The sequence below is a fragment of the Salmo salar genome, chromosome 09 (genome assembly GCF_965601325.2).
Source record: "Salmo salar chromosome 09, fSalSal1, whole genome shotgun sequence".
Classification (NCBI taxonomy): Eukaryota; Metazoa; Chordata; class Actinopteri; order Salmoniformes; family Salmonidae; genus Salmo; species Salmo salar.
In genome coordinates, this window is record NC_138299.1 from 44,526,346 (window position 1) to 44,670,524 (window position 144,179).

Below are 144,179 nucleotides of genomic sequence, written 5' to 3' on the forward strand. Positions count from 1 at the left end.
TCCAATTTTGGTTGATTTGAGTCAGTATGTTGGCAGCAGCCACTCAATGTTAGTGATGGCTGTTTAGCAGTCTGATGGCCTTGAGATAGAAGCTGTTTTTCAGTCTCTCGGTCCCAGGTTTGATGCACCTGTACTGACCTCGCCTTCTGGATGATAGCGGGGTGAACAGGCAGTGGCTCGGGTGGTTGTTGTCCTTGATGATCTTTTTGGCCTTCCTGTGACATCTGGTGGTGTAGGTGTCCTGGAGGGCAGGTAATTTGCCCCCGGTGATGCATTGTGCAGACCTCACTACCCTCTGGAGAGCCTTACGGTTGTGGGCGGAGCAGTTGCCGTACCAGGCGGTGATACAGCCCGACAGGATGCTCTCGATTGTGCATCTGTAAAAGTTTGTGAGTGCTTTTGGTGACAACCCGAATTTCTTCAGCCTCCTGAGGTTGAAGAGGCACTGCTGTGCCTTCTTCACCACGCTGTCTGTGTGGGTGGATGTGATGTGTATGCCGAGGAACTTAAAACTTTCCACCTTCTCCACTACTGTCCCATCGATGTGGATAGGGGGGTGCTCCCTCTGCGTTTAACTTTTAAATTCAAAGATTCTCTGTTTGAGAGAATGAGAGGTTTTACATAGCACAGCCCACATGGACGTTTAATCATGTAGATAACATGGGTGGGGGAGCACGTAATAATGTCACTAATTTGGAACTGTTTTCCTGTATGTGGGTGGCAGAAATATTCACACTTCACCATATTGTTGCACTGTGCGCATCCTCTGCATTTAAAGCTACCATTCGGAAGAGGGCGTAAAAGAGCTTGGCTGATTTTCTTTTGTGGCTGGCAGTTGGCATGGACCAATTTATCGCGTAAATTGTGACCTCTCCTACATACAATAAGTGATTTGATTCTTACATTCAGCTGGCAAAGCTGGGTCTGATTAGAAAACATGCCAGTGTTTCTTGACAGCATCTCCCACTTTTCACGAGTTCAAAGTATAAGTGGTGGTGAACATTGTTCTTTAGCTCTAGCGGGTCTTCTCATGTTTTCCCCAATGCCAAATTAAGAGTTTCATCCACACATTGTAGAGAGTAGCCTCTTCTTAGAAACCTATTGTTCATCTCCGCTGCTTTTTCTAGCTAGTCCTCTGTGGAGTGGCATATATACGTCACAGTCTGAAAAACTGCCTTCTTGGAAGTCCTCTTTTTAATGGCTCAGTGTGGAAGCTGTCCCCTTGTAATACAGTACTTCTGTCCGTTTCTTTTCTATACAGAGTTGTTCATTGAGTAATGCCATAAAGTCTGACAGCTCTTCTCCCGTTCCTCCCCATATGCAAAACATGTCGTCAATATATCAATACCACTTCAGGACTTTATTCAAAAATGTATTTTCATTTTCATTATTAACAAATACAATCTTCTGTTAAACCCGTTATTGGTGAGATCTTGTTTATGAAGTATGTTGAGTCTTTCACATATGACCTCAATGCTTGCACATGAGATTCGACAATGGTTCAAGCATTGAGCCTATTCCTGCCACCACTAATTGCCTTGTTGTGTTTTATGTTTGTGTAATTTCGGCAAATGTACAGGCATGGACGTATGGCACATTTGCAGCAAATGTATTCATATTCAGGTTTTTGAGATAAGGTTTTTTTAATAGGGCTTGCGCCAGAGTAGAGCATATTTCCCTTTGGAACACCTGTGTGATCAACACTCAGGTTTCTATAGAAACGTTCATTATTGAGTTGTCTCTGAATCTCTTCTTTGTATTTTTCATAGTCTAAAACAACCACAGCACCCTCCTTATCTGCAGGTTTAATAACGAAAGATGAATCTTTAATTTATTCATTTAGTGCCTGTTCTTCTGTTCTAGTGAGGTTCTTCTGAATGTGGTTTGTTTGTCTCGTATACACTGACATGGCTTCTTGTTCGATTAACCTACAATAGGTATTAATCGAGGAGTTGTTAACTATAGGACAGAATTTGCTTTTGGGTTTAAAATGCGTACCAGTTCTTTGTTGAGTTTCTAGACCCGAAACAGTGTTTTGAGAAAACACGTGCTTAAGTTTAATCTTGCGAAAGAATTTAAACAGATCTACTTCCGTATCAAATGGTTTGTCTGGACATGTAGGAGAGGCCCTTAGATAAGACTGAGACTTGCATGTCAGTAAGGTATTTTTTGGATAGGTTAATAACTGTGTCCTGCTGAAGCTCCGTGTCCACGGCCTGTGTTCCTGGTCCCCTCTTTGACCGCTTACCTCTCCTACATCGTTTCTTTCGTGGAGCCTTGTTGTGCTGCTTTCGGGCCGATACGTACAGCTTATTAAAGAGCAGTGATACTATCAAGAGCGGTGTGCGGGTTCCTTCTTTCCTTTTTTTTCTAATTTAAACAACTACTAAAAGCTTCATAAAAGTAATTAAGTTATTTTAAAATAATCTGAAAACTAAGCATCTTAATAAATAACGCAAAGATATGTCAAATCAGGTAATGCCAAATTCCAGTCTGAAGGAAGTGTGCTTTAAATTCATTTCCCTCAGTTATTAGGTGTGGTTTTTTTGTCCCACTCCCTTCTAAAGAGTCATTCTGAGTATCAGAGAGGGAAACAGAGAGTTGTCGCTTGTCACAGTCCCTTCTAAAGAGTCCTTCTGAGTATCAGAGAGGGAAACAGAGAGTTGTAGCTTGTCCCACTCCCTTCTAAAGAGTCCTTCTGAGTATCAGAGAGGGAAACAGAGAGTTGTAGCTTGTCCCACTCCCTTCTAAAGAGTCCTTCTGAGTATCAGAGAGGGAAACAGAGAGTTGTAGCTTGTCACACTCCATTCTAAAGAGTCCTTCTGAGTATCAGAGAGGGAAACAGAGAGTTGTAGCTTGTCACACTCCATTCTAAAGAGTCCTTCTGAGTATCAGAGAGGGAAACAGAAGGCAGGTGGTCCTGAGACTCATAGCTTTCTGGAATGGGATCATAACATTTTGTAGCTTGAACCCTTCAAAAGCTAGAGACAAATTCTTATGAAGAAAAAAGAATAAACATGCCACAAAGCTAAAGAGCACTAGAAACCACACTATATACCAGGGATTTCAAAACTTTTTCACCCAGGCACCCTTACAGTAATGGCACCATGTATTTTTCTATGGGCACAAGCACTGTTCATGACACAAACTGTTCACACCCTTGAAAATTGTACAGGTTTAAAGATTATTTCCTTAAATTCTACACATTTTGTCATGGGGTGCAGAGAACATTTGGCAGTTTTAAAGCAAATGTTATTGCAATTCTATTGTTTCATCTCTTGACATTGTAAGGCTGTGTGATTTAAATGTTATTTTGTCGCTTGTTTTTAGGTGGTTGTAAAAATGTAATTGTCTCTTATTTCAATTGGAATAAGGAGGGAGTATTGGCTTAATTCTAATCTACACATGTTCTTTTTGTTTTTCTTTGCACTCTGCATGCAGTATTTCGATTGGTTGTTTGGCCCATTTGGTAAATTCATTATTGGAGAGTTGACCCCCTACTTCACTGCCATATACAGAATTCGTTTTTTGATTGATTAATTGATTGGAACATTTTGAGACAGATTCTAATTGGAATTTTGATTTTAAAATTCCTTTTAATGGCATAGAATGCTCTTCTTACTTTGTCTCTCAGCTCATTCACAGCCATGTGAAAGCTACCTGTGTTGCTGATATTTAGTCCTAGATATGTGTAGTTTTTGGTGTGTTCTAATAGAACTGTGTCCAAATATAATTTATATTTGTGATCGTGATAGCCGGCAGAAATACTTTGCACATTTTACAGTGTGTATTCGGTTCAGGTCAGGGAGGTACAACCATATTCTTTACAATACCATAGCTGCTAGCCATAGCCTACTGACAATGCAAATGCCACAGCAACTCCCGGCACACAAAACCTCAGCTCCGGGCCGCAGGCCCGTAGACAGGCTGGGAGACAGTAAAATGTGCATTCTAATATTCCCAACATTGGAATGATATTCTAATATTATACATTTCCAGAACCTAAATAATTCCATATGCTATGCCTAGCCAGCCATATCATTTTTTCAAACCTGGACGTTTTACATAGCCTGTCTTACCTTGCTTTTAATAGCCTGCAGACAAAATCCGACCATAGAAAAAAAGCTAATATTTCCTGATATGCCATTGAAACCAGCATTTCTTCTTCCATTATCCAAAGGCAGTAAGGCACAATCCTATTGTTGCATCTTCAGATATTCCCTCTTTCTACCATCAGGCTGAATATCCATCTCTGTCGCATTATGAAAAAACGCTTGCATCAGGTGCGTGTTTGAGAATGGTGTTCTCACATAATAGCATTTTGGAACAGATAATTTTTTTCTCCTGTTTTGATCAATTCGATTGAATGAGTTAGTTCAGATTTATAACATTAGCTTTCGAGTCTCTGCCCTGTGTGACTCCTCCTCTTTAGCACAAAAGCCGAGGACTTCAATCCTTGTAAATTCCAACATGCAACGTAAAAAGATTTCATTGGTGTTTTTTAATTTTTTTGTACTTTCAAAATTAGATCAACACTCCAACAGGAACTGTTAAAACATGTTTTTAACGTAAAAACTCTTATTATGCAAATGTATTTTATTTCTCATTTAAGATAACATTTTAATAATAATTTATACAATTTCTATAGCGCTTTTCCCAGAATCTCAAAGCACTTCAAGAATAAAAAAGCAAACAAGCAATATATCATAGCAGGTCCAGGGTACAGTGTGGGAGTACGCCTACCAGTAAAATGTGAGCTTATTAAAATTAACACAAAATGCCAAAACCAACTATAGTCAATCACACCATTATTTAACATTACTGCATGTCTTCCGCATGACAAATGTGCGAATTGATTTGAAACCGACAGAACACTTCCATTTTGCCAAGGAGATTAGTGGCCGAGACGCTAACAGACAGACAAGGTGGAGATGAGTGGCCGAGACGCGCACGGACAGACAAGGTGGAGATGAGTGGCAGAGACGCTAACAGACAGACAAGGTGGAGATGAGTGGCCGAGACATGCACAGACAGGACAGACAAGGCAGAGATTAGTGGCCGAGACGCTAACAGACAGACAAGGTGGAGATGAGTGGCCGAGACACGCACAGACAAGGCGGAGATGAGAGGCCGAGCCACGCACGGACAGAGAAGGTGGAGATGAGTGGCCGAGACGCTAACAGACAGACAAGGTGGAGATGAGTGGCCGAGACACGCACAGACAAGGCGGAGATGAGTGGCCGAGACACGCACGGACAGAGAAAGTGGAGATGAGTGGCCGAGACGCTAACAGACAGACAAGGTGGAGATGAGTGGCCAAGACGCTAACAGACAGATAAGGCGGAGATGAGTGGCCGAGACGCTAACAGACAGATAAGGCGGAGATGAGTGGCGGAGACGCGCATGGACAGACAAGGAGGAGATGAGTGGCTGAGACGCTAACAGACAGACAAGGTGGAGATGAGTGGCCGAGACGCTAACAGACAGATAAGGTGGAGATGAGTGGCCGAGACGCGCACGGACAGACAAGGCGGAGATGAGTGGCTGAGACGCTAACAGACAGACAAGGTGGAGATGAGTGGCCGAGACGCGCACGGACAGACAAGGTGGAGATGAGTGGCCGAGACACGCACGGAAAGACAAGGCGGAGATGAGTGGCTGAGACGCTAACAGACAGACAAGGCGGAGATGAGTGGCCGAGATGCTAACAGACAGACAAGGCGGAGATGAGTGGCCGAGATGCTAACAGACAGACAAGGCGGAGATGAGTGGCCAAGATGCTAACAGACAGACAAGGCGGAGATGAGTGGCCGAGATGCTAACAGACAGACAAGGCGGAGATGAGTGGCCGAGACACGCACAGACAGACAAGGCGGAGATGAGTGGCCGAGATGCTAACAGACAGACAAGGCGGAGATGAGGGGCCGAGATGCTAACAGACAGACAAGGCGGAGATGAGTGGCCGAGATGCTAACAGACAGACAAGGCGGAGATGAGTGGCCGAGACACGCACAAACAGACAAGGTGGAGATGAGTGGCCGAGACGCTAACAGACAGACAAGGTGGAGATGAGTGGCCGAGACGCGCACGGACAGGACAGACAAGGCTGAGATGAGTGGCCGAGACGCGCATGGACAAGGTGGAGATGAGTGGCCGAGACGCGCACGGACAGACAAGGCGAAGATGAGTGGCCGAGACGCTAACAGACAGACAAGGCAGAGATGAGTGTCCGAGACGCGCACGGACAGACAAGGTGGAGATGAGTGGCCGAGACGCTAACAGACAGACAAGGCGGAGATGAGTGTCCGAGACGCGCACGGACAGACAAGGTGGAGATGAGTGGCCGAGACGCTAACAGACAGACAAGGCGGAGATGAGTCGCCGAGACGAGCACGGACAAGGTGGAGATGAGTGGCCGAGACGCTAACAGACAGACAAGGCGGAGATGAGTGGCCGAGACGCTAACAGACAGACAAGGCGGAGATTAGTCGCCGAGACGCGCACGGACAAGGTGGAGATGAGTGGCCGAGACTCTAACAGACAGACAAGGCGGAGATGAGTGGCCGAGATGCTAACAGACAGACAAGGCGGAGATGAGTGGCCGAGACGCTAACAGACAGACAAGGCGGAGATGAGTGGCCGAGACGCTAACAGACAGACAAGGTGGAGATGAGTGGCCGAGACGCTAACAGACAGACAAGGCGGAGATGAGTGGCCGAGACGCGCACGGACAAGGTGGAGATGAGTGGCCGAGACGCGCACGGACAAGGTGGAGATGAGTGGCCGAGACGCTGACAGACAGACAAGGTGGAGATGAGTGGCCGAGACGCTAACAGACAGACAAGGCGGAGATGAGTGGCCGAGATGCTAACAGACAGACAAGGCGGAGATGAGTGGCCGAGACACGCACAGACAGACAAGGCGGAGATGAGTGGCCGAGATGCTAACAGACAGACAAGGCGGAGATGAGGGGCCGAGATGCTAACAGACAGACAAGGCGGAGATGAGTGGCCGAGATGCTAACAGACAGACAAGGCGGAGATGAGTGGCCGAGACACGCACAGACAGACAAGGTGGAGATGAGTGGCCGAGACGCTAACAGACAGACAAGGTGGAGATGAGTGGCCGAGACGCGCACGGACAGGACAGACAAGGCTGAGATGAGTGGCCGAGACGCGCATGGACAAGGTGGAGATGAGTGGCCGAGACGCGCACGGAGAGACAAGGCGAAGATGAGTGGACGAGACGCTAACAGACAGACAAGGCGGAGATGAGTGTCCGAGACGCGCACGGACAGACAAGGTGGAGATGAGTGGCCGAGACGCTAACAGACAGACAAGGCGGAGATGAGTGTCCGAGACGCGCACGGACAGACAAGGTGGAGATGAGTGGCCGAGACGCTAACAGACAGACAAGGCGGAGATGAGTCTCCGAGACGAGCATGGACAGACAAGGTGGAGATGAGTGGCCGAGACGCTAACAGACAGACAAGGCGGAGATGAGTGGCCGAGATGCTAACAGACAGACAAGGTGGAGATGAGTGGCCGAGACGCTAACAGACAGACAAGGTGGAGATGAGTGGCCGAGACGCGCACGGACAGGACAGACAAGGCTGAGATGAGTGGCCGAGACGCGCATGGACAAGGTGGAGATGAGTGGCCGAGACGCGCACGGACAGACAAGGCGAAGATGAGTGGCCGAGACGCTAACAGACAGACAAGGCGGAGATGAGTGTCCGAGACGCGCACGGACAGACAAGGTGGAGATGAGTGGCCGAGACGCTAACAGACAGACAAGGCGGAGATGAGTGTCCGAGACGCGCACGGACAGACAAGGTGGAGATGAGTGGCCGAGACGCTAACAGACAGACAAGGCGGAGATGAGTCGCCGAGACGAGCACGGACAAGGTGGAGATGAGTGGCCGAGACGCTAACAGACAGACAAGGCGGAGATGAGTGGCCGAGATGCTAACAGATAGACAAGGTGGAGATGAGTGGCCGAGACGCTAACAGACAGACAAGGCGGAGATTAGTCGCCGAGACGCGCACGGACAAGGTGGAGATGAGTGGCCGAGACTCTAACAGACAGACAAGGCGGAGATGAGTGGCCGAGATGCTAACAGACAGACAAGGCGGAGATGAGTGGCCGAGACGCTAACAGACAGACAAGGCGGAGATGAGTGGCCGAGACGCTAACAGACAGACAAGGTGGAGATGAGTGGCCGAGACGCTAACAGACAGACAAGGCGGAGATGAGTGGCCGAGACGCGCACGGACAAGGTGGAGATGAGTGGCCGAGACGCGCACGGACAAGGTGGAGATGAGTGGCCGAGACGCTGACAGACAGACAAGGTGGAGATGAGTGGCGGAGACGCTAACAGACAGACAAGGCGGAGATGAGTGGCCGAGATGCTAACAGACAGACAAGGTGGAGATGAGTGGCCGAGTTACGCACAGACAGACAAGGCGGAGATGAGTGGCCGAGATGCTAACAGACAGACAAGGCGGAGATGAGGGGCCGAGATGCTAACAGACAGACAAGGCGGAGATGAGTGGCCGAGATGCTAACAGACAGACAAGGCGGAGATGAGTGGCCGAGACACGCACAGACAGACAAGGTGGAGATGAGTGGCCGAGACGCTAACAGACAGACAAGGTGGAGATGAGTGGCCGAGACGCGCACGGACTGGACAGACAAGGCTGAGATGAGTGACCGAGACGCGCATGGACAAGGTGGAGATGAGTGGCCGAGACGCGCACGGACAGACAAGGCGAAGATGAGTGGACGAGACGCTAACAGACAGACAAGGCGGAGATGAGTGTCCGAGACGCGCACGGACAGACAAGGTGGAGATGAGTGGCCGAGACGCTAACAGACAGACAAGGCGGAGATGAGTGTCCGAGACGCGCACGGACAGACAAGGTGGAGATGAGTGGCCGAGACGCTAACAGACAGACAAGGCGGAGATGAGTCGCCGAGACGAGCACGGACAAGGTGGAGATGAGTGGCCGAGACGCTAACAGACAGACAAGGCGGAGATGAGTGGCCGAGATGCTAACAGACAGACAAGGTGGAGATGAGTGGCCGAGACGCTAACAGACAGACAAGGCGGAGATGAGTCGCCGAGACGCGCACGGACAAGGTGGAGATGAGTGGCCGAGACTCTAACAGACAGACAAGGCGGAGATGAGTGTCCGAGACGCGCACGGACAGACAAGGTGGAGATGAGTGGCCGAGACGCTAACAGACAGACAAGGCGGAGATGAGTCGCCGAGACGAGCATGGACAGACAAGGTGGAGATGAGTGGCCGAGACGCTAACAGACAGACAAGGCGGAGATGAGTGGCCGAGATGCTAACAGACAGACAAGGCGGAGATGAGTGGCCGAGACACGCACAGACAGACAAGGTGGAGATGAGTGGCCGAGACGCTAACAGACAGACAAGGTGGAGATGAGTGGCCGAGACGCGCACGGACAGGACAGACAAGGCTGAGATGAGTGGCCGAGACGCGCATGGACAAGGTGGAGATGAGTGGCCGAGACGCGCACGGACAGACAAGGCGAAGATGAGTGGCCGAGACGCTAACAGACAGACAAGGCGGAGATGAGTGTCCGAGACGCGCACGGACAGACAAGGTGGAGATGAGTGGCCGAGACGCTAACAGACAGACAAGGCGGAGATGAGTGTCCGAGACGCGCACGGACAGACAAGGTGGAGATGAGTGGCCGAGACGCTAACAGACAGACAAGGCGGAGATGAGTCGCCGAGACGAGCACGGACAAGGTGGAGATGAGTGGCCGAGACGCTAACAGACAGACAAGGCGGAGATGAGTGGCCGAGATGCTAACAGACAGACAAGGTGGAGATGAGTGGCCGAGACGCTAACAGACAGACAAGGCGGAGATTAGTCGCCGAGACGCGCACGGACAAGGTGGAGATGAGTGGCCGAGACGCTAACAGACAGACAAGGCGGAGATGAGTGGCCGAGACGCTAACAGACAGACAAGGCGGAGATTAGTCGCCGAGACGCGCACGGACAAGGTGGAGATGAGTGGCCGAGACTCTAACAGACAGACAAGGCGGAGATGAGTGGCCGAGATGCTAACAGACAGACAAGGCGGAGATGAGTGGCCGAGACGCTAACAGACAGACAAGGCGGAGATGAGTGGCCGAGACGCTAACAGACAGACAAGGTGGAGATGAGTGGCCGAGACGCTAACAGACAGACAAGGCGGAGATGAGTGGCCGAGACGCGCACGGACAAGGTGGAGATGAGTGGCCGAGACGCGCACGGACAAGGTGGAGATGAGTGGCCGAGACGCTGACAGACAGACAAGGTGGAGATGAGTGGCCGAGACGCTAACAGACAGACAAGGCGGAGATGAGTGGCCGAGATGCTAACAGACAGACAAGGCGGAGATGAGTGGCCGAGACACGCACAGACAGACAAGGCGGAGATGAGTGGCCGAGATGCTAACAGACAGACAAGGCGGAGATGAGGGGCCGAGATGCTAACAGACAGACAAGGCGGAGATGAGTGGCCGAGATGCTAACAGACAGACAAGGCGGAGATGAGTGGCCGAGACACGCACAGACAGACAAGGTGGAGATGAGTGGCCGAGACGCTAACAGACAGACAAGGTGGAGATGAGTGGCCGAGACGCGCACGGACAGGACAGACAAGGCTGAGATGAGTGGCCGAGACGCGCATGGACAAGGTGGAGATGAGTGGCCGAGACGCGCACGGAGAGACAAGGCGAAGATGAGTGGACGAGACGCTAACAGACAGACAAGGCGGAGATGAGTGTCCGAGACGCGCACGGACAGACAAGGTGGAGATGAGTGGCCGAGACGCTAACAGACAGACAAGGCGGAGATGAGTGTCCGAGACGCGCACGGACAGACAAGGTGGAGATGAGTGGCCGAGACGCTAACAGACAGACAAGGCGGAGATGAGTCGCCGAGACGAGCATGGACAGACAAGGTGGAGATGAGTGGCCGAGACGCTAACAGACAGACAAGGCGGAGATGAGTGGCCGAGATGCTAACAGACAGACAAGGTGGAGATGAGTGGCCGAGACGCTAACAGACAGACAAGGTGGAGATGAGTGGCCGAGACGCGCACGGACAGGACAGACAAGGCTGAGATGAGTGGCCGAGACGCGCATGGACAAGGTGGAGATGAGTGGCCGAGACGCGCACGGACAGACAAGGCGAAGATGAGTGGCCGAGACGCTAACAGACAGACAAGGCGGAGATGAGTGTCCCAGACGCGCACGGACAGACAAGGTGGAGATGAGTGGCCGAGACGCTAACAGACAGACAAGGCGGAGATGAGTGTCCGAGACGCGCACGGACAGACAAGGTGGAGATGAGTGGCCGAGACGCTAACAGACAGACAAGGCGGAGATGAGTCGCCGAGACGAGCACGGACAAGGTGGAGATGAGTGGCCGAGACGCTAACAGACAGACAAGGCGGAGATGAGTGGCCGAGATGCTAACAGATAGACAAGGTGGAGATGAGTGGCCGAGACGCTAACAGACAGACAAGGCGGAGATTAGTCGCCGAGACGCGCACGGACAAGGTGGAGATGAGTGGCCGAGACTCTAACAGACAGACAAGGCGGAGATGAGTGGCCGAGATGCTAACAGACAGACAAGGCGGAGATGAGTGGCCGAGACGCTAACAGACAGACAAGGCGGAGATGAGTGGCCGAGACGCTAACAGACAGACAAGGTGGAGATGAGTGGCCGAGACGCTAACAGACAGACAAGGCGGAGATGAGTGGCCGAGACGCGCACGGACAAGGTGGAGATGAGTGGCCGAGACGCGCACGGACAAGGTGGAGATGAGTGGCCGAGACGCTGACAGACAGACAAGGTGGAGATGAGTGGCGGAGACGCTAACAGACAGACAAGGCGGAGATGAGTGGCCGAGATGCTAACAGACAGACAAGGCGGAGATGAGTGGCCGAGACGCTAACAGACAGACAAGGCGGAGATGAGTCGCCGAGACGAGCACGGACAAGGTGGAGATGAGTGGCCGAGACGCTAACAGACAGACAAGGCGGAGATGAGTGGCCGAGATGCTAACAGACAGACAAGGTGGAGATGAGTGGCCGAGACGCTAACAGACAGACAAGGCGGAGATTAGTCGCCGAGACGCGCACGGACAAGGTGGAGATGAGTGGCCGAGACGCTAACAGACAGACAAGGCGGAGATGAGTGGCCGAGACGCTAACAGACAGACAAGGCGGAGATTAGTCGCCGAGACGCGCACGGACAAGGTGGAGATGAGTGGCCGAGACTCTAACAGACAGACAAGGCGGAGATGAGTGGCCGAGATGCTAACAGACAGACAAGGCGGAGATGAGTGGCCGAGACGCTAACAGACAGACAAGGCGGAGATGAGTGGCCGAGACGCTAACAGACAGACAAGGTGGAGATGAGTGGCCGAGACGCTAACAGACAGACAAGGCGGAGATGAGTGGCCGAGACGCGCACGGACAAGGTGGAGATGAGTGGCCGAGACGCGCACGGACAAGGTGGAGATGAGTGGCCGAGACGCTGACAGACAGACAAGGTGGAGATGAGTGGCCGAGACGCTAACAGACAGACAAGGCGGAGATGAGTGGCCGAGATGCTAACAGACAGACAAGGCGGAGATGAGTGGCCGAGACACGCACAGACAGACAAGGCGGAGATGAGTGGCCGAGATGCTAACAGACAGACAAGGCGGAGATGAGGGGCCGAGATGCTAACAGACAGACAAGGCGGAGATGAGTGGCCGAGATGCTAACAGACAGACAAGGCGGAGATGAGTGGCCGAGACACGCACAGACAGACAAGGTGGAGATGAGTGGCCGAGACGCTAACAGACAGACAAGGTGGAGATGAGTGGCCGAGACGCGCACGGACAGGACAGACAAGGCTGAGATGAGTGGCCGAGACGCGCATGGACAAGGTGGAGATGAGTGGCCGAGACGCGCACGGAGAGACAAGGCGAAGATGAGTGGACGAGACGCTAACAGACAGACAAGGCGGAGATGAGTGTCCGAGACGCGCACGGACAGACAAGGTGGAGATGAGTGGCCGAGACGCTAACAGACAGACAAGGCGGAGATGAGTGTCCGAGACGCGCACGGACAGACAAGGTGGAGATGAGTGGCCGAGACGCTAACAGACAGACAAGGCGGAGATGAGTCGCCGAGACGAGCATGGACAGACAAGGTGGAGATGAGTGGCCGAGACGCTAACAGACAGACAAGGCGGAGATGAGTGGCCGAGATGCTAACAGACAGACAAGGTGGAGATGAGTGGCCGAGACGCTAACAGACAGACAAGGTGGAGATGAGTGGCCGAGACGCGCACGGACAGGACAGACAAGGCTGAGATGAGTGGCCGAGACGCGCATGGACAAGGTGGAGATGAGTGGCCGAGACGCGCACGGACAGACAAGGCGAAGATGAGTGGCCGAGACGCTAACAGACAGACAAGGCGGAGATGAGTGTCCCAGACGCGCACGGACAGACAAGGTGGAGATGAGTGGCCGAGACGCTAACAGACAGACAAGGCGGAGATGAGTGTCCGAGACGCGCACGGACAGACAAGGTGGAGATGAGTGGCCGAGACGCTAACAGACAGACAAGGCGGAGATGAGTCGCCGAGACGAGCACGGACAAGGTGGAGATGAGTGGCCGAGACGCTAACAGACAGACAAGGCGGAGATGAGTGGCCGAGATGCTAACAGATAGACAAGGTGGAGATGAGTGGCCGAGACGCTAACAGACAGACAAGGCGGAGATTAGTCGCCGAGACGCGCACGGACAAGGTGGAGATGAGTGGCCGAGACTCTAACAGACAGACAAGGCGGAGATGAGTGGCCGAGATGCTAACAGACAGACAAGGCGGAGATGAGTGGCCGAGACGCTAACAGACAGACAAGGCGGAGATGAGTGGCCGAGACGCTAACAGACAGACAAGGTGGAGATGAGTGGCCGAGACGCTAACAGACAGACAAGGCGGAGATGAGTGGCCGAGACGCGCACGGACAAGGTGGAGATGAGTGGCCGAGACGCGCACGGACAAGGTGGAGATGAGTGGCCGAGACGCTGACAGACAGACAAGGTGGAGATGAGTGGCGGAGACGCTAACAGACAGACAAGGCGGAGATGAGTGGCCGAGATGCTAACAGACAGACAAGGTGGAGATGAGTGGCCGAGTTACGCACAGACAGACAAGGCGGAGATGAGTGGCCGAGATGCTAACAGACAGACAAGGCGGAGATGAGGGGCCGAGATGCTAACAGACAGACAAGGCGGAGATGAGTGGCCGAGATGCTAACAGACAGACAAGGCGGAGATGAGTGGCCGAGACACGCACAGACAGACAAGGTGGAGATGAGTGGCCGAGACGCTAACAGACAGACAAGGTGGAGATGAGTGGCCGAGACGCGCACGGACTGGACAGACAAGGCTGAGATGAGTGACCGAGACGCGCATGGACAAGGTGGAGATGAGTGGCCGAGACGCGCACGGACAGACAAGGCGAAGATGAGTGGACGAGACGCTAACAGACAGACAAGGCGGAGATGAGTGTCCGAGACGCGCACGGACAGACAAGGTGGAGATGAGTGGCCGAGACGCTAACAGACAGACAAGGCGGAGATGAGTGTCCGAGACGCGCACGGACAGACAAGGTGGAGATGAGTGGCCGAGACGCTAACAGACAGACAAGGCGGAGATGAGTCGCCGAGACGAGCACGGACAAGGTGGAGATGAGTGGCCGAGACGCTAACAGACAGACAAGGCGGAGATGAGTGGCCGAGATGCTAACAGACAGACAAGGTGGAGATGAGTGGCCGAGACGCTAACAGACAGACAAGGCGGAGATGAGTCGCCGAGACGCGCACGGACAAGGTGGAGATGAGTGGCCGAGACTCTAACAGACAGACAAGGCGGAGATGAGTGTCCGAGACGCGCACGGACAGACAAGGTGGAGATGAGTGGCCGAGACGCTAACAGACAGACAAGGCGGAGATGAGTCGCCGAGACGAGCATGGACAGACAAGGTGGAGATGAGTGGCCGAGACGCTAACAGACAGACAAGGCGGAGATGAGTGGCCGAGATGCTAACAGACAGACAAGGCGGAGATGAGTGGCCGAGACACGCACAGACAGACAAGGTGGAGATGAGTGGCCGAGACGCTAACAGACAGACAAGGTGGAGATGAGTGGCCGAGACGCGCACGGACAGGACAGACAAGGCTGAGATGAGTGGCCGAGACGCGCATGGACAAGGTGGAGATGAGTGGCCGAGACGCGCACGGACAGACAAGGCGAAGATGAGTGGCCGAGACGCTAACAGACAGACAAGGCGGAGATGAGTGTCCGAGACGCGCACGGACAGACAAGGTGGAGATGAGTGGCCGAGACGCTAACAGACAGACAAGGCGGAGATGAGTGTCCGAGACGCGCACGGACAGACAAGGTGGAGATGAGTGGCCGAGACGCTAACAGACAGACAAGGCGGAGATGAGTCGCCGAGACGAGCACGGACAAGGTGGAGATGAGTGGCCGAGACGCTAACAGACAGACAAGGCGGAGATGAGTGGCCGAGATGCTAACAGACAGACAAGGTGGAGATGAGTGGCCGAGACGCTAACAGACAGACAAGGCGGAGATTAGTCGCCGACACGTGCACGGACAAGGTGGAGATGAGTGGCCGAGACTCTAACAGACAGACAAGGCGGAGATGAGTGGCCGAGATGCTAACAGACAGACAAGGCGGAGATGAGTGGCCGAGACGCTAACAGACAGACAAGGCGGAGATGAGTGGCCGAGACGCTAACAGACAGACAAGGTGGAGATGAGTGGCCGAGACGCTAACAGACAGACAAGGCGGAGATGAGTGGCCGAGACGCGCACGGACAAGGTGGAGATGAGTGGCCGAGACGCGCACGGACAAGGTGGAGATGAGTGGCCGAGACGCTGACAGACAGACAAGGTGGAGATGAGTGGCGGAGACGCTAACAGACAGACAAGGCGGAGATGAGTGGCCGAGATGCTAACAGACAGACAAGGCGGAGATGAGTGGCCGAGACACGCACAGACAGACAAGGCGGAGATGAGTGGCCGAGACGCTAACAGACAGACAAGGCGGAGATGAGGGGCCGAGATGCTAACAGACAGACAAGGCGGAGATGAGTGGCCGAGATGCTAACAGACAGACAAGGCGGAGATGAGTGGCCGAGACACGCACAGACAGACAAGGTGGAGATGAGTGGCCGAGACGCTAACAGACAGACAAGGTGGAGATGAGTGGCCGAGACGCGCACGGACTGGACAGACAAGGCTGAGATGAGTGACCGAGACGCGCATGGACAAGGTGGAGATGAGTGGCCGAGACGCGCACGGACAGACAAGGCGAAGATGAGTGGACGAGACGCTAACAGACAGACAAGGCGGAGATGAGTGTCCGAGACGCGCACGGACAGACAAGGTGGAGATGAGTGGCCGAGACTCTAACAGACAGACAAGGCGGAGATGAGTGGCCGAGATGCTAACAGACAGACAAGGCGGAGATGAGTGGCCGAGACGCTAACAGACAGACAAGGCGGAGATGAGTGGCCGAGACGCTAACAGACAGACAAGGTGGAGATGAGTGGCCGAGACGCTAACAGACAGACAAGGCGGAGATGAGTGGCCGAGACGCGCACGGACAAGGTGGAGATGAGTGGCCGAGACGCGCACGGACAAGGTGGAGATGAGTGGCCGAGACGCTGACAGACAGACAAGGTGGAGATGAGTGGCGGAGACGCTAACAGACAGACAAGGCGGAGATGAGTGGCCGAGATGCTAACAGACAGACAAGGCGGAGATGAGTGGCCGAGACACGCACAGACAGACAAGGCGGAGATGAGTGGCCGAGATGCTAACAGACAGACAAGGCGGAGATGAGGGGCCGAGATGCTAACAGACAGACAAGGCGGAGATGAGTGGCCGAGACGCTAACAGACAGACAAGGCGGAGATGAGTGGCCGAGACGCTAACAGACAGACAAGGTGGAGATGAGTGGCCGAGACGCTAACAGACAGACAAGGCGGAGATGAGTGGCCGAGACGCGCACGGACAAGGTGGAGATGAGTGGCCGAGACGCGCACGGACAAGGTGGAGATGAGTGGCCGAGACGCTGACAGACAGACAAGGTGGAGATGAGTGGCGGAGACGCTAACAGACAGACAAGGCGGAGATGAGTGGCCGAGATGCTAACAGACAGACAAGGCGGAGATGAGTGGCCGAGACGCTAACAGACAGACAAGGCGGAGATGAGTCGCCGAGACGAGCACGGACAAGGTGGAGATGAGTGGCCGAGACGCTAACAGACAGACAAGGCGGAGATGAGTGGCCGAGATGCTAACAGACAGACAAGGTGGAGATGAGTGGCCGAGACGCTAACAGACAGACAAGGCGGAGATTAGTCGCCGAGACGCGCACGGACAAGGTGGAGATGAGTGGCCGAGACGCTAACAGACAGACAAGGCGGAGATGAGTGGCCGAGACGCTAACAGACAGACAAGGCGGAGATTAGTCGCCGAGACGCGCACGGACAAGGTGGAGATGAGTGGCCGAGACTCTAACAGACAGACAAGGCGGAGATGAGTGGCCGAGATGCTAACAGACAGACAAGGCGGAGATGAGTGGCCGAGACGCTAACAGACAGACAAGGCGGAGATGAGTGGCCGAGACGCTAACAGACAGACAAGGTGGAGATGAGTGGCCGAGACGCTAACAGACAGACAAGGCGGAGATGAGTGGCCGAGACGCGCACGGACAAGGTGGAGATGAGTGGCCGAGACGCGCACGGACAAGGTGGAGATGAGTGGCCGAGACGCTGACAGACAGACAAGGTGGAGATGAGTGGCCGAGACGCTAACAGACAGACAAGGCGGAGATGAGTGGCCGAGATGCTAACAGACAGACAAGGCGGAGATGAGTGGCCGAGACACGCACAGACAGACAAGGCGGAGATGAGTGGCCGAGATGCTAACAGACAGACAAGGCGGAGATGAGGGGCCGAGATGCTAACAGACAGACAAGGCGGAGATGAGTGGCCGAGATGCTAACAGACAGACAAGGCGGAGATGAGTGGCCGAGACACGCACAGACAGACAAGGTGGAGATGAGTGGCCGAGACGCTAACAGACAGACAAGGTGGAGATGAGTGGCCGAGACGCGCACGGACAGGACAGACAAGGCTGAGATGAGTGGCCGAGACGCGCATGGACAAGGTGGAGATGAGTGGCCGAGACGCGCACGGAGAGACAAGGCGAAGATGAGTGGACGAGACGCTAACAGACAGACAAGGCGGAGATGAGTGTCCGAGACGCGCACGGACAGACAAGGTGGAGATGAGTGGCCGAGACGCTAACAGACAGACAAGGCGGAGATGAGTGTCCGAGACGCGCACGGACAGACAAGGTGGAGATGAGTGGCCGAGACGCTAACAGACAGACAAGGCGGAGATGAGTCGCCGAGACGAGCATGGACAGACAAGGTGGAGATGAGTGGCCGAGACGCTAACAGACAGACAAGGCGGAGATGAGTGGCCGAGATGCTAACAGACAGACAAGGTGGAGATGAGTGGCCGAGACGCTAACAGACAGACAAGGTGGAGATGAGTGGCCGAGACGCGCACGGACAGGACAGACAAGGCTGAGATGAGTGGCCGAGACGCGCATGGACAAGGTGGAGATGAGTGGCCGAGACGCGCACGGACAGACAAGGCGAAGATGAGTGGCCGAGACGCTAACAGACAGACAAGGCGGAGATGAGTGTCCCAGACGCGCACGGACAGACAAGGTGGAGATGAGTGGCCGAGACGCTAACAGACAGACAAGGCGGAGATGAGTGTCCGAGACGCGCACGGACAGACAAGGTGGAGATGAGTGGCCGAGACGCTAACAGACAGACAAGGCGGAGATGAGTCGCCGAGACGAGCACGGACAAGGTGGAGATGAGTGGCCGAGACGCTAACAGACAGACAAGGCGGAGATGAGTGGCCGAGATGCTAACAGATAGACAAGGTGGAGATGAGTGGCCGAGACGCTAACAGACAGACAAGGCGGAGATTAGTCGCCGAGACGCGCACGGACAAGGTGGAGATGAGTGGCCGAGACTCTAACAGACAGACAAGGCGGAGATGAGTGGCCGAGATGCTAACAGACAGACAAGGCGGAGATGAGTGGCCGAGACGCTAACAGACAGACAAGGCGGAGATGAGTGGCCGAGACGCTAACAGACAGACAAGGTGGAGATGAGTGGCCGAGACGCTAACAGACAGACAAGGCGGAGATGAGTGGCCGAGACGCGCACGGACAAGGTGGAGATGAGTGGCCGAGACGCGCACGGACAAGGTGGAGATGAGTGGCCGAGACGCTGACAGACAGACAAGGTGGAGATGAGTGGCGGAGACGCTAACAGACAGACAAGGCGGAGATGAGTGGCCGAGATGCTAACAGACAGACAAGGTGGAGATGAGTGGCCGAGTTACGCACAGACAGACAAGGCGGAGATGAGTGGCCGAGATGCTAACAGACAGACAAGGCGGAGATGAGGGGCCGAGATGCTAACAGACAGACAAGGCGGAGATGAGTGGCCGAGATGCTAACAGACAGACAAGGCGGAGATGAGTGGCCGAGACACGCACAGACAGACAAGGTGGAGATGAGTGGCCGAGACGCTAACAGACAGACAAGGTGGAGATGAGTGGCCGAGACGCGCACGGACTGGACAGACAAGGCTGAGATGAGTGACCGAGACGCGCATGGACAAGGTGGAGATGAGTGGCCGAGACGCGCACGGACAGACAAGGCGAAGATGAGTGGACGAGACGCTAACAGACAGACAAGGCGGAGATGAGTGTCCGAGACGCGCACGGACAGACAAGGTGGAGATGAGTGGCCGAGACGCTAACAGACAGACAAGGCGGAGATGAGTGTCCGAGACGCGCACGGACAGACAAGGTGGAGATGAGTGGCCGAGACGCTAACAGACAGACAAGGCGGAGATGAGTCGCCGAGACGAGCACGGACAAGGTGGAGATGAGTGGCCGAGACGCTAACAGACAGACAAGGCGGAGATGAGTGGCCGAGATGCTAACAGACAGACAAGGTGGAGATGAGTGGCCGAGACGCTAACAGACAGACAAGGCGGAGATGAGTGTCCGAGACGCGCACGGACAGACAAGGTGGAGATGAGTGGCCGAGACGCTAACAGACAGACAAGGCGGAGATGAGTCGCCGAGACGAGCACGGACAAGGTGGAGATGAGTGGCCGAGACGCTAACAGACAGACAAGGCGGAGATGAGTGGCCGAGATGCTAACAGACAGACAAGGTGGAGATGAGTGGCCGAGACGCTAACAGACAGACAAGGCGGAGATTAGTCGCCGAGACGCGCACGGACAAGGTGGAGATGAGTGGCCGAGACTCTAACAGACAGACAAGGCGGAGATGAGTGGCCGAGATGCTAACAGACAGACAAGGCGGAGATGAGTGGCCGAGACGCTAACAGACAGACAAGGCGGAGATGAGTGGCCGAGACGCTAACAGACAGACAAGGTGGAGATGAGTGGCCGAGACGCTAACAGACAGACAAGGCGGAGATGAGTGGCCGAGACGCGCACGGACAAGGTGGAGATGAGTGGCCGAGACGCGCACGGACAAGGTGGAGATGAGTGGCCGAGACGCTGACAGACAGACAAGGTGGAGATGAGTGGCGGAGACGCTAACAGACAGACAAGGCGGAGATGAGTGGCCGAGATGCTAACAGACAGACAAGGCGGAGATGAGTGGCCGAGACACGCACAGACAGACAAGGCGGAGATGAGTGGCCGAGACGCTAACAGACAGACAAGGCGGAGATGAGGGGCCGAGATGCTAACAGACAGACAAGGCGGAGATGAGTGGCCGAGATGCTAACAGACAGACAAGGCGGAGATGAGTGGCCGAGACACGCACAGACAGACAAGGTGGAGATGAGTGGCCGAGACGCTAACAGACAGACAAGGTGGAGATGAGTGGCCGAGACGCGCACGGACTGGACAGACAAGGCTGAGATGAGTGACCGAGACGCGCATGGACAAGGTGGAGATGAGTGGCCGAGACGCGCACGGACAGACAAGGCGAAGATGAGTGGACGAGACGCTAACAGACAGACAAGGCGGAGATGAGTGTCCGAGACGCGCACGGACAGACAAGGTGGAGATGAGTGGCCGAGACTCTAACAGACAGACAAGGCGGAGATGAGTGGCCGAGATGCTAACAGACAGACAAGGCGGAGATGAGTGGCCGAGACGCTAACAGACAGACAAGGCGGAGATGAGTGGCCGAGACGCTAACAGACAGACAAGGTGGAGATGAGTGGCCGAGACGCTAACAGACAGACAAGGCGGAGATGAGTGGCCGAGACGCGCACGGACAAGGTGGAGATGAGTGGCCGAGACGCGCACGGACAAGGTGGAGATGAGTGGCCGAGACGCTGACAGACAGACAAGGTGGAGATGAGTGGCGGAGACGCTAACAGACAGACAAGGCGGAGATGAGTGGCCGAGATGCTAACAGACAGACAAGGCGGAGATGAGTGGCCGAGACACGCACAGACAGACAAGGCGGAGATGAGTGGCCGAGATGCTAACAGACAGACAAGGCGGAGATGAGGGGCCGAGATGCTAACAGACAGACAAGGCGGAGATGAGTGGCCGAGACGCTAACAGACAGACAAGGCGGAGATGAGTGGCCGAGACGCTAACAGACAGACAAGGTGGAGATGAGTGGCCGAGACGCTAACAGACAGACAAGGCGGAGATGAGTGGCCGAGACGCGCACGGACAAGGTGGAGATGAGTGGCCGAGACGCGCACGGACAAGGTGGAGATGAGTGGCCGAGACGCTGACAGACAGACAAGGTGGAGATGAGTGGCGGAGACGCTAACAGACAGACAAGGCGGAGATGAGTGGCCGAGATGCTAACAGACAGACAAGGCGGAGATGAGTGGCCGAGACGCTAACAGACAGACAAGGCGGAGATGAGTCGCCGAGACGAGCACGGACAAGGTGGAGATGAGTGGCCGAGACGCTAACAGACAGACAAGGCGGAGATGAGTGGCCGAGATGCTAACAGACAGACAAGGTGGAGATGAGTGGCCGAGACGCTAACAGACAGACAAGGCGGAGATTAGTCGCCGAGACGCGCACGGACAAGGTGGAGATGAGTGGCCGAGACGCTAACAGACAGACAAGGCGGAGATGAGTGGCCGAGACGCTAACAGACAGACAAGGCGGAGATTAGTCGCCGAGACGCGCACGGACAAGGTGGAGATGAGTGGCCGAGACTCTAACAGACAGACAAGGCGGAGATGAGTGGCCGAGATGCTAACAGACAGACAAGGCGGAGATGAGTGGCCGAGACGCTAACAGACAGACAAGGCGGAGATGAGTGGCCGAGACGCTAACAGACAGACAAGGTGGAGATGAGTGGCCGAGACGCTAACAGACAGACAAGGCGGAGATGAGTGGCCGAGACGCGCACGGACAAGGTGGAGATGAGTGGCCGAGACGCGCACGGACAAGGTGGAGATGAGTGGCCGAGACGCTGACAGACAGACAAGGTGGAGATGAGTGGCCGAGACGCTAACAGACAGACAAGGCGGAGATGAGTGGCCGAGATGCTAACAGACAGACAAGGCGGAGATGAGTGGCCGAGACACGCACAGACAGACAAGGCGGAGATGAGTGGCCGAGATGCTAACAGACAGACAAGGCGGAGATGAGGGGCCGAGATGCTAACAGACAGACAAGGCGGAGATGAGTGGCCGAGATGCTAACAGACAGACAAGGCGGAGATGAGTGGCCGAGACACGCACAGACAGACAAGGTGGAGATGAGTGGCCGAGACGCTAACAGACAGACAAGGTGGAGATGAGTGGCCGAGACGCGCACGGACAGGACAGACAAGGCTGAGATGAGTGGCCGAGACGCGCATGGACAAGGTGGAGATGAGTGGCCGAGACGCGCACGGAGAGACAAGGCGAAGATGAGTGGACGAGACGCTAACAGACAGACAAGGCGGAGATGAGTGTCCGAGACGCGCACGGACAGACAAGGTGGAGATGAGTGGCCGAGACGCTAACAGACAGACAAGGCGGAGATGAGTGTCCGAGACGCGCACGGACAGACAAGGTGGAGATGAGTGGCCGAGACGCTAACAGACAGACAAGGCGGAGATGAGTCGCCGAGACGAGCATGGACAGACAAGGTGGAGATGAGTGGCCGAGACGCTAACAGACAGACAAGGCGGAGATGAGTGGCCGAGATGCTAACAGACAGACAAGGTGGAGATGAGTGGCCGAGACGCTAACAGACAGACAAGGTGGAGATGAGTGGCCGAGACGCGCACGGACAGGACAGACAAGGCTGAGATGAGTGGCCGAGACGCGCATGGACAAGGTGGAGATGAGTGGCCGAGACGCGCACGGACAGACAAGGCGAAGATGAGTGGCCGAGACGCTAACAGACAGACAAGGCGGAGATGAGTGTCCCAGACGCGCACGGACAGACAAGGTGGAGATGAGTGGCCGAGACGCTAACAGACAGACAAGGCGGAGATGAGTGTCCGAGACGCGCACGGACAGACAAGGTGGAGATGAGTGGCCGAGACGCTAACAGACAGACAAGGCGGAGATGAGTCGCCGAGACGAGCACGGACAAGGTGGAGATGAGTGGCCGAGACGCTAACAGACAGACAAGGCGGAGATGAGTGGCCGAGATGCTAACAGATAGACAAGGTGGAGATGAGTGGCCGAGACGCTAACAGACAGACAAGGCGGAGATTAGTCGCCGAGACGCGCACGGACAAGGTGGAGATGAGTGGCCGAGACTCTAACAGACAGACAAGGCGGAGATGAGTGGCCGAGATGCTAACAGACAGACAAGGCGGAGATGAGTGGCCGAGACGCTAACAGACAGACAAGGCGGAGATGAGTGGCCGAGACGCTAACAGACAGACAAGGTGGAGATGAGTGGCCGAGACGCTAACAGACAGACAAGGCGGAGATGAGTGGCCGAGACGCGCACGGACAAGGTGGAGATGAGTGGCCGAGACGCGCACGGACAAGGTGGAGATGAGTGGCCGAGACGCTGACAGACAGACAAGGTGGAGATGAGTGGCGGAGACGCTAACAGACAGACAAGGCGGAGATGAGTGGCCGAGATGCTAACAGACAGACAAGGTGGAGATGAGTGGCCGAGTTACGCACAGACAGACAAGGCGGAGATGAGTGGCCGAGATGCTAACAGACAGACAAGGCGGAGATGAGGGGCCGAGATGCTAACAGACAGACAAGGCGGAGATGAGTGGCCGAGATGCTAACAGACAGACAAGGCGGAGATGAGTGGCCGAGACACGCACAGACAGACAAGGTGGAGATGAGTGGCCGAGACGCTAACAGACAGACAAGGTGGAGATGAGTGGCCGAGACGCGCACGGACTGGACAGACAAGGCTGAGATGAGTGACCGAGACGCGCATGGACAAGGTGGAGATGAGTGGCCGAGACGCGCACGGACAGACAAGGCGAAGATGAGTGGACGAGACGCTAACAGACAGACAAGGCGGAGATGAGTGTCCGAGACGCGCACGGACAGACAAGGTGGAGATGAGTGGCCGAGACGCTAACAGACAGACAAGGCGGAGATGAGTGTCCGAGACGCGCACGGACAGACAAGGTGGAGATGAGTGGCCGAGACGCTAACAGACAGACAAGGCGGAGATGAGTCGCCGAGACGAGCACGGACAAGGTGGAGATGAGTGGCCGAGACGCTAACAGACAGACAAGGCGGAGATGAGTGGCCGAGATGCTAACAGACAGACAAGGTGGAGATGAGTGGCCGAGACGCTAACAGACAGACAAGGCGGAGATGAGTCGCCGAGACGCGCACGGACAAGGTGGAGATGAGTGGCCGAGACTCTAACAGACAGACAAGGCGGAGATGAGTGTCCGAGACGCGCACGGACAGACAAGGTGGAGATGAGTGGCCGAGACGCTAACAGACAGACAAGGCGGAGATGAGTCGCCGAGACGAGCATGGACAGACAAGGTGGAGATGAGTGGCCGAGACGCTAACAGACAGACAAGGCGGAGATGAGTGGCCGAGATGCTAACAGACAGACAAGGCGGAGATGAGTGGCCGAGACACGCACAGACAGACAAGGTGGAGATGAGTGGCCGAGACGCTAACAGACAGACAAGGTGGAGATGAGTGGCCGAGACGCGCACGGACAGGACAGACAAGGCTGAGATGAGTGGCCGAGACGCGCATGGACAAGGTGGAGATGAGTGGCCGAGACGCGCACGGACAGACAAGGCGAAGATGAGTGGCCGAGACGCTAACAGACAGACAAGGCGGAGATGAGTGTCCGAGACGCGCACGGACAGACAAGGTGGAGATGAGTGGCCGAGACGCTAACAGACAGACAAGGCGGAGATGAGTGTCCGAGACGCGCACGGACAGACAAGGTGGAGATGAGTGGCCGAGACGCTAACAGACAGACAAGGCGGAGATGAGTCGCCGAGACGAGCACGGACAAGGTGGAGATGAGTGGCCGAGACGCTAACAGACAGACAAGGCGGAGATGAGTGGCCGAGATGCTAACAGACAGACAAGGTGGAGATGAGTGGCCGAGACGCTAACAGACAGACAAGGCGGAGATTAGTCGCCGAGACGCGCACGGACAAGGTGGAGATGAGTGGCCGAGACTCTAACAGACAGACAAGGCGGAGATGAGTGGCCGAGATGCTAACAGACAGACAAGGCGGAGATGAGTGGCCGAGACGCTAACAGACAGACAAGGCGGAGATGAGTGGCCGAGACGCTAACAGACAGACAAGGTGGAGATGAGTGGCCGAGACGCTAACAGACAGACAAGGCGGAGATGAGTGGCCGAGACGCGCACGGACAAGGTGGAGATGAGTGGCCGAGACGCGCACGGACAAGGTGGAGATGAGTGGCCGAGACGCTGACAGACAGACAAGGTGGAGATGAGTGGCGGAGACGCTAACAGACAGACAAGGCGGAGATGAGTGGCCGAGATGCTAACAGACAGACAAGGCGGAGATGAGTGGCCGAGACACGCACAGACAGACAAGGCGGAGATGAGTGGCCGAGACGCTAACAGACAGACAAGGCGGAGATGAGGGGCCGAGATGCTAACAGACAGACAAGGCGGAGATGAGTGGCCGAGATGCTAACAGACAGACAAGGCGGAGATGAGTGGCCGAGACACGCACAGACAGACAAGGTGGAGATGAGTGGCCGAGACGCTAACAGACAGACAAGGTGGAGATGAGTGGCCGAGACGCGCACGGACTGGACAGACAAGGCTGAGATGAGTGACCGAGACGCGCATGGACAAGGTGGAGATGAGTGGCCGAGACGCGCACGGACAGACAAGGCGAAGATGAGTGGACGAGACGCTAACAGACAGACAAGGCGGAGATGAGTGTCCGAGACGCGCACGGACAGACAAGGTGGAGATGAGTGGCCGAGACTCTAACAGACAGACAAGGCGGAGATGAGTGGCCGAGATGCTAACAGACAGACAAGGCGGAGATGAGTGGCCGAGACGCTAACAGACAGACAAGGCGGAGATGAGTGGCCGAGACGCTAACAGACAGACAAGGTGGAGATGAGTGGCCGAGACGCTAACAGACAGACAAGGCGGAGATGAGTGGCCGAGACGCGCACGGACAAGGTGGAGATGAGTGGCCGAGACGCGCACGGACAAGGTGGAGATGAGTGGCCGAGACGCTGACAGACAGACAAGGTGGAGATGAGTGGCGGAGACGCTAACAGACAGACAAGGCGGAGATGAGTGGCCGAGATGCTAACAGACAGACAAGGCGGAGATGAGTGGCCGAGACACGCACAGACAGACAAGGCGGAGATGAGTGGCCGAGATGCTAACAGACAGACAAGGCGGAGATGAGGGGCCGAGATGCTAACAGACAGACAAGGCGGAGATGAGTGGCCGAGATGCTAACAGACAGACAAGGCGGAGATGAGTGGCCGAGACACGCACAGACAGACAAGGTGGAGATGAGTGGCCGAGACGCTAACAGACAGACAAGGTGGAGATGAGTGGCCGAGACGCGCACGGACTGGACAGACAAGGCTGAGATGAGTGACCGAGACGCGCATGGACAAGGTGGAGATGAGTGGCCGAGACGCGCACGGACAGACAAGGCGAAGATGAGTGGACGAGACGCTAACAGACAGACAAGGCGGAGATGAGTGTCCGAGACGCGCACGGACAGACAAGGTGGAGATGAGTGGCCGAGACGCTAACAGACAGACAAGGCGGAGATGAGTGTCCGAGACGCGCACGGACAGACAAGGTGGAGATGATTGGCCGAGACGCTAACAGACAGACAAGGCGGAGAGGAGTCGCCGAGACGAGCACGGACAAGGTGGAGATGAGTGGCCGAGACGCTAACAGACAGACAAGGCGGAGATGAGTGGCCGAGATGCTAACAGACAGACAAGGTGGAGATGAGTGGCCGAGACGCTAACAGACAGACAAGGCGGAGATGAGTCGCCGAGACGCGCACGGACAAGGTGGAGATGAGTGGCCGAGACTCTAACAGACAGACAAGGCGGAGATGAGTGGCCGAGATGCTAACAGACAGACAAGGCGGAGATGAGTGGCCGAGATGCTAACAGACAGACAAGGCGGAGATGAGTCGCCGAGACGAGCACGGACAGACAAGGTGGAGATGAGTGGCCGAGACGCTAACAGACAGACAAGGCGGAGATGAGTGGCCGAGATGCTAACAGACAGACAAGGCGGAGATGAGTGGCCGAGACACGCACAGACAGACAAGGTGGAGATGAGTGGCCGAGACGCTAACAGACAGACAAGGTGGAGATGAGTGGCCGAGACGCGCACGGACAGGACAGACAAGGCTGAGATGAGTGGCCGAGACGCGCATGGACAAGGTGGAGATGAGTGGCCGAGACGCGCACGGACAGGACAGACAAGGCGGAGATGAGTGGCCGAGACGCGTACGGACAGGACAGAGAAGGTGGAGATGAGTGGCCGAGACGCTAACAGACAGACAAGGTGGAGATGAGTGGCCGAGACGCGCACGGACAGGACAGACAAGGCGGAGATGAGTGGCCGAGACGCGCACGGACAAGGTGGAGATGAGTGGCCGAGACGCGCACGGACAGGACAGACAAGGCTGAGATGAGTGGCCGAGACGCGCACGGACAGGACAGACAAGGCGGAGATGAGTGGCCGAGACGCGCACGGACAAGGTGGAGATGAGTGGCCGAGACGCGCACGGACAGGACAGACAAGGCTGAGATGAGTAGCCGAGACGCGCACGGACAAGGTGGAGATGAGTGGCCGAGACGCGCACAGACAGACAAGGTGGAGATGAGGGGCCGAGATGCGCACGGACAGACAAGGTGGAGATGAGGGGCCGAGATGCTAACAGACAGACAAGGCGGAGATGAGTGGCCGAGACGCTAACAGACAGACAAGGCGGAGATGAGTGTCCGAAACGCGCACGGACAGACAAGGTGGAGATGAGTGGCCGAGACGCTAACAGACAGACAAGGCGGAGATGAGTGTCCGAGACGCGCACGGACAGACAAGGTGGAGATGAGTGGCCGAGACGCTAACAGACAGACAAGGTGGAGATGAGTGGCCGAGACGCGCACGGACAGAGAAGGCGGAGATGAGTTGCCGAGACGCTAACAGACAGACAAGGCGGAGATGAGTGTCCGAGACGCGCACGGACAGACAAGGTGGACATGAGTGGCCGAGACGCTAACAGACAGACAAGGCGGAGATGAGTGGCCGAGACGCGCACGGACAGACAAGGTGGAGATGAGTGGCCGAGACACGCACAGACAAGGCGGAGATGAGTGGCCGAGACACGCACGGACAGAGAAGGTGGAGATGAGTGGCCGAGACGCTAACAGACAGACAAGGTGGAGATGAGTGGCCAAGACGCTAACAGACAGATAAGGCGGAGATGAGTGGCCGAGACGCTAACAGACAGACAAGGCGGAGATGAGTCGCTGAGACGAGCACGGACAAGGTGGAGATGAGAGGCCGAGACGCTAACAGACAGACAAGGCGGAGATGAGTGGCCGAGATGCTAACAGACAGACAAGGTGGAGATGAGTGGCCGAGACGCTAACAGACAGACAAGGCGGAGATTAGTCGCCGAGACGCGCACGGACAAGGTGGAGATGAGTGGCCGAGACTCTAACAGACAGACAAGGCGGAGATGAGTGGGCGAGATGCTAACAGACAGACAAGGCGGAGATGAGTGGCCGAGACGCTAACAGACAGACAAGGCGGAGATGAGTGGCCGAGACGCTAACAGACAGACAAGGCGGAGATGAGTGGCCGAGACGTGCACGGACAAGGTGGAGATGAGTGGCCGAGACGCGCACGGACAAGGTGGAGATGAGTGGCCGAGACGCTGACAGACAGACAAGGTGGAGATGAGTGGCCGAGACGCTAACAGACAGACAAGGCGGAGATGAGTGGCCGAGATGCTAACAAACAGACAAGGCGGAGATGAGTGGCCGAGACACGCACAGACAGACAAGGCGGAGATGAGTGGCCGAGATGCTAACAGACAGACAAGGCGGAGATGAGGGGCCGAGATGCTAACAGACAGACAAGGCGGAGATGAGTGGCCGAGATGCTAACAGACAGACAAGGCGGAGATGAGTGGCCGAGACACGCACAGACAGACAAGGTGGAGATGAGTGGCCGAGACGCTAACAGACAGACAAGGTGGAGATGAGTGGCCGAGACGCGCACGGACAGGACAGACAAGGCGGAGATGAGTGGCCGAGACGCGCATGGACAAGGTGGAGATGAGTGGCCGAGACGCGCACGGACAGACAAGGTGGAGATGAGTGGCCGAGACGCTAACAGACAGACAAGGCGGAGATGAGTGTCCGAGACGCGCACGGACAGACAAGGTGGAGATGAGTGGCCGAGACGCTAAGAGACAGACAAGGCGGAGATGAGTGTCCGAGACGCGCACGGACAGACAAGGTGGAGATGAGTGGCCGAGACGTTAACAGACAGACAACGCGGAGATGAGTCGCCGAGACGAGCACGGACAAGGTGGAGATGAGTGGCCTAGACGCTAACAGACAGACAAGGCGGAGATGAGTGGCCGAGATGCTAACAGACAGACAAGGTGGAGATGAGTGGCCGAGACGCTAACAGACAGACAAGGCGGAGATGAGTCGCCGAGACGCGCACGGACAAGGTGGAGATGAGTGGCCGAGACTCTAACAGACAGACAAGGCGGAGATGAGTGGCCGAGATGCTAACAGACAGACAAGGCGGAGATGAGTGGCCGAGACGCTAACAGACAGACAAGGCGGAGATGAGTCGCCGAGACGAGCACGGACAGACAAGGCGGAGATGAGTGGCCGAGATGCTAACAGACAGACAAGGCGGAGATGAGTGCCCGAGACTTGCACAGACAGACAAGGTGGAGCTGAGTGGCCGAGACGCTAACAGACAGACAAGGTGGAGATGAGTGGCCGAGACGCGCACGGACAGGACAGACAAGGCTGAGATGAGTGGCCGAGACGCGCATGGACAAGGTGGAGATGAGTGGCCGAGACGCGCACGGACAGGACAGACAAGGCGGAGATGAGTGGCCGAGACGCGCACGGACAGGACAGAGAAGGTGGAGATGAGTGGCCGAGACGCTAACAGACAGACAAGGTGGAGATGAGTGGCCGAGACGCGCATGGACAGGACAGACAAGGCGGAGATGAGTGGCCGAGACGCGCACGGACAAGGTGGAGATGAGTGGCCGAGACGCGCACGGACAGGACAGACAAGGCTGAGATGAGTGGCCGAGACGCGCACGGACAAGGTGGAGATGAGTGGCCGAGACGCGCACAGACAGACAAGGTGGAGATGAGGGGCCGAGATGCGCACGGACAGACAAGGTGGAGATGAGTGGCCGAGACGCTAACAGACAGACAAGGCGGAGATTAGTCGCCGAGACGCGCACGGACAAGGTGGAGATGAGTGGCCGAGACTCTAACAGACAGACAAGGCGGAGATGAGTGGCCGAGATGCTAACAGACAGACAAGGCGGAGATGAGTGGCCGAGACGCTAACAGACAGACAAGGCGGAGATGAGTGGCCGAGACGCTAACAGACAGACAAGGCGGAGATGAGTGGCCGAGACGTGCACGGACAAGGTGGAGATGAGTGGCCGAGACGCGCACGGACAAGGTGGAGATGAGTGGCCGAGACGCTGACAGACAGACAAGGTGGAGATGAGTGGCCGAGACGCTAACAGACAGACAAGGCGGAGATGAGTGGCCGAGATGCTAACAGACAGACAAGGCGGAGATGAGTGGCCGAGACACGCACAGACAGACAAGGCGGAGATGAGTGGCCGAGATGCTAACAGACAGACAAGGCGGAGATGAGGGGCCGAGATGCTAACAGACAGACAAGGCGGAGATGAGTGGCCGAGATGCTAACAGACAGACAAGGCGGAGATGAATGGCCGAGACACGCACAGACAGACAAGGTGGAGATGAGTGGCCGAGACGCTAACAGACAGACAAGGTGGAGATGAGTGGCCGAGACGCACACGGACAGGACAGACAAGGCTGAGATGAGTGGCCGAGACGCGCATGGACAAGGTGGAGATGAGTGGCCGATACGCGCACGGACAGACAAGGCGAAGATGAGTGGACGAGACGCTAACAGACAGACAAGGCGGAGATGAGTGTCCGAGACGCGCACGGACAGACAAGGTGGAGATGAGTGGCCGAGACGCTAACAGACAGACAAGGCGGAGATGAGTGTCCGAGACGCGCACGGACAGACAAGGTGGAGATGAGTGGCCGAGACGCTATCAGACAGACAAGGCGGAGATGAGTCGCCGAGACGAGCACGGACAAGGTGGAGATGAGTGGCCGAGACGCTAACAGACAGACAAGGCGGAGATGAGTGGCCGAGATGCTAACAGACAGACAAGGTGGAGATGAGTGGCCGAGACGCTAACAGACAGACAAGGCGGAGATGAGTCGCCGAGACGCGCACGGACAAGGTGGAGATGAGTGGCCGAGACTCTAACAGACAGACAAGGCGGAGATGAGTGGCCGAGATGCTAACAGACAGACAAGGCGGAGATGAGTGGCCGAGACGCTAACAGACAGACAAGGCGGAGATGAGTCGCCGAGACGAGCACGGACAGACAAGGCGGAGATGAGTGGCCGAGACGCGCATGGACAAGGTGGAGATGAGTGGCCGAGACGCGCACGGACAGACAAGGTGGAGATGAGTGGCCGAGACGCTAACAGACAGACAAGGCGGAGATGAGTGTCCGAGACGCGCACGGACAGACAAGGTGGAGATGAGTGGCCGAGACGCTAAGAGACAGACAAGGCGGAGATGAGTGTCCGAGACGCGCACGGACAGACAAGGTGGAGATGAGTGGCCGAGACGTTAACAGACAGACAACGCGGAGATGAGTCGCCGAGACGAGCACGGACAAGGTGGAGATGAGTGGCCTAGACGCTAACAGACAGACAAGGCGGAGATGAGTGGCCGAGATGCTAACAGACAGACAAGGTGGAGATGAGTGGCCGAGACGCTAACAGACAGACAAGGCGGAGATGAGTCGCCGAGACGCGCACGGACAAGGTGGAGATGAGTGGCCGAGACTCTAACAGACAGACAAGGCGGAGATGAGTGGCCGAGATGCTAACAGACAGACAAGGCGGAGATGAGTGGCCGAGACGCTAACAGACAGACAAGGCGGAGATGAGTCGCCGAGACGAGCACGGACAGACAAGGCGGAGATGAGTGGCCGAGATGCTAACAGACAGACAAGGCGGAGATGAGTGCCCGAGACTTGCACAGACAGACAAGGTGGAGCTGAGTGGCCGAGACGCTAACAGACAGACAAGGTGGAGATGAGTGGCCGAGACGCGCACGGACAGGACAGACAAGGCTGAGATGAGTGGCCGAGACGCGCATGGACAAGGTGGAGATGAGTGGCCGAGACGCGCACGGACAGGACAGACAAGGCGGAGATGAGTGGCCGAGACGCGCACGGACAGGACAGAGAAGGTGGAGATGAGTGGCCGAGACGCTAACAGACAGACAAGGTGGAGATGAGTGGCCGAGACGCGCATGGACAGGACAGACAAGGCGGAGATGAGTGGCCGAGACGCGCACGGACAAGGTGGAGATGAGTGGCCGAGACGCGCACGGACAGGACAGACAAGGCTGAGATGAGTGGCCGAGACGCGCACGGACAAGGTGGAGATGAGTGGCCGAGACGCGCACAGACAGACAAGGTGGAGATGAGGGGCCGAGATGCGCACGGACAGACAAGGTGGAGATGAGTGGCCGAGACGCTAACAGACAGACAAGGCGGAGATTAGTCGCCGAGACGCGCACGGACAAGGTGGAGATGAGTGGCCGAGACTCTAACAGACAGACAAGGCGGAGATGAGTGGCCGAGATGCTAACAGACAGACAAGGCGGAGATGAGTGGCCGAGACGCTAACAGACAGACAAGGCGGAGATGAGTGGCCGAGACGCTAACAGACAGACAAGGCGGAGATGAGTGGCCGAGACGTGCACGGACAAGGTGGAGATGAGTGGCCGAGACGCGCACGGACAAGGTGGAGATGAGTGGCCGAGACGCTGACAGACAGACAAGGTGGAGATGAGTGGCCGAGACGCTAACAGACAGACAAGGCGGAGATGAGTGGCCGAGATGCTAACAGACAGACAAGGCGGAGATGAGTGGCCGAGACACGCACAGACAGACAAGGCGGAGATGAGTGGCCGAGATGCTAACAGACAGACAAGGCGGAGATGAGGGGCCGAGATGCTAACAGACAGACAAGGCGGAGATGAGTGGCCGAGATGCTAACAGACAGACAAGGCGGAGATGAATGGCCGAGACACGCACAGACAGACAAGGTGGAGATGAGTGGCCGAGACGCTAACAGACAGACAAGGTGGAGATGAGTGGCCGAGACGCACACGGACAGGACAGACAAGGCTGAGATGAGTGGCCGAGACGCGCATGGACAAGGTGGAGATGAGTGGCCGATACGCGCACGGACAGACAAGGCGAAGATGAGTGGACGAGACGCTAACAGACAGACAAGGCGGAGATGAGTGTCCGAGACGCGCACGGACAGACAAGGTGGAGATGAGTGGCCGAGACGCTAACAGACAGACAAGGCGGAGATGAGTGTCCGAGACGCGCACGGACAGACAAGGTGGAGATGAGTGGCCGAGACGCTATCAGACAGACAAGGCGGAGATGAGTCGCCGAGACGAGCACGGACAAGGTGGAGATGAGTGGCCGAGACGCTAACAGACAGACAAGGCGGAGATGAGTGGCCGAGATGCTAACAGACAGACAAGGTGGAGATGAGTGGCCGAGACGCTAACAGACAGACAAGGCGGAGATGAGTCGCCGAGACGCGCACGGACAAGGTGGAGATGAGTGGCCGAGACTCTAACAGACAGACAAGGCGGAGATGAGTGGCCGAGATGCTAACAGACAGACAAGGCGGAGATGAGTGGCCGAGACGCTAACAGACAGACAAGGCGGAGATGAGTCGCCGAGACGAGCACGGACAGACAAGGCGGAGATGAGTGGCCGAGATGCTAACAGACAGACAAGGCGGAGATGAGTGGCCGAGACACGCACAGACAGACACGGTGGAGCTGAGTGGCCGAGACGCTAACAGACAGACAAGGTGGAGATGAGTGGCCGAGACGCGCACGGACAGGACAGACAAGGCTGAGATGAGTGGCCGAGACGCGCATGGACAAGGTGGAGATGAGTGGCCGAGACGCGCACGGACAGGACAGACAAGGCGGAGAGGAGTGGCCGAGACGCGCACTGAAAGGACAGAGAAGGTGGAGATGAGTGGCCGAGACGCTAACAGACAGACAAGGTGGAGATGAGTGGCCGAGACGCGCATGGACAGGACAGACAAGGCGGAGATGAGTGGCCGAGACGCGCACGGACAAGGTGGAGATGAGTGGCCGAGACGCGCACGGACAGGACAGACAAGGCTGAGATGAGTGGCCGAGACGCGCACGGACAGGACAGACAAGGCGGAGATGAGTGGCCGAGACGCGCACGGACAAGGTGGAGATGAGTGGCCGAGACGCGCACGGACAGGACAGACAAGGCTGAGATGAGTGGCCGAGACGCGCACGGACAAGGTGGAGATGAGTGGCCGAGACGCGCACAGACAGACAAGGTGGAGATGAGGGGCCGAGATGCGCACGGACAGACAAGGTGGAGATGAGGGGCCGAGATGCTAACAGACAGACAAGGCGGAGATGAGTGGCCGAGACGCGCACGGACAGGACAGACAAGGCTGAGATGAGTGGCCGAGACGCGCATGGACAAGGTGGAGATGAGTGGCCGAGACGCGCACGGACAGACAAGGCGAAGATGAGTGGACGAGACGCTAACAGACAGACAAGGCGGAGATGAGTGTCCGAGACGCGCACGGACAGACAAGGTGGAGATGAGTGGCCGAGACGCTAACAGACAGACAAGGCGGAGATGAGTGTCCGAGACGCGCACGGACAGACAAGGTGGAGATGAGTGGCCGAGACGCTATCAGACAGACAAGGCGGAGATGAGTCGCCGAGACGAGCACGGACAAGGTGGAGATGAGTGGCCGAGACGCTAACAGACAGACAAGGCGGAGATGAGTGGCCGAGATGCTAACAGACAGACAAGGTGGAGATGAGTGGCCGAGACGCTAACAGACAGACAAGGCGGAGATGAGTCGCCGAGACGCGCACGGACAAGGTGGAGATGAGTGGCCGAGACTCTAACAGACAGACAAGGCGGAGATGAGTGGCCGAGATGCTAACAGACAGACAAGGCGGAGATGAGTGGCCGAGACGCTAACAGACAGACAAGGCGGAGATGAGTCGCCGAGACGAGCACGGACAGACAAGGCGGAGATGAGTGGCCGAGACGCTAACAGACAGACAAGGTGGAGATGAGTGGCCGAGACGCACACGGACAGGACAGACAAGGCTGAGATGAGTGGCCGAGACGCGCATGGACAAGGTGGAGATGAGTGGCCGATACGCGCACGGACAGACAAGGCGAAGATGAGTGGACGAGACGCTAACAGACAGACAAGGCGGAGATGAGTGTCCGAGACGCGCACGGACAGACAAGGTGGAGATGAGTGGCCGAGACGCTAACAGACAGACAAGGCGGAGATGAGTGTCCGAGACGCGCACGGACAGACAAGGTGGAGATGAGTGGCCGAGACGCTATCAGACAGACAAGGCGGAGATGAGTCGCCGAGACGAGCACGGACAAGGTGGAGATGAGTGGCCGAGACGCTAACAGACAGACAAGGCGGAGATGAGTGGCCGAGATGCTAACAGACAGACAAGGTGGAGATGAGTGGCCGAGACGCTAACAGACAGACAAGGCGGAGATGAGTCGCCGAGACGCGCACGGACAAGGTGGAGATGAGTGGCCGAGACTCTAACAGACAGACAAGGCGGAGATGAGTGGCCGAGATGCTAACAGACAGACAAGGCGGAGATGAGTGGCCGAGACGCTAACAGACAGACAAGGCGGAGATGAGTCGCCGAGACGAGCACGGACAGACAAGGCGGAGATGAGTGGCCGAGACGCGCATGGACAAGGTGGAGATGAGTGGCCGAGACGCGCACGGACAGACAAGGTGGAGATGAGTGGCCGAGACGCTAACAGACAGACAAGGCGGAGATGAGTGTCCGAGACGCGCACGGACAGACAAGGTGGAGATGAGTGGCCGAGACGCTAAGAGACAGACAAGGCGGAGATGAGTGTCCGAGACGCGCACGGACAGACAAGGTGGAGATGAGTGGCCGAGACGTTAACAGACAGACAACGCGGAGATGAGTCGCCGAGACGAGCACGGACAAGGTGGAGATGAGTGGCCTAGACGCTAACAGACAGACAAGGCGGAGATGAGTGGCCGAGATGCTAACAGACAGACAAGGTGGAGATGAGTGGCCGAGACGCTAACAGACAGACAAGGCGGAGATGAGTCGCCGAGACGCGCACGGACAAGGTGGAGATGAGTGGCCGAGACTCTAACAGACAGACAAGGCGGAGATGAGTGGCCGAGATGCTAACAGACAGACAAGGCGGAGATGAGTGGCCGAGACGCTAACAGACAGACAAGGCGGAGATGAGTCGCCGAGACGAGCACGGACAGACAAGGCGGAGATGAGTGGCCGAGATGCTAACAGACAGACAAGGCGGAGATGAGTGCCCGAGACTTGCACAGACAGACAAGGTGGAGCTGAGTGGCCGAGACGCTAACAGACAGACAAGGTGGAGATGAGTGGCCGAGACGCGCACGGACAGGACAGACAAGGCTGAGATGAGTGGCCGAGACGCGCATGGACAAGGTGGAGATGAGTGGCCGAGACGCGCACGGACAGGACAGACAAGGCGGAGATGAGTGGCCGAGACGCGCACGGACAGGACAGAGAAGGTGGAGATGAGTGGCCGAGACGCTAACAGACAGACAAGGTGGAGATGAGTGGCCGAGACGCGCATGGACAGGACAGACAAGGCGGAGATGAGTGGCCGAGACGCGCACGGACAAGGTGGAGATGAGTGGCCGAGACGCGCACGGACAGGACAGACAAGGCTGAGATGAGTGGCCGAGACGCGCACGGACAAGGTGGAGATGAGTGGCCGAGACGCGCACAGACAGACAAGGTGGAGATGAGGGGCCGAGATGCGCACGGACAGACAAGGTGGAGATGAGTGGCCGAGACGCTAACAGACAGACAAGGCGGAGATTAGTCGCCGAGACGCGCACGGACAAGGTGGAGATGAGTGGCCGAGACTCTAACAGACAGACAAGGCGGAGATGAGTGGCCGAGATGCTAACAGACAGACAAGGCGGAGATGAGTGGCCGAGACGCTAACAGACAGACAAGGCGGAGATGAGTGGCCGAGACGCTAACAGACAGACAAGGCGGAGATGAGTGGCCGAGACGTGCACGGACAAGGTGGAGATGAGTGGCCGAGACGCGCACGGACAGGACAGACAAGGCTGAGATGAGTGGCCGAGACGCGCATGGACAAGGTGGAGATGAGTGGCCGAGACGCGCACGGACAGGACAGACAAGGCGGAGAGGAGTGGCCGAGACGCGCACTGAAAGGACAGAGAAGGTGGAGATGAGTGGCCGAGACGCTAACAGACAGACAAGGTGGAGATGAGTGGCCGAGACGCGCATGGACAGGACAGACAAGGCGGAGATGAGTGGCCGAGACGCGCACGGACAAGGTGGAGATGAGTGGCCGAGACGCGCACGGACAGGACAGACAAGGCTGAGATGAGTGGCCGAGACGCGCACGGACAGGACAGACAAGGCGGAGATGAGTGGCCGAGACGCGCACGGACAAGGTGGAGATGAGTGGCCGAGACGCGCACGGACAGGACAGACAAGGCTGAGATGAGTGGCCGAGACGCGCACGGACAAGGTGGAGATGAGTGGCCGAGACGCGCACAGACAGACAAGGTGGAGATGAGGGGCCGAGATGCGCACGGACAGACAAGGTGGAGATGAGGGGCCGAGATGCTAACAGACAGACAAGGCGGAGATGAGTGGCCGAGACGCGCACGGACAGGACAGACAAGGCTGAGATGAGTGGCCGAGACGCGCATGGACAAGGTGGAGATGAGTGGCCGAGACGCGCACGGACAGACAAGGCGAAGATGAGTGGACGAGACGCTAACAGACAGACAAGGCGGAGATGAGTGTCCGAGACGCGCACGGACAGACAAGGTGGAGATGAGTGGCCGAGACGCTAACAGACAGACAAGGCGGAGATGAGTGTCCGAGACGCGCACGGACAGACAAGGTGGAGATGAGTGGCCGAGACGCTATCAGACAGACAAGGCGGAGATGAGTCGCCGAGACGAGCACGGACAAGGTGGAGATGAGTGGCCGAGACGCTAACAGACAGACAAGGCGGAGATGAGTGGCCGAGATGCTAACAGACAGACAAGGTGGAGATGAGTGGCCGAGACGCTAACAGACAGACAAGGCGGAGATGAGTCGCCGAGACGCGCACGGACAAGGTGGAGATGAGTGGCCGAGACTCTAACAGACAGACAAGGCGGAGATGAGTGGCCGAGATGCTAACAGACAGACAAGGCGGAGATGAGTGGCCGAGACGCTAACAGACAGACAAGGCGGAGATGAGTCGCCGAGACGAGCACGGACAGACAAGGCGGAGATGAGTGGCCGAGATGCTAACAGACAGACAAGGCGGAGATGAGTGGCCGAGACACGCACAGACAGACACGGTGGAGCTGAGTGGCCGAGACGCTAACAGACAGACAAGGTGGAGATGAGTGGCCGAGACGCGCACGGACAGGACAGACAAGGCTGAGATGAGTGGCCGAGACGCGCATGGACAAGGTGGAGATGAGTGGCCGAGACGCGCACGGACAGGACAGACAAGGCGGAGATGAGTGGCCGAGACGCGCACGGAAAGGACAGAGAAGGTGGAGATGAGTGGCCGAGACGCTAACAGACAGACAAGGTGGAGATGAGTGGCCGAGACGCGCATGGACAGGACAGACAAGGCGGAGATGAGTGGCCGAGACGCGCACGGACAAGGTGGAGATGAGTGGCCGAGACGCGCACGGACAGGACAGACAAGGCTGAGATGAGTGGCCGAGACGCGCACGGACAGGACAGACAAGGCGGAGATGAGTGGCCGAGACGCGCACGGACAAGGTGGAGATGAGTGGCCGAGACGCGCACGGACAGGACAGACAAGGCTGAGATGAGTGGCCGAGACGCGCACGGACAAGGTGGAGATGAGTGGCCGAGACGCGCACAGACAGACAAGGTGGAGATGAGGGGCCGAGATGCGCACGGACAGACAAGGTGGAGATGAGGGGCCGAGATGCTAACAGACAGACAAGGCGGAGATGAGTGGCCGAGACGCTAACAGACAGACAAGGCGGAGATGAGTGTCCGAAACGCGCACGGACAGACAAGGCGGAGATGAGTGGCCGAGATGCTAACAGACAGACAAGGTGGAGATGAGTGGCCGAGACGCGCACGGACAGGACAGACAAGGCTGAGATGAGTGGCCGAGACGCGCATGGACAAGGTGGAGATGAGTGGCCGAGACGCGCACGGACAGACAAGGCGAAGATGAGTGGCCGAGACGCTAACAGACAGACAAGGTGGAGATGTGTTGCCGAGATGCGTACAGACAGACAAGGTGGAGATGAGTGGCCGATATGCGCACGGACAGACAAGGCGAAGATGAGTGGCCAAGACGCGCATGGACAGACAAGGAAAAGATGAGTGGCAGAGACGCGCACAGACAGACAAGGTGGAGATGAGTGGCCGAGATGCGCACGGACAGACAAGGCGAAGATGAGTGGCCAAGACGCGCACGGACAGAGAAGGTGGAGATGAGGGGCCGAGATGCGCACGGACAGACAAGGTGGAGATGAGGGGCCGAGATGCTAACAGATAGACAAGGCGGAGATGAGTGGCCGAGACGCTAACAGACAGACAAGGCGGAGATGAGTGTCCGAGACGCGCACGGACAGACAAGGCGGAGATGAGTGGCCGAGACGCTAACAGACGAACAAGGCGGAGATGAGTGTCCGAGACGCGCACGGACAGACAAGGTGGAGATGAGTGGCCGAGACGCTAACAGACAGACAAGGCGGAGATGAGTGTCCGAGACGCGCACGGACAGACAAGGTGGAGATGAGTGGCCGAGACGCTAACAGACAGACAAGGCGGAGATGAGTGTCCGAGACGCGCACGGACAAGGTGGAGATGAGTGGCCGAGACGCTAACAGACAGACAAGGCGGAGATGAGTGGCCGAGACGCTAACAGACAGACAAGGCGGAGATGAGTGTCAGAGACGCGCACGGACAGACAAGGTGGAGATGAGTGGCCGAGACGCTAACAGACAGACAAGGCGGAGATGAGTGTCCGATACGCGCACGGACAGACAAGGTGGAGATGAGTGGCCGAGACGCTAACAGACAGACAAGGCGGAGATGAGTCGCCGAGACGCGCACGGACAAGATGGAGATGAGTGGCCGAGACGCTAACAGACAGACAAGGCGGAGATGAGTGGCCGAGATGCTAACAGACAGACAAGGTGGAGATGAGTGGCCGAGACGCGCACAGACAGAAAAGGCGGAGATGAGTGGCCAAGACGCGCACGGACAGAAAAGGCGGAGATGAGTGGCCGAGACGCTAACAGACAGACAAGGTGGAGATGAGTGGCCGAGACGCTAACAGACAGACAATTTGGAGATGAGTGGCCGAGACGCGCACGGACAGAGAAGGCGGAGATGAGTTGCCGAGACGCTAACAGACAGACAAGGTGGAGATGAGTGGCCGAGACGCGCACGGACAGGACAGACAAGGCTGAGATGAGTGGCCGAGACGCGCATGGACAAGGTGGAGATGAGTGGCCGAGACGCGCACGGACAGGACAGACAAGGCGGAGATGAGTGGCCGAGACGCGCACGGACAGGACAGAGAAGGTGGAGATGAGTGGCCGAGACGCTAACAGACAGACAAGGTGGAGATGAGTGGCCGAGACGCGCATGGACAGGACAGACAAGGCGGAGATGAGTGGCCGAGACGCGCACGGACAAGGTGGAGATGAGTGGCCGAGACGCGCACGGACAGGACAGACAAGGCTGAGATGAGTGGCCGAGACGCGCACGGACAAGGTGGAGATGAGTGGCCGAGACGCGCACAGACAGACAAGGTGGAGATGAGGGGCCGAGATGCGCACGGACAGACAAGGTGGAGATGAGTGGCCGAGACGCTAACAGACAGACAAGGCGGAGATGAGTGGCCGAGATGCTAACAGACAGACAAGGTGGAGATGAGTGGCCGAGACGCTAACAGACAGACAAGGCGGAGATTAGTCGCCGAGACGCGCACGGACAAGGTGGAGATGAGTGGCCGAGACTCTAACAGACAGACAAGGCGGAGATGAGTGGCCGAGATGCTAACAGACAGACAAGGCGGAGATGAGTGGCCGAGACGCTAACAGACAGACAAGGCGGAGATGAGTGGCCGAGACGCTAACAGACAGACAAGGCGGAGATGAGTGGCCGAGACGTGCACGGACAAGGTGGAGATGAGTGGCCGAGACGCGCACGGACAAGGTGGAGATGAGTGGCCGAGACGCTGACAGACAGACAAGGTGGAGATGAGTGGCCGAGACGCTAACAGACAGACAAGGCGGAGATGAGTGGCCGAGATGCTAACAGACAGACAAGGCGGAGATGAGTGGCCGAGACACGCACAGACAGACAAGGCGGAGATGAGTGGCCGAGATGCTAACAGACAGACAAGGCGGAGATGAGGGGCCGAGATGCTAACAGACAGACAAGGCGGAGATGAGTGGCCGAGATGCTAACAGACAGACAAGGCGGAGATGAATGGCCGAGACACGCACAGACAGACAAGGTGGAGATGAGTGGCCGAGACGCTAACAGACAGACAAGGTGGAGATGAGTGGCCGAGACGCACACGGACAGGACAGACAAGGCTGAGATGAGTGGCCGAGACGCGCATGGACAAGGTGGAGATGAGTGGCCGATACGCGCACGGACAGACAAGGCGAAGATGAGTGGACGAGACGCTAACAGACAGACAAGGCGGAGATGAGTGTCCGAGACGCGCACGGACAGACAAGGTGGAGATGAGTGGCCGAGACGCTAACAGACAGACAAGGCGGAGATGAGTGTCCGAGACGCGCACGGACAGACAAGGTGGAGATGAGTGGCCGAGACGCTATCAGACAGACAAGGCGGAGATGAGTCGCCGAGACGAGCACGGACAAGGTGGAGATGAGTGGCCGAGACGCTAACAGACAGACAAGGCGGAGATGAGTGGCCGAGATGCTAACAGACAGACAAGGTGGAGATGAGTGGCCGAGACGCTAACAGACAGACAAGGCGGAGATGAGTCGCCGAGACGCGCACGGAAAAGGTGGAGATGAGTGGCCGAGACTCTAACAGACAGACAAGGCGGAGATGAGTGGCCGAGATGCTAACAGACAGACAAGGCGGAGATGAGTGGCCGAGACGCTAACAGACAGACAAGGCGGAGATGAGTCGCCGAGACGAGCACGGACAGACAAGGCGGAGATGAGTGGCCGAGATGCTAACAGACAGACAAGGCGGAGATGAGTGGCCGAGACACGCACAGACAGACACGGTGGAGCTGAGTGGCCGAGACGCTAACAGACAGACAAGGTGGAGATGAGTGGCCGAGACGCGCACGGACAGGACAGACAAGGCTGAGATGAGTGGCCGAGACGCGCATGGACAAGGTGGAGATGAGTGGCCGAGACGCGCACGGACAGGACAGACAAGGCGGAGAGGAGTGGCCGAGACGCGCACTGAAAGGACAGAGAAGGTGGAGATGAGTGGCCGAGACGCTAACAGACAGACAAGGTGGAGATGAGTGGCCGAGACGCGCATGGACAGGACAGACAAGGCGGAGATGAGTGGCCGAGACGCGCACGGACAAGGTGGAGATGAGTGGCCGAGACGCGCACGGACAGGACAGACAAGGCTGAGATGAGTGGCCGAGACGCGCACGGACAGGACAGACAAGGCGGAGATGAGTGGCCGAGACGCGCACGGACAAGGTGGAGATGAGTGGCCGAGACGCGCACGGACAGGACAGACAAGGCTGAGATGAGTGGCCGAGACGCGCACGGACAAGGTGGAGATGAGTGGCCGAGACGCGCACAGACAGACAAGGTGGAGATGAGGGGCCGAGATGCGCACGGACAGACAAGGTGGAGATGAGGGGCCGAGATGCTAACAGACAGACAAGGCGGAGATGAGTGGCCGAGACGCGCACGGACAGGACAGACAAGGCTGAGATGAGTGGCCGAGACGCGCATGGACAAGGTGGAGATGAGTGGCCGAGACGCGCACGGACAGACAAGGCGAAGATGAGTGGACGAGACGCTAACAGACAGACAAGGCGGAGATGAGTGTCCGAGACGCGCACGGACAGACAAGGTGGAGATGAGTGGCCGAGACGCTAACAGACAGACAAGGCGGAGATGAGTGTCCGAGACGCGCACGGACAGACAAGGTGGAGATGAGTGGCCGAGACGCTATCAGACAGACAAGGCGGAGATGAGTCGCCGAGACGAGCACGGACAAGGTGGAGATGAGTGGCCGAGACGCTAACAGACAGACAAGGCGGAGATGAGTGGCCGAGATGCTAACAGACAGACAAGGTGGAGATGAGTGGCCGAGACGCTAACAGACAGACAAGGCGGAGATGAGTCGCCGAGACGCGCACGGACAAGGTGGAGATGAGTGGCCGAGACTCTAACAGACAGACAAGGCCGGAGATGAGTGGCCGAGATGCTAACAGACAGACAAGGCGGAGATGAGTGGCCGAGACGCTAACAGACAGACAAGGCGGAGATGAGTCGCCGAGACGAGCACGGACAGACAAGGCGGAGATGAGTGGCCGAGATGCTAACAGACAGACAAGGCGGAGATGAGTGGCCGAGACACGCACAGACAGACACGGTGGAGCTGAGTGGCCGAGACGCTAACAGACAGACAAGGTGGAGATGAGTGGCCGAGACGCGCACGGACAGGACAGAGAAGGCTGAGATGAGTGGCCGAGACGCGCATGGACAAGGTGGAGATGAGTGGCCGAGACGCGCACGGACAGGACAGACAAGGCGGAGATGAGTGGCCGAGACGCGCACGGAAAGGACAGAGAAGGTGGAGATGAGTGGCCGAGACGCTAACAGACAGACAAGGTGGAGATGAGTGGCCGAGACGCGCATGGACAGGACAGACAAGGCGGAGATGAGTGGCCGAGACGCGCACGGACAAGGTGGAGATGAGTGGCCGAGACGCGCACGGACAGGACAGACAAGGCTGAGATGAGTGGCAGAGACGCGCACGGACAGGACAGACAAGGCGGAGATGAGTGGCCGAGACGCGCACGGACAAGGTGGAGATGAGTGGCCGAGACGCGCACGGACAGGACAGACAAGGCTGAGATGAGTGGCCGAGACGCGCACGGACAAGGTGGAGATGAGTGGCCGAGACGCGCACAGACAGACAAGGTGGAGATGAGGGGCCGAGATGCGCACGGACAGACAAGGTGGAGATGAGGGGCCGAGATGCTAACAGACAGACAAGGCGGAGATGAGTGGCCGAGACGCTAACAGACAGACAAGGCGGAGATGAGTGTCCGAAACGCGCACGGACAGACAAGGCGGAGATGAGTGGCCGAGATGCTAACAGACAGACAAGGTGGAGATGAGTGGCCGAGACGCGCACGGACAGGACAGACAAGGCTGAGATGAGTGGCCGAGACGCGCATGGACAAGGTGGAGATGAGTGGCCGAGACGCGCACGGACAGACAAGGCGAAGATGAGTGGCCGAGACGCTAACAGACAGACAAGGTGGAGATGTGTTGCCGAGATGCGTACAGACAGACAAGGTGGAGATGAGTGGCCGATATGCGCACGGACAGACAAGGCGAAGATGAGTGGCCAAGACGCGCATGGACAGACAAGGAAAAGATGAGTGGCCGAGACGCGCACTGACAGACAAGGTGGAGATGAGTGGCCGAGATGCGCACGGACAGACAAGTCGAAGATGAGTGGCCAAGACGCGCACGGACAGACAAGGTGGAGATGAGGGGCCGAGATGCGCACGGACAGACAAGGTGGAGATGAGGGGCCGAGATGCTAACAGATAGACAAGGCGGAGATGAGTGGCCGAGACGCTAACAGACAGACAAGGCGGAGATGAGTGTCCGAGACGCGCACGGACAGACAAGGCGGAGATGAGTGGCCGAGACGCTAACAGACGAACAAGGCGGAGATGAGTGTCCGAGACGCGCACGGACAGACAAGGTGGAGATGAGTGGCCGAGACGCTAACAGACAGACAAGGCGGAGATGAGTGTCCGAGACGCGCACGGACAGACAAGGTGGAGATGAGTGGCCGAGACGCTAACAGACAGACAAGGCGGAGATGAGTGTCCGAGACGCGCACGGACAAGGTGGAGATGAGTGGCCGAGACGCTAACAGACAGACAAGGCGGAGATGAGTGGCCGAGACGCTAACAGACAGACAAGGCGGAGATGAGTGTCCGAGACGCGCACGGACAGACAAGGTGGAGATGAGTGGCCGAGACGCTAACAGACAGACAAGGCGGAGATGAGTGTCCGATACGCGCACGGACAGAAAAGGTGGAGATGAGTGGCCGAGACGCTAACAGACAGACAAGGCGGAGATGAGTCGCCGAGACGCGCACGGACAAGATGGAGATGAGTGGCCGAGACGCTAACAGACAGACAAGGCGGAGATGAGTGGCCGAGATGCTAACAGACAGACAAGGTGGAGATGAGTGGCCGAGACGCGCACAGACAGAAAAGGCGGAGATGAGTGGCCAAGACGCGCACGGACAGAAAAGGCGGAGATGAGTGGCCGAGACGCTAACAGACAGACAAGGTGGAGATGAGTGGCCGAGACGCTAACAGACAGACAATTTGGAGATGAGTGGCCGAGACGCGCACGGACAGAGAAGGCGGAGATGAGTTGCCGAGACGCTAACAGACAGACAAGGCGGAGATGAGTGTCCGAGACGCGCACGAACAGACAAGGTGCAGATGTGTGGCCGAGACGCTAACAGACAGACAAGGCGGAGATGGAAGGCCGAGACGCGCACGGACAGACAAGGTGGAGATGAGTGGCCGAGACACGCACAGACAAGGCGGAGATGAGTGGCCGAGACACGCACGGACAGAGAAGGTGGAGATGAGTGGCCGAGACGCTAACAGACAGACAAGGTGGAGATGAGTGGCCAAGACGCTAACAGACAGATAAGGTGGAGATGAGTGGCCGAGACGCGCATGGACAGACAAGGAGGAAATGAGTGGCTGAGACGCTAACAGACAGACAAGGTGGAGATGAGTGGCCGAGACGCTAACAGACAGATAAGGTGGAGATGAGTGGCCGAGACGCGCACGGACAGACAAGGCGGAGATGAGTGGCTGAGATGCTAACAGACAGACAAGGTGGAGATGAGTGGCCGAGACGCGCACGGACAGACAAGGTGGAGATGAGTGGCCAAGATGCGCACGGACAGACAAGGTGGAGATGAGTGGCCAAGACGCGCACAGACAGACAAGGTGGAGATGAGTGGCAAAGATGCGCACGGACAGACAAGGCGGAGATGAGTGTCCGAGACGCGCCCGGACAGACAAGGTGGAGATGAGTGGCCGAGACACGCACGGACAGACAAGGCGGAGATGAGTGGCCGAGACGCTAACAGACAGACAAGGCGGAGATGAGTGGCCGAGATGCTAACAGACAGACAAGGCGGAGATGAGTGGCCGAGATGCTAACAGACAGACAAGGCGGAGATGAGTGGCCGAGATGCTAACAGACAGACAAGGAGGAGATGAGTGGCCGAGACACGCACAGACAGACAAAGCGGAGATGAGTGGCCGAGATGCTAACAGACAGACAAGGCGGAGATGAGGGGCCGAGATGCTAACAGACAGACAAGGCGGAGATGAGTGGCCGAGATGCTAACAGACAGACAAGGCGGAGATGAGTGGCCGAGACACGCACAGACAGACAAGGTGGAGATGAGTGGCCGAGACGCTAACAGACAGACAAGGCGGAGATGAGTGGCCGAGATGCTAACAGACAGACAAGGCGGAGATGAGTGGCCGAGATGCTAACAGACAGACAAGGCGGAGATGAGTGGCCGAGATGCTAACAGACAGACAAGGCGGAGATGAGTGGCCGAGATGCTAACAGACAGACAAGGCGGAGATGAGTGTCCGAGACGCGCACGGACAGACAAGGTGGAGATGAGTGGCCGAGACGCTAACAGACAGACAAGGCGGAGATGAGTGTCCGATACGCGCACGGACAGAAAAGGTGGAGATGAGTGGCCGAGACGCTAACAGACAGACAAGGCGGAGATGAGTCGCCGAGACGCGCACGGACAAGATGGAGATGAGTGGCCGAGACGCTAACAGACAGACAAGGCGGAGATGAGTGGCCGAGATGCTAACAGACAGACAAGGTGGAGATGAGTGGCCGAGACGCGCACAGACAGAAAAGGCGGAGATGAGTGGCCAAGACGCGCACGGACAGAAAAGGCGGAGATGAGTGGCCGAGACGCTAACAGACAGACAAGGTGGAGATGAGTGGCCGAGACGCTAACAGACAGACAATTTGGAGATGAGTGGCCGAGACGCGCACGGACAGAGAAGGCGGAGATGAGTTGCCGAGACGCTAACAGACAGACAAGGCGGAGATGAGTGTCCGAGACGCGCACGAACAGACAAGGTGCAGATGTGTGGCCGAGACGCTAACAGACAGACAAGGCGGAGATGGAAGGCCGAGACGCGCACGGACAGACAAGGTGGAGATGAGTGGCCGAGACACGCACAGACAAGGCGGAGATGAGTGGCCGAGACACGCACGGACAGAGAAGGTGGAGATGAGTGGCCGAGACGCTAACAGACAGACAAGGTGGAGATGAGTGGCCAAGACGCTAACAGACAGATAAGGTGGAGATGAGTGGCCGAGACGCGCATGGACAGACAAGGAGGAAATGAGTGGCTGAGACGCTAACAGACAGACAAGGTGGAGATGAGTGGCCGAGACGCTAACAGACAGATAAGGTGGAGATGAGTGGCCGAGACGCGCACGGACAGACAAGGCGGAGATGAGTGGCTGAGATGCTAACAGACAGACAAGGTGGAGATGAGTGGCCGAGACGCGCACGGACAGACAAGGTGGAGATGAGTGGCCAAGATGCGCACGGACAGACAAGGTGGAGATGAGTGGCCAAGACGCGCACAGACAGACAAGGTGGAGATGAGTGGCAAAGATGCGCACGGACAGACAAGGCGGAGATGAGTGTCCGAGACGCGCCCGGACAGACAAGGTGGAGATGAGTGGCCGAGACACGCACGGACAGACAAGGCGGAGATGAGTGGCCGAGACGCTAACAGACAGACAAGGCGGAGATGAGTGGCCGAGATGCTAACAGACAGACAAGGCGGAGATGAGTGGCCGAGATGCTAACAGACAGACAAGGCGGAGATGAGTGGCCGAGATGCTAACAGACAGACAAGGAGGAGATGAGTGGCCGAGACACGCACAGACAGACAAAGCGGAGATGAGTGGCCGAGATGCTAACAGACAGACAAGGCGGAGATGAGGGGCCGAGATGCTAACAGACAGACAAGGCGGAGATGAGTGGCCGAGATGCTAACAGACAGACAAGGCGGAGATGAGTGGCCGAGACACGCACAGACAGACAAGGTGGAGATGAGTGGCCGAGACGCTAACAGACAGACAAGGTGGAGATGAGTGGCCGAGACGCGCACGGACAGGACAGACAAGGCTGAGATGAGTGGCCGAGACGCGCATGGACAAGGTGCAGATGTGTGGCCGAGACGCTAACAGACAGACAAGGCGGAGATGGAAGGCCGAGACGCGCACGGACAGACAAGGTGGAGATGAGTGGCCGAGACACGCACAGACAAGGCGGAGATGAGTGGCCGAGACACGCACGGACAGAGAAGGTGGAGATGAGTGGCCGAGACGCTAACAGACAGACAAGGTGGAGATGAGTGGCCAAGACGCTAACAGACAGATAAGGTGGAGATGAGTGGCCGAGACGCGCATGGACAGACAAGGAGGAAATGAGTGGCTGAGACGCTAACAGACAGACAAGGTGGAGATGAGTGGCCGAGACGCTAACAGACAGATAAGGTGGAGATGAGTGGCCGAGACGCGCACGGACAGACAAGGCGGAGATGAGTGGCTGAGATGCTAACAGACAGACAAGGTGGAGATGAGTGGCCGAGACGCGCACGGACAGACAAGGTGGAGATGAGTGGCCAAGATGCGCACGGACAGACAAGGTGGAGATGAGTGGCCAAGACGCGCACAGACAGACAAGGTGGAGATGAGTGGCCAAGATGCGCACGGACAGACAAGGCGGAGATGAGTGTCCGAGACGCGCCCGGACAGACAAGGTGGAGATGAGTGGCCGAGACACGCACGGACAGACAAGGCGGAGATGAGTGGCCGAGACGCTAACAGACAGACAAGGCGGAGATGAGTGGCCGAGATGCTAACAGACAGACAAGGCGGAGATGAGTGGCCGAGATGCTAACAGACAGACAAGGCGGAGATGAGTGGCCGAGATGCTAACAGACAGACAAGGAGGAGATGAGTGGCCGAGACACGCACAGACAGACAAAGCGGAGATGAGTGGCCGAGATGCTAACAGACAGACAAGGCGGAGATGAGGGGCCGAGATGCTAACAGACAGACAAGGCGGAGATGAGTGGCCGAGATGCTAACAGACAGACAAGGCGGAGATGAGTGGCCGAGACACGCACAGACAGACAAGGTGGAGATGAGTGGCCGAGACGCTAACAGACAGACAAGGTGGAGATGAGTGGCCGAGACGCGCACGGACAGGACAGACAAGGCTGAGATGAGTGGCCGAGACGCGCATGGACAAGGTGGAGATGAGTGGCCGAGACGCGCACGGACAGACAAGGCGAAGATGAGTGGCCGAGACGCTAACAGACAGACAAGGTGGAGATGTGTTGCCGAGATGCGTACAGACAGACAAGGTGGAGATGAGTGGCCGATATGCGCATTGACAGACAAGGCGAAGATGAGTGGCCAAGACGCGCATGGACAGACAAGGAAAAGATGAGTGGCCGAGACGCGCACAGACAGACAAGGTGGAGATGAGTGGCCGAGATGCGCACGGACAGACAAGGCGAAGATGAGTGGCCAAGACGCGCACGGACAGACAAGGTGGAGATGAGGGGCCGAGATGCGCACGGACAGACAAGGCGGAGATGAGGGGCCGAGATGCTAACAGATAGACAAGGCGGAGATGAGTGGCCGAGACGCTAACAGACAGACAAGGCGGAGATGAGTGTCCGAGACGCGCACGGACAGACAAGGCGGAGATGAGTGGCCGAGACGCTAACAGACGAACAAGGCGGAGATGAGTGTCCGAGACGCGCACGGACAGACAAGGTGGAGATGAGTGGCCGAGACGCTAACAGACAGACAAGGCGGAGATGAGTGTCCGAGACGCGCACGGACAGACAAGGTGGAGATGAGTGGCCGAGACGCTAACAGACAGACAAGGCGGAGATGAGTGTCCGAGACGCGCACGGACAAGGTGGAGATGAGTGGCCGAGACGCTAACAGACAGACAAGGCGGAGATGAGTGGCCGAGACGCTAACAGACAGACAAGGCGGAGATGAGTGTCCGAGACGCGCACGGACAGACAAGGTGGAGATGAGTGGCCGAGACGCTAACAGACAGACAAGGCGGAGATGAGTGTCCGATACGCGCACGGACAGACAAGGTGGAGATGAGTGGCCGAGACGCTAACAGACAGACAAGGCGGAGATGAGTCGCCGAGACGCGCACGGACAAGATGGAGATGAGTGGCCGAGACGCTAACAGACAGACAAGGCGGAGATGAGTGGCCGAGATGCTAACAGACAGACAAGGTGGAGATGAGTGGCCGAGACGCGCACAGACAGAAAAGGCGGAGATGAGTGGCCAAGACGCGCACGGACAGAAAAGGCGGAGATGAGTGGCCGAGACGCTAACAGACAGACAAGGTGGAGATGAGTGGCCAAGACGCGCACAGACAGACAAGGTGGAGATGAGTGGCCAAGATGCGCACGGACAACCAGGTGGAGATGAGTGGCCAAGACGCGCATGGACAGACAAGGAAAAGATGAGTGGCCGAGACGCGCACAGACAGACAAGGTGGAGATGAGTGGCCGAGATGCGCACGGACAGACAAGGCGAAGATGAGTGGCCAAGACGCGCACGGACAGACAAGGTGGAGATGAGGGGCCGAGATGCGCACGGACAGACAAGGTGGAGATGAGGGGCCGAGATGCTAACAGATAGACAAGGCGGAGATGAGTGGCCTAAACGCTAACAGACAGACAAGGCGGAGATGAGTGTCCGAGACGCGCACGGACAGACAAGGCGGAGATGAGTGGCCGAGACGCTAACAGACGAACAAGGCGGAGATGAGTGTCCAAGACGCGCACGGACAGACAAGGTGGAGATGAGTGGCCGAGACGCTAACAGACAGACAAGGCGGAGATGAGTGTTCGAGACATGCACGGACAGACAAGGTGGAGATGAGTGTCCGAGACGCGCACGGACAAGGTGGAGATGAGTGGCCGAGACGCTAACAGACAGACAAGGCGGAGATGAGTGGCCGAGATGCTAACAGACAGACAAGGTGGAGATTAGTGGCCGAGACGCGCACAGACAGACAAGGTGGAGATGAGTGGCCAAGACGCGCACGGACAGAAAAGGCGGAGATGAGTGGCCAAGATGCGCACGGACAGAAAAGGCGGAGATGAGTGGCCGAGACGCTAACAGACAGACAAGGTGGAGATGAGTGGCCAAGACGCGCACAGACAGACAAGGTGGAGATGAGTGGCCAAGATGCGCACGGACAGACAAGGTGGAGATGAGTGGCTGAGACGCTAACAGACAGACAAGGCGGAGATGAGTGTCCGAGACGCGCACGGACAGACAAGGCGGAGATGAGTGGCCGAGACGCTAACAGACAGACAAGGCGGAGATGAGTGTCCGAGACGCGCACGGACAGACAAGGTGGAGATGAGTGGCCGAGACGCTAACAGACAGACAAGGCGGAGATGAGTGTCCGATACGCGCACGGACAGACAAGGTGGAGATGAGTGGCCAAGACGCTAACAGACAGACAAGGCGGAGATGAGTCGCCGAGACGCGCACGGACAAGATGGAGATGAGTGGCCGATACGCTAACAGACAGACAAGGCGGAGATGAGTGGCCGAGATGCTAACAGACAGACAAGGTGGAGATGAGTGGCCGAGACGCGCACAGACAGACAAGGTGGAGATGAGTGGCCAAGACGCGCACGGACAGAAAAGGCGGAGATGAGTGGCCAAGACGCGCACGGACAGAAAAGGTGGAGATGAGTGGCCGAGACGCTAACAGACAGACAAGGTGGAGATGAGTGGCCAAGACGCGCACAGACAGACAAGGTGGAGATGAGTGGCCAAGATGCGCACGGACAACCAGGTGGAGATGAGTGGCCAAGACGCTCACAGACAGACAAGGTGGAGATGAGTGGCCAAGATGCGCACGGACAGACAAGGTGGAGATGAGTGGCCAAGACGCGCACAGACAGACAAGGTGGAGATGAGTGGCCAAGATGCGCACGGACAGACAAGGCGGAGATGAGTGTCCGAGACGCGCCCGGACAGACAAGGTGGAGATGAGTGGCCGAGACACGCACGGACAGACAAGGCGGAGATGAGTGGCCGAGACGCTAACAGACAGACAAGGCGGAGATGAGTGGCCGAGATGCTAACAGACAGACAAGGCGGAGATGAGTGGCCGAGATGCTAACAGACAGACAAGACGGAGATGAGTGGCCGAGATGCTAACAGACAGACAAGGAGGAGATGAGTGGCCGAGACACGCACAGACAGACAAAGCGGAGATGAGTGGCCGAGATGCTAACAGACAGACAAGGCGGAGATGAGGGGCCGAGATGCTAACAGACAGACAAGGCGGAGATGAGTGGCCGAGATGCTAACAGACAGACAAGGCGGAGATGAGTGGCCGAGACACGCACAGACAGACAAGGTGGAGATGAGTGGCCGAGACGCTAACAGACAGACAAGGTGGAGATGAGTGGCCGAGACGCGCACGGACAGGACAGACAAGGCTGAGATGAGTGGCAGAGACGCGCATGGACAAGGTGGAGATGAGTGGCCGAGACGCGCACGGACAGACAAGGCGAAGATGAGTGGCCGAGACGCTAACAGACAGACAAGGTGGAGATGTGTTGCCGAGATGCGTACAGACAGACCAGGTGGAGATGAGTGGCCGATATGCGCACGGACAGACAAGGCGAAGATGAGTGGCCAAGACGCGCATGGACAGACAAGGAAAAGATGAGTGGCCGAGACGCGCACAGACAGACAAGGTGGAGATGAGTGGCCGAGATGCGCACGGACAGACAAGGCGAAGATGAGTGGCCAAGACGCGCACGGACAGACAAGGTGGAGATGAGGGGCCGAGATGCGCACGGACAGACAAGGTGGAGATGAGGGGCCGAGATGCTAACAGATAGACAAGGCGGAGATGAGTGGCCGAGACGCTAACAGACAGACAAGGCGGGGATGAGTGTCCGAGACGCGCACGGACAGACAAGGCGGAGATGAGTGGCCGAGACGCTAACAGACGAACAAGGCGGAGATGAGTGTCCGAGACGCGCACGGACAGACAAGGCGGAGATGAGTGGCCGAGACGCTAACAGACAGACAAGGCGGAGATGAGTGTCCGAGACGCGCACGGACAGACAAGGTGGAGATGAGTGGCCGAGACGCTAACAGACAGACAAGGCGGAGATGAGTGTCCGATACGCGCACGGACAGACAAGGTGGAGATGAGTGGCCAAGACGCTAACAGACAGACAAGGCGGAGATGAGTCGCCGAGACGCGCACGGACAAGATGGAGATGAGTGGCCGATACGCTAACAGACAGACAAGGCGGAGATGAGTGGCCGAGATGCTAACAGACAGACAAGGTGGAGATGAGTGGCCGAGACGCGCACAGATAGACAAGGTGGAGATGAGTGGCCAAGACGCGCACGGACAGAAAAGGCGGAGATGAGTGGCCAAGACGCGCACGGACAGAAAAGGTGGAGATGAGTGGCCGAGACGCTAACAGACAGACAAGGTGGAGATGAGTGGCCAAGACGCGCACAGACAGACAAGGTGGAGATGAGTGGCCAAGATGCGCACGGACAACCAGGTGGAGATGAGTGGCCAAGACGCGCACAGACAGACAAGGTGGAGATGAGTGGCCAAGATGCGCACGGACAGACAAGGTGGAGATGAGTGGCCAAGACGCGCACAGACAGACAAGGTGGAGATGAGTGGCCAAGATGCGCACGGACAGACAAGGCGGAGATGAGTGTCCGAGACGCGCCCGGACAGACAAGGTGGAGATGAGTGGCCGAGACACGCACGGACAGACAAGGCGGAGATGAGTGGCCGAGACGCTAACAGACAGACAAGGCGGAGATGAGTGGCCGAGATGCTAACAGACAGACAAGGCGGAGATGAGTGGCCGAGATGCTAACAGACAGACAAGGCGGAGATGAGTGTCCGAGATGCTAACAGACAGACAAGGAGGAGATGAGTGGCCGAGACACGCACAGACAGACAAAGCGGAGATGAGTGGCCGAGATGCTAACAGACAGACAAGGCGGAGATGAGGGGCCGAGATGCTAACAGACAGACAAGGCGGAGATGAGTGGCCGAGATGCTAACAGACAGACAAGGCGGAGATGAGTGGCCGAGACACGCACAGACAGACAAGGTGGAGATGAGTGGCCTAGACGCTAACAGACAGACAAGGTGGAGATGAGTGGCCGAGACGCGCACGGACAGGACAGACAAGGCTGAGATGAGTGGCCGAGACGCGCATGGACAAGGTGGAGATGAGTGGCCGAGACGCGCACGGACAGACAAGGCGAAGATGAGTGGCCGAGACGCTAACAGACAGACAAGGTGGAGATGTGTTGCCGAGATGCGTACAGACAGACAAGGTGGAGATGAGTGGCCGATATGCGCACGGACAGACAAGGCGAAGATGAGTGGCCAAGACGCGCATGGACAGACAAGGAAAAGATGAGTGGCCGAGACGCGCACAGACAGACAAGGTGGAGATGAGTGGCCGAGATGCGCACGGACAGACAAGGCGAAGATGAGTGGCCAAGACGCGCACGGACAGACAAGGTGGAGATGAGGGGCCGAGATGCGCACGGACAGACAAGGTGGAGATGAGGGGCCGAGATGCTAACAGATAGACAAGGCGGAGATGAGTGGCCGAGACGCTAACAGACAGACAAGGCGGGGATGAGTGTCCGAGACGCGCACGGACAGACAAGGCGGAGATGAGTGGCCGAGACGCTAACAGACGAACAAGGCGGGGATGAGTGTCCGAGACGCGCACGGACAGACAAGGTGGAGATGAGTGGCCGAGACGCTAACAGACAGACAAGGCGGAGATGAGTGTCCGAGACGCGCACGGACAGACAAGGTGGAGATGAGTGGCCGAGACGCTAACAGACAGACAAGGCGGAGATGAGTGTCCGAGACGCGCACGGACAAGGTGGAGATGAGTGGCCGAGACGCTAACAGACAGACAAGGCGGAGATGAGTGGCCGAGACGCTAACAGACAGACAAGGCGGAGATGAGTGTCCGAGACGCGCACGGACAGACAAGGTGGAGATGAGTGGCCGAGACGCTAACAGACAGACAAGGCGGAGATGAGTGTCCGATACGCGCACGGACAGACAAGGTGGAGATGAGTGGCCGAGACGCTAACAGACAGACAAGGCGGAGATGAGTCGCCGAGACGCGCACGGACAAGATGGAGATGAGTGGCCGAGACGCTAACAGACAGACAAGGCGGAGATGAGTGGCCGAGATGCTAACAGACAGACAAGGTGGAGATGAGTGGCCGAGACGCGCACAGACAGAAAAGGCGGAGATGAGTGGCCGAGACGCGCACGGACAGAAAAGGCGGAGATGAGTGGCCGAGACGCTAACAGACAGACAAGGTGGAGATGAGTGGCCAAGACGCGCACAGACAGACAAGGTGGAGATGAGTGGCCAAGATGCGCACGGACAACCAGGTGGAGATGAGTGGCCAAGACGCGCATGGACAGACAAGGAAAAGATGAGTGGCCGAGACGCGCACAGACAGACAAGGTGGAGATGAGTGGCCGAGATGCGCACGGACAGACAAGGCGAAGATGAGTGGCCAAGACGCGCACGGACAGACAAGGTGGAGATGAGGGGCCGAGATGCGCACGGACAGACAAGGTGGAGATGAGGGGCCGAGATGCTAACAGATAGACAAGGCGGAGATGAGTGGCCTAAACGCTAACAGACAGACAAGGCGGAGATGAGTGTCCGAGACGCGCACGGACAGACAAGGCGGAGATGAGTGGCCGAGACGCTAACAGACGAACAAGGCGGAGATGAGTGTCCAAGACGCGCACGGACAGACAAGGTGGAGATGAGTGGTCGAGACGCTAACAGACAGACAAGGCGGAGATGAGTGTCCGAGACGCACACGGACAAGGTGGAGATGAGTGGCCGAGACGCTAACAGACAGACAAGGCGGAGATGAGTGGCCGAGATGCTAACAGACAGACAAGGTGGAGATTAGTGGCCGAGACGCGCACAGACAGACAAGGTGGAGATGAGTGGCCAAGACGCGCACGGACAGAAAAGGCGGAGATGAGTGGCCAAGATGCGCACGGACAGAAAAGGCGGAGATGAGTGGCCGAGACGCTAACAGACAGACAAGGTGGAGATGAGTGGCCAAGACGCGCACAGACAGACAAGGTGGAGATGAGTGGCTAAGATGCGCACGGACAGACAAGGTGGAGATGAGTGGCTGAGACGCTAACAGACAGACAAGGCGGAGATGAGTGTCCGAGACGCGCACGGACAGACAAGGCGGAGATGAGTGGCCGAGACGCTAACAGACAGACAAGGCGGAGATGAGTGTCCGAGACGCGCACGGACAGACAAGGTGGAGATGAGTGGCCGAGACGCTAACAGACAGACAAGGCGGAGATGAGTGTCCGATACGCGCACGGACAGACAAGGTGGAGATGAGTGGCCGAGACGCTAACAGACAGACAAGGCGGAGATGAGTCGCCGAGACGCGCACGGACAAGATGGAGATGAGTGGCCGATACGCTAACAGACAGACAAGGCGGAGATGAGTGGCCGAGATGCTAACAGACAGATAAGGTGGAGATGAGTGGCCAAGACGCGCATGGACAGACAAGGAAAAGATGAGTGGCCGAGACGCGCACAGACAGACAAGGTGGAGATGAGTGGCCGAGATGCGCACGGACAGACAAGGCGAAGATGAGTGGCCAAGACGCGCACGGACAGACAAGGTGGAGATGAGGGGCCGAGATGCGCACGGACAGACAAGGTGGAGATGAGGGGCCGAGATGCTAACAGATAGACAAGGCGGAGATGAGTGGCCGAGACGCTAACAGACAGACAAGGCGGGGATGAGTGTCCGAGACGCGCACGGACAGACAAGGCGGAGATGAGTGGCCGAGACGCTAACAGACGAACAAGGCGGGGATGAGTGTCCGAGACGCGCACGGACAGACAAGGTGGAGATGAGTGGCCGAGACGCTAACAGACAGACAAGGCGGAGATGAGTGTCCGAGACGCGCACGGACAGACAAGGTGGAGATGAGTGGCCGAGACGCTAACAGACAGACAAGGCGGAGATGAGTGTCCGAGACGCGCACGGACAAGGTGGAGATGAGTGGCCGAGACGCTAACAGACAGACAAGGCGGAGATGAGTGGCCGAGACGCTAACAGACAGACAAGGCGGAGATGAGTGTCCGAGACGCGCACGGACAGACAAGGTGGAGATGAGTGGCCGAGACGCTAACAGACAGACAAGGCGGAGATGAGTGTCCGATACGCGCACGGACAGACAAGGTGGAGATGAGTGGCCGAGACGCTAACAGACAGACAAGGCGGAGATGAGTCGCCGAGACGCGCACGGACAAGATGGAGATGAGTGGCCGAGACGCTAACAGACAGACAAGGCGGAGATGAGTGGCCGAGATGCTAACAGACAGACAAGGTGGAGATGAGTGGCCGAGACGCGCACAGACAGAAAAGGCGGAGATGAGTGGCCGAGACGCGCACGGACAGAAAAGGCGGAGATGAGTGGCCGAGACGCTAACAGACAGACAAGGTGGAGATGAGTGGCCAAGACGCGCACAGACAGACAAGGTGGAGATGAGTGGCCAAGATGCGCACGGACAACCAGGTGGAGATGAGTGGCCAAGACGCGCATGGACAGACAAGGAAAAGATGAGTGGCCGAGACGCGCACAGACAGACAAGGTGGAGATGAGTGGCCGAGATGCGCACGGACAGACAAGGCGAAGATGAGTGGCCAAGACGCGCACGGACAGACAAGGTGGAGATGAGGGGCCGAGATGCGCACGGACAGACAAGGTGGAGATGAGGGGCCGAGATGCTAACAGATAGACAAGGCGGAGATGAGTGGCCTAAACGCTAACAGACAGACAAGGCGGAGATGAGTGTCCGAGACGCGCACGGACAGACAAGGCGGAGATGAGTGGCCGAGACGCTAACAGACGAACAAGGCGGAGATGAGTGTCCAAGACGCGCACGGACAGACAAGGTGGAGATGAGTGGTCGAGACGCTAACAGACAGACAAGGCGGAGATGAGTGTCCGAGACGCGCACGGACAAGGTGGAGATGAGTGGCCGAGACGCTAACAGACAGACAAGGCGGAGATGAGTGGCCGAGATGCTAACAGACAGACAAGGTGGAGATTAGTGGCCGAGACGCGCACAGACAGACAAGGTGGAGATGAGTGGCCAAGACGCGCACGGACAGAAAAGGCGGAGATGAGTGGCCAAGATGCGCACGGACAGAAAAGGCGGAGATGAGTGGCCGAGACGCTAACAGACAGACAAGGTGGAGATGAGTGGCCAAGACGCGCACAGACAGACAAGGTGGAGATGAGTGGCTAAGATGCGCACGGACAGACAAGGTGGAGATGAGTGGCTGAGACGCTAACAGACAGACAAGGCGGAGATGAGTGTCCGAGACGCGCACGGACAGACAAGGCGGAGATGAGTGGCCGAGACGCTAACAGACAGACAAGGCGGAGATGAGTGTCCGAGACGCGCACGGACAGACAAGGTGGAGATGAGTGGCCGAGACGCTAACAGACAGACAAGGCGGAGATGAGTGTCCGATACGCGCACGGACAGACAAGGTGGAGATGAGTGGCCGAGACGCTAACAGACAGACAAGGCGGAGATGAGTCGCCGAGACGCGCACGGACAAGATGGAGATGAGTGGCCGATACGCTAACAGACAGACAAGGCGGAGATGAGTGGCCGAGATGCTAACAGACAGACAAGGTGGAGATGAGTGGCCGAGACGCGCACAGACAGACAAGGTGGAGATGAGTGGCCAAGACGCGCACGGACAGAAAAGGCGGAGATGAGTGGCCAAGACGCGCACGGACAGAAAAAGCGGAGATGAGTGGCCGAGACGCTAACAGACAGACAAGGTGGAGATGAGTGGCCAAGACGCGCACAGACAGACAAGGTGGAGATGAGTGGCCAAGATGCGCACGGACAACCAGGTGGAGATGAGTGGCCAAGAAATGCACAGACAGACAAGGTGGAGATGAGTGGCCAAGATGCGCACGGACAGAGAAGGCGGAGATGAATGGCCGAGACACGCACAGACAGACAAAGCAGAGATGAGTGGCCGAGATGCTAACAGACAGACAAGGCGGAGATGAGGGGCCGAGATGCTAAAAGACAGACAAGGCGGAGATGAGTGGCCGAGATGCTAACAGACAGACAAGGCGGAGATGAGTGTCCGAGACGCGCACGGACAGACAAGGTGGAGATGAGTGGCCGAGACGCTAACAGACAGACAAGGCGGAGATGAGTGTCCGATACGCGCACGGACAGACAAGGTGGAGATGAGTGTCCGATACGCGCACGGACAGACAAGGTGGAGATGAGTGGCCGAGACGCTAACAGACAGACAAGGCGGAGATGAGTCGCCGAGACGTGCACGGACAAGATGGAGATGAGTGGCCGAGACGCTAACAGACAGACAAGGCGGAGATGAGTGGCCGAGATGCTAACAGACAGACAAGGTGGAGATGAATGGCCGAGACGCGCACAGACAGACAAGGTGGAGATGAGTGGCCAAGACGCGCACGGACAGAAAAGGCGGAGATGAGTGGCCAAGACGCGCACGGACAGAAAAGGCGGAGATGAGTGGCCGAGACGCTAACAGACAGACAAGGTGGAGATGAGTGGCCAAGACGCGCACAGACAGACAAGGTGGAGATGAGTGGCCAAGATGCGCACGGACAACCAGGTGGAGATGAGTGGCCAAGACGCGCACAGACAGACAAGGTGGAGATGAGTGGCCAAGATGCGCACGGACAGAGAAGGCGGAGATGAATGGCCGAGACACGCACAGACAGACAAAGCAGAGATGAGTGGCCGAGATGCTAACAGACAGACAAGGCGGAGATGAGGGGCCGAGATGCTAAAAGACAGACAAGGCGGAGATGAGTGGCCGAGATGCTAACAGACAGACAAGGCGGAGAAGAGTGGCCGAGACACGCACAGACAGACAAGGTGGAGATGAGTGGCCGAGACGCTAACAGACAGACAAGGTGGAGATGAGTGGCCGAGACGCGCACGGACAGGACAGACAAGGCTGAGATGAGTGGCCGAGACGCGCATGGACAAGGTGGAGATGAGTGGCCGAGACGCGCACGGACAGACAAGGCGAAGATGAGTGGCCGAGACGCTAACAGACAGACAAGGTGGAGATGTGTTGCCGAGATGCGTACAGACAGACAAGGTGGAGATGAGTGGCCGAGATGCGCACGGACAGACAAGGCGAAGATGAGTGGCCAAGACGCGCACGGACAGACAAGGAAAAGATGAGTGGCCGAGACGCGCACAGACAGACAAGGTGGAGATGAGTGGCCGAGATGCGCACGGACAGACAAGGCGAAGATGAGTGGCCAAGACGCGCATGGACAGACAAGGAAAAGATGAGTGGCCGAGACGCGCACAGACAGACAAGGTGGAGATGAGTGGCCGAGATGCGCACGGACAGACAAGGCGAAGATGAGTTGCCAAGACGCGCACGGACAGACAAGGTGGAGATGAGGGGCCGAGATGCGCACGGACAGACAAGGTGGAGATGAGGGGCCGAGATGCTAACAGACAGACAAGGCGGAGATGAGTGGCCGAGACGCTAACAGACAGACAAGGCGGAGATGAGTGTCCGAGATGCGCACGGACAGACAAGGTGGAGATGAGTGGCCGAGACGCTAACAGACAGACAAGGTGGAGATGAGTGGCCGAGACTCTAACAGACAGACAAGGCGGAGATGAGTGGCCGAGATGCTAACAGACAGACAAGGCGGAGATGAGTGGCCGAGACGCTAACAGACAGACAAGGCGGAGATGAGTGGCCGAGACGCTAACAGACAGACAAGGTGGAGATGAGTGGCCGAGACGCTAACAGACAGACAAGGCGGAGATGAGTGGCCGAGACGCGCACGGACAAGGTGGAGATGAGTGGCTGACACGCGCACGGACAAGGTGGAGATGAGTGGCCGAGACGCTGACAGACAGACAAGGTGGAGATGAGTGGCCGAGACGCTAACAGACAGACAAGGCGGAGATGAGTGGCCGAGACGCTAACAGACAGACAAGGCGGAGATAAGTGGCCAAGATGCGCACGGACAGAGAAGGCGGAGATGAGTGTCCGAGACGCGCACGGACAGACAAGGTGGAGATGAGTGGCCGAGACGCTAACAGACAGACAAGGCGGAGATGAGTGGCCGAGATGCTAACAGACAGACAAGGCGGAGATGAGTGGCCGAGATGCTAACAGACAGACAAGGCGGAGATGAGTGGCCGAGATGCTAACAGACAGACAAGGCGGAGATGAGTGGCCGAGACACGCACAGACAGACAAAGCGGAGATGAGTGGCCGAGATGCTAACAGACAGACAAGGCGGAGATGAGGGGCCGAGATGCTAACAGACAGACAAGGCGGAGATGAGTGGCCGAGATGCTAACAGACAGACAAGGCGGAGATGAGTGGCCGAGACACGCACAGACAGACAAGGTGGAGATGAGTGGCCGAGACGCTAACAGACAGACAAGGTGGAGATGAGTGGCCGAGACGCGCACGGACAGGACAGACAAGGCTGAGATGAGTGGCCGAGACGCTAACAGACAGACAAGGTGGAGATGTGTTGCCGAGATGCGTACAGACAGACAAGGTGGAGATGAGTGGCCGAGATGCGCACGGACAGACAAGGCGAAGATGAGTGGCCAAGACGCGCACGGACAGACAAGGAAAAGATGAGTGGCCGAGACGCGCACAGACAGACAAGGTGGAGATGAGTGGCCGAGATGCGCACGGACAGACAAGGCGAAGATGAGTGGCCAAGACGCGCATGGACAGACAAGGAAAAGATGAGTGGCCGAGACGCGCACAGACAGACAAGGTGGAGATGAGTGGCCGAGATGCGCACGGACAGACAAGGCGAAGATGAGTTGCCAAGACGCGCACGGACAGACAAGGTGGAGATGAGGGGCCGAGATGCGCACGGACAGACAAGGTGGAGATGAGGGGCCGAGATGCTAACAGACAGACAAGGCGGAGATGAGTGGCCGAGACGCTAACAGACAGACAAGGCGGAGATGAGTGTCCGAGATGCGCACGGACAGACAAGGTGGAGATGAGTGGCCGAGACGCTAACAGACAGACAAGGCGGAGATGAGTCGCCGAGACGCGCACGGACAAGGTGGAGATGAGTGGCCGAGACGCTAACAGACAGACAAGGTGGAGATGAGTGGCCGAGACTCTAACAGACAGACAAGGCGGAGATGAGTGGCCGAGATGCTAACAGACAGACAAGGCGGAGATGAGTGGCCGAGACGCTAACAGACAGACAAGGCGGAGATGAGTGGCCGAGACGCTAACAGACAGACAAGGTGGAGATGAGTGGCCGAGACGCTAACAGACAGACAAGGCGGAGATGAGTGGCCGAGACGCGCACGGACAAGGTGGAGATGAGTGGCTGACACGCGCACGGACAAGGTGGAGATGAGTGGCCGAGACGCTGACAGACAGACAAGGTGGAGATGAGTGGCCGAGACGCTAACAGACAGACAAGGCGGAGATGAGTGGCCGAGACGCTAACAGACAGACAAGGCGGAGATAAGTGGCCAAGATGCGCACGGACAGAGAAGGCGGAGATGAGTGTCCGAGACGCGCACGGACAGACAAGGTGGAGATGAGTGGCCGAGACACGCACGTACAGACAAGGCGGAGATGAGTGGCCGAGACGCTAACAGACAGACAAGGCGGAGATGAGTGGCCGAGATGCTAACAGACAGACAAGGCGGAGATGAGTGGCCGAGATGCTAACAGACAGACAAGGCGGAGATGAGTGGCCGAGATGCTAACAGACAGACAAGGCGGAGATGAGTGGCCGAGACACGCACAGACAGACAAAGCGGAGATGAGTGGCCGAGATGCTAACAGACAGACAAGGCGGAGATGAGGGGCCGAGATGCTAACAGACAGACAAGGCGGAGATGAGTGGCCGAGATGCTAACAGACAGACAAGGCGGAGATGAGTGGCCGAGACACGCACAGACAGACAAGGTGGAGATGAGTGGCCGAGACGCTAACAGACAGACAAGGTGGAGATGAGTGGCCGAGACGCGCACGGACAGGACAGACAAGGCTGAGATGAGTGGCCGAGACGCTAACAGACAGACAAGGCGGAGATGAGTGTCCGAGATGCGCACGGACAGACAAGGTGGAGATGAGTGGCCGAGACGCTAACAGACAGACAAGGCGGAGATGAGTCGCCGAGACGCGCACGGACAAGGTGGAGATGAGTGGCCGAGACGCTAACAGACAGACAAGGTGGAGATGAGTGGCCGAGACTCTAACAGACAGACAAGGCGGAGATGAGTGGCCGAGATGCTAACAGACAGACAAGGCGGAGATGAGTGGCCGAGACGCTAACAGACAGACAAGGCGGAGATGAGTGGCCGAGACGCTAACAGACAGACAAGGTGGAGATGAGTGGCCGAGACGCTAACAGACAGACAAGGCGGAGATGAGTGGCCGAGACGCGCACGGACAAGGTGGAGATGAGTGGCTGACACGCGCACGGACAAGGTGGAGAGGAGTGGCCGAGACGCCGACAGACAGACAAGGTGGAGATGAGTGGCCGAGACGCTAACAGACAGACAAGGCGGAGATGAGTGGCCGAGACGCTAACAGACAGACAAGGCGGAGATAAGTGGCCAAGATGCGCACGGACAGAGAAGGCGGAGATGAGTGTCCGAGACGCGCACGGACAGACAAGGTGGAGATGAGTGGCCGAGACGCTAACAGACAGACAAGGCGGAGATGAGTGTCCGATACGCGCACGGACAGACAAGGTGGAGATGAGTGGCCAAGACGCGCACGGACAGAAAAGGCGGAGATGAGTGGCCAAGACGCGCACGGACAGAAAAGGCGGAGATGAGTGGCCGAGACGCTAACAGACAGACAAGGTGGAGATGAGTGGCCAAGACGCGCACAGACAGACAAGGTGGAGATGAGTGGCCAAGATGCGCACGGACAACCAGGTGGAGATGAGTGGCCAAGACGCGCACAGACAGACAAGGTGGAGATGAGTGGCCAAGATGCGCACGGACAGAGAAGGCGGAGATGAATGGCCGAGACACGCACAGACAGACAAAGCAGAGATGAGTGGCCGAGATGCTAACAGACAGACAAGGCGGAGATGAGGGGCCGAGATGCTAAAAGACAGACAAGGCGGAGATGAGTGGCCGAGATGCTAACAGACAGACAAGGCGGAGATGAGTGTCCGAGACGCGCACGGACAGACAAGGTGGAGATGAGTGGCCGAGACGCTAACAGACAGACAAGGCGGAGATGAGTGTCCGATACGCGCACGGACAGACAAGGTGGAGATGAGTGTCCGATACGCGCACGGACAGACAAGGTGGAGATGAGTGGCCGAGACGCTAACAGACAGACAAGGCGGAGATGAGTCGCCGAGACGTGCACGGACAAGATGGAGATGAGTGGCCGAGACGCTAACAGACAGACAAGGCGGAGATGAGTGGCCGAGATGCTAACAGACAGACAAGGTGGAGATGAATGGCCGAGACGCGCACAGACAGACAAGGTGGAGATGAGTGGCCAAGACGCGCACGGACAGAAAAGGCGGAGATGAGTGGCCAAGACCCGCACGGACAGAAAAGGCGGAGATGAGTGGCCGAGACGCTAACAGACAGACAAGGTGGAGATGAGTGGCCAAGACGCGCACAGACAGACAAGGTGGAGATGAGTGGCCAAGATGCGCACGGACAACCAGGTGGAGATGAGTGGCCAAGACGCGCACAGACAGACAAGGTGGAGATGAGTGGCCAAGATGCGCACGGACAGAGAAGGCGGAGATGAATGGCCGAGACACGCACAGACAGACAAAGCAGAGATGAGTGGCCGAGATGCTAACAGACAGACAAGGCGGAGATGAGGGGCCGAGATGCTAAAAGACAGACAAGGCGGAGATGAGTGGCCGAGATGCTAACAGACAGACAAGGCGGAGATGAGTGGCCGAGACACGCACAGACAGACAAGGTGGAGATGAGTGGCCGAGACGCTAACAGACAGACAAGGTGGAGATGAGTGGCCGAGACGCGCACGGACAGGACAGACAAGGCTGAGATGAGTGGCCGAGACGCGCATGGACAAGGTGGAGATGAGTGGCCGAGACGCGCACGGACAGACAAGGCGAAGATGAGTGGCCTAGACGCTAACAGACAGACAAGGTGGAGATGTGTTGCCGAGATGCGTACAGACAGACAAGGTGGAGATGAGTGGCCGAGATGCGCACGGACAGACAAGGCGAAGATGAGTGGCCAAGACGCGCACGGACAGACAAGGAAAAGATGAGTGGCCGAGACGCGCACAGACAGACAAGGTGGAGATGAGTGGCCGAGATGCGCACGGACAGACAAGGCGAAGATGAGTGGCCAAGACGCGCATGGACAGACAAGGAAAAGATGAGTGGCCGAGACGCGCACAGACAGACAAGGTGGAGATGAGTGGCCGAGATGCGCACGGACAGACAAGGCGAAGATGAGTTGCCAAGACGCGCACGGACAGACAAGGTGGAGATGAGGGGCCGAGATGCGCACGGACAGACAAGGTGGAGATGAGTGGCCGAGACGCTAACAGACAGACAAGGCGGAGATGAGTCGCCGAGACGCGCACGGACAAGGTGGAGATGAGTGGCCGAGACGCTAACAGACAGACAAGGTGGAGATGAGTGGCCGAGACTCTAACAGACAGACAAGGCGGAGATGAGTGGCCGAGATGCTAACAGACAGACAAGGCGGAGATGAGTGGCCGAGACGCTAACAGACAGACAAGGCGGAGATGAGTGGCCGAGACGCTAACAGACAGACAAGGTGGAGATGAGTGGCCGAGACGCTAACAGACAGACAAGGCGGAGATGAGTGGCCGAGACGCGCACGGACAAGGTGGAGATGAGTGGCTGACACGCGCACGGACAAGGTGGAGATGAGTGGCCGAGACGCTGACAGACAGACAAGGTGGAGATGAGTGGCCGAGACGCTAACAGACAGACAAGGCGGAGATGAGTGGCCGAGACGCTAACAGACAGACAAGGCGGAGATAAGTGGCCAAGATGCGCACGGACAGAGAAGGCGGAGATGAGTGTCCGAGACGCGCACGGACAGACAAGGTGGAGATGAGTGGCCGAGACACGCACGTACAGACAAGGCGGAGATGAGTGGCCGAGACGCTAACAGACAGACAAGGCGGAGATGAGTGGCCGAGATGCTAACAGACAGACAAGGCGGAGATGAGTGGCCGAGATGCTAACAGACAGACAAGGCGGAGATGAGTGGCCGAGATGCTAACAGACAGACAAGGCGGAGATGAGTGGCCGAGACACGCACAGACAGACAAAGCGGAGATGAGTGGCCGAGATGCTAACAGACAGACAAGGCGGAGATGAGGGGCCGAGATGCTAACAGACAGACAAGGCGGAGATGAGTGGCCGAGATGCTAACAGACAGACAAGGCGGAGATGAGTGGCCGAGACACGCACAGACAGACAAGGTGGAGATGAGTGGCCGAGACGCTAACAGACAGACAAGGTGGAGATGAGTGGCCGAGACGCGCACGGACAGGACAGACAAGGCTGAGATGAGTGGCCGAGACGCTAACAGACAGACAAGGCGGAGATGAGTGTCCGAGATGCGCACGGACAGACAAGGTGGAGATGAGTGGCCGAGACGCTAACAGACAGACAAGGCGGAGATGAGTCGCCGAGACGCGCACGGACAAGGTGGAGATGAGTGGCCGAGACGCTAACAGACAGACAAGGTGGAGATGAGTGGCCGAGACGCTAACAGACAGACAAGGTGGAGATGAGTGGCCGAGACGCTAACAGACAGACAAGGCGGAGATGAGTGGCCGAGACGCACACGGACAAGGTGGAGATGAGTGGCTGACACGCGCACGGACAAGGTGGAGATGAGTGGCCGAGACGCCGACAGACAGACAAGGTGGAGATGAGTGGCCGAGACGCTAACAGACAGACAAGGCGGAGATGAGTGGCCGAGACGCTAACAGACAGACAAGGCGGAGATAAGTGGCCAAGATGCGCACGGACAGAGAAGGCGGAGATGAGTGTCCGAGACGCGCACGGACAGACAAGGTGGAGATGAGTGGCCGAGACGCTAACAGACAGACAAGGCGGAGATGAGTGTCCGATACGCGCACGGACAGACAAGGTGGAGATGAGTGGCCGAGACGCTAACAGACAGACAAGGCGGAGATGAGTCGCCGAGACGCGCACGGACAAGATGGAGATGAGTGGCCGAGACGCGAACAGACAGACAAGCCGGAGATGAGTGGCCGAGATGCTAACAGACAGACAAGGTGGAGATGAGTGGCCGAGACGCGCACAGACAGACAAGGTGGAGATGAGTGGCCAAGACGCGCACGGACAGAAAAGGCGGAGATGAGTGGCCAAGACGCGCACGGACAGAAAAGGCGGAGATGAGTGGCCGAGACGCTAACAGACAGACAAGGTGGAGATGAGTGGCCAAGACGCGCACAGACAGACAAGGTGGAGATGAGTGGCCAAGATGCGCACGGACAACCAGGTGGAGATGAGTGGCCAAGACGCGCACAGACAGACAAGGTGGAGATGAGTGGCCAAGATGCGCACTGACAGAGAAGGCGGAGATGAATGGCCGAGACACGCACAGACAGACAAAGCAGAGATGAGTGGCCGAGATGCTAACAGACAGACAAGGCGGAGATGAGGGGCCGAGATGCTAAAAGACAGACAAGGCGGAGATGAGTGTCCGAGACGCGCACGGACAGACAAGGCGGAGATGAGTGGCCGAGACGCTAACAGACAGACAAGGCGGAGATGAGTGTCCGAGACGCGCACGGACAGACAAGGTGGAGATGAGTGGCCGAGACGCTGACAGACAAGGCGGAGATGAGTGTCCGATACGCGCACGGACAGACAAGGTGGAGATGAGTGGCCGAGACGCTAACAGACAGACAAGGCGGAGATGAGTCGCCGAGACGTGCACGGACAAGATGGAGATGAATGGCCGAGACGCTAACAGACAGACAAGGCGGAGATGAGTGGCCGAGATGCTAACAGACAGACAAGGTGGAGATGAGTGGCCGAGACGCGCACAGACAGACAAGGTGGAGATGAGTGGCCAAGACGCGCACGGACAGAAAAGGCGGAGATGAGTGGCCAAGACGCGCACGGACAGAAAAGGCGGAGATGAGTGGTCGAGACGCTAACAGACAGACAAGGTGGAGATGAGTGGCCAAGACGCGCACAGACAGACAAGGTGGAGATGAGTGGCCAAGATGCGCACGGACAACCAGGTGGAGATGAGTGGCCAAGACGCGCACAGACAGACAAGGAGGAGATGAGTGGCCAAGATGCGCACGGACAGAGAAGGCGGAGATGAATGGCCGAGACACGCACAGACAGACAAAGCAGAGATGAGTGGCCGAGATGCTAACAGACAGACAAGGCGGAGATGAGGGGCCGAGACGCGCACGGACAGACAAGGTGGAGATGAGTGGCCGAGACGCTAACAGACAGACAAGGTGGAGATGAGTGGCCAAGACGTGCACAGACAGACAAGGTGGAGATGAGTGGCCAAGATGCGCACGGACAGACAAGGTGGAGATTTTTATTTATTTATTTTTTCATTTCACCTTTATTTAACCAGGTAGGCAAGTTGACAACAAGTTCTCATTTACAATTGCGACCTGGCCAAGATAAAGCAAAGCAGTTCGACAACATACAAAAACACAGTTACACATGGAGTAAAACAACATACAATCAATGATGCAGTAGAAAAAGAAAAAAAAATAAGACTATATACAATGTGAGCAAATGATGTGAGATAAAGGAGGTAAAGGCAAAAAAAATGCCATGGTGGAAAAGTAAATAAAGTATAGCAAGAAAAACACTGGAATGGTAGATTTGTAGTTTGAAGAAAGTTCAGAGATAAAATATAAATAATATGGTGCAAAGGAGCAAAATAAATAAAATAAATAAATTACAGTAGGGGAAGAGGTAGTAGTTTGGGCTAAATTATAGATGGGCTATGTACAGGTGCAGTGATCTGTGAGCTGCTCTGACAGCTGGTGCTTAAAGCTAGTGAGGGAGATAAGTGTTTCCAGTTTCAGAGATTTTTGTAGTTCGTTCCAGTCATTGGCAGCAGAGAACTGGAAGGAGAGACGACCAAAGGAGGAGTTGGCTTTAGGGGTGACCAGAGAGATATACCTGCTGGAGCGCGTGCTACAGGTGGGTGCTGCTATGGTGACCAGTGAGCGGAGATAAGTGGGGATTTTACCTAGCAGGGTCTTGTAGATGACCTGGAGCCAATGTGTTTGGCGACGATTATGAAGCGAAGGCCAGCCAACGAGAGCGTACAGGTCGCAGTGGTGGGTAGTATATGGGGCTTTGGTGACAAAACGGATGGCACTGTGATAGACTTTATCCAGCTTGTTGAGTAGGGTATTGGAAGCTATTTTGTAAATGACATCGCCGAAGTCGAGGATTGGTAGGATGGTCAGTTTTACGAGGGTATGTTTGGCAGCATGAGTGAAGGATGCTTTGTTGCGAAATAGGAAGCCAATTCGAGATTTCACTTGAGATGAGTGGCCAAGACGCGCACAGACAGACAAGGTGGAGATGAGTGGCCAAGATGCGCACGGACAGAGAAGGCGGAGATGAGTGTCCGAGACGCGCACGGACAGACAAGGTGGAGATGAGTGGCCGAGACACGCACGGACAGACAAGGCGGAGATGAGTGGCCGAGACGCTAACAGACAGACAAGGCGGAGATGAGTGGCCGAGATGCTAACAGACAGACAAGGAGAAGATGAGTGGCCGAGATGCTAACAGACAGACAAGGCGGAGATGAGTGGCCGAGATGCTAACAGACAGACAAGGCGGAGATGAGTGGCCGAGACACGCACAGACAGACAAAGCGGAGATGAGTGGCCGAGATGCTAACAGACAGACAAGGCGGAGATGAGGGGCCGAGATGCTAACAGACAGACAATGCGGAGATGAGTGGCCGAGATGCTAACAGACAGACAAGGCGGAGATGAGTGGCCGAGACACGCACAGACAGACAAGGTGGAGATGAGTGGCCGAGACGCTACCAGACAGACAAGGTGGAGATGAGTGGCCGAGACGCGCACGGACAGGACAGACAAGGCTGAGATGAGTGGCCGAGACGCGCATGGACAAGGTGGAGATGAGTGGCCGAGATGCGCACGGACAGACAAGGCGAAGATGAGTGGCCGAGACGCTAACAGACAGACAAGGTGGAGATGTGTTGCCGAGATGCGTACAGACAGACAAGGTGGAGATGAGTGGCCGAGATGCGCACGGACAGACAAGGCGAAGATGAGTTGCCAAGACGCGCACGGACAGACAAGGTGGAGATGAGGGGCCGAGATGCGCACGGACAGACAAGGTGGAGATGAGGGGCCGAGATGCTAACAGACAGACAAGGCGGAGATGAGTGGCCGAGACGCTAACAGACAGACAAGGCGGAGATGAGTGTCCGAGATGCGCACGGACAGACAAGGTGGAGATGAGTGGCCGAGACGCTAACAGACAGACAAGGCGGAGATGAGTCGCCGAGACGCGCACGGACAAGGTGGAGATGAGTGGCCGAGACGCTAACAGACAGACAAGGTGGAGATGAGTGGCCGAGACTCTAACAGACAGACAAGGCGGAGATGAGTGGCCGAGATGCTGACAGACAAGGCGGAGATGAGTGGCCGAGACGCTAACAGACAGACAAGGCGGAGATGAGTGGCCGAGACGCTAACAGACAGACAAGGTGGAGATGAGTGGCCGAGACGCTAACAGACAGACAAGGCGGAGATGAGTGGCCGAGACGCGCACGGACAAGGTGGAGATGAGTGGCTGACACGCGCACGGACAAGGTGGAGATGAGTGGCCGAGACGCTGACAGACAGACAAGGTGGAGATGAGTGGCCGAGACGCTAACAGACAGACAAGGCGGAGATGAGTGGCCGAGACGCTAACAGACAGACAAGGCGGAGATAAGTGGCCAAGATGCGCACGGACAGAGAAGGCGGAGATGAGTGTCCGAGACGCGCACGGACAGACAAGGTGGAGATGAGTGGCCGAGACACGCACGGACAGACAAGGCGGAGATGAGTGGCCGAGACGCTAACAGACAGACAAGGCGGAGATGAGTGGCCGAGATGCTAACAGACAGACAAGGCGGAGATGAGTGGCCGAGATGCTAACAGACAGACAAGGCGGAGATGAGTGGCCGAGATGCTAACAGACAGACAAGGCGGAGATGAGGGGCCGAGATGCTAACAGACAGACAAGGCGGAGATGAGTGGCCGAGATGCTAACAGACAGACAAGGCGGAGATGAGTGGCCGAGACACGCACAGACAGACAAGGTGGAGATGAGTGGCCGAGACGCTAACAGACAGACAAGGTGGAGATGAGTGGCCGAGACGCGCACGGACAGGACAGACAAGGCTGAGATGAGTGGCCGAGACGCTAACAGACAGACAAGGCGGAGATGAGTGTCCGAGATGCGCACGGACAGACAAGGTGGAGATGAGTGGCCGAGACGCTAACAGACAGACAAGGCGGAGATGAGTCGCCGAGACGCGCACGGACAAGGTGGAGATGAGTGGCCGAGACGCTAACAGACAGACAAGGTGGAGATGAGTGGCCGAGACTCTAACAGACAGACAAGGCGGAGATGAGTGGCCGAGATGCTAACAGACAGACAAGGCGGAGATGAGTGGCCGAGACGCTAACAGACAGACAAGGTGGAGATGAGTGGCCGAGACGCTAACAGACAGACAAGGCGGAGATGAGTGGCCGAGACGCGCACGGACAAGGTGGAGATGAGTGGCTGACACGCGCACGGACAAGGTGGAGATGAGTGGCCGAGACGCCGACAGACAGACAAGGTGGAGATGAGTGGCCGAGACGCTAACAGACAGACAAGGCGGAGATGAGTGGCCGAGACGCTAACAGACAGACAAGGCGGAGATAAGTGGCCAAGATGCGCACGGACAGAGAAGGCGGAGATGAGTGTCCGAGACGCGCACGGACAGACAAGGTGGAGATGAGTGGCCGAGACGCTAACAGACAGACAAGGCGGAGATGAGTGTCCGATACGCGCACGGACAGACAAGGTGGAGATGAGTGGCCGAGACGCTAACAGACAGACAAGGCGGAGATGAGTCGCCGAGACGCGCACGGACAAGATGGAGATGAGTGGCCGAGACGCTAACAGACAGACAAGGCGGAGATGAGTGGCCGAGATGCTAACAGACAGACAAGGTGGAGATGAGTGGCCGAGACGCGCACAGACAGACAAGGTGGAGATGAGTGGCCAAGACGCGCACGGACAGAAAAGGCGGAGAGGAGTGGCCAAGACGCGCACGGACAGAAAAGGCGGAGATGAGTGGCCGAGACGCTAACAGACAGACAAGGCGGAGATGAGTGGCCAAGACGCGCACAGACAGACAAGGTGGAGATGAGTGGCCAAGATGCGCACGGACAACCAGGTGGAGATGAGTGGCCAAGACGCGCACAGACAGACAAGGTGGAGATGAGTGGCCAAGATGCGCACGGACAGAGAAGGCGGAGATGAATGGCCGAGACACGCACAGACAGACAAAGCAGAGATGAGTGGCCGAGATGCTAACAGACAGACAAGGCGGAGATGAGGGGCCGAGATGCTAAAAGACAGACAAGGCGGAGATGAGTGGCCGAGATGCTAACAGACAGACAAGGCGGAGATGAGTGTCCGAGACGCGCACGGACAGACAAGGCGGAGATGAGTGGCCGAGACGCTAACAGACAGACAAGGCGGAGATGAGTGTCCGAGACGCGCACGGACAGACAAGGTGGAGATGAGTGGCCGAGACGCTAACAGACAGACAAGGCGGAGATGAGTGTCCGATACGCGCACAGACAGACAAGGTGGAGATGAGTGGCCGAGACGCTAACAGACAGACAAGGCGGAGATGAGTCGCCGAGACGTGCACGGACAAGATGGAGATGAGTGGCCGAGACGCTAACAGACAGACAAGGCGGAGATGAGTGGCCGAGATGCTAACAGACAGACAAGGTGGAGATGAGTGGCCGAGACGCGCACAGACAGACAAGGTGGAGATGAGTGGCCAAGACGCGCACGGACAGAAAAGGCGGAGATGAGTGGCCAAGACTCGCACGGACAGAAAAGGCGGAGATGAGTGGCCGAGACGCTAACAGACAGACAAGGTGGAGATGAGTGGCCAAGACGCGCACAGACAGACAAGGTGGAGATGAGTGGCCAAGATGCGCACGGACAACCAGGTGGAGATGAGTGGCCAAGACGCGCACAGACAGACAAGGTGGAGATGAGTGGCCAAGATGCGCATGGACAGAGAAGGCGGAGATGAATGGCCGAGACACGCACAGACAGACAAAGCAGAGATGAGTGGCCGAGATGCTAACAGACAGACAAGGCGGAGATGAGGGGCCGAGATGCTAAAAGACAGACAAGGCGGAGATGAGTGGCCGAGATGCTAACAGACAGACAAGGCGGAGATGAGTGGCCGAGACACGCACAGACAGACAAGGTGGAGATGAGTGGCCGAGACGCTAACAGACAGACAAGGTGGAGATGAGTGGCCGAGACGCGCACGGACAGGACAGACAAGGCTGAGATGAGTGGCCGAGACGCGCATGGACAAGGTGGAGATGAGTGGCCGAGACGCGCACGGACAGACAAGGCGAAGATGAGTGGCCGAGACGCTAACAGACAGACAAGGTGGAGATGTGTTGCCGAGATGCGTACAGACAGACAAGGTGGAGATGAGTGGCCGAGATGCGCACGGACAGACAAGGCGAAGATGAGTGGCCAAGACGCGCACGGACAGACAAGGAAAAGATGAGTGGCCGAGACGCGCACAGACAGACAAGGTGGAGATGAGTGGCCGAGACGCTAACAGACAGACAAGGCGGAGATGAGTCGCCGAGACGTGCACGGACAAGATGGAGATGAGTGGCCGAGACGCTAACAGACAGACAAGGCGGAGATGAGTGGCCGAGATGCTAACAGACAGACAAGGTGGAGATGAGTGGCCGAGACGCGCACAGACAGACAAGGTGGAGATGAGTGGCCAAGACGCGCACGGACAGAAAAGGCGGAGATGAGTGGCCAAGACTCGCACGGACAGAAAAGGCGGAGATGAGTGGCCGAGACGCTAACAGACAGACAAGGTGGAGATGAGTGGCCAAGATGCGCACAGACAGACAAGGTGGAGATGAGTGGCCAAGATGCGCACGGACAACCAGGTGGAGATGAGTGGCCAAGACGCGCACAGACAGACAAGGTGGAGATGAGTGGCCAAGATGCGCACGGACAGAGAAGGCGGAGATGAATGGCCGAGACACGCACAGACAGACAAAGCAGAGATGAGTGGCCGAGATGCTAACAGACAGACAAGGCGGAGATGAGGGGCCGAGATGCTAAAAGACAGACAAGGCGGAGATGAGTGGCCGAGATGCTAACAGACAGACAAGGCGGAGATGAGTGGCCGAGACACGCACAGACAGACAAGGTGGAGATGAGTGGCCGAGACGCTAACAGACAGACAAGGTGGAGATGAGTGGCCGAGACGCGCACGGACAGGACAGACAAGGCTGAGATGAGTGGCCGAGACGCGCATGGACAAGGTGGAGATGAGTGGCCGAGACGCGCACGGACAGACAAGGCGAAGATGAGTGGCCGAGACGCTAACAGACAGACAAGGTGGAGATGTGTTGCCGAGATGCGTACAGACAGACAAGGTGGAGATGAGTGGCCGAGATGCGCACGGACAGACAAGGCGAAGATGAGTGGCCAAGACGCGCACGGACAGACAAGGAAAAGATGAGTGGCCGAGACGCGCACAGACAGACAAGGTGGAGATGAGTGGCCGAGATGCGCACGGACAGACAAGGCGAAGATGAGTGGCCAAGACGCGCACGGACAGACAAGGTGGAGATGAGGGGCCGAGATGCTAACAGACAGACAAGGCGGAAATGAGTGGCCGAGACGCTAACAGACAGACAAGGCGGAGATGAGTGTCCGAGACGCGCTCGGACAGACAAGGCGGAGATGAGTGGCCGAGACGCTAACAGACAGACAAGGCGGAGATGAGTGTCCGAGGCGCGCACTTACAGACAAGGCGGAGATGAGTTCCCGAGACGCTAACAGACAGACAAGGCGGAGATGAGTGTCCGAGACGCGCACGGACAGACAAGGTGGAGATGAGTGGCCGAGACGCTAACAGACAGACAAGGCGGAGATGAGTCGCCGAGACGCGCACGGACAAGGTGGAGGTGAGTGGCCGAGACGCTAACAGACAGACAAGGCGGAGATGAGTGGCCGAGATGCTAACAGACAGACAAGGTGGAGATGAGTGGCCGAGACGCGCACAGACAGACAAGGTGGAGATGAGTGGCCCAGACGCGCACGGACAGAAAAGGCGGAGATGAGTGGCCAAGACGTTCACGGACAGAAAAGGCGGAGATGAGTGGCCGAGACGCTAACAGACAGACAAGGTGGAGATGAGTGGCCAAGACGCGCACAGACAGACAAGGTGGAGATGAGTGGCCAAGATGCGCACGGACAGAGAAGGCGGAGATGAGTGTCCGAGACGTGCACGGACAGACAAGGTGGAGATGAGTGGCCGAGACACGCACGGACAGACAAGGCGGAGATGAGTGGCCGAGACGCTAACAGACAGACAAGGCGGAGATGAGTGGCCGAGATGCTAACAGACAGACAAGGTTGGAGATGAGTGGCCGAGATGCTAACAGACAGACAAGGCGGAGATGAGTGGCCAAGATGCTAACAGACAGACAAGGCGAAGATGAGTGGCCGAGATGCTAACAGACAGACAAAGCGGAGATGAGTGGCCGAGATGCTAACAGACAGACAAGGCGGAGATGAGTTGCCGAGACACGCACAGACAGACAAGGCGGAGATGAGTGGCCGAGATGCTAACAGACAGACAAGGCGGAGATGATGGGCCGAGATGCTAACAGACAGACAAGGCGGAGATGAGTGGCCGAGATGCTAACAGACAGACAAGGCGGAGATGAGTGGCCGAGACACGCACAGACAGACAAGGTGGAGATGAGTGGCCGAGACGCTAACAGACAGACAAGGTGGAGATGAGTGGCCGAGACGCACACGGACAGGACAGACAAGGCTGAGATGAGTGGCCGAGACGCGCATGGACAAGGCGGAGATGAGTGGCCGAGACGCGCACGGACAGACAAGGCGAAGATGAGTAGCCGAGACGCTAACAGAAAGACAAGGCGGAGATGAGTGTCCGAGACGCGCACGGACAGACAAGCTGGAGATGAGTGGCCGAGACGCTAACAGACAGACAAGGCGGAGATTAATGTCCGAGACGCGCACAGACAGACAAGGTGGAGATGAGTGGCCGAGACGCTAACAGACAGACAAGGCGGAGATGAGTCGCCGAGATGCTAACAGACAGACAAGGTGGAGATGAGTGGCCGAGACGCTAACAGACAGACAAGGCGGAGATGAGTCGCCGAGACGCGCCCGGACAAGGTGGAGATGAGTGGCCGAGACTCTAACAGACAGACAAGGCGGAGATGAGTGGCCGAGATGCTAACAGACAGACAAGGCGGAGATGAGTGGCCGAGACGCTAACAGACAGACAAGGCGGAGATGAGTGGCCGAGACGCTAACAGACAGACAAGGTGGAGATGAGTGGCCGAGACGCTAACAGACAGACAAGGCGGAGATGAGTGGCCGAGACTCGCACGGACAAGGTGGAGATGAGTGGCCGAGACGCGCACGGACAAGGTGGAGACGAGTGGCCGAGACGCTGACAGACAGACAAGGTGGAGATGAGTGGCCGAGACGCTAACAGACAGACAAGGTGGAGATGAGTGGCCGAGACGCTAACAGACAGACAAGGCGGAGATGAGTGTCCGAGACGCGCTCGGACAGACAAGGCGGAGATGAGTGGCCGAGACGCTAACAGACAGACAAGGCGGAGATGAGTGTCCGAGACGCGCACTTACAGACAAGGCGGAGATGAGTGGCCGAGACGCTAACAGACAGACAAGGCGGAGATGAGTGTCCGAGACGCGCACGGACAGACAAGGTGGAGATGAGTGGCCGAGACGCTAACAGACAGACAAGGCGGAGATGAGTCGCCGAGACGCGCACGGACAAGGTGGAGATGAGTGGCCGAGACGCTAACAGACAGACAAGGCGGAGATGAGTGGCCGAGATGCTAACAGACAGACAAGGTGGAGATGAATAGCCGAGACGCGCACAGACAGACAAGGTGGAGATGAGTGGCCCAGACGTGCACGGACAGAAAAGGCGGAGATGAGTGGCCAAGACGTTCACGGACAGAAAAGGCGGAGATGAGTGGCCGAGACGCTAACAGACAGACAAGGTGGAGATGAGTGGCCAAGACGCGCACAGACAGACAAGGTGGAGATGAGTGGCCAAGATGCGCACGGACAGAGAAGGCGGAGATGAGTGTCCGAGACGTGCACGGACAGACAAGGTGGAGATGAGTGGCCGAGACACGCACGGACAGACAAGGCGGAGATGAGTGGCCGAGACGCTAACAGACAGACAAGGCGGAGATGAGTGGCCGAGATGCTAACAGACAGACAAGGTTGGAGATGAGTGGCCGAGATGCTAACAGACAGACAAGGCGGAGATGAGTGGCCAAGATGCTAACAGACAGACAAGGCGAAGATGAGTGGCCGAGATGCTAACAGACAGACAAAGCGGAGATGAGTGGCCGAGATGCTAACAGACAGACAAGGCGGAGATGAGTTGCCGAGACACGCACAGACAGACAAGGCGGAGATGAGTGGCCGAGATGCTAACAGACAGACAAGGCGGAGATGATGGGCCGAGATGCTAACAGACAGACAAGGCGGAGATGAGTGGCCGAGATGCTAACAGACAGACAAGGCGGAGATGAGTGGCCGAGACACGCACAGACAGACAAGGTGGAGATGAGTGGCCGAGACGCTAACAGACAGACAAGGTGGAGATGAGTGGCCGAGACGCGCACGGACAGGACAGACAAGGCTGAGATGAGTGGCCGAGACGCGCATGGACAAGGCGGAGATGAGTGGCCGAGACGCGCACGGACAGACAAGGCGAAGATGAGTGGCCGAGACGCTAACAGACAGACAAGGCGGAGATGAGTGTCCAAGACGCGCACGGACAGACAAGCTGGAGATGAGTGGCCGAGACGCTAACAGACAGACAAGGCGGAGATTAGTGTCCGAGACGCGCACAGACAGACAAGGTGGAGATGAGTGGCCGAGACGCTAACAGACAGACAAGGCGGAGATGAGTCGCCGAGATGCTAACAGACAGACAAGGTGGAGATGAGTGGCCGAGACGCTAACAGACAGACAAGGCGGAGATGAGTCGCCGAGACGCGCACGGACAAGGTGGAGATGAGTGGCCGAGACTCTAACAGACAGACAAGGCGGAGATGAGTGGCCGAGATGCTAACAGACAGACAAGGCGGAGATGAGTGGCCGAGACGCTAACAGACAGACAAGGCGGAGATGAGTGGCCGAGACGCTAACAGACAGACAAGGTGGAGATGAGTGGCCGAGACGCTAACAGACAGACAAGGCGGAGATGAGTGGCCGAGACTCGCACGGACAAGGTGGAGATGAGTGGCCGAGACGCGCACGGACAAGGTGGAGACGAGTGGCCGAGACGCTGACAGACAGACAAGGTGGAGATGAGTGGCCGAGACGCTAACAGACAGACAAGGTGGAGATGAGTGGCCGAGACGCTAACAGACAGACAAGGCGGAGATGAGTGTCCGAGACGCGCTCGGACAGACAAGGCGGAGATGAGTGGCCGAGACGCTAACAGACAGACAAGGCGGAGATGACTGTCCGAGACGCGCACTTACAGACAAGGCGGAGATGAGTGGCCGAGACGCTAACAGACAGACAAGGCGGAGATGAGTGTCCGAGACGCGCACGGACAGACAAGGTGGAGATGAGTGGCCGAGACGCTAACAGACAGACAAGGCGGAGATGAGTCGCCGAGACGCGCACGGACAAGGTGGAGATGAGTGGCCGAGACGCTAACAGACAGACAAGGCGGAGATGAGTGGCCGAGATGCTAACAGACAGACAAGGTGGAGATGAGTGGCCGAGACGCGCACAGACAGACAAGGTGGAGATGAGTGGCCCAGACGCGCACGGACAGAAAAGGCGGAGATGAGTGGCCAAGACGTTCACGGACAGAAAAGGCGGAGATGAGTGGCCGAGACGCTAACAGACAGACAAGGTGGAGATGAGTGGCCAAGACGCGCACAGACAGACAAGGTGGAGATGAGTGGCCAAGATGCGCACGGACAGAGAAGGCGGAGATGAGTGTCCGAGACGTGCACGGACAGACAAGGTGGAGATGAGTGGCCGAGACACGCACGGACAGACAAGGCGGAGATGAGTGGCCGAGACGCTAACAGACAGACAAGGCGGAGATGAGTGGCCGAGATGCTAACAGACAGACAAGGTTGGAGATGAGTGGCCGAGATGCTAACAGACAGACAAGGCGGAGATGAGTGGCCAAGATGCTAACAGACAGACAAGGCGAAGATGAGTGGCCGAGATGCTAACAGACAGACAAAGCGGAGATGAGTGGCCGAGATGCTAACAGACAGACAGGGCGGAGATGAGTTGCCGAGACACGCACAGACAGACAAGGCGGAGATGAGTGGCCGAGATGCTAACAGACAGACAAGGCGGAGATGATGGGCCGAGATGCTAACAGACAGACAAGGCGGAGATGAGTGGCCGAGATGCTAACAGACAGACAAGGCGGAGATGAGTGGCCGAGACACGCACAGACAGACAAGGTGGAGATGAGTGGCCGAGACGCTAACAGACAGACAAGGTGGAGATGAGTGGCCGAGACGCGCACGGACAGGACAGACAAGGCTGAGATGAGTGGCCGAGACGCGCATGGACAAGGCGGAGATGAGTGGCCGAGACGCGCACGGACAGACAAGGCGAAGATGAGTGGCCGAGACGCTAACAGACAGACAAGGCGGAGATGAGTGTCCGAGACGCGCACGGACAGACAAGCTGGAGATGAGTGGCCGAGACGCTAACAGACAGACAAGGCGGAGATGAGTCGCCGAGACGCGCACGGACAAGGTGGAGATGAGTGGCCGAGACGCTAACAGACAGACAAGGTGGAGATGAGTGGCCGAGACGCGCACGGACAGGACAGACAAGGCTGAGATGAGTGGCCGAGACGCGCATGGACAAGGCGGAGATGAGTGGCCGAGACGCGCACGGACAGACAAGGCGAAGATGAGTGGCCGAGACGCTAACAGACAGACAAGGCGGAGATGAGTGTCCAAGACGCGCACGGACAGACAAGCTGGAGATGAGTGGCCGAGACGCTAACAGACAGACAAGGCGGAGATTAGTGTCCGAGACGCGCACAGACAGACAAGGTGGAGATGAGTGGCCGAGACGCTAACAGACAGACAAGGCGGAGATGAGTCGCCGAGATGCTAACAGACAGACAAGGTGGAGATGAGTGGCCGAGACGCTAACAGACAGACAAGGCGGAGATGAGTCGCCGAGACGCGCACGGACAAGGTGGAGATGAGTGGCCGAGACTCTAACAGACAGACAAGGCGGAGATGAGTGGCCGAGATGCTAACAGACAGACAAGGCGGAGATGAGTGGCCGAGACGCTAACAGACAGACAAGGCGGAGATGAGTGGCCGAGACGCTAACAGACAGACAAGGTGGAGATGAGTGGCCGAGACGCTAACAGACAGACAAGGCGGAGATGAGTGGCCGAGACTCGCACGGACAAGGTGGAGATGAGTGGCCGAGACGCGCACGGACAAGGTGGAGACGAGTGTCCGAGACGCTGACAGACAGACAAGGTGGAGATGAGTGGCCGAGACGCTAACAGACAGACAAGGTGGAGATGAGTGGCCGAGACGCTAACAGACAGACAAGGCGGAGATGAGTGTCCGAGACGCGCTCGGACAGACAAGGCGGAGATGAGTGGCCGAGACGCTAACAGACAGACAAGGCGGAGATGACTGTCCGAGACGCGCACTTACAGACAAGGCGGAGATGAGTGGCCGAGACGCTAACAGACAGACAAGGCGGAGATGAGTGTCCGAGACGCGCACGGACAGACAAGGTGGAGATGAGTGGCCGAGACGCTAACAGACAGACAAGGCGGAGATGAGTCGCCGAGACGCGCACGGACAAGGTGGAGATGAGTGGCCGAGACGCTAACAGACAGACAAGGCGGAGATGAGTGGCCGAGATGCTAACAGACAGACAAGGTGGAGATGAGTGGCCGAGACGCGCACAGACAGACAAGGTGGAGATGAGTGGCCCAGACGCGCACGGACAGAAAAGGCGGAGATGAGTGGCCAAGACGTTCACGGACAGAAAAGGCGGAGATGAGTGGCCGAGACGCTAACAGACAGACAAGGTGGAGATGAGTGGCCAAGACGCGCACAGACAGACAAGGTGGAGATGAGTGGCCAAGATGCGCACGGACAGAGAAGGCGGAGATGAGTGTCCGAGACGTGCACGGACAGACAAGGTGGAGATGAGTGGCCGAGACACGCACGGACAGACAAGGCGGAGATGAGTGGCCGAGACGCTAACAGACAGACAAGGCGGAGATGAGTGGCCGAGATGCTAACAGACAGACAAGGTTGGAGATGAGTGGCCGAGATGCTAACAGACAGACAAGGCGGAGATGAGTGGCCAAGATGCTAACAGACAGACAAGGGCGAAGATGAGTGGCCGAGATGCTAACAGACAGACAGGGCGGAGATGAGTTGCCGAGACACGCACAGACAGACAAGGCGGAGATGAGTGGCCGAGATGCTAACAGACAGACAAGGCGGAGATGATGGGCCGAGATGCTAACAGACAGACAAGGCGGAGATGAGTGGCCGAGATGCTAACAGACAGACAAGGCGGAGATGAGTGGCCGAGACACGCACAGACAGACAAGGTGGAGATGAGTGGCCGAGACGCTAACAGACAGACAAGGTGGAGATGAGTGGCCGAGACGCGCACGGACAGGACAGACAAGGCTGAGATGAGTGGCCGAGACGCGCATGGACAAGGCGGAGATGAGTGGCCGAGACGCGCACGGACAGACAAGGCGAAGATGAGTGGCCGAGACGCTAACAGACAGACAAGGCGGAGATGAGTGTCCGAGACGCGCACGGACAGACAAGCTGGAGATGAGTGGCCGAGACGCTAACAGACAGACAAGGCGGAGATGAGTCGCCGAGACGCGCACGGACAAGGTGGAGATGAGTGGCCGAGACGCTAACAGACAGACAAGGTGGAGATGAGTGGCCGAGACTCTAACAGACAGACAAGGCGGAGATGAGTGGCCGAGATGCTAACAGACAGACAAGGCGGAGATGAGTGGCCGAGACGCTAACAGACAGACAAGGCGGAGATGAGTGGCCGAGACGCTAACAGACAGACAAGGTGGAGATGAGTGGCCGAGACGCTAACAGACAGACAAGGCGGAGATGAGTGGCCGAGACGTGCACGGACAAGGTGGAGATGAGTGGCTGACACGCGCACGGACAAGGTGGAGATGAGTGGCCGAGACGCCGACAGACAGACAAGGTGGAGATGAGTGGCCGAGACGCTAACAGACAGACAAGGCGGAGATGAGTGGCCGAGACGCTAACAGACAGACAAGGCGGAGATAAGTGGCCAAGATGCGCACGGACAGAGAAGGCGGAGATGAGTGTCCGAGACGCGCACGGACAGACAAGGTGGAGATGAGTGGCCGAGACGCTAACAGACAGACAAGGCGGAGATGAGTGTCCGATACGCGCACGGACAGACAAGGTGGAGATGAGTGGCCGAGACGCTAACAGACAGACAAGGCGGAGATGAGTCGCCGAGACGCGCACGGACAAGATGGAGATGAGTGGCCGAGACGCTAACAGACAGACAAGGCGGAGATGAGTGGCCGAGATGCTAACAGACAGACAAGGTGGAGATGAGTGGCCGAGACGCGCACAGACAGACAAGGTGGAGATGAGTGGCCAAGACGCGCACGGACAGAAAAGGCGGAGAGGAGTGGCCAAGACGCGCACGGACAGAAAAGGCGGAGATGAGTGGCCGAGACGCTAACAGACAGACAAGGTGGAGATGAGTGGCCAAGACGCGCACAGACAGACAAGGTGGAGATGAGTGGCCAAGATGCGCACGGACAACCAGGTGGAGATGAGTGGCCAAGACGCGCACAGACAGACAAGGTGGAGATGAGTGGCCAAGATGCGCACGGACAGAGAAGGCGGAGATTAATGGCCGAGACACGCACAGACAGACAAAGCAGAGATGAGTGGCCGAGATGCTAACAGACAGACAAGGCGGAGATGAGGGTCCGAGATGCTAAAAGACAGACAAGGTGGAGATGAGTGGCCGAGATGCTAACAGACAGACAAGGCGGAGATGAGTGTCCGAGACACGCACGGACAGACAAGGCGGAGATGAGTGGCCGAGACGCTAACAGACAGACAAGGCGGAGATGAGTGTCCGAGACGCGCACGGACAGACAAGGTGGAGATGAGTGGCCGAGACGCTAACAGACAGACAAGGCGGAGATGAGTGTCCGATACGCGCACGGACAGACAAGGTGGAGATGAGTGGCCGAGACGCTAACAGACAGACAAGGCGGAGATGAGTCGCCGAGACGTGCACGGACAAGATGGAGATGAGTGGCCGAGACGCTAACAGACAGACAAGGCGGAGATGAGTGGCCGAGATGCTAACAGACAGACAAGGTGGAGATGAGTGGCCGAGACGCGCACAGACAGACAAGGTGGAGATGAGTGGCCAAGACGCGCACGGACAGAAAAGGCGGAGATGAGTGGCCAAGACTCGCACGGACAGAAAAGGCGGAGATGAGTGGCCGAGACGCTAACAGACAGAAAAGGCGGAGATGAGTGGCCGAGACGCTAACAGACAGACAAGGTGGAGATGAGTGGCCAAGACGCGCACAGACAGACAAGGTGGAGATGAGTGGCCAAGATGCGCACGGACAACCAGGTGGAGATGAGTGGCCAAGACGCGCACAGACAGACAAGGTGGAGATGAGTGGCCAAGATGCGCACGGACAGAGAAGGCGGAGATTAATGGCCGAGACACGCACAGACAGACAAAGCAGAGATGAGTGGCCGAGATGCTAACAGACAGACAAGGCGGAGATGAGGGTCCGAGATGCTAAAAGACAGACAAGGTGGAGATGAGTGGCCGAGATGCTAACAGACAGACAAGGCGGAGATGAGTGTCCGAGACACGCACGGACAGACAAGGCGGAGATGAGTGGCCGAGACGCTAACAGACAGACAAGGCGGAGATGAGTGTCCGAGACGCGCACGGACAGACAAGGTGGAGATGAGTGGCCGAGACGCTAACAGACAGACAAGGCGGAGATGAGTGTCCGATACGCGCACGGACAGACAAGGTGGAGATGAGTGGCCGAGACGCTAACAGACAGACAAGGCGGAGATGAGTCGCCGAGACGTGCACGGACAAGATGGAGATGAGTGGCCGAGACGCTAACAGACAGACAAGGCGGAGATGAGTGGCCGAGATGCTAACAGACAGACAAGGTGGAGATGAGTGGCCGAGACGCGCACAGACAGACAAGGTGGAGATGAGTGGCCAAGACGCGCACGGACAGAAAAGGCGGAGATGAGTGGCCAAGACTCGCACGGACAGAAAAGGCGGAGATGAGTGGCCGAGACGCTAACAGACAGACAAGGTGGAGATGAGTGGCCAAGACGCGCACAGACAGACAAGGTGGAGATGAGTGGCCAAGATGCGCACGGACAACCAGGTGGAGATGAGTGGCCAAGACGCGCACAGACAGACAAGGTGGAGATGAGTGGCCAAGATGCGCACGGACAGAGAAGGCGGAGATGAATGGCCGAGACACGCACAGACAGACAAAGCAGAGATGAGTGGCCGAGATGCTAACAGACAGACAAGGCGGAGATGAGGGGCCGAGATGCTAAAAGACAGACAAGGCGGAGATGAGTGGCCGAGATGCTAACAGACAGACAAGGCGGAGATGAGTGGCCGAGACACGCACAGACAGACAAGGTGGAGATGAGTGGCCGAGACGCTAACAGACAGACAAGGTGGAGATGAGTGGCCGAGACGCGCACGGACAGGACAGACAAGGCTGAGATGAGTGGCCGAGACGCGCATGGACAAGGTGGAGATGAGTGGCCGAGATGCGCACGGACAGACAAGGCGAAGATGAGTGGCCGAGACGCTAACAGACAGACAAGGTGGAGATGTGTTGCCGAGATGCGTACAGACAGACAAGGTGGAGATGAGTGGCCGAGATGCGCACGGACAGACAAGGCGAAGATGAGTGGCCAAGACGCGCACGGACAGACAAGGAAAAGATGAGTGGCCGAGACGCGCACAGACAGACAAGGTGGAGATGAGTGGCCGAGATGCGCACGGACAGACAAAGCGAAGATGAGTGGCCAAGACGCGCACGGACAGACAAGGTGGAGATGAGGGGCCGAGATGCTAACAGACAGACAAGGCGGAGATGAGTGGCCGAGACGCTAACAGACAGACAAGGCGGAGATGAGTGTCCGAGACGCGCTCGGACAGACAAGGCGGAGATGAGTGGCCGAGACGCTAACAGACAGACAAGGCGGAGATGAGTGTCCGAGACGCGCACTTACAGACAAGGCGGAGATGAGTGGCCGAGACGCTAACAGACAGACAAGGCGGAGATGAGTGTCCGAGACGCGCACGGACAGACAAGGTGGAGATGAGTGGCCGAGACGCTAACAGACAGACAAGGCGGAGATGAGTCGCCGAGACGCGCACGGACAAGGTGGAGATGAGTGGCCGAGACGCTAACAGACAGACAAGGTGGAGATGAGTGGCCGAGACTCTAACAGACAGACAAGGCGGAGATGAGTGGCCGAGATGCTAACAGACAGACAAGGCGGAGATGAGTGGCCGAGACGCTAACAGACAGACAAGGCGGAGATGAGTGGCCGAGACGCTAACAGACAGACAAGGTGGAGATGAGTGGCCGAGACGCTAACAGACAGACAAGGCGGAGATGAGTGGCCGAGACGCGCACGGACAATGTGGAGATGAGTGGCTGACACGCGCACGGACAAGGTGGAGATGAGTGGCCGAGACGCCGACAGACAGACAAGGTGGAGATGAGTGGCCGAGACGCTAACAGACAGACAAGGCGGAGATGAGTGGCCGAGACGCTAACAGACAGACAAGGCGGAGATAAGTGGCCAAGATGCGCACGGACAGAGAAGGCGGAGATGAGTGTCCGAGACGCGGACGGACAGACAAGGTGGAGATGAGTGGCCGAGACGCTAACAGACAGACAAGGCGGAGATGAGTGTCCGATACGCGCACGGACAGACAAGGTGGAGATGAGTGGCCGAGACGCTAACAGACAGACAAGGCGGAGATGAGTCGCCGAGACGCGCACGGACAAGATGGAGATGAGTGGCCGAGACGCTAACAGACAGACAAGGCGGAGATGAGTGGCCGAGATGCTAACAGACAGACAAGGTGGAGATGAGTGGCCGAGACGCGCACAGACAGACAAGGTGGAGATGAGTGGCCAAGACGCGCACGGACAGAAAAGGCGGAGAGGAGTGGCCAAGACGCGCACGGACAGAAAAGGCGGAGATGAGTGGCCGAGACGCTAACAGACAGACAAGGTGGAGATGAGTGGCCAAGACGCGCACAGACAGACAAGGTGGAGATGAGTGGCCAAGATGCGCACGGACAACCAGGTGGAGATGAGTGGCCAAGACGCGCACAGACAGACAAGGTGGAGATGAGTGGCCAAGATGCGCACGGACAGAGAAGGCGGAGATGAATGGCCGAGACACGCACAGACAGACAAAGCAGAGATGAGTGGCCGAGATGCTAACAGACAGACAAGGCGGAGATGAGGGTCCGAGATGCTAAAAGACAGACAAGGCGGAGATGAGTGGCCGAGATGCTAACAGACAGACAAGGCGGAGATGAGTGTCCGAGACACGCACGGACAGACAAGGCGGAGATGAGTGGCCGAGACGCTAACAGACAGACAAGGCGGAGATGAGTGTCCGAGACGCGCACGGACAGACAAGGTGGAGATGAGTGGCCGAGACGCTAACAGACAGACAAGGCGGAGATGAGTGTCCGATACGCGCACGGACAGACAAGGTGGAGATGAGTGGCCGAGACGCTAACAGACAGACAAGGCGGAGATGAGTCGCCGAGACGTGCACGGACAAGATGGAGATGAGTGGCCGAGACGCTAACAGACAGACAAGGCGGAGATGAGTGGCCGAGATGCTAACAGACAGACAAGGTGGAGATGAGTGGCCGAGACGCGCACAGACAGACAAGGTGGAGATGAGTGGCCAAGACGCGCACGGACAGAAAAGGCGGAGATGAGTGGCCAAGACTCGCACGGACAGAAAAGGCGGAGATGAGTGGCCGAGACGCTAACAGACAGACAAGGTGGAGATGAGTGGCCAAGACGCGCACAGACAGACAAGGTGGAGATGAGTGGCCAAGATGCGCACGGACAACCAGGTGGAGATGAGTGGCCAAGACGCGCACAGACAGACAAGGTGGAGATGAGTGGCCAAGATGCGCACGGACAGAGAAGGCGGAGATGAATGGCCGAGACACGCACAGACAGACAAAGCAGAGATGAGTGGCCGAGATGCTAACAGACAGACAAGGCGGAGATGAGGGGCCGAGATGCTAAAAGACAGACAAGGCGGAGATGAGTGGCCGAGATGCTAACAGACAGACAAGGCGGAGATGAGTGGCCGAGACACGCACAGACAGACAAGGTGGAGATGAGTGGCCGAGACGCTAACAGACAGACAAGGTGGAGATGAGTGGCCGAGACGCGCACGGACAGGACAGACAAGGCTGAGATGAGTGGCCGAGACGCGCATGGACAAGGTGGAGATGAGTGGCCGAGACGCGCACGGACAGACAAGGCGAAGATGAGTGGCCGAGACGCTAACAGACAGACAAGGTGGAGATGTGTTGCCGAGATGCGTACAGACAGACAAGGTGGAGATGAGTGGCCGAGATGCGCACGGACAGACAAGGCGAAGATGAGTGGCCAAGACGCGCACGGACAGACAAGGAAAAGATGAGTGGCCGAGACGCGCACAGACAGACAAGGTGGAGATGAGTGGCCGAGATGCGCACGGACAGACAAGGCGAAGATGAGTGGCCAAGACGCGCACGGACAGACAAGGTGGAGATGAGGGGCCGAGATGCTAACAGACAGACAAGGCGGAGATGAGTGGCCGAGACGCTAACAGACAGACAAGGCGGAGATGAGTGTCCGAGACGCGCTCGGACAGACAAGGCGGAGATGAGTGGCCGAGACGCTAACAGACAGACAAGGCCGAGATGAGTGTCCGAGACGCGCACTTACAGACAAGGCGGAGATGAGTGGCCGAGACGCTAACAGACAGACAAGGCGGAGATGAGTGTCCGAGACGCGCACGGACAGACAAGGTGGAGATGAGTGGCCGAGACGCTAACAGACAGACAAGGCGGAGATGAGTCGCCGAGACGCGCACGGACAAGGTGGAGATGAGTGGCCGAGACGCTAACAGACAGACAAGGCGGAGATGAGTGGCCGAGATGCTAACAGACAGACAAGGTGGAGATGAGTGGCCGAGACGCGCACAGACAGACAAGGTGGAGATGAGTGGCCCAGACGCGCACGGACAGAAAAGGCGGAGATGAGTGGCCAAGACGTTCACGGACAGAAAAGGCGGAGATGAGTGGCCGAGACGCTAACAGACAGACAAGGTGGAGATGAGTGGCCAAGACGCGCACAGACAGACAAGGTGGAGATGAGTGGCCAAGATGCGCACGGACAGAGAAGGCGGAGATGAGTGGCCAAGACGTTCACGGACAGAAAAGGCGGAGATGAGTGGCCGAGACGCTAACAGACAGACAAGGTGGAGATGAGTGGCCAAGACGCGCACAGACAGACAAGGTGGAGATGAGTGGCCAAGATGCGCACGGACAGAGAAGGCGGAGATGAGTGTCCGAGACGTGCACGGACAGACAAGGTGGAGATGAGTGGCCGAGACACGCACGGACAGACAAGGCGGAGATGAGTGGCCGAGACGCTAACAGACAGACAAGGCGGAGATGAGTGGCCGAGATGCTAACAGACAGACAAGGTTGGAGATGAGTGGCCGAGATGCTAACAGACAGACAAGGCGGAGATGAGTGGCCAAGATGCTAACAGACAGACAAGGCGAAGATGAGTGGCCGAGATGCTAACAGACAGACAAAGCGGAGATGAGTGGCCGAGATGCTAACAGACAGACAAGGCGGAGATGAGTTGCCGAGACACGCACAGACAGACAAGGCGGAGATGAGTGGCCGAGATGCTAACAGACAGACAAGGCGGAGATGATGGGCCGAGATGCTAACAGACAGACAAGGCGGAGATGAGTGGCCGAGATGCTAACAGACAGACAAGGCGGAGATGAGTGGCCGAGACACGCACAGACAGACAAGGTGGAGATGAGTGGCCGAGACGCTAACAGACAGACAAGGTGGAGATGAGTGGCCGAGACGCGCACGGACAGGACAGACAAGGCTGAGATGAGTGGCCGAGACGCGCATGGACAAGGCGGAGATGAGTGGCCGAGACGCGCACGGACAGACAAGGCGAAGATGAGTGGCCGAGACGCTAACAGAAAGACAAGGCGGAGATGAGTGTCCGAGACGCGCACGGACAGACAAGCTGGAGATGAGTGGCCGAGACGCTAACAGACAGACAAGGCGGAGATTAGTGTCCGAGACGCGCACAGACAGACAAGGTGGAGATGAGTGGCCGAGACGCTAACAGACAGACAAGGCGGAGATGAGTCGCCGAGATGCTAACAGACAGACAAGGTGGAGATGAGTGGCCGAGACGCTAACAGACAGACAAGGCGGAGATGAGTCGCCGAGACGCGCACGGACAAGGTGGAGATGAGTGGCCGAGACTCTAACAGACAGACAAGGCGGAGATGAGTGGCCGAGATGCTAACAGACAGACAAGGCGGAGATGAGTGGCCGAGACGCTAACAGACAGACAAGGCGGAGATGAGTGGCCGAGACGCTAACAGACAGACAAGGTGGAGATGAGTGGCCGAGACGCTAACAGACAGACAAGGCGGAGATGAGTGGCCGAGACTCGCACGGACAAGGTGGAGATGAGTGGCCGAGACGCGCACGGACAAGGTGGAGACGAGTGGCCGAGACGCTGACAGACAGACAAGGTGGAGATGAGTGGCCGAGACGCTAACAGACAGACAAGGTGGAGATGAGTGGCCGAGACGCTAACAGACAGACAAGGCGGAGATGAGTGTCCGAGACGCGCTCGGACAGACAAGGCGGAGATGAGTGGCCGAGACGCTAACAGACAGACAAGGCGGAGATGAGTGTCCGAGACGCGCACTTACAGACAAGGCGGAGATGAGTGGCCGAGACGCTAACAGACAGACAAGGCGGAGATGAGTGTCCGAGACGCGCACGGACAGACAAGGTGGAGATGAGTGGCCGAGACGCTAACAGACAGACAAGGCGGAGATGAGTCGCCGAGACGCGCACGGACAAGGTGGAGATGAGTGGCCGAGACGCTAACAGACAGACAAGGCGGAGATGAGTGGCCGAGATGCTAACAGACAGACAAGGCGGAGATGAGTGGCCGAGATGCTAACAGACAGACAAGGCGGAGATGAGTGGCCGAGACACGCACAGACAGACAAAGCGGAGATGAGTGGCCGAGATGCTAACAGACAGACAAGGCGGAGATGAGGGGCCGAGATGCTAACAGACAGACAAGGCGGAGATGAGTGGCCGAGATGCTAACAGACAGACAAGGCGGAGATGAGTGGCCGAGACACGCACAGACAGACAAGGTGGAGATGAGTGGCCGAGACGCTAACAGACAGACAAGGTGGAGATGAGTGGCCGAGACGCGCACGGACAGGACAGACAAGGCTGAGATGAGTGGCCGAGACGCTAACAGACAGACAAGGCGGAGATGAGTGTCCGAGATGCGCACGGACAGACAAGGTGGAGATGAGTGGCCGAGACGCTAACAGACAGACAAGATGGAGATGAGTCGCCGAGACGCGCACGGACAAGGTGGAGATGAGTGGCCGAGACGCTAACAGACAGACAAGGTGGAGATGAGTGGCCGAGACGCTAACAGACAGACAAGGCGGAGATGAGTGGCCGAGACTCGCACGGACAGACAAGGTGGAGATGAGTGGCCGAGACAAGCACAGACAAGGCGGAGATGAGTGGCCGAGACACACACAGACAGAGAAGGTGGAGATGAGTGGCCGAGACGCTAACAGACAGACAAGGTGGAGATGAGTGGCCAAGACGCTAACAGACAGATAAGGCGGAGATGAGTGGCCGAGACGCTAACAGACAGATAAGGCGGAGATGAGTGGCCGAGACGCGCATGGACAGACAAGGAGGAGATGAGTGGCTGAGACGCTAACAGACAGACAAGGTGGAGATGAGTGGCCGAGACGCTAACAGACAGATAAGGTGGAGATGAGTGGCCGAGACGCTAACAGACAGACAAGGCGGAGATGAGTGGCCGAGATGCTAACAGACAGACAAGGCGGAGATGAGTGGCCGAGATGCTAACAGACAGACAAGGCGGAGATGAGTGGCCGAGACACGCACAGACAGACAAAGCGGAGATGAGTGGCCGAGATGCTAACAGACAGACAAGGCGGAGATGAGGGGCCGAGATGCTAACAGACAGACAAGGCGGAGATGAGTGGCCGAGATGCTAACAGACAGACAAGGCGGAGATGAGTGGCCGAGACACGCACAGACAGACAAGGTGGAGATGAGTGGCCGAGACGCTAACAGACAGACAAGGTGGAGATGAGTGGCCGAGACGCGCACGGACAGGACAGACAAGGCTGAGATGAGTGGCCGAGACGCTAACAGACAGACAAGGCGGAGATGAGTGTCCGAGATGCGCACGGACAGACAAGGTGGAGATGAGTGGCCGAGACGCTAACAGACAGACAAGATGGAGATGAGTCGCCGAGACGCGCACGGACAAGGTGGAGATGAGTGGCCGAGACGCTAACAGACAGACAAGGTGGAGATGAGTGGCCGAGACGCTAACAGACAGACAAGGCGGAGATGAGTGGCCGAGACTCGCACGGACAGACAAGGTGGAGATGAGTGGCCGAGACAAGCACAGACAAGGCGGAGATGAGTGGCCGAGACACACACAGACAGAGAAGGTGGAGATGAGTGGCCGAGACGCTAACAGACAGACAAGGTGGAGATGAGTGGCCAAGACGCTAACAGACAGATAAGGCGGAGATGAGTGGCCGAGACGCTAACAGACAGATAAGGCGGAGATGAGTGGCCGAGACGCGCATGGACAGACAAGGAGGAGATGAGTGGCTGAGACGCTAACAGACAGACAAGGTGGAGATGAGTGGCCGAGACGCGCACGGACAGACAAGGCGGAGATGAGTGGCCGAGACGCTAACAGACAGACAAGGCGGAGATGAGTGGCCGAGACGCTAACAGACAGACAAGGTGGAGATGAGTGGCCGAGACGCTAACAGACAGACAAGGCGGAGATGAGTGGCCGAGACGCGCACGGACAAGGTGGAGATGAGTGGCTGACACGCGGACGGACAAGGTGGAGATGAGTGGCCGAGACGCCGACAGACAGACAAGGTGGAGATGAGTGGCCGAGACGCTAACAGACAGACAAGGCGGAGATGAGTGGCCGAGACGCTAACAGACAGACAAGGCGGAGATAAGTGGCCAAGATGCGCACGGACAGACAAGGCGGAGATGAGTGGCCGAGATGCTAACAGACAGACAAGGCGGAGATGAGTGGCCGAGATGCTAACAGACAGACAAGGCGGAGATGAGTGGCCGAGACACGCACAGACAGACAAAGCGGAGATGAGTGGCCGAGATGCTAACAGACAGACAAGGCGGAGATGAGGGGCCGAGATGCTAACAGACAGACAAGGCGGAGATGAGTGGCCGAGATGCTAACAGACAGACAAGGCGGAGATGAGTGGCCGAGACACGCACAGACAGACAAGGTGGAGATGAGTGGCCGAGACGCTAACAGACAGACAAGGTGGAGATGAGTGGCCGAGACTCTAACAGACAGACAAGGCGGAGATGAGTGGCCGAGACGCTAACAGACAGACAAGGTGGAGATGAGTGGCCGAGACGCGCACGGACAGGACAGACAAGGTGGAGATGAGTGGCCGAGACGCTAACAGACAGACAAGGTGGAGATGAGTGGCCGAGACTCTAACAGACAGACAAGGCGGAGATGAGTGGCCGAGATGCTAACAGACAGACAAGGCGGAGATGAGTGGCCGAGACGCTAACAGACAGACAAGGCGGAGATGAGTGGCCGAGACGCTAACAGACAGACAAGGTGGAGATGAGTGGCCGAGACGCTAACAGACAGACAAGGCGGAGATGAGTGGCCGAGACGCGCACGGACAAGGTGGAGATGAGTGGCTGACACGCGCACGGACAAGGTGGAGATGAGTGGCCGAGACGCCGACAGACAGACAAGGTGGAGATGAGTGGCCGAGACGCTAACAGACAGACAAGGCGGAGATAAGTGGCCAAGATGCGCATGGACAGAGAAGGCGGAGATGAGTGTCCGAGACGCGCACGGACAGACAAGGTGGAGATGAGTGGCCGAGACACGCACGGACAGACAAGGCGGAGATGAGTGGCCGAGACGCTAACAGACAGACAAGGCGGAGATGAGTGGCCGAGATGCTAACAGACAGACAAGGCGGAGATGAGTGGCCGAGATGCTAACAGACAGACAAGGCGGAGATGAGTGGCCGAGATGCTAACAGACAGACAAGGCGGAGATGAGTGGCCGGGACACGCACAGACAGACAAAGCGGAGATGAGTGGCCGAGATGCTAACAGACAGACAAGGCGGAGATGAGGGGCCGAGATGCTAACAGACAGACAAGGCGGAGATGAGTGGCCGAGATGCTAACAGACAGACAAGGCGGAGATGAGTGGCCGAGACACGCACAGACAGACAAGGTGGAGATGAGTGGCCGAGACGCTAACAGACAGACAAGGTGGAGATGAGTGGCCGAGACGCGCACGGACAGGACAGACAAGGCTGAGATGAGTGGCCGAGACGCGCATGGACAAGGTGGAGATGAGTGGCCGAGATGCGCACGGACAGACAAGGCGAAGATGAGTGGCCGAGACGCTAACAGACAGACAAGGTGGAGATGTGTTGCCGAGATGCGTACAGACAGACAAGGTGGAGATGAGTGGCCGAGATGCGCACGGACAGACAAGGCGAAGATGAGTGGCCAAGACGCGCATGGACAGACAAGGAAAAGATGAGTATCCGAGACGCGCACAGACAGACAAGGTGGAGATGAGTGGCCGAGATGCGCACGGACAGACAAGGCGAAGATGAGTTGCCAAGACGCGCACGGACAGACAAGGTGGAGATGAGGGGCCGAGATGCGCACGGACAGACAAGGTGGAGATGAGGGGCCGAGATGCTAACAGACAGACAAGGCGGAGATGAGTGGCCGAGACGCTAACAGACAGACAAGGCGGAGATGAGTGTCCGAGATGCGCACGGACAGACAAGGTGGAGATGAGTGGCCGAGACGCTAACAGACAGACAAGGCGGAGATGAGTCGCCGAGACGCGCACGGACAAGGTGGAGATGAGTGGCCGAGACGCTAACAGACAGACAAGGTGGAGATGAGTGGCCGAGACTCTAACAGACAGACAAGGCGGAGATGAGTGGCCGAGATGCTAACAGACAGACAAGGCGGAGATGAGTGGCCGAGACGCTAACAGACAGACAAGGCGGAGATGAGTGGCCGAGACGCTAACAGACAGACAAGGTGGAGATGAGTGGCCGAGACGCTAACAGACAGACAAGGCGGAGATGAGTGGCCGAGACGCGCACGGACAAGGTGGAGATGAGTGGCTGACACGCGCACGGACAAGGTGGAGATGAGTGGCCGACACGCTGACAGACAGACAAGGTGGAGATGAGTGGCCGAGATGCTAACAGACAGACAAGGCGGAGATGAGTGGCCGAGATGCTAACAGACAGACAAGGCGGAGATGAGTGGCCGAGACGCTAACAGACAGACAAGGCGGAGATGAGTGGCCGAGACGCTAACAGACAGACAAGGTGGAGATGAGTGGCCGAGACGCTAACAGACAGACAAGGCGGAGATGAGTGGCCGAGACGCGCACGGACAAGGTGGAGATGAGTGGCTGACACGCGCACGGACAAGGTGGAGATGAGTGGCCGACACGCTGACAGACAGACAAGGTGGAGATGAGTGGCCGAGATGCTAACAGACAGACAAGGCGGAGATGAGTGGCCGAGACGCTAACAGACAGACAAGGCGGAGATAAGTGGCCGAGACGCTAACACACTGACAAGGCGGATATGAGTGGCCGAGACGCGCACGGACAGGACAGACAAGGCGGAGATGAGTGGCCGAGACGCGCACGGACAGGACACACAAGGTGGAGATGAGTGGCCGAGACGCTAACAGACAGACAATGCGGAGATGAGTGGCCGAGACGCGCACGGACAGGACAGACAAGGCTGAGATGAGTGGCCGAGACGCGCACGGACAAGGTGGAGATGAATGGCCGAGACGCGCACAGACAGACAAGGTGGAGATGAGGGGCCGAGATGCGCACGGACAGACAAGGTGGAGATGAGGGGCCGAGATGCTAACAGACAGACAAGGCGGAGATGAGTGGCCGAGACGCTAACAAACAGACAAGGCGGAGATGAGTTGCCGAGACGCGCACGGACAGAGAAGGCGGAGATGAGTGGCCGAGACGCTAACAGACAGACAAGGCGGAGATGAGTGGCCGAGACGCTAACAGACAGACAAGGCGGAGATGAGTGGCCGAGACGCGCACGGACAGAGAAGGCGGAGATGAGTGGCCGAGACGCTAACAGACAGACAAGGCGGAGATGAGTGGCCGAGACGCTAACAGACAGATAAGGTGGAGATGAGTGGCCGAGACGCGCACGGACAGACAAGGCGGAGATGAGTGGCCGAGACGCGCACGGACAGACAAGGCGGAGATGAGTGGCCGAGACGCGCACGGACAGGACAGACAAGGCGGAGATGAGTGGCCGAGACGCTAACAGACAGACAAGGTGGAGATGAGTGGCCGAGACGCGCACGGACAGACAAGGCGGAAATGAGTGGCCGAGACGCACACGGACAGGACAGACAAGGCGGAGATGAGTGGCCGAGACGCTAACAGACAGACAAGGTGGAGATGAGTGGCCGAGACGCGCACGGACAGGACAGACAAGGCTGAGATGAGTGGCCGAGACGCGCATGGACAAGGTGGAGATGAGTGGCCGAGACGCGCACGGACAGACAAGGCGAAGATGAGTGGCCGAGACTCTAACAGACAGACAAGGCGGAGATGAGTTGCCGAGATGTGCACAGACAGACAAGGTGGAGATGAGTGGCCGAGATGCGCACGGACAGACAAGGTGGAGATGAGTGGCCGAGATGCGCACGGACAGACAAGGCGAAGATGAGTGGCCAAGACGCGCACGGACAGACAAGGTGGAGATGAGGGGCCGAGATGCTAACAGACAGACAAGGCGGAGATGAGTGGCCGAGACGCTAACAAACAGACAAGGCGGAGATGAGTCGCCGAGACGCGCACGGACAAGGTGGAGATGAGTGGCCGAGACGCTAACAGACAGACAAGGTGGAGATGAGTGGCCGAGACTCTAACAGACAGACAAGGCGGAGATGTGTGGCCGAGATGCTAACAGACAGACAAGGCGGAGATGAGTGGCCGAGACGCTAACAGACAGACAAGGCGGAGATGAGTGGCCGAGACGCTAACAGACAGACAAGGTGGAGATGAGTGGCCGAGACGCTAACAGACAGACAAGGCGGAGATGAGTGGCCGAGACGCGCACGGACAAGGTGGAGATGAGTGGCTGACACGCGCACGGACAAGTTGGAGATGAGTGGCCGAGACGCTGACAGACAGACAAGGTGGAGATGAGTGGCCGAGATGCTAACAGACAGACAAGGCGGAGATGAGTGGCCGAGACGCTAACACACTGACAAGGCGGATATGAGTGGCCGAGACGCGCACGGACAGGACAGACAAGGCGGAGATGAGTGGCCGAGACGCGCACGGACAGGACACACAAGGTGGAGATGAGTGGCCGAGACGCTAACAGACAGACAAGGCGGAGATGAGTGGCCGAGACGCGCACGGACAGGACAGACAAGGCTGAGATGAGTGGCCGAGACGCGCACGGACAAGGTGGAGATGAGTGGCCGAGACGCGCACAGACAGACAAGGTGGAGATGAGGGGCCGAGATGCGCACGGACAGACAAGGTGGAGATGAGGGGCCGAGATGCTAACAGACAGACAAGGCGGAGATGAGTGGCCGAGACGCTAACAAACAGACAAGGCGGAGATGAGTTGCCGAGACGCGCACGGACAGAGAAGGCGGAGATGAGTGGCCGAGACGCTAACAGACAGACAAGGCGGAGATGAGTGGCCGAGACGCTAACAGACAGACAAGGCGGAGATGAGTGGCCGAGACGCGCACGGACAGAGAAGGCGGAGATGAGTGGCCGAGACGCTAACAGACAGACAAGGCGGAGATGAGTGGCCGAGACGCTAACAGACAGATAAGGTGGAGATGAGTGGCCGAGACGCGCACGGACAGACAAGGCGGAGATGAGTGGCCGAGACGCGCACGGACAGACAAGGCGGAGATGAGTGGCCGAGACGCGCACGGACAGGACAGACAAGGCGGAGATGAGTGGCCGAGACGCTAACAGACAGACAAGGTGGAGATGAGTGGCCGAGACGCGCACGGACAGACAAGGCGGAAATGAGTGGCCGAGACGCACACGGACAGGACAGACAAGGCGGAGATGAGTGGCCGAGACGCTAACAGACAGACAAGGTGGAGATGAGTGGCCGAGACGCGCACGGACAGGACAGACAAGGCTGAGATGAGTGGCCGAGACGCGCATGGACAAGGTGGAGATGAGTGGCCGAGACGCGCACGGACAGACAAGGCGAAGATGAGTGGCCGAGACTCTAACAGACAGACAAGGTGGAGATGAGTTGCCGAGATGTGCACAGACAGACAAGGTGGAGATGAGTGGCCGAGATGCGCACGGACAGACAAGGTGGAGATGAGTGGCCGAGATGCGCACGGACAGACAAGGCGAAGATGAGTGGCCAAGACGCGCACGGACAGACAAGGTGGAGATGAGGGGCCGAGATGCGCACGGACAGACAAGGTGGAGATGAGGGGCCGAGATGCTAACAGACAGACAAGACGGAGATGAGTGGCCGAGACGCTAACAGACAGACAAGGCGGAGATGAGTGGCTGAGACGCTAACAGACAGACAAGGCGGAGATGAGTGTCCGAGACGCGCACGGACAGACAAGGCGGAGATGAGTGGCCGAGACGCTAACAGACAGACAAGGCGGAGATGAGTGTCCGAGACGCGCACGGACAGACAAGGCGGAGATGAGTGGCCGATACGATAACAGACAGACAAGGCGGAGATGAGTGGCCGAGACGCTAACAGACAGACAAGGCGGAGATGAGTGGCCGAGATGCTAACAGACAGACAAGGCGGAGATGAGTGGCCGAGATGCTAACAGACAGACAAGGCGGAGATGAGTGGCCGAGATGCTAACAGACAGACAAGGCGGAGATGAGTGGCCGGGACACGCACAGACAGACAAAGCGGAGATGAGTGGCCGAGATGCTAACAGACAGACAAGGCGGAGATGAGGGGCCGAGATGCTAACAGACAGACAAGGCGGAGATGAGTGGCCGAGATGCTAACAGACAGACAAGGCGGAGATGAGTGGCCGAGACACGCACAGACAGACAAGGTGGAGATGAGTGGCCGAGACGCTAACAGACAGACAAGGTGGAGATGAGTGGCCGAGACGCGCACGGACAGGACAGACAAGGCTGAGATGAGTGGCCGAGACGCGCATGGACAAGGTGGAGATGAGTGGCCGAGATGCGCACGGACAGACAAGGCGAAGATGAGTGGCCGAGACGCTAACAGACAGACAAGGTGGAGATGTGTTGCCGAGATGCGTACAGACAGACAAGGTGGAGATGAGTGGCCGAGATGCGCACGGACAGACAAGGCGAAGATGAGTGGCCAAGACGCGCATGGACAGACAAGGAAAAGATGAGTATCCGAGACGCGCACAGACAGACAAGGTGGAGATGAGTGGCCGAGATGCGCACGGACAGACAAGGCGAAGATGAGTTGCCAAGACGCGCACGGACAGACAAGGTGGAGATGAGGGGCCGAGATGCGCACGGACAGACAAGGTGGAGATGAGGGGCCGAGATGCTAACAGACAGACAAGGCGGAGATGAGTGGCCGAGACGCTAACAGACAGACAAGGCGGAGATGAGTGTCCGAGATGCGCACGGACAGACAAGGTGGAGATGAGTGGCCGAGACGCTAACAGACAGACAAGGCGGAGATGAGTCGCCGAGACGCGCACGGACAAGGTGGAGATGAGTGGCCGAGACGCTAACAGACAGACAAGGTGGAGATGAGTGGCCGAGACTCTAACAGACAGACAAGGCGGAGATGAGTGGCCGAGATGCTAACAGACAGACAAGGCGGAGATGAGTGGCCGAGACGCTAACAGACAGACAAGGCGGAGATGAGTGGCCGAGACGCTAACAGACAGACAAGGTGGAGATGAGTGGCCGAGACGCTAACAGACAGACAAGGCGGAGATGAGTGGCCGAGACGCGCACGGACAAGGTGGAGATGAGTGGCTGACACGCGCACGGACAAGGTGGAGATGAGTGGCCGACACGCTGACAGACAGACAAGGTGGAGATGAGTGGCCGAGATGCTAACAGACAGACAAGGCGGAGATGAGTGGCCGAGACGCTAACAGACAGACAAGGCGGAGATAAGTGGCCGAGACGCTAACACACTGACAAGGCGGATATGAGTGGCCGAGACGCGCACGGACAGGACAGACAAGGTGGAGATGAGTGGCCGAGACGCTAACAGACAGACAATGCGGAGATGAGTGGCCGAGACGCGCACGGACAGGACAGACAAGGCTGAGATGAGTGGCCGAGACGCGCACGGACAAGGTGGAGATGAGTGGCCGAGACGCGCACAGACAGACAAGGTGGAGATGAGGGGCCGAGATGCGCACGGACAGACAAGGTGGAGATGAGGGGCCGAGATGCTAACAGACAGACAAGGCGGAGATGAGTGGCCGAGACGCTAACAAACAGACAAGGCGGAGATGAGTTGCCGAGACGCGCACGGACAGAGAAGGCGGAGATGAGTGGCCGAGACGCTAACAGACAGACAAGGCGGAGATGAGTGGCCGAGACGCTAACAGACAGACAAGGCGGAGATGAGTGGCCGAGACGCTAACAGACAGATAAGGTGGAGATGAGTGGCCGAGACGCGCACGGACAGACAAGGCGGAGATGAGTGGCCGAGACGCGCACGGACAGACAAGGCGGAGATGAGTGGCCGAGACGCGCACGGACAGGACAGACAAGGCGGAGATGAGTGGCCGAGACGCTAACAGACAGACAAGGTGGAGATGAGTGGCCGAGACGCGCACGGACAGACAAGGCGGAAATGAGTGGCCGAGACGCACACGGACAGGACAGACAAGGCGGAGATGAGTGGCCGAGACGCTAACAGACAGACAAGGTGGAGATGAGTGGCCGAGACGCGCACGGAGAGGACAGACAAGGCTGAGATGAGTGGCCGAGACGCGCATGGACAAGGTGGAGATGAGTGGCCGAGACGCGCACGGACAGACAAGGCGAAGATGAGTGGCCGAGACTCTAACAGACAGACAAGGCGGAGATGAGTTGCCGAGATGTGCACAGACAGACAAGGTGGAGATGAGTGGCCGAGATGCGCACGGACAGACAAGGTGGAGATGAGTGGCCGAGATGCGCACGGACAGACAAGGCGAAGATGAGTGGCCAAGACGCGCACGGACAGACAAGGTGGAGATGAGGGGCCGAGATGCTAACAGACAGACAAGGCGGAGATGAGTGGCCGAGACGCTAACAAACAGACAAGGCGGAGATGAGTCGCCGAGACGCGCACGGACAAGGTGGAGATGAGTGGCCGAGACGCTAACAGACAGACAAGGTGGAGATGAGTGGCCGAGACTCTAACAGACAGACAAGGCGGAGATGAGTGGCCGAGATGCTAACAGACAGACAAGGCGGAGATGAGTGGCCGAGACGCTAACAGACAGACAAGGCGGAGATGAGTGGCCGAGACGCTAACAGACAGACAAGGTGGAGATGAGTGGCCGAGACGCTAACAGACAGACAAGGCGGAGATGAGTGGCCGAGACGCGCACGGACAAGGTTGAGATGAGTGGCTGACACGCGCACGGACAAGGTGGAGATGAGTGGCCGAGACGCTGACAGACAGACAAGGTGGAGATGAGTGGCCGAGATGCTAACAGACAGACAAGGCGGAGATGAGTGGCCGAGACGCTAACACACTGACAAGGCGGATATGAGTGGCCGAGACGCGCACGGACAGGACAGACAAGGCGGAGATGAGTGGCCGAGACGCGCACGGACAGGACACACAAGGTGGAGATGAGTGGCCGAGACGCTAACAGACAGACAAGGCGGAGATGAGTGGCCGAGACGCGCACGGACAGGACAGACAAGGCTGAGATGAGTGGCCGAGACGCGCACGGACAAGGTGGAGATGAGTGGCCGAGACGCGCACAGACAGACAAGGTGGAGATGAGGGGCCGAGATGCGCACGGACAGACAAGGTGGAGATGAGGGGCCGAGATGCTAACAGACAGACAAGGCGGAGATGAGTGGCCGAGACGCTAACAAACAGACAAGGCGGAGATGAGTTGCCGAGACGCGCACGGACAGAGAAGGCGGAGATGAGTGGCCGAGACGCTAACAGACAGACAAGGCGGAGATGAGTGGCCGAGACGCTAACAGACAGACAAGGCGGAGATGAGTGGCCGAGACGCGCACGGACAGAGAAGGCGGAGATGAGTGGCCGAGACGCTAACAGACAGACAAGGCGGAGATGAGTGGCCGAGACGCTAACAGACAGATAAGGTGGAGATGAGTGGCCGAGACGCGCACGGACAGACAAGGCGGAGATGAGTGGCCGAGACGCGCACGGACAGACAAGGCGGAGATGAGTGGCCGAGACGCGCACGGACAGGACAGACAAGGCGGAGATGAGTGGCCGAGACGTTAACAGACAGACAAGGTGGAGATGAGTGGCCGAGACGCGCACGGACAGACAAGGCGGAAATGAGTGGCCGAGACGCACACGGACAGGACAGACAAGGCGGAGATGAGTGGCCGAGACGCTAACAGACAGACAAGGTGGAGATGAGTGGCCGAGACGCGCACGGACAGGACAGACAAGGCTGAGATGAGTGGCCGAGACGCGCATGGACAAGGTGGAGATGAGTGGCCGAGACGCGCACGGACAGACAAGGCGAAGATGAGTGGCCGAGACTCTAACAGACAGACAAGGTGGAGATGAGTTGCCGAGATGTGCACAGACAGACAAGGTGGAGATGAGTGGCCGAGATGCGCACGGACAGACAAGGTGGAGATGAGTGGCCGAGATGCGCACGGACAGACAAGGCGAAGATGAGTGGCCAAGACGCGCACGGACAGACAAGGTGGAGATGAGGGGCCGAGATGCGCACGGACAGACAAGGTGGAGATGAGGGGCCGAGATGCTAACAGACAGACAAGACGGAGATGAGTGGCCGAGACGCTAACAGACAGACAAGGCGGAGATGAGTGGCTGAGACGCTAACAGACAGACAAGGCGGAGATGAGTGTCCGAGACGCGCACGGACAGACAAGGCGGAGATGAGTGGCCGAGACGCTAACAGACAGACAAGGCGGAGATGAGTGTCCGAGACGCGCACGGACAGACAAGGCGGAGATGAGTGGCCGATACGATAACAGACAGACAAGGCGGAGATGAGTGTCCGAAAAGCGCACGGACAGACAAGGTGGAGATGAGTGGCCGAGACGCTAACAGACAGACAAGGCGGAGATGAGTGGCCGAGATGCTAACAGACAGACAAGGCGGAGATGAGTGGCCGAGACGCTAACAGACAGACAAGGCGGAGATGAGTGGCCGAGACGCTAACAGACAGAAAGTTGGAGATGAGTGGCCGAGACGCTAACAGACAGACAAGGCGGAGATGAGTGGCCGAGACGCGAACGGACATGGTGGAGATGAGTGGCCGAGACGCGCACGGACAGAGAAGGCGGAGATGAGTGGCCGAGACGCTAACAGACAGACAAGGCGGAGATGAGTGGCCGAGACGCTAACAGACAGATAAGGTGGAGATGAGTGGCCGAGACGCGCACGGACAGACAAGGCGGAGATGAGTGGCCGAGACGCGCACGGACAGACAAGGCGGAGATGAGTGGCGGAGACGCGCACGGACAGGACAAACAAGGCGGAGATGAGTGGCCGAGACGCTAACAGACAGACAAGGTGGAGATGAGTGGCCGAGACGCTAACAGACAGACAAGGCGGAGATGAGTGGCCGAGACGCGCACGGACAGAGAAGGCGGAGATGAGTGGCCGAGACGCTAACAGACAGACAAGGCGGAGATGAGTGGCCGAGACGCTAACAGACAGATAAGGTGGAGATGAGTGGCCGAGACGCGCACGGACAGACAAGGCGGAGATGAGTGGCCGAGACGCGCACGGACAGACAAGGCGGAGATGAGTGGCCGAGACGCGCACGGACAGGACAGACAAGGCGGAGATGAGTGGCCGAGACGCTAACAGACAGACAAGGTGGAGATGAGTGGCCGAGACGCGCACGGACAGACAAGGCGGAAATGAGTGGCCGAGACGCACACGGACAGGACAGACAAGGCGGAGATGAGTGGCCGAGACGCTAACAGACAGACAAGGTGGAGATGAGTGGCCGAGACGCGCACGGACAGACAAGGCGGAAATGAGTGGCCGAGACGCACACGGACAGGACAGACAAGGCTGAGATGAGTGGCCGAGACGCGCATGGACAAGGTGGAGATGAGTGGCCGAGACGCGCACGGACAGACAAGGCGAAGATGAGTGGCCGAGACTCTAACAGACAGACAAGGTGGAGATGAGTTGCCGAGATGTGCACAGACAGACAAGGTGGAGATGAGTGGCCGAGATGCGCACGGACAGACAAGGTGGAGATGAGTGGCCGAGATGCGCACGGACAGACAAGGCGAAGATGAGTGGCCAAGACGCGCACGGACAGACAAGGTGGAGATGAGGGGCCGAGATGCTAACAGACAGACAAGGCGGAGATGAGTGGCCGAGACGCTAACAAACAGACAAGGCGGAGATGAGTCGCCGAGACGCGCACGGACAAGGTGGAGATGAGTGGCCGAGACGCTAACAGACAGACAAGGTGGAGATGAGTGGCCGAGTCTCTAACAGACAGACAAGGCGGAGATGAGTGGCCGAGATGCTAACAGACAGACAAGGCGGAGATGAGTGGCCGAGACGCTAACAGACAGACAAGGCAGAGATGAGTGGCCGAGACGCTAACAGACAGACAAGGTGGAGATAAGTGGCCGAGACGCTAACAGACAGACAAGGCGGAGATGAGTGGCCGAGACGCGCACGGACAAGGTGGAGATGAGTGGCTGACACGCGCACGGACAAGGTGGAGATGAGTGGCCGAGACGCTGACAGACAGACAAGGTGGAGATGAGTGGCCGAGATGCTAACAGACAGACAAGGCGGAGATGAGTGGCCGAGACGCTAACAGACAGACAAGGCGGAGATAAGTGGCCGAGACGCTAACACACTGACAAGGCGGATATGAGTGGCCGAGACGCGCACGGACAGACAAGGCGGAGATGAGTGGCCGAGACGCGCACGGACAGGACAGACAAGGCGGAGATGAGTGGCCGAGACGCTAACAGACAGACAAGGTGGAGATGAGTGGCCGAGACGCGCACGGACAGACAAGGCGGAAATGAGTGGCCGAGACGCACACGGACAGGACAGACAAGGCGGAGATGAGTGGCCGAGACGCTAACAGACAGACAAGGTGGAGATGAGTGGCCGAGACGCGCACGGACAGGACAGACAAGGCTGAGATGAGTGGCCGAGACGCGCATGGACAAGGTGGAGATGAGTGGCCGAGACGCGCACGGACAGACAAGGCGAAGATGAGTGGCCGAGACTCTAACAGACAGACAAGGTGGAGATGAGTTGCCGAGATGTGCACAGACAGACAAGGTGGAGATGAGTGGCCGAGATGCGCACCGACAGACAAGGTGGAGATGAGTGGCCGAGATGCGCACGGACAGACAAGGCGAAGATGAGTGGCCAAGACGTGCACGGACAGACAAGGTGGAGATGAGGGGCCGAGATGCGCACGGACAGACAAGGTGGAGATGAGGGGCCGAGATGCTAACAGACAGACAAGACGGAGATGAGTGGCCGAGACGCTAACAGACAGACAAGGCGGAGATGAGTGGCTGAGACGCTAACAGACAGACAAGGCGGAGATGAGTGTCCGAGACGCGCACGGACAGACAAGGCGGAGATGAGTGGCCGAGACGCTAACAGACAGACAAGGCGGAGATGAGTGTCCGAGACGCGCACGGACAGACAAGGCGGAGATGAGTGGCCGATACGCTAACAGACAGACAAGGCGGAGATGAGTGTCCGAAAAGCGCACGGACAGACAAGGTGGAGATGAGTGGCCGAGACGCTAACAGACAGACAAGGTGGAGATGAGTGGCCGAGACTCTAACAGACAGACAAGGCGGAGATGAGTGGCCGAGATGCTAACAGACAGACAAGGCGGAGATGAGTGGCCGAGACGCTAACAGACAGACAAGGCGGAGATGAGTGGCCGAGACGCTAACAGACAGAAAGTTGGAGATGAGTGGCCGAGACGCTAACAGACAGACAAGGCGGAGATGAGTGGCCGAGACGCGCACGGACATGGTGGAGATGAGTGGCCGAGACGCGCACGGACAGAGAAGGCGGAGATGAGTGGCCGAGACGCTAACAGACAGACAAGGCGGAGATGAGTGGCCGAGACGCTAACAGACAGATAAGGTGGAGATGAGTGGCCGAGACGCGCACGGACAGACAAGGCGGAGATGAGTGGCCGAGACGCGCACGGACAGACAAGGCGGAGATGAGTGGCCGAGACGCGCACGGACAGGACAAACAAGGCGGAGATGAGTGGCCGAGACGCTAACAGACAGACAAGGTGGAGATGAGTGGCCGAGACGCTAACAGACAGACAAGGCGGAGATGAGTGGCCGAGACGCGCACGGACAGAGAAGGCGGAGATGAGTGGCCGAGACGCTAACAGACAGACAAGGCGGAGATGAGTGGCCGAGACGCTAACAGACAGATAAGGTGGAGATGAGTGGCCGAGACGCGCACGGACAGACAAGGCGGAGATGAGTGGCCGAGACGCGCACGGACAGACAAGGCGGAGATGAGTGGCCGAGACGCGCACGGACAGGACAGACAAGGCGGAGATGAGTGGCCGAGACGCTAACAGACAGACAAGGTGGAGATGAGTGGCCGAGACGCGCACGGACAGACAAGGCGGAAATGAGTGGCCGAGACGCACACGGACAGGACAGACAAGGCGGAGATGAGTGGCCGAGACGCTAACAGACAGACAAGGTGGAGATGAGTGGCCGAGACGCGCACGGACAGGACAGACAAGGCTGAGATGAGTGGCCGAGACGCGCATGGACAAGGTGGAGATGAGTGGCCGAGACGCGCACGGACAGACAAGGCGAAGATGAGTGGCCGAGACTCTAACAGACAGACAAATTGGAGATGAGTTGCCGAGATGTGCACAGACAGACAAGGTGGAGATGAGTGGCCGAGATGCGCACGGACAGACAAGGTGGAGATGAGTGGCCGAGATGCGCACGGACAGACAAGGCGAAGATGAGTGGCCAAGACGCGCACGGACAGACAAGGTGGAGATGAGGGGCCGAGATGCTAACAGACAGACAAGGCGGAGATGAGTGGCCGAGACGCTAACAAACAGACAAGGCGGAGATGAGTCGCCGAGACGCGCACGGACAAGGTGGAGATGAGTGGCCGAGACGCTAACAGACAGACAAGGTGGAGATGAGTGGCCGAGTCTCTAACAGACAGACAAGGCGGAGATGAGTGGCCGAGATGCTAACAGACAGACAAGGCGGAGATGAGTGGCCGAGACGCTAACAGACAGACAAGGCGGAGATGAGTGGCCGAGACGCTAACAGACAGACAAGGTGGAGATGAGTGGCCGAGACGCTAACAGACAGACAAGGCGGAGATGAGTGGCCGAGACGCGCACGGACAAGGTGGAGATGAGTGGCTGACACGCGCACGGACAAGGTGGAGATGAGTGGCCGAGACGCTGACAGACAGACAAGGTGGAGATGAGTGGCCGAGATGCTAACAGACAGACAAGGCGGAGATGAGTGGCCGAGACGCTAACAGACAGACAAGGCGGAGATAAGTGGCCGAGACTCTAACACACTGACAAGGCGGATATGAGTGGCCGAGACGCGCACGGACAGGACAGACAAGGCGGAGATGAGTGGCCGAGACGCGCACGGACAGGACACACAAGGTGGAGATGAGTGGCCGAGACGCTAACAGACAGACAAGGCGGAGATGAGTGGCCGAGACGCGCACGGACAGGACAGACAAGGCTGAGATGAGTGGCCGAGACGCGCACGGACAAGGTGGAGATGAGTGGCCGAGACGCGCACAGACAGACAAGGTGGAGATGAGGGGCCGAGATGCGCACGGACAGACAAGGTGGAGATGAGGGGCCGAGATGCTAACAGACAGACAAGGCGGAGATGAGTGGCCGAGACGCTAACAAACAGACAAGGTGGAGATGAGTGGCCGAGACGCTAACAGACAGACAAGGCGGAGATGAGTGGCCGAGACGCTAACAGACAGACAAGGCGGAGATGAGTGGCCGAGACGCTAACAGACAGACAAGGTGGAGATGAGTGGCCGAGACGCTAACAGACAGACAAGGCGGAGATGAGTGGCCGAGACGCGCACGGACAAGGTGGAGATGAGTGGCTGACACGCGCACGGACAAGGTGGAGATGAGTGGCCGAGACGCTGACAGACAGACAAGGTGGAGATGAGTGGCCGAGATGCTAACAGACAGACAAGGCGGAGATGAGTGGCCGAGACGCTAACAGACAGACAAGGCGGAGATAAGTGGCCGAGACGCTAACACACTGACAAGGCGGATATGAGTGGCCGAGACGCGCACGGACAGGACAGACAAGGCGGAGATGAGTGGCCGAGACGCGCACGGACAGGACACACAAGGTGGAGATGAGTGGCCGAGACGCTAACAGACAGACAAGGCGGAGATGAGTGGCCGAGACGCGCACGGACAGGACAGACAAGGCTGAGATGAGTGGCCGAGACGCGCACGGACAAGGTGGAGATGAGTGGCCGAGACGCGCACAGACAGACAAGGTGGAGATGAGGGGCCGAGATGCGCACGGACAGACAAGGTGGAGATGAGGGGCCGAGATGCTAACAGACAGACAAGGCGGAGATGAGTGGCCGAGACGCTAACAAACAGACAAGGCGGAGATGAGTTGCCGAGACGCTAACAGACAGACAAGGTGGAGATGAGTGGCCGAGACGCTAACAGACAGACAAGGCGGAGATGAGTGGCCGAGACGCGCACGGACAAGGTGGAGATGAGTGGCTGACACGCGCACGGACAAGGTGGAGATGAGTGGCCGAGACGCTGACAGACAGACAAGGTGGAGATGAGTGGCCGAGATGCTAACAGACAGACAAGGCGGAGATGAGTGGCCGAGACGCTAACAGACAGACAAGGCGGAGATAAGTGGCCGAGACGCTAACACACTGACAAGGCGGATATGAGTGGCCGAGACGCGCACGGACAGGACAGACAAGGCGGAGATGAGTGGCCGAGACGCGCACGGACAGGACACACAAGGTGGAGATGAGTGGCCGAGACGCTAACAGACAGACAAGGCGGAGATGAGTGGCCGAGACGCGCACGGACAGGACAGACAAGGCTGAGATGAGTGGCCGAGACGCGCACGGACAAGGTGGAGATGAGTGGCCGAGACGCGCACGGACAGACAAGGTGGAGATGAGGGGCCGAGATGCTAACAGACAGACAAGGCGGAGATGAGTGGCCGAGACGCTAACAAACAGACAAGGCGGAGATGAGTTGCCGAGACGCGCACGGACAGAGAAGGCGGAGATGAGTGGCCGAGACGCTAACAGACAGACAAGGCGGAGATGAGTGGCCGAGACGCTAACAGACAGACAAGGCGGAGATGAGTGGCCGAGACTCGCACGGACAGAGAAGGCGGAGATGAGTGGCCGAGACGCTAACAGACAGACAAGGCGGAGATGAGTGGCCGAGACGCTAACAGACAGATAAGGTGGAGATGAGTGGCCGAGACGCGCACGGACAGACAAGGCGGAGATGAGTGGCCGAGACGCGCACGGACAGACAAGGCGGAGATGAGTGGCCGAGACGCGCACGGACAGGACAGACAAGGCGGAGATGAGTGGCCGAGACGCTAACAGACAGACAAGGTGGAGATGAGTGGCCGAGACGCGCACGGACAGACAAGGCGGAAATGAGTGGCCGAGACGCACACGGACAGGACAGACAAGGCGGAGATGAGTGGCCGAGACGCTAACAGACAGACAAGGTGGAGATGAGTGGCCGAGAAGCGCACGGACAGGACAGACAAGGCTGAGATGAGTGGCCGAGACGCGCATGGACAAGGTGGAGATGAGTGGCCGAGACGCGCACGGACAGACAAGGCGAAGATGAGTGGCCGAGACTCTAACAGACAGACAAGGTGGAGATGAGTGGCCGAGATGCGCACGGACAGACAAGGTGGAGATGAGTGGCCGAGATGCGCACGGACAGACAAGGCGAAGATGAGTGGCCAAGACGCGCACGGACAGACAAGGTGGAGATGAGGGGCCGAGATGCGCACGGACAGACAAGGTGGAGATGAGGGGCCGAGATGCTAACAGACAGACAAGACGGAGATGAGTGGCCGAGACGCTAACAGACAGACAAGGTGGAGATGAGTGGCCGAGACGCTAACAGACAGACAAGGCGGAGATGAGTGGCCGAGACGCTAACAGACAGACAAGGCGGAGATGAGTGGCCGAGACGCTAACAAACAGACAAGGCGGAGATGAGTTGCCGAGACGCGCACGGACAGAGAAGGCGGAGATGAGTGGCCGAGACGCTAACAGACAGACAAGGTGGAGATGAGTGGCCGAGACGCTAACAGACAGACAAGGTGGAGATGAGTGGCCGAGACGCTAACAGACAGACAAGGCGGAGATGAGTGGCCGAGACGCTAACAGACAGACAAGGCGGAGATGAGTGGCCGAGACGCTAACAGACAGACAAGGTGGAGATGAGTGGCCGAGACGCTAACAGACAGACAAGGCGGAGATGAGTGGCCGAGACGCGCACGGACAGACAAGGTGGAGATGAGTGGCCGAGATGCGCACGGACAGACAAGGCGAAGATGAGTGGCCAAGACGCGCACGGACAGACAAGGTGGAGATGAGGGGCCGAGATGCGCACGGACAGACAAGGTGGAGATGAGGGGCCGAGATGCTAACAGACAGACAAGACGGAGATGAGTGGCCGAGACGCTAACAGACAGACAAGGTGGAGATGAGTGGCCGAGACGCTAACAGACAGACAAGGCGGAGATGAGTGGCCGAGACGCTAACAGACAGACAAGGCGGAGATGAGTGGCCGAGACGCTAACAAACAGACAAGGCGGAGATGAGTTGCCGAGACGCGCACGGACAGAGAAGGCGGAGATGAGTGGCCGAGACGCTAACAGACAGACAAGGTGGAGATGAGTGGCCGAGACGCTAACAGACAGACAAGGTGGAGATGAGTGGCCGAGACGCTAACAGACAGACAAGGCGGAGATGAGTGGCCGAGACGCTAACAGACAGACAAGGCGGAGATGAGTGGCCGAGACGCTAACAGACAGACAAGGTGGAGATGAGTGGCCGAGACGCTAACAGACAGACAAGGCGGAGATGAGTGGCCGAGACGCGCACGGACAAGGTGGAGATGAGTGGCTGACACGCGCACGGACAAGGTGGAGATGAGTGGCCGAGACGCTGACAGACAGACAAGGTGGAGATGAGTGGCCGAGATGCTAACAGACAGACAAGGCGGAGATGAGTGGCCGAGACGCTAACAGACAGACAAGGCGGAGATAAGTGGCCGAGACGCTAACACACTGACAAGGCGGATATGAGTGGCCGAGACGCGCACGGACAGGACAGACAAGGCGGAGATGAGTGGCCGAGACGCGCACGGACAGGACACACAAGGTGGAGATGAGTGGCCGAGACGCTAACAGACAGACAAGGCGGAGATGAGTGGCCGAGACGCGCACGGACAGGACAGACAAGGCTGAGATGAGTGGCCGAGACGCGTACGGACAAGGTGGAGATGAGTGGCCGAGACGCGCACAGACAGACAAGGTGGAGATGAGGGGCCGAGATGCGCACGGACAGACAAGGTGGAGATGAGGGGCCGAGATGCTAACAGACAGACAAGGCGGAGATGAGTGGCCGAGACGCTAACAAACAGACAAGGCGGAGATGAGTTGCCGAGACGCTAACAGACAGACAAGGTGGAGATGAGTGGCCGAGACGCTAACAGACAGACAAGGCGGAGATGAGTGGCCGAGACGCGCACGGACAAGGTGGAGATGAGTGGCTGACACGCGCACGGACAAGGTGGAGATGAGTGGCCGAGACGCTGACAGACAGACAAGGTGGAGATGAGTGGCCGAGATGCTAACAGACAGACAAGGCGGAGATGAGTGGCCGAGACGCTAACAGACAGACAAGGCGGAGATAAGTGGCCGAGACGCTAACACACTGACAAGGCGGATATGAGTGGCCGAGACGCGCACGGACAGGACAGACAAGGCGGAGATGAGTGGCCGAGACGCGCACGGACAGGACACACAAGGTGGAGATGAGTGGCCGAGACGCTAACAGACAGACAAGGCGGAGATGAGTGGCCGAGACGCGCACGGACAGGACAGACAAGGCTGAGATGAGTGGCCGAGACGCGCACGGACAAGGTGGAGATGAGTGGCCGAGACGCGCACAGACAGACAAGGTGGAGATGAGGGGCCGAGATGCGCACGGACAGACAAGGTGGAGATGAGGGGCCGAGATGCTAACAGACAGACAAGGCGGAGATGAGTGGCCGAGACGCTAACAAACAGACAAGGCGGAGATGAGTTGCCGAGACGCGCACGGACAGAGAAGGCGGAGATGAGTGGCCGAGACGCTAACAGACAGACAAGGCGGAGATGAGTGGCCGAGACGCTAACAGACAGACAAGGCGGAGATGAGTGGCCGAGACGCGCACGGACAGAGAAGGGGGAGATGAGTGGCCGAGACGCTAACAGACAGACAAGGCGGAGATGAGTGGCCGAGACGCTAACAGACAGATAAGGTGGAGATGAGTGGCCGAGACGCGCACGGACAGACAAGGCGGAGATGAGTGGCCGAGACGCGCACGGACAGACAAGGCGGAGATGAGTGGCCGAGACGCGCACGGACAGGACAGACAAGGCGGAGATGAGTGGCCGAGACGCTAACAGACAGACAAGGTGGAGATGAGTGGCCGAGACGCGCACGGACAGACAAGGCGGAAATGAGTGGCCGAGACGCACACGGACAGGACAGACAAGGCGGAGATGAGTGGCCGAGACGCTAACAGACAGACAAGGTGGAGATGAGTGGCCGAGACGCGCACGGACAGGACAGACAAGGCTGAGATGAGTGGCCGAGACGCGCATGGACAAGGTGGAGATGAGTGGCCGAGACGCGCACGGACAGACAAGGCGAAGATGAGTGGCCGAGACTCTAACAGACAGACAAGGTGGAGATGAGTTGCCGAGATGTGCACAGACAGACAAGGTGGAGATGAGTGGCCGAGATGCTAACAGACAGACAAGGCGGAGATGAGTGGCCGAGACGCTAACAAACAGACAAGGCGGAGATGAGTTGCCGAGACGCGCACGGACAGAGAAGGCGGAGATGAGTGGCCGAGACGCTAACAGACAGACAAGGCGGAGATGAGTGGCCGAGACGCTAACAGACAGACAAGGCGGAGATGAGTGGCCGAGACTCGCACGGACAGAGAAGGCGGAGATGAGTGGCCGAGACGCTAACAGACAGACAAGGCGGAGATGAGTGGCCGAGACGCTAACAGACAGATAAGGTGGAGATGAGTGGCCGAGACGCGCACGGACAGACAAGGCGGAGATGAGTGGCCGAGACGCGCACGGACAGACAAGGCGGAGATGAGTGGCCGAGACGCGCACGGACAGGACAGACAAGGCGGAGATGAGTGGCCGAGACGCTAACAGACAGACAAGGTGGAGATGAGTGGCCGAGACGCGCACGGACAGACAAGGCGGAAATGAGTGGCCGAGACGCACACGGACAGGACAGACAAGGCGGAGATGAGTGGCCGAGACGCTAACAGACAGACAAGGTGGAGATGAGTGGCCGAGACGCGCACGGACAGGACAGACAAGGCTGAGATGAGTGGCCGAGACGCGCATGGACAAGGTGGAGATGAGTGGCCGAGACGCGCACGGACAGACAAGGCGAAGATGAGTGGCCGAGACTCTAACAGACAGACAAGGTGGAGATGAGTGGCCGAGATGCGCACGGACAGACAAGGTGGAGATGAGTGGCCGAGATGCGCACGGACAGACAAGGCGAAGATGAGTGGCCAAGACGCGCACGGACAGACAAGGTGGAGATGAGGGGCCGAGATGCGCACGGACAGACAAGGTGGAGATGAGGGGCCGAGATGCTAACAGACAGACAAGACGGAGATGAGTGGCCGAGACGCTAACAGACAGACAAGGTGGAGATGAGTGGCCGAGACGCTAACAGACAGACAAGGCGGAGATGAGTGGCCGAGACGCTAACAGACAGACAAGGCGGAGATGAGTGGCCGAGACGCTAACAAACAGACAAGGCGGAGATGAGTTGCCGAGACGCGCACGGACAGAGAAGGCGGAGATGAGTGGACGAGACGCTAACAGACAGACAAGGTGGAGATGAGTGCCGAGACGCTAACAGACAGACAAGGTGGAGATGAGTGGCCGAGACGCTAACAGACAGACAAGGCGGAGATGAGTGGCCGAGACGCTAACAGACAGACAAGGCGGAGATGAGTGGCCGAGACGCTAACAGACAGACAAGGTGGAGATGAGTGGCCGAGACGCTAACAGACAGACAAGGCGGAGATGAGTGGCCGAGACGCGCACGGACAAGGTGGAGATGAGTGGCTGACACGCGCACGGACAAGGTGGAGATGAGTGGCCGAGACGCTGACAGACAGACAAGGTGGAGATGAGTGGCCGAGATGCTAACAGACAGACAAGGCGGAGATGAGTGGCCGAGACGCTAACAGACAGACAAGGCGGAGATAAGTGGCCGAGACGCTAACACACTGACAAGGCGGATATGAGTGGCCGAGACGCGCACGGACAGGACAGACAAGGCGGAGATGAGTGGCCGAGACGCGCACGGACAGGACACACAAGGTGGAGATGAGTGGCCGAGACGCTAACAGACAGACAAGGCGGAGATGAGTGGCCGAGACGCGCACGGACAGGACAGACAAGGCTGAGATGAGTGGCCGAGACGCGTACGGACAAGGTGGAGATGAGTGGCCGAGACGCGCACAGACAGACAAGGTGGAGATGAGGGGCCGAGATGCGCACGGACAGACAAGGTGGAGATGAGGGGCCGAGATGCTAACAGACAGACAAGGCGGAGATGAGTGGCCGAGACGCTAACAAACAGACAAGGCGGAGATGAGTTGCCGAGACGCTAACAGACAGACAAGGTGGAGATGAGTGGCCGAGACGCTAACAGACAGACAAGGCGGAGATGAGTGGCCGAGACGCGCACGGACAAGGTGGAGATGAGTGGCTGACACGCGCACGGACAAGGTGGAGATGAGTGGCCGAGACGCTGACAGACAGACAAGGTGGAGATGAGTGGCCGAGATGCTAACAGACAGACAAGGCGGAGATGAGTGGCCGAGACGCTAACAGACAGACAAGGCGGAGATAAGTGGCCGAGACGCTAACACACTGACAAGGCGGATATGAGTGGCCGAGACGCGCACGGACAGGACAGACAAGGCGGAGATGAGTGGCCGAGACGCGCACGGACAGGACACACAAGGTGGAGATGAGTGGCCGAGACGCTAACAGACAGACAAGGCGGAGATGAGTGGCCGAGACGCGCACGGACAGGACAGACAAGGCTGAGATGAGTGGCCGAGACGCGCACGGACAAGGTGGAGATGAGTGGCCGAGACTCGCACAGACAGACAAGGTGGAGATGAGGGGCCGAGATGCGCACGGACAGACAAGGTGGAGATGAGGGGCCGAGATGCTAACAGACAGACAAGGCGGAGATGAGTGGCCGAGACGCTAACAAACAGACAAGGCGGAGATGAGTTGCCGAGACGCGCACGGACAGAGAAGGCGGAGATGAGTGGCCGAGACGCTAACAGACAGACAAGGCGGAGATGAGTGGCCGAGACGCTAACAGACAGACAAGGCGGAGATGAGTGGCCGAGACGCGCACGGACAGGACAGACAAGGCTGAGATGAGTGGCCGAGACGCGTACGGACAAGGTGGAGATGAGTGGCCGAGACGCGCACAGACAGACAAGGTGGAGATGAGGGGCCGAGATGCGCACGGACAGACAAGGTGGAGATGAGGGGCCGAGATGCTAACAGACAGACAAGGCGGAGATGAGTGGCCGAGACGCTAACAAACAGACAAGGCGGAGATGAGTTGCCGAGACGCTAACAGACAGACAAGGTGGAGATGAGTGGCCGAGACGCTAACAGACAGACAAGGCGGAGATGAGTGGCCGAGACGCGCACGGACAAGGTGGAGATGAGTGGCTGACACGCGCACGGACAAGGTGGAGATGAGTGGCCGAGACGCTGACAGACAGACAAGGTGGAGATGAGTGGCCGAGATGCTAACAGACAGACAAGGCGGAGATGAGTGGCCGAGACGCTAACAGACAGACAAGGCGGAGATAAGTGGCCGAGACGCTAACACACTGACAAGGCGGATATGAGTGGCCGAGACGCGCACGGACAGGACAGACAAGGCGGAGATGAGTGGCCGAGACGCGCACGGACAGGACACACAAGGTGGAGATGAGTGGCCGAGACGCTAACAGACAGACAAGGCGGAGATGAGTGGCCGAGACGCGCACGGACAGGACAGACAAGGCTGAGATGAGTGGCCGAGACGCGCACGGACAAGGTGGAGATGAGTGGCCGAGACTCGCACAGACAGACAAGGTGGAGATGAGGGGCCGAGATGCGCACGGACAGACAAGGTGGAGATGAGGGGCCGAGATGCTAACAGACAGACAAGGCGGAGATGAGTGGCCGAGACGCTAACAAACAGACAAGGCGGAGATGAGTTGCCGAGACGCGCACGGACAGAGAAGGCGGAGATGAGTGGCCGAGACGCTAACAGACAGACAAGGCGGAGATGAGTGGCCGAGACGCTAACAGACAGACAAGGCGGAGATGAGTGGCCGAGACGCGCACGGACAGAGAAGGGGGAGATGAGTGGCCGAGACGCTAACAGACAGACAAGGCGGAGATGAGTGGCCGAGACGCTAACAGACAGATAAGGTGGAGATGAGTGGCCGAGACGCGCACGGACAGACAAGGCGGAGATGAGTGGCCGAGACGCGCACGGACAGACAAGGCGGAGATGAGTGGCCGAGACGCGCACGGACAGGACAGACAAGGCGGAGATGAGTGGCCGAGACGCTAACAGACAGACAAGGTGGAGATGAGTGGCCGAGACGCGCACGGACAGACAAGGCGGAAATGAGTGGCCGAGACGCACACGGACAGGACAGACAAGGCGGAGATGAGTGGCCGAGACGCTAACAGACAGACAAGGTGGAGATGAGTGGCCGAGACGCGCACGGACAGGACAGACAAGGCTGAGATGAGTGGCCGAGACGCGCATGGACAAGGTGGAGATGAGTGGCCGAGACGCGCACGGACAGACAAGGCGAAGATGAGTGGCCGAGACTCTAACAGACAGACAAGGTGGAGATGAGTTGCCGAGATGTGCACAGACAGACAAGGTGGAGATGAGTGGCCGAGATGCGCACGGACAGACAAGGTGGAGATGAGTGGCCGAGATGCGCACGGACAGACAAGGCGAAGATGAGTGGCCAAGACGCGCACGGACAGACAAGGTGGAGATGAGGGGCCGAGATGCGCACGGACAGACAAGGTGGAGATGAGGGGCCGAGATTCTAACATACAGACAAGACGGAGATGAGTGGCCGAGACGCTAACAGACAGACAAGGCGGAGATGAGTGGCTGAGACGCTAACAGACAGACAAGGCGGAGATGAGTGTCCGAGACGCGCACGGACAGACAAGGCGGAGATGAGTGGCCGAGACGCTAACAGACAGACAAGGCGGAGATGAGTGTCCGAGACGCGCACGGACAGACAAGGTGGAGATGAGTGGCCGATACGCTAACAGACAGACAAGGCGGAGATGAGTGTCCGAAAAGCGCACGGACAGACAAGGTGGAGATGAGTGGCCGAGACGCTAACAGACAGACAAGGTGGAGATGAGTGGCCGAGACGCGCACGGACAGACAAGGCGGAAATGAGTGGCCGAGACGCACACGGACAGGACAGACAAGGCGGAGATGAGTGGCCGAGACGCTAACAGACAGACAAGGTGGAGATGAGTGGCCGAGACGCGCACGGACAGGACAGACAAGGCTGAGATGAGTGGCCGAGACGCGCATGGACAAGGTGGAGATGAGTGGCCGAGACGCGCACGGACAGACAAGGCGAAGATGAGTGGCCGAGACTCTAACAGACAGACAAGGTGGAGATGAGTTGCCGAGATGTGCACAGACAGACAAGGTGGAGATGAGTGGCCGAGATGCGCACGGACAGACAAGGTGGAGATGAGTGGCCGAGATGCGCACGGACAGACAAGGCGAAGATGAGTGGCCAAGACGCGCACGGACAGACAAGGTGGAGATGAGGGGCCGAGATGCGCACGGACAGACAAGGTGGAGATGAGGGGCCGAGATGCTAACATACAGACAAGACGGAGATGAGTGGCCGAGACGCTAACAGACAGACAAGGCGGAGATGAGTGGCTGAGACGCTAACAGACAGACAAGGCGGAGATGAGTGTCCGAGACGCGCACGGACAGACAAGGCGGAGATGAGTGGCCGAGACGCTAACAGACAGACAAGGCGGAGATGAGTGTCCGAGACGCGCACGGACAGACAAGGTGGAGATGAGTGGCCGATACGCTAACAGACAGACAAGGCGGAGATGAGTGTCCGAAAAGCGCACGGACAGACAAGGTGGAGATGAGTGGCCGAGACGCTAACAGACAGACAAGGTGGAGATGAGTGGCCGAGACTCTAACAGACAGACAAGGCGGAGATGAGTTGCCGAGACGCGCACGGACAGACAAGGCGGAGATGAGTGGCCGAGACGCGCACGGACAGACAAGGCGGAGATGAGTGGCCGAGACGCGCACGGACATGGTGGAGATGAGTGGCCGAGACGCGCACGGACAGAGAAGGCGGAGATGAGTGGCCGAGACGCTAACAGACAGACAAGGCGGAGATGAGTGGCCGAGACGCTAACAGACAGATAAGGTGGAGATGAGTGGCCGAGACGCGCACGGACAGACAAGGCGGAGATGAGTGGCCGAGACGCGCACGGACAGACAAGGCGGAGATGAGTGGCCGAGACGCGCACGGACAGGACAAACAAGGCGGAGATGAGTGGCCGAGACGCTAACAGACAGACAAGGTGGAGATGAGTGGCCGAGACTCTAACAGACAGACAAGGCGGAGATGAGTGGCCGAGATGCTAACAGACAGACAAGGCGGAGATGAGTGGCCAAGACGCTAACAGACAGACAAGGCGGAGATGAGTGGCCGAGACGCTAACAGACAGAAAGTTGGAGATGAGTGGCCGAGACGCTAACAGACAGACAAGGCGGAGATGAGTGGCCGAGACGCGCACGGACATGGTGGAGATGAGTGGCCGAGACGCGCACGGACAGAGAAGGCGGAGATGAGTGGCCGAGACGCTAACAGACAGACAAGGCGGAGATGAGTGGCCGAGACGCTAACAGACAGATAAGGTGGAGATGAGTGGCCGAGACGCGCACGGACAGACAAGGCGGAGATGAGTGGCCGAGACGCGCACGGACAGACAAGGCAGAGATGAGTGGCCGAGACGCGCACGGACAGGACAGACAAGGCGGAGATGAGTGGCCGAGACGCTAACAGACAGACAAGGTGGAGATGAGTGGCCGAGACGCGCACGGACAGGACAGACAAGGCGGAGATGAGTGGCCGAGACGCGCACGGACAAGGTGGAGATGAGTGGCCGAGACGCGCACGGACAGACAAGGCGGAAATGAGTGGCCGAGACGCGCACGGACAGGACAGACAAGGCGGAGATGAGTGGCCGAGACGCTAACAGACAGACAAGGTGGAGATGAGTGGCCGAGACTCTAACAGACAGACAAGGTGGAGATGAGTTGCCGAGATGTGCACAGACAGACAAGGTGGAGATGAGTGGCCGAGATGCGCACGGACAGACAAGGTGGAGATGAGTGGCCGAGATGCGCACGGACAGACAAGGCGAAGATGAGTGGCCAAGACGCGCACGGACAGACAAGGTGGAGATGAGGGGCCGAGATGCGCACGGACAGACAAGGTGGAGATGAGGGGCCGAGATGCTAACATACAGACAAGACGGAGATGAGTGGCCGAGACGCTAACAGACAGACAAAGCGGAGATGAGTGGCTGAGACGCTAACAGACAGACAAGGCGGAGATGAGTGTCCGAGACGCGCACGGACAGACAAGGCGGAGATGAGTGGCCGAGACGCTAACAGACAGACAAGGCGGAGATGAGTGTCCGAGACGCGCACGGACAGACAAGTTGGAGATGAGTGGCCGATACGCTAACAGACAGACAAGGCGGAGATGAGTGTCCGAAAAGCGCACGGACAGACAAGGTGGAGATGAGTGGCCGAGACGCTAACAGACAGACAAGGTGGAGATGAGTGGCCGAGACTCTAACAGACAGACAAGGCGGAGATGAGTTGCCGAGACGCGCACGGACAGACAAGGCGGAGATGAGTGGCCGAGACGCGCACAGACAGACAAGGCGGAGATGAGTGGCCGAGACGCGCACGGACATGGTGGAGATGAGTGGCCGAGACGCGCACGGACAGAGAAGGCGGAGATGAGTGGCCGAGACGCTAACAGACAGACAAGGCGGAGATGAGTGGCCGAGACGCTAACAGACAGATAAGGTGGAGATGAGTGGCCGAGACGCGCACGGACAGACAAGGCGGAGATGAGTGGCCGAGACGCGCACGGACAAACAAGGCGGAGATGAGTGGCCGAGACGCGCACGGACAGGACAAACAAGGCGGAGATGAGTGGCCGAGACGCTAACAGACAGACAAGGTGGAGATGAGTGGCCGAGACTCTAACAGACAGACAAGGCGGAGATGAGTGGCCGAGATGCTAACAGACAGACAAGGCGGAGATGAGTGGCCAAGACGCTAACAGACAGACAAGGCGGAGATGAGTGGCCGAGACGCTAACAGACAGAAAGTTGGAGATGAGTGGCCGAGACGCTAACAGACAGACAAGGCGGAGATGAGTGGCCGAGACGCGCACGGACATGGTGGAGATGAGTGGCCGAGACGCGCACGGACAGAGAAGGCGGAGATGAGTGGCCGAGACGCTAACAGACAGACAAGGCGGAGATGAGTGGCCGAGACGCTAACAGACAGATAAGGTGGAGATGAGTGGCCGAGACGCGCACGGACAGACAAGGCGGAGATGAGTGGCCGAGACGCGCACGGACAGGACAGACAAGGCGGAGATGAGTGGCCGAGACGCTAACAGACAGACAAGGTGGAGATGAGTGGCCGAGACGCGCACGGACAGGACAGACAAGGCGGAGATGAGTGGCCGAGACGCGCACGGACAGAGAAGGCGGAGATGAGTGGCCGAGACGCTAACAGACAGACAAGGCGGAGATGAGTGGCCGAGACGCTAACAGACAGATAAGGTGGAGATGAGTGGCCGAGACGCGCACGGACAGACAAGGCAGAGATGAGTGGCCGAGACGCGCACGGACAGGACAGACAAGGCGGAGATGAGTGGCCGAGACGCTAACAGACAGACAAGGTGGAGATGAGTGGCCGAGACGCGCACGGACAGGACAGACAAGGCGGAGATGAGTGGCCGAGACGCGCACGGACAAGGTGGAGATGAGTGGCCGAGACGCGCACGGACAGACAAGGCGGAAATGAGTGGCCGAGACGCGCACGGACAGGACAGACAAGGCGGAGATGAGTGGCCGAGACGCTAACAGACAGACAAGGTGGAGATGAGTGGCCGAGACGCGCACGGACAGGACAGACAAGGTGGAGATGAGTGGCCGAGACGCTAATAGACAGACAAGGTGGAGATGAGTGGCCGAGACGCGCACGGACAGGACAGACAAGGCTGAGATGAGTGGCCGAGACGCGCATGGACAAGGTGGAGATGAGTGGCCGAGACGCGCACGGACAGACAAGGCGAAGATGAGTGGCCGAGACTCTAACAGACAGACAAGGTGGAGATGAGTTGCCGAGATGTGCACAGACAGACAAGGTGGAGATGAGTGGCCGAGATGCGCACGGACAGACAAGGTGGAGATGAGTGGCCGAGATGCGCACGGACAGACAAGGCGAAGATGAGTGGCCAAGACGCGCACGGACAGACAAGGTGGAGATGAGGGGCCGAGATGCGCACGGACAGACAAGGTGGAGATGAGGGGCCGAGATGCTAACAGACAGACAAGACGGAGATGAGTGGCCGAGACGCTAACAGACAGACAAGGCGGAGATGAGTGGCTGAGACGCTAACAGACAGACAAGGCGGAGATGAGTGTCCGAGACGCGCACGGACAGACAAGGCGGAGATGAGTGGCCGAGACGCTAACAGACAGACAAGGCGGAGATGAGTGTCCGAGACGCGCACGGACAGACAAGGTGGAGATGAGTGGCCGATACGCTAACAGACAGACAAGGCGGAGATGAGTGGCCGAGACGCTAACAGACAGAAAGTTGGAGATGAGTGGCCGAGACGCTAACAGACAGACAAGGCGGAGATGAGTGGCCGAGACGCGCACGGACATGGTGGAGATGAGTGGCCGAGACGCGCACGGACAAGGTGGAGATGAGTGGCCGAGACGCTGACAGACAGAAAAGGTGGAGATGAGTGGCCGAGACGCTAACAAACAGACAAGGCGGAGATGAGTGTCCGAGACGCGCACGGACAGACAAGGCGGAGATGAGTGGCCGAGACGCGCACGGACAGACAAGGCGAAGATGAGTGGCCGAGACGCGCACGGACAGGACAGACAAGGCGGAGATGAGTGGCCGAGACGCTAACAGACAGACAAGGTGGAGATGAGTGGCCGAGACGCGCACGGACAGGACAGACAAGGCGGAGATGAGTGGCCGAGACGCGCACGGACAAGGTGGAGATGAGTGGCCGAGACGCGCACGGACAGACAAGGCGGAGATGAGTGGCTGAGACGCGCACGGACAGGACAGACAAGGCGGAGATGAGTGTCCGAGACGCGCACAGACAGACAAGGCGGAGATGAGTGGCCGAGACGCTAACAGACAGACAAGGCGGAGATGAGTGTCCGAGACGCGCACGGACAGACAAGGTGGAGATGAGTGGCCGAGACGCTAACAGACAGACAAGGCGGAGATGAGTGTCCGAAAAGCGCACGGACAGACAAGGTGGAGATGAGTGGCCGAGACGCTAACAGACAGACAAGGCGGAGATGAGTCGCCGAGACGCGCACGGACAAGGTGGAGATGAGTGGCCGAGACGCTAACAGACAGACAAGGTGGAGATGAGTGGCCGAGACTCTAACAGACAGACAAGGCGGAGATGAGTGGCCGAGATGCTAACAGACAGACAAGGCGGAGATGAGTGTCCGAAAAGCGCACGGACAGACAAGGTGGAGATGAGTGGCCGAGACGCTAACAGACAGACAAGGCGGAGATGAGTCGCCGAGACGCGCACGGACAAGGTGGAGATGAGTGGCCGAGACGCTAACAGACAGACAAGGTGGAGATGAGTGGCCGAGACTCTAACAGACAGACAAGGCGGAGATGAGTGGCCGAGATGCTAACAGACAGACAAGGCGGAGATGAGTGGCCGAGACGCTAACAGACAGACAAGGCGGAGATGAGTGGCCGAGACGCGCACGGACATGGTGGAGATGAGTGGCCGAGACGCGCACGGACAAGGTGGAGATGAGTGGCCGAGACGCTGACAGACAGACAAGGTGGAGATGAGTGGCCGAGACGCTAACAAACAGACAAGGCGGAGATGAGTGTCCGAGACGCTCACGGACAGACAAGGTGGAGATGAGTGGCCGAGACGCTAACAGACAGACAAGGTGGAGATGAGTGGCCGAGACGCGCACGGACAGAGAAGGCGGAGATGAGTTGCCGAGATGCTAACGGACAGACAAGGCGGAGATGAGTGTCCGAGACGCGCACGGACAGACAAGGTGGAGATGAGTGGCCGAGACGCTAACAGACAGACAAGGCGGAGATGAGTGGCCGAGACGCGCACGGACAGAGAAGGCGGAGATGAGTGGCCGAGACGCTGACAGACAAGGCGGAGATGAGTGGCCGAGACGCTAACAGACAGATAAGGTGGAGATGAGTGGCCGAGACGCGCACGGACAGACAAGGCGGAGATGAGTGGCCGAGACGCGCACGGACAGACAAGGCGAAGATGAGTGGCCGAGACGCGCACGGACAGGACAGACAAGGCGGAGATGAGTGGCCGAGACGCTAACAGACAGACAAGGTGGAGATGAGTGGCCGAGACGCGCACGGACAGGACAGACAAGGCGGAGATGAGTGGCCGAGACGCGCACGGACAAGGTGGAGATGAGTGGCCGAGACGCGCACGGACAGACAAGGCGGAGATGAGTGGCTGAGACGCGCACGGACAGGACAGACAAGGCGGAGATGAGTGTCCGAGACGCGCACGGACAGACAAGGCGGAGATGAGTGGCCGAGACGCTAACAGACAGACAAGGCGGAGATGAGTGTCCGAAAAGCGCACGGACAGACAAGGTGGAGATGAGTGGCCGAGACGCTAACAGACAGACAAGGTGGAGATGAGTGGCCGAGACTCTAACAGACAGACAAGGCGGAGATGAGTTGCCGAGACGCGCACGGACAGACAAGGCGGAGATGAGTGGCCGAGACGCGCACGGACAGACAAGGCGGAGATGAGTGGCCGAGACGCGCACGGACATGGTGGAGATGAGTGGCCGAGACGCGCACGGACAGAGAAGGCGGAGATGAGTGGCCGAGACGCTAACAGACAGACAAGGCGGAGATGAGTGGCCGAGACGCTAACAGACAGATAAGGTGGAGATGAGTGGCCGAGACGCGCACGGACAGACAAGGCGGAGATGAGTGGCCGAGACGCGCACGGACAGACAAGGCGGAGATGAGTGGCCGAGACGCGCACGGACAGGACAAACAAGGCGGAGATGAGTGGCCGAGACGCTAACAGACAGACAAGGTGGAGATGAGTGGCCGAGACTCTAACAGACAGACAAGGCGGAGATGAGTGGCCGAGATGCTAACAGACAGACAAGGCGGAGATGAGTGGCCAAGACGCTAACAGACAGACAAGGCGGAGATGAGTGGCCGAGACGCTAACAGACAGAAAGTTGGAGATGAGTGGCCGAGACGCTAACAGACAGACAAGGCGGAGATGAGTGGCCGAGACGCGCACGGACATGGTGGAGATGAGTGGCCGAGACGCGCACGGACAGAGAAGGCGGAGATGAGTGGCCGAGACGCTAACAGACAGACAAGGCGGAGATGAGTGGCCGAGACGCTAACAGACAGATAAGGTGGAGATGAGTGGCCGAGACGCGCACGGACAGACAAGGCGGAGATGAGTGGCCGAGACGCGCACGGACAGACAAGGCAGAGATGAGTGGCCGAGACGCGCACGGACAGGACAGACAAGGCGGAGATGAGTGGCCGAGACGCTAACAGACAGACAAGGTGGAGATGAGTGGCCGAGACGCGCACGGACAGGACAGACAAGGCGGAGATGAGTGGCCGAGACGCGCACGGACAAGGTGGAGATGAGTGGCCGAGACGCGCACGGACAGACAAGGCGGAAATGAGTGGCCGAGACGCGCACGGACAGGACAGACAAGGCGGAGATGAGTGGCCGAGACGCTAACAGACAGACAAGGTGGAGATGAGTGGCCGAGACGCGCACGGACAGGACAGACAAGGTGGAGATGAGTGGCCGAGACGCTAATAGACAGACAAGGTGGAGATGAGTGGCCGAGACGCGCACGGACAGGACAGACAAGGCTGAGATGAGTGGCCGAGACGCGCATGGACAAGGTGGAGATGAGTGGCCGAGACGCGCACGGACAGACAAGGCGAAGATGAGTGGCCGAGACTCTAACAGACAGACAAGGTGGAGATGAGTTGCCGAGATGTGCACAGACAGACAAGGTGGAGATGAGTGGCCGAGATGCGCACGGACAGACAAGGTGGAGATGAGTGGCCGAGATGCGCACGGACAGACAAGGCGAAGATGAGTGGCCAAGACGCGCACGGACAGACAAGGTGGAGATGAGGGGCCGAGATGCGCACGGACAGACAAGGTGGAGATGAGGGGCCGAGATGCTAACAGACAGACAAGACGGAGATGAGTGGCCGAGACGCTAACAGACAGAGAAGGCGGAGATGAGTGTCCGAGACGTGCACGGACAGACAAGGTGGAGATGAGTGGCCGAGACACGCACGGACAGACAAGGCGGAGATGAGTGGCCGAGACGCTGACAGACAGACAAGGTGGAGATGAGTGGCCGAGACGCTAACAAACAGACAAGGCGGAGATGAGTGTCCGAGACGCTCACAGACAGACAAGGTGGAGATGAGTGGCCGAGACGCTAACAGACAGACAAGGTGGAGATGAGTGGCCGAGACGCGCACGGACACAGAAGGCGGAGATGAGTTGCCGAGATGCTAACAGACAGACAAGGCGGAGATGAGTGTCCGAGACGCGCACGGACAGACAAGGTGGAGATGAGTGGCCGAGACGCTAACAGACAGACAAGGCGGAGATGAGTGGCCGAGACGCTAACAGACAGATAAGGTGGAGATGAGTGGCCGAGACGCGCACGGACAGACAAGGCGGAGATGAGTGGCCGAGACGCGCACGGACAGACAAGGCGGAGATGAGTGGCCGAGACGCGCACGGACAGGACAAACAAGGCGGAGATGAGTGGCCGAGACGCTAACAGACAGACAAGGTGGAGATGAGTGGCCGAGACTCTAACAGACAGACAAGGCGGAGATGAGTGGCCGAGATGCTAACAGACAGACAAGGCGGAGATGAGTGGCCAAGACGCTAACAGACAGACAAGGCGGAGATGAGTGGCCGAGACGCTAACAGACAGAAAGTTGGAGATGAGTGGCCGAGACGCTAACAGACAGACAAGGCGGAGATGAGTGGCCGAGACGCGCACGGACATGGTGGAGATGAGTGGCCGAGACGCGCACGGACAGAGAAGGCGGAGATGAGTGGCCGAGACGCTAACAGACAGACAAGGCGGAGATGAGTGGCCGAGACGCTAACAGACAGATAAGGTGGAGATGAGTGGCCGAGACGCGCACGGACAGACAAGGCGGAGATGAGTGGCCGAGACGCGCACGGACAGACAAGGCAGAGATGAGTGGCCGAGACGCGCACGGACAGGACAGACAAGGCGGAGATGAGTGGCCGAGACGCTAACAGACAGACAAGGTGGAGATGAGTGGCCGAGACGCGCACGGACAGGACAGACAAGGCGGAGATGAGTGGCCGAGACGCGCACGGACAAGGTGGAGATGAGTGGCCGAGACGCGCACGGACAGACAAGGCGGAAATGAGTGGCCGAGACGCGCACGGACAGGACAGACAAGGCGGAGATGAGTGGCCGAGACGCTAACAGACAGACAAGGTGGAGATGAGTGGCCGAGACGCGCACGGACAGGACAGACAAGGTGGAGATGAGTGGCCGAGACGCTAATAGACAGACAAGGTGGAGATGAGTGGCCGAGACGCGCACGGACAGGACAGACAAGGCTGAGATGAGTGGCCGAGACGCGCATGGACAAGGTGGAGATGAGTGGCCGAGACGCGCACGGACAGACAAGGCGAAGATGAGTGGCCGAGACTCTAACAGACAGACAAGGTGGAGATGAGTTGCCGAGATGTGCACAGACAGACAAGGTGGAGATGAGTGGCCGAGATGCGCACGGACAGACAAGGTGGAGATGAGTGGCCGAGATGCGCACGGACAGACAAGGCGAAGATGAGTGGCCAAGACGCGCACGGACAGACAAGGTGGAGATGAGGGGCCGAGATGCGCACGGACAGACAAGGTGGAGATGAGGGGCCGAGATGCTAACAGACAGACAAGACGGAGATGAGTGGCCGAGACGCTAACAGACAGACAAGGCGGAGATGAGTGGCTGAGACGCTAACAGACAGACAAGGCGGAGATGAGTGTCCGAGACGCGCACGGACAGACAAGGCGGAGATGAGTGGCCGAGACGCTAACAGACAGACAAGGCGGAGATGAGTGTCCGAGACGCGCACGGACAGACAAGGTGGAGATGAGTGGCCGATACGCTAACAGACAGACAAGGCGGAGATGAGTGGCCGAGACGCTAACAGACAGAAAGTTGGAGATGAGTGGCCGAGACGCTAACAGACAGACAAGGCGGAGATGAGTGGCCGAGACGCGCACGGACATGGTGGAGATGAGTGGCCGAGACGCGCACGGACAAGGTGGAGATGAGTGGCCGAGACGCTGACAGACAGACAAGGTGGAGATGAGTGGCCGAGACGCTAACAAACAGACAAGGCGGAGATGAGTGTCCGAGACGCTCACAGACAGACAAGGTGGAGATGAGTGGCCGAGACGCTAACAGACAGACAAGGTGGAGATGAGTGGCCGAGACGCGCACGGACACAGAAGGCGGAGATGAGTTGCCGAGATGCTAACAGACAGACAAGGCGGAGATGAGTGTCCGAGACGCGCACGGACAGACAAGGTGGAGATGAGTGGCCGAGACGCTAACAGACAGACAAGGCGGAGATGAGTGGCCGAGACGCTAACAGACAGATAAGGTGGAGATGAGTGGCCGAGACGCGCACGGACAGACAAGGCGGAGATGAGTGGCCGAGACGCGCACGGACAGACAAGGCGAAGATGAGTGGCCGAGACGCGCACGGACAGGACAGACAAGGCGGAGATGAGTGGCCGAGACGCTAACAGACAGACAAGGTGGAGATGAGTGGCCGAGACGCGCACGGACAGGACAGACAAGGCGGAGATGAGTGGCCGAGACGCGCACGGACAAGGTGGAGATGAGTGGCCGAGACGCGCACGGACAGACAAGGCGGAGATGAGTGGCTGAGACGCGCACGGACAGGACAGACAAGGCGGAGATGAGTGTCCGAGACGCGCACAGACAGACAAGGCGGAGATGAGTGGCCGAGACGCTAACAGACAGACAAGGCGGAGATGAGTGTCCGAGACGCGCACGGACAGACAAGGTGGAGATGAGTGGCCGAGACGCTAACAGACAGACAAGGCGGAGATGAGTGTCCGAAAAGCGCACGGACAGACAAGGTGGAGATGAGTGGCCGAGACGCGCACAGACAGACAAGGCGGAGATGAGTGGCCGAGACGCTAACAGACAGAAAGTTGGAGATGAGTGGCCGAGACGCTAACAGACAGACAAGGCGGAGATGAGTGGCCGAGACGCGCACGGACATGGTGGAGATGAGTGGCCGAGACGCGCACGGACAAGGTGGAGATGAGTGGCCGAGACGCTGACAGACAGACAAGGTGGAGATGAGTGGCCGAGACGCTAACAAACAGACAAGGCGGAGATGAGTGTCCGAGACGCTCACAGACAGACAAGGTGGAGATGAGTGGCCGAGACGCTAACAGACAGACAAGGTGGAGATGAGTGGCCGAGACGCGCACGGACACAGAAGGCGGAGATGAGTTGCCGAGATGCTAACAGACAGACAAGGCGGAGATGAGTGTCCGAGACGCGCACGGACAGACAAGGTGGAGATGAGTGGCCGAGACGCTAACAGACAGACAAGGCGGAGATGAGTGGCCGAGACGCTAACAGACAGATAAGGTGGAGATGAGTGGCCGAGACGCGCACGGACAGACAAGGCGGAGATGAGTGGCCGAGACGCGCACGGACAGACAAGGCGAAGATGAGTGGCCGAGACGCGCACGGACAGGACAGACAAGGCGGAGATGAGTGGCCGAGACGCTAACAGACAGACAAGGTGGAGATGAGTGGCCGAGACGCGCACGGACAGGACAGACAAGGCGGAGATGAGTGGCCGAGACGCGCACGGACAAGGTGGAGATGAGTGGCCGAGACGCGCACGGACAGACAAGGCGGAGATGAGTGGCTGAGACGCGCACGGACAGGACAGACAAGGCGGAGATGAGTGTCCGAGACGCGCACAGACAGACAAGGCGGAGATGAGTGGCCGAGACGCTAACAGACAGACAAGGCGGAGATGAGTGTCCGAGACGCGCACGGACAGACAAGGTGGAGATGAGTGGCCGAGACGCTAACAGACAGACAAGGCGGAGATGAGTGTCCGAAAAGCGCACGGACAGACAAGGTGGAGATGAGTGGCCGAGACGCTAACAGACAGACAAGGCGGAGATGAGTCGCCGAGACGCGCACGGACAAGGTGGAGATGAGTGGCCGAGACGCTAACAGACAGACAAGGTGGAGATGAGTGGCCGAGACTCTAACAGACAGACAAGGCGGAGATGAGTGGCCGAGATGCTAACAGACAGACAAGGCGGAGATGAGTGTCCGAAAAGCGCACGGACAGACAAGGTGGAGATGAGTGGCCGAGACGCTAACAGACAGACAAGGCGGAGATGAGTCGCCGAGACGCGCACGGACAAGGTGGAGATGAGTGGCCGAGACGCTAACAGACAGACAAGGTGGAGATGAGTGGCCGAGACTCTAACAGACAGACAAGGCGGAGATGAGTGGCCGAGATGCTAACAGACAGACAAGGCGGAGATGAGTGGCCGAGACGCTAACAGACAGACAAGGCGGAGATGAGTGGCCGAGACGCGCACGGACATGGTGGAGATGAGTGGCCGAGACGCGCACGGACAAGGTGGAGATGAGTGGCCGAGACGCTGACAGACAGACAAGGTGGAGATGAGTGGCCGAGACGCTAACAAACAGACAAGGCGGAGATGAGTGTCCGAGACGCTCACGGACAGACAAGGTGGAGATGAGTGGCCGAGACGCTAACAGACAGACAAGGTGGAGATGAGTGGCCGAGACGCGCACGGACAGAGAAGGCGGAGATGAGTTGCCGAGATGCTAACGGACAGACAAGGCGGAGATGAGTGTCCGAGACGCGCACGGACAGACAAGGTGGAGATGAGTGGCCGAGACGCTAACAGACAGACAAGGCGGAGATGAGTGGCCGAGACGCGCACGGACAGAGAAGGCGGAGATGAGTGGCCGAGACGCTAACAGACAGACAAGGCGGAGATGAGTGGCCGAGACGCTAACAGACAGATAAGGTGGAGATGAGTGGCCGAGACGCGCACGGACAGACAAGGCGGAGATGAGTGGCCGAGACGCGCACGGACAGACAAGGCGAAGATGAGTGGCCGAGACGCGCACGGACAGGACAGACAAGGCGGAGATGAGTGGCCGAGACGCTAACAGACAGACAAGGTGGAGATGAGTGGCCGAGACGCGCACGGACAGGACAGACAAGGCGGAGATGAGTGGCCGAGACGCGCACGGACAAGGTGGAGATGAGTGGCCGAGACGCGCACGGACAGACAAGGCGGAGATGAGTGGCTGAGACGCGCACGGACAGGACAGACAAGGCGGAGATGAGTGTCCGAGACGCGCACGGACAGACAAGGCGGAGATGAGTGGCCGAGACGCTAACAGACAGACAAGGTGGAGATGAGTGTCCGAGACGCGCACGGACAGACAAGGTGGAGATGAGTGGCCGAGACGCTAACAGACAGACAAGGCGGAGATGAGTGTCCGAAAAGCGCACGGACAGACAAGGTGGAGATGAGTGGCCGAGACGCTAACAGACAGACAAGGCGGAGATGAGTCGCCGAGACGCGCACGGAGAAGGTGGAGATGAGTGGCCGAGACGCTAACAGACAGACAAGGTGGAGATGAGTGGCCGAGACTCTAACAGACAGACAAGGCGGAGATGAGTGGCCGAGATGCTAACAGACAGACAAGGCGGAGATGAGTGTCCGAAAAGCGCACGGACAGACAAGGTGGAGATGAGTGGCCGAGACGCTAACAGACAGACAAGGCGGAGATGAGTCGCCGAGACGCGCACGGACAAGGTGGAGATGAGTGGCCGAGACGCTAACAGACAGACAAGGTGGAGATGAGTGGCCGAGACTCTAACAGACAGACAAGGCGGAGATGAGTGGCCGAGATGCTAACAGACAGACAAGGCGGAGATGAGTGGCCGAGACGCTAACAGAAAGACAAGGCGGAGATGAGTGGCCGAGACGCTAACAGACAGAAAGGTGGAGATGAGTGGCCGAGAAGCTAACAGACAGACAAGGCGGAGATGAGTGGCCGAGACGCGCACGGACAAGGTGGAGATGAGTGGCCGAGACGCGCACGGACAAGGTGGAGATGAGTGGCCGAGACGCTGACAGACAGACAAGGTGGAGATGAGTGGCCGAGACGCTAACAAACAGACAAGGCGGAGATGAGTGTCCGAGACGCTCACGGACAGACAAGGTGGAGATGAGTGGCCGAGACGCTAACAGACAGACAAGGCGGAGATGAGTGTCCGAGACGCGCACGGACAGACAAGGTGGAGATGAGTGTCCGAGACGCTAACAGACAGACAAGGTGGAGATGAGTGGCCGAGACGCGCACGGACAGGACAGACAAGGTGGAGATGAGTGGCCGAGACTCTAACAGACAGACAAGGTGGAGATGAGTGGCCGAGACGCGCACGGACAGGACAGACAAGGCTGAGATGAGTGGCCGAGACGCGCATGGACAAGGTGGAGATGAGTGGCCGAGACGCGCACGGACAGACAAGGCGAAGATGAGTGGCCGAGACGCTAACAGACAGACAAGGCGGAGATGTGTTGCCGAGATGCGCACAGACAGACAAGGTGGAGATGAGTTGCCGAGACGCTAACAGACAGACAAGGCGGAGATGAGTGTCCAAGACGCGCACGGACAGACAAGGTGGAGATGAGTGGCCGAGACGCTAACAGACAGACAAGGCGGAGATGAGTGGCCGAGACGCGCACGGACAGAGAAGGCGGAGATGAGTGGCCGAGACGCTCACAGACAGACAAGGCGGAGATGAGTGGCCGAGACGCTAACAGACAGATAAGGTGGAGATGAGTGGCCGAGACGCGCACGGACAGACAAGGCGGAGATGAGTCGCCGAGACGCGCACGGACAGACAAGGCGGAGATGAGTGGCCGAGACGCGCACGGACAGGACAGACAAGGCGGAGATGAGTGGCCGAGACGCTAACAGACAGACAAGGTGGAGATGAGTGGCCGAGACGCGCACGGACAGGACAGACAAGGCGGAGATGAGTGGCCGAGACGCGCACGGACAAGGTGGAGATGAGTGGCCGAGACGCGCACGGACAGACAAGGCGGAGATGAGTGGCTGAGACGCGCACGGACAGGACAGACAAGGCGGAGATGAGTGTCCGAGACGCGCACGGACAGACAAGGCGGAGATGAGTGGCCGAGACGCGCACGGACAAGGTGGAGATGAGTGGCCGAGACGCGCACGGACAAGGTGGAGATGAGTGGCCGAGACGCTGACAGACAGACAAGGTGGAGATGAGTGGCCGAGACGCTAACAGACAGACAAGGCGGAGATGAGTTTCCGAGACGCTAACGGACAGAGAAGGTGGAGATGAGTGGCCGAGACGCTAACAGACAGACAAGGTGGAGATGAGTGGCCGAGACGCGCATGGACAGAGAAGGCGGAGATGAGTTGCCGAGACGCTAACAGACAGACAAGGCGGAGATGAGTGTCCGAGACGCGCACGGACAGACAAGGTGGAGATGAGTGGCCGAGACGCTAACAGACAGACAAGGCGGAGATGAGTGGCCGAGACGCGCACGGACAGAGAAGGCAGAGATGAGTGGCCGAGACGCTAACAGACAGACAAGGCGGAGATGAGTGGCCGAGACGCTAACAGACAGATAAGGTGGAGATGAGTGGCCGAGACGCGCACGGACAGACAAGGCGGAGATGAGTGGCCGAGACGCGCACGGACAGACAAGGCGGAGATGAGTGGCCGAGACGCGCACGGACAGGACAGACAAGGCGGAGATGAGTGGCCGAGACGCTAACAGACAGACAAGGTGGAGATGAGTGGCCGAGACGCGCACGGACAGGACAGACAAGGCGGAGATGAGTGGCCGAGACGCGCACGGACAAGGTGGAGATGAGTGGCCGAGACGCGCACGGACAGACAAGGCGGAGATGAGTGGCTGAGACGCGCACGGACAGGACAGACAAGGCGGAGATGAGTGGCCGAGACGCTAACAGACAGACAAGGCGGAGATGAGTGTCCGAGACGCGCACGGACAGACAAGGTGGAGATGAGTGGCCGAGACGCTAACAGACAGACAAGGAGGAGATGAGTGTCCGAAAAGCGCACGGACAGACAAGGTGGAGATGAGTGGCCGAGACGCTAACAGACAGACAAGGCGGAGATGAGTCGCCGTGACGCGCACGGACAAGGTGGAGATGAGTGGCCGAGACGCTAACAGACAGACAAGGTGGAGATGAGTGGCCGAGACTCTAACAGACAGACAAGGCGGAGATGAGTGGCCGAGATGCTAACAGACAGACAAGGCGGAGATGAGTGGCCGAGACGCTAACAGACAGACAAGGCGGAGATGAGTGGCAGAGACGCTAACAGACAGAAAGGTGGAGATGAGTGGCCGAGACGCTAACAGACAGACAAGGCGGAGATGAGTGGCCGAGACGCGCACGGACAAGGTGGAGATGAGTGGCCGAGACGCGCACGGACAAGGTGGAGATGAGTGGCCGAGACGCTGACAGACAGACAAGGTGGAGATGAGTGGCCGAGACGCTAACAGACAGACAAGGCGGAGATGAGTGGCCGAGACGCTAACAGACAGACAAGGCGGAGATAAGTGGCCGAGACGCTAACACACTGACAAGGCGGATATGAGTGGCCGAGACGCGCACGGACAGGACAGACAAGGCGGAGATGAGTGGCCGAGACGCGCACGGACAGGACACACAAGGTGGAGATGAGTGGCCGAGACGCTAACAGACAGACAAGGCGGAGATGAGTGGCCGAGACGCGCACGGACAGGACAGACAAGGCTGAGATGAGTGGCCGAGACGCGCACGGACAAGGTGGAGATGAGTGGCCGAGACGCGCACAGACAGACAAGGTGGAGATGAGGGGCCGAGATGCGCACGGACAGACAAGGTGGAGATGAGGGGCCGAGATGCTAACAGACAGACAAGGCGGAGATGAGTGGCCGAGACGCTAACAAACAGACAAGGTGGAGATGAGTGGCCGAGACGCTAACAGACAGACAAGGCGGAGATGAGTGGCCGAGACGCTAACAGACAGACAAGGCGGAGATGAGTGGCCGAGACGCTAACAGACAGACAAGGTGGAGATGAGTGGCCGAGACGCTAACAGACAGACAAGGCGGAGATGAGTGGCCGAGACGCGCACGGACAAGGTGGAGATGAGTGGCTGACACGCGCACGGACAAGGTGGAGATGAGTGGCCGAGACGCTGACAGACAGACAAGGTGGAGATGAGTGGCCGAGATGCTAACAGACAGACAAGGCGGAGATGAGTGGCCGAGACGCTAACAGACAGACAAGGCGGAGATAAGTGGCCGAGACGCTAACACACTGACAAGGCGGATATGAGTGGCCGAGACGCGCACGGACAGGACAGAAAGGCGGAGATGAGTGGCCGAGACGCGCACGGACAGGACACACAAGGTGGAGATGAGTGGCCGAGACGCTAACAGACAGACAAGGCGGAGATGAGTGGCCGAGACGCGCACGGACAGGACAGACAAGGCTGAGATGAGTGGCCGAGACGCGCACGGACAAGGTGGAGATGAGTGGCCGAGACGCGCACAGACAGACAAGGTGGAGATGAGGGGCCGAGATGCGCACGGACAGACAAGGTGGAGATGAGGGGCCGAGATGCTAACAGACAGACAAGGCGGAGATGAGTGGCCGAGATGCTAACAAACAGACAAGGCGGAGATGAGTTGCCGAGACGCTAACAGACAGACAAGGTGGAGATGAGTGGCCGAGACGCTAACAGACAGACAAGGCGGAGATGAGTGGCCGAGACGCGCACGGACAAGGTGGAGATGAGTGGCTGACACGCGCACGGACAAGGTGGAGATGAGTGGCCGAGACGCTGACAGACAGACAAGGTGGAGATGAGTGGCCGAGATGCTAACAGACAGACAAGGCGGAGATGAGTGGCCGAGACGCTAACAGACAGACAAGGCGGAGATAAGTGGCCGAGACGCTAACACACTGACAAGGCGGATATGAGTGGCCGAGACGCGCACGGACAGGACAGACAAGGCGGAGATGAGTGGCCGAGACGCGCACGAACAGGACACACAAGGTGGAGATGAGTGGCCGAGACGCTAACAGACAGACAAGGCGGAGATGAGTGGCCGAGACGCGCACGGACAGGACAGACAAGGCTGAGATGAGTGGCCGAGACGCGCACGGACAAGGTGGAGATGAGTGGCCGAGACGCGCACAGACAGACAAGGTGGAGATGAGGGGCCGAGATGCGCACGGACAGACAAGGTGGAGATGAGGGGCCGAGATGCTAACAGACAGACAAGGCGGAGATGAGTGGCCGAGACGCTAACAAACAGACAAGGCGGAGATGAGTTGCCGAGACGCGCACGGACAGAGAAGGCGGAGATGAGTGGCCGAGACGCTAACAGACAGACAAGGCGGAGATGAGTGGCCGAGACGCTAACAGACAGACAAGGCGGAGATGAGTGGCCGAGACTCGCACGGACAGAGAAGGCGGAGATGAGTGGCCGAGACGCTAACAGACAGACAAGGCGGAGATGAGTGGCCGAGACGCTAACAGACAGATAAGGTGGAGATGAGTGGCCGAGACGCGCACGGACAGACAAGGCGGAGATGAGTGGCCGAGACGCGCACGGACAGACAAGGCGGAGATGAGTGGCCGAGACGCGCACGGACAGGACAGACAAGGCGGAGATGAGTGGCCGAGACGCTAACAGACAGACAAGGTGGAGATGAGTGGCCGAGACGCGCACGGACAGACAAGGCGGAAATGAGTGGCCGAGACGCACACGGACAGGACAGACAAGGCGGAGATGAGTGGCCGAGACGCTAACAGACAGACAAGGTGGAGATGAGTGGCCGAGACGCGCACGGACAGGACAGACAAGGCTGAGATGAGTGGCCGAGACGCGCATGGACAAGGTGGAGATGAGTGGCCGAGACGCGCACGGACAGACAAGGCGAAGATGAGTGGCCGAGACTCTAACAGACAGACAAGGTGGAGATGAGTGGCCGAGATGCGCACGGACAGACAAGGTGGAGATGAGTGGCCGAGATGCGCACGGACAGACAAGGCGAAGATGAGTGGCCAAGACGCGCACGGACAGACAAGGTGGAGATGAGGGGCCGAGATGCGCACGGACAGACAAGGTGGAGATGAGGGGCCGAGATGCTAACAGACAGACAAGACGGAGATGAGTGGCCGAGACGCTAACAGACAGACAAGGTGGAGATGAGTGGCCGAGACGCTAACAGACAGACAAGGCGGAGATGAGTGGCCGAGACGCTAACAGACACACAAGGCGGAGATGAGTGGCCGAGACGCTAACAAACAGACAAGGCGGAGATGAGTTGCCGAGACGCGCACGGACAGAGAAGGCGGAGATGAGTGGCCGAGACGCTAACAGACAGACAAGGTGGAGATGAGTGGCCGAGACGCTAACAGACAGACAAGGTGGAGATGAGTGGCCGAGACGCTAACAGACAGACAAGGCGGAGATGAGTGGCCGAGACGCTAACAGACAGACAAGGCGGAGATGAGTGGCCGAGACGCTAACAGACAGACAAGGTGGAGATGAGTGGCCGAGACGCTAACAGACAGACAAGGCGGAGATGAGTGGCCGAGACGCGCACGGACAAGGTGGAGATGAGTGGCTGACACGCGCACGGACAAGGTGGAGATGAGTGGCCGAGACGCTGACAGACAGACAAGGTGGAGATGAGTGGTCGAGATGCTAACAGACAGACAAGGCGGAGATGAGTGGCCGAGACGCTAACAGACAGACAAGGCGGAGATAAGTGGCCGAGACGCTAACACACTGACAAGGCGGATATGAGTGGCCGAGACGCGCACGGACAGGACAGACAAGGCGGAGATGAGTGGCCGAGACGCGCACGGACAGGACACACAAGGTGGAGATGAGTGGCCGAGACGCTAACAGACAGACAAGGCGGAGATGAGTGGCCGAGACGCGCACGGACAGGACAGACAAGGCTGAGATGAGTGGCCGAGACGCGCACGGACAAGGTGGAGATGAGTGGCCGAGACGCGCACAGACAGACAAGGTGGAGATGAGGGGCCGAGATGCGCACGGACAGACAAGGTGGAGATGAGGGGCCGAGATGCTAACAGACAGACAAGGCGGAGATGAGTGGCCGAGACGCTAACAAACAGACAAGGCGGAGATGAGTTGCCGAGACGCTAACAGACAGACAAGGTGGAGATGAGTGGCCGAGACGCTAACAGACAGACAAGGCGGAGATGAGTGGCCGAGACGCGCACGGACAAGGTGGAGATGAGTGGCTGACACGCGCACGGACAAGGTGGAGATGAGTGGCCGAGACGCTGACAGACAGACAAGGTGGAGATGAGTGGCCGAGATGCTAACAGACAGACAAGGCGGAGATGAGTGGCCGAGACGCTAACAGACAGACAAGGCGGAGATAAGTGGCCGAGACGCTAACACACTGACAAGGCGGATATGAGTGGCCGAGACGCGCACGGACAGGACAGACAAGGCGGAGATGAGTGGCCGAGACGCGCACGGACAGGACAGACAAGGCGGAGATGAGTGGCCGAGACGCGCACGGACAGGACACACAAGGTGGAGATGAGTGGCCGAGACGCTAACAGACAGACAAGGCGGATATGAGTGGCCGAGACGCGCACAGACAGGACAGACAAGGCGGAGATGAGTGGCCGAGACGCGCACGGACAGGGCACACAAGGTGGAGATGAGTGGCCGAGACGCTAACAGACAGACAAGGCGGAGATGAGTGGCCGAGACGCGCACGGACAGGACAGACAAGGCTGAGATGAGTGGCCGAGACGCGCACGGACAAGGTGGAGATGAGTGGCCGAGACGCGCACAGACAGACAAGGTGGAGATGAGGGGCCGAGATGCGCACGGACAGACAAGGTGGAGATGAGGGGCCGAGATGCTAACAGACAGACAAGGCGGAGATGAGTGGCCGAGACGCTAACAAACAGACAAGGCGGAGATGAGTTGCCGAGACGCGCACGGACAGAGAAGGCGGAGATGAGTGGCCGAGACGCTAACAGACAGACAAGGCGGAGATGAGTGGCCGAGACGCTAACAGACAGACAAGGCGGAGATGAGTGGCCGAGACGCGCACGGACAGAGAAGGGGGAGATGAGTGGCCGAGACGCTAACAGACAGACAAGGCGGAGATGAGTGGCCGAGACGCTAACAGACAGATAAGGTGGAGATGAGTGGCCGAGACGCACACGGACAGACAAGGCGGAGATGAGTGGCCGAGACGCGCACGGACAGACAAGGCGGAGATGAGTGGCCGAGACGCGCACGGACAGGACAGACAAGGCGGAGATGAGTGGCCGAGACGCTAACAGACAGACAAGGTGGAGATGAGTGGCCGAGACGCGCACGGACAGACAAGGCGGAAATGAGTGGCCGAGACGCACACGGACAGGACAGACAAGGCTGAGATGAGTGGCCGAGACGCTAACAGACAGACAAGGTGGAGATGAGTGGCCGAGACGCACACGGACAGGACAGACAAGGCTGAGATGAGTGGCCGAGACGCGCATGGACAAGGTGGAGATGAGTGGCCGAGACGCGCACGGACAGACAAGGCGAAGATGAGTGGCCGAGACTCTAACAGACAGACAAGGTGGAGATGAGTTGCCGAGATGTGCACAGACAGACAAGGTGGAGATGAGTGGCCGAGATGCGCACGGACAGACAAGGTGGAGATGAGTGGCGGAGATGCGCACGGACAGACAAGGCGAAGATGAGTGGCCAAGACGCGCACGGACAGACAAGGTGGAGATGAGGGGCCGAGATGCGCACGGACAGACAAGGTGGAGATGAGGGGCCAAGATGCTAACAGACAGACAAGACGGAGATGAGTGGCCGAGACGCTAACAGACAGACAAGGCGGAGATGAGTGGCTGAGACGCTAACAGACAGACAAGGCGGAGATGATTGTCCGAGACGCGCACGGACAGACAAGGCGGAGATGAGTGGCCGAGACGCTAACAGACAGACAAGGCGGAGATGAGTGTCCGAGACGCGCACGGACAGACAAGGTGGAGATGAGTGGCCGATACGCTAACAGACAGACAAGGCGGAGATGAGTGTCCGAAAAGCGCACGGACAGACAAGGTGGAGATGAGTGGCCGAGACGCTAACAGACAGACAAGGTGGAGATGAGTGGCCGAGACTCTAACAGACAGACAAGGCGGAGATGAGTTGCCGAGACGCGCACGGACAGACAAGGCGGAGATGAGTGGCCGAGACGCGCACAGACAGACAAGGCGGAGATGAGTGGCCGAGATGCGCACGGACATGGTGGAGATGAGTGGCCGAGACGCGCACGGACAGAGAAGGCGGAGATGAGTGGCCGAGACGCTAACAGACAGACAAGGCGGAGATGAGTGGCCGAGACGCTAACAGACAGATAAGGTGGAGATGAGTGGCCGAGACGCGCACGGACAGACAAGGCGGAGATGAGTGGCCGAGACGCGCACGGACAGACAAGGCGGAGATGAGTGGCCGAGACGCGCACGGACAGGACAAACAAGGCGGAGATGAGTGGCCGAGACGCTAACAGACAGACAAGGTGGAGATGAGTGGCCGAGACTCTAACAGACAGACAAGGCGGAGATGAGTGGCCGAGATGCTAACAGACAGACAAGGCGGAGATGAGTGGCCAAGACGCTAACAGACAGACAAGGCGGAGATGAGTGGCCGAGACGCTAACAGACAGAAAGTTGGAGATGAGTGGCCGAGACGCTAACAGACAGACAAGGCGGAGATGAGTGGCCGAGACGCGCACGGACATGGTGGAGATGAGTGGCCAAGACGCGCACGGACAGAGAAGGCGGAGATGAGTGGCCGAGACGCTAACAGACTGACAAGGCGGAGATGAGTGGCCGAGACGCTAACAGACAGATAAGGTGGAGATGAGTGGCCGAGACGCGCACGGACAGACAAGGCGGAGATGAGTGGCCGAGACGCGCACGGACAGACAAGGCAGAGATGAGTGGCCGAGACGCGCACGGACAGGACAGACAAGGCGGAGATGAGTGGCCGAGACGCTAACAGAGAGACAAGGTGGAGATGAGTGGCCGAGACGCGCACGGACAGGACAGACAAGGCGGAGATGAGTGGCCGAGACGCGCACGGACAAGGTGGAGATGAGTGGCCGAGACGCGCACGGACAGACAAGGCGGAAATGAGTGGCCGAGACGCGCACGGACAGGACAGACAAGGCGGAGATGAGTGGCCGAGACGCTAACAGACAGACAAGGTGGAGATGAGTGGCCGAGACGCGCACGGACAGGACAGACAAGGTGGAGATGAGTGGCCGAGACGCTAATAGACAGACAAGGTGGAGATGAGTGGCCGAGACGCGCACGGACAGGACAGACAAGGCTGAGATGAGTGGCCGAGACGCGCATGGACAAGGTGGAGATGAGTGGCCGAGACGCGCACGGACAGACAAGGCGAAGATGAGTGGCCGAGACTCTAACAGACAGACAAGGTGGAGATGAGTTGCCGAGATGTGCACAGACAGACAAGGTGGAGATGAGTGGCCGAGATGCGCACGGACAGACAAGGTGGAGATGAGTGGCCGAGATGCGCACGGACAGACAAGGCGAAGATGAGTGGCCAAGACGCGCACGGACAGACAAGGTGGAGATGAGGGGCCGAGATGCGCACGGACAGACAAGGTGGAGATGAGGGGCCGAGATGCTAACAGACAGACAAGACGGAGATGAGTGGCCGAGACGCTAACAGACAGACAAGGCGGAGATGAGTGGCTGAGACGCTAACAGACAGACAAGGCGGAGATGAGTGTCCGAGACGCGCACGGACAGACAAGGCGGAGATGAGTGGCCGAGACGCTAACAGACAGACAAGGCGGAGATGAGTGTCCGAGACGCGCACGGACAGACAAGGTGGAGATGAGTGGCCGATACGCTAACAGACAGACAAGGCGGAGATGAGTGGCCGAGACGCTAACAGACAGAAAGTTGGAGATGAGTGGCCGAGACGCTAACAGACAGACAAGGCGGAGATGAGTGGCCGAGACGCGCACGGACATGGTGGAGATGAGTGGCCGAGACGCGCACGGACAAGGTGGAGATGAGTGGCCGAGACGCTGACAGACAGACAAGGTGGAGATGAGTGGCCGAGACGCTAACAAACAGACAAGGCGGAGATGAGTGTCCGAGACGCTCACAGACAGACAAGGTGGAGATGAGTGGCCGAGACGCTAACAGACAGACAAGGTGGAGATGAGTGGCCGAGACGCGCACGGACAGAGAAGGCGGAGATGAGTTGCCGAGATGCTAACAGACAGACAAGGCGGAGATGAGTGTCCGAGACGCGCACGGACAGACA